Genomic DNA, 144,179 nt, shown 5'->3' with positions numbered 1-144,179 from the left:
AGATGCAGGCCCAGCCTTTCTCACCACCAGGTAAGAAGGCAGCAAGCAGCAGGTCAGCTTAGCAAAGCAGGAATCCAGCAGAGTAGAGCTCAGCAGAGTGGTAGTCCTTGTAGCAGCATAGCAGTAATTTTTCCTAGCAGATTATCCAGAAGACCCAAAAGTGTACTGTGTTTTGTGGTGTCAGAGTTCCAGTATTTATACCCGGTTGTGTCTTTGAAATGGGGGAAGCATCAAAGAAAGGTCTTTGAAGTTCGCAGAGGTCCTCCCCTCCTGCTCTAGCTCCAGACTCACTGCAGGGGGCTATGCAGCCCTTTATCTGGGGAAGGGCATGTCCCATTCAGGTGTAAGGGTCAGTCCTTCCCTCCCGTCCTGCCCAGGATGGCCCATCAAGCTGTGGATGTCCCATCAGTTACACCAAAGCTCCCTTTGTGTGTGGCTGTCTACAGGTAATGCACAAGCCCAGTTGTCACCCCACCCCACGTGTGTATTGGAGGCAGGCAGTAGGCACCAAATGGCTAAAGTAAGAAAATGCCAACTTTCTAAAAGTGGCATTTACAGAACTTTAATTTTAAATCCAACTTCACCATCAGTTGTGATTCGGATTGGACTACCTACCTCGTGTTAACTAACTTGATAGACCTCTTCCATCAAATTCATCTACCAAAACATCCTCTTTAACTCCCTTGGACGTCCAACCTAGGCACACAGTAGGGATCTTAAATCGACTTGCTTTACACATCTTGTGAGTGTATTGCTAAATGTAATAAATTTGTATCTAAACACTCATCGGTCTTTGTTATGAGTGGCAATTTTATTCTGATGAATGCTGCAGTTTGAGGTACATGGTCCAATTAGAATTATAAATTGCGGCAGGATCATTACACTCAACGATTATATCTCCGGCATAGAGGCAAATTCTCCTTATGAAATAACAGGAGAAAACATTCAAGAGGCAGCATAGTAAGACTGATTGCTGCATGCTATTCCACACAAATTTAAACCTCTATCATGCTTTCTCCTCTAAAAGTACTGCACATTTCAGTAATTCTGAGTTAGGGAAATTCGGGTCTTCTACCAGGCCACTCGTAATTAGGGCCTGATATCAACATGTACATGCTTAGCAGATAATTTATTTCTACAAGATAACTACCAGACATTTATCTGTGTTTTGAGATTGTGGAAGGATGAAAAGTGGTAAATGAAAGTGCATCGGTTAGCAGGTTGTTCCCAGTCTCCTCCTGGTCCTCAAAGCTGTTTTTATCCAAAAATCCCCCACTTTTTGATTTTGGCTTTGTGCTCACTTTTAGCACCACTTTCAATGTACCTGGACTGAAAGGGCACCACTGGGAGGGTCAGGACTCACTCAGGCAGGGTGCAGGTACTGGTTCAAGATGGAGGAAGCCTTTTGGGTCTGTGTGGCTTTTAAAAAGAGGCCAACAAACTAACTCTTTTGAATCACTCTGGAAAGCATGGGAGATTTGAAGCACCAATCCATGTCCCCAGGCAGAAGATGTCAGGGCAGCAGGAATAACAAGATAGCAATGCAGGGAAGTCTGCAGTCTTGTAGAGCAGTGTAGGAAAGTACCATCTTGCCTGGCATGTTACCCCCATTTTTCACTGTATATATGTTGTTTTGGTTGTATGTGTCACTGGGACCCTGGTAACCCAGGGCCCCAGTGCTCATAAGTGTGCCTGAATGTGTTACCTGTGTAGTGACTAACTGTCTCACTGAGGCTCTGCTAATCAGAACCTCAGTGGTTATGCTCTCTCATTTCTTTCCAAATTGTCACTAACAGGCTAGTGACCATTTTTACCAATTTACATTGGCTTACTGGAACACCCTTATAATTCCCTAGTATATGGTACTGAGGTACCCAGGGTATTGGGGTTCCAGGAGATCCCTATGGGCTGCAGCATTTCTTTTGCCACCCATAGGGAGCTCTGACAATTCTTACACAGGCCTGCCACTGCAGCCTGAGTGAAATAACGTCCACGTTATTTCACAGCCATTTTACACTGCACTTAAGTAACTTATAAGTCACCTATATGTCTAACCTTTACCTGGTGAAGGTTAGGTGCAAAGTTACTTAGTGTGAGGGCACCCTGGCACTAGCCAAGGTGCCCCCACATTGTTCAGAGCCAATTCCCTGAACTTTGTGAGTGCGGGGACACCATTACACGCGTGCACTACATATAGGTCACTACCTATATGTAGCTTCACAATGGTAACTCCGAATATGGCCATGTAACATGTCTATGATCATGGAATTGCCCCCTCTATGCCATCCTGGCATAGTTGGCACAATCCCATGATCCCAGTGGTCTGTAGCACAGACCCTGGTACTGCCAAACTGCCCTTCCTGGGGTTTCACTGCAGCTGCTGCTGCTGCCAACCCCTCAGACAGGCATCTGCCCTCCTGGGGTCCAGCCAGGCCTGGCCCAGGATGGCAGAACAAAGAACTTCCTCTGAGAGAGGGTGTGACACCCTCTCCCTTTGGAAAATGGTGTGAAGGCAGGGGAGGAGTAGCCTCCCCCAGCCTCTGGAAATGCTTTCTTGGGCACAGATGTGCCCAATTCTGCATAAGCCAGTCTACACCGGTTCAGGGACCCCTTAGCCTCTGCTCTGGCGCGAAACTGGACAAAGGAAAGGGGAGTGACCACTCCCCTGACCTGCACCTCCCCTGGGAGGTGTCCAGAGCTCCTCCAGTGTGCTCCAGACCTCTGCCATCTTGGAAACAGAGGTGCTGCTGGCACACTGGACTGCTCTGAGTGGCCAGTGCCACCAGGTGACGTCAGAGACTCCTGCTGATAGGCTCCTTCAGGTGTTAGTAGCCTATCCTCTCTCCTAGGTAGCCAAACCCTCTTTTCTGGCTATTTAGGGTCTCTGTCTCTGGGGAAACTTTAGATAACGAATGCAAGAGCTCATCCGAGTTCCTCTGCATCTCTCTCTTCACCTTCTGATAAGGAATCGACTGCTGACCGCGCTGGAAGCCTGCAAACCTGCAACATAGTAGCAAAGACGACTACTGCAACTCTGTAACGCTGATCCTGCCGCCTTCTCGACTGTTTTCCTGCTTGTGCATGCTGTGGGGGTAGCCTGCCTCCTCTCTGCACCAGAAGCTCCGAAGAAATCTCCCGTGGGTCGACGGAACCTTCCCCCTGCAACCGCAGGCACCAAAAAGCTGCATTACCGGTCCCTTGGGTCTCCTCTCAGCACGACGAGCGAGGTCCCTCGAATCCAGCGACTCTGTCCAAGTGACCCCCACAGTCCAGTGACTCTTCAGCCCAAGTTTGGTGGAGGTAAGTCCTTGCCTCACCTCGCTGGGCTGCATTGCTGGGAACCGCAACTTTGCAGCTACTCCGGCCCCTGTGCACTTCCGGCGGAAATCCTTTGTGCACAGCCAAGTCTGGGTCCACAGCACTCTAACCTGCATTGCACAACTTTCTAAGTTGGTCTCCGGCGACGTGGGACTCCTTTGTGCAACTTCGGTGAGCACCGTTTCACGCATCCTTGTAGTGCCTGTTTCTGGCACTTCTCCTGATGCTACCTGCTTCAGTGAGGGCTCTTTGTCTTGCTCGACGTCCCCTCTCTCTTCAGGTCCAATTTGCAACCTCCTGGTCCCTCCTGGGCCCCAGCAGCGTCCAAAAACGCCAAACGCACGATTTGCAACTAGCAAGGCTTGTTGGCACCCTTCCGGCGGGAAAATACTTCTGCACGACACTCCAAGGCGAGAGGGATCCGTCCACCAAAGGGGAAGTCTCTAGCCCTTTTCGTTCCTGCAGAAACCTCAGCTTCTTCTGTCCAGTAGAAGCTTCTTTGCACCCGCAGCTGGCATTTCCTGGGCATCTGCCCATCTCCGACTTGCTTGTGACTTTTGGACTTGGTCCCCTTGTTCCACAGGTACCCTAGATTGGAAATTCACAGTTGTTGCATTGCTGGTTTGTGTCTTTCCTGCATTATTCCTCTAACACGACTCCTTTGTCCTTAGGGGAACTTTAGTGCTCTTTGCACTCACTTTTCAGGGTCTTGGGGAGGGTTATTTTTCTAACTCTCACTATTTTCTAATAGTCCCAGCGACCCTCTACCAGGTCACATAGGTTTGGGGTCCATTCGTGGTTCACATTCCACTTTTGGAGTATATGGTTTGTGTTGCCCCTATCCCTATGTTTCCCCATTGCATCCTATTGTAACTATACATTGTTTGCACTGTTTTCTAAGACTATACTGCATATTTTTGCTATTGTGTCTATATATCTTGTGTATATTTCCTATCCTCTCACTGAGGGTACACTCTAAGATACTTTGGCATATTGTCATAAAAATAAAGTACCTTTATTTTTAGTATAACTGTGTATTGTGTTTTCTTATGATATTGTGCATATGACACTAAGTGGTACTGTAGTAGCTTCACACGTCTCCTAGTTCAGCCTAAGCTGCTCTGCTAAGCTACCATTATCTATCAGCCTAAGCTGCTAGACACCCTATACACTAATAAGGGATAACTGGGCCTGGTGCAAGGTGTAAGTACCCCTTGGTACTCACTACAAGCCAGTCCAGCCTCCTACATTGGTTGTGCAGTGGTGGGATAAGTGCTTGAGACTACTTACCACTCTTGTCATTGTACTTTTCATAAGAGAAAAATATACAAAACAAGGTCAGTGTATATACACATAGCCAAAAAGTTTTGCATTTCCTCTTTTCACTCTTTTCTAAGTGCTGAAAAGTACCTCTAAACTTTCAAAAAGTTCTTAAAAGTTTTTTAAAAAAAATTCTGTCTTTCCAAAAAGTTCTGAAAACTTTTTTTTTCTTTTTCTATCACTTTAACTCTCTCTAAAAATGTCTGGCACAGGCCAAAATGTTGATCTGTCCAAACTTGCATATGACAACCTTAGCTGGAAAAGAGCAAGGAGTCTCTGTATAGAGAGAGGTTTGATTGTAGAGAAGAATCCTTCCTTGGAACTGTTACTTAATATGCTTAGAGAACAGGATAAGGCCATAGGTGCCTCATCTGTTGAAAAAGTACCTAATAGTTCTCAATCTGATTCAGGGACTCCCCCAGGAAAAGATTCAGGAAAGAAACTTCCTAGCCTGCCCATTACTAGACAGTCTAGCATAGATGGTAATGATGATGAGCCACACCATATAAATAGTGTTGTCTCACATCATAGCAAAAGCATTTATTCTCACCATACTGGTAGTAATGTTTCTGTTAACCAAGCTGTTAGGGTGGCTTCTGTAAGGGACAGGTCTCCTTCTGTTCATTCCCATCATAGCTCTGTTTCTAGAAATGTCCCTCCCACCAACCCTGATGACAGAATGTTAGAGAGGGAACTCAATAAGTTGAGGGTGGAACAAACCAGACTGAAGCTTAAAAAGCAACAGCTGGATTTGGATAGACAGTGTTTTGAATTAGAGAAGGAAAGACAGAAGTTGGGTTTAGATACCCATGGTGGCAGCAGCAGTATTCCCCATAGTCATCCTGCAAAAGAGCATGATTCCAGGAATCTGCACAAGATAGTTCCCCCTTATAAGGAGGGGGATGACATTAACAAGTGGTTTGCTGCACTTGAGAGGGCCTGTGTTGTACAGGATGTCCCTCAAAGGCAGTGGGCTGCTATCCTATGGCTATCATTTAGTGGAAAAGGTAGGGATAGGCTCCTTACTGTGAAAGAAAATGATGCTAATAATTTCCAAGTTCTTAAGAATGCACTCCTGGATGGTTATGGCTTAACCACTGAACAGTACAGGATAAAGTTCAGAGAGACCAAAAAGGAGTCTTCACAAGACTGGGTTGATTTTATTGACCATTCAGTGAAGGCCTTGGAGGGGTGGTTACATGGCAGTAAAGTTACTGATTATGACAGCCTGTATAACTTAATCCTGAGAGAGCATATTCTTAATAATTGTGTGTCTGATTTGTTGCACCAGTACTTGGTGGACTCTGATCTGACCTCTCCCCAAGAATTGGGAAAGAAGGCAGACAAATGGGTCAGAACAAGACTGAACAGAAAAGTTCATACAGGGGGTGACAAAGATGGCAACAAAAAGAAGGATGGTAAGTCTTCTGACAAGGGTGGGGACAAATCTAAAAATGAGTCTTCATCAGGCCCACAAAAACACTCTGGTGGGGGTGGTGGGCCCAAATCCTCTTTTAATCAGAACAAGGAAAAGAAACCATGGTGCTATTTATGTAAAATAAAAGGCCATTGGACAACAGATCCCAGTTGTCCAAAGAAAGGCACCACTGCTCCTACCACTACAACCCCTACTGCTACACCTAGTGTCCCTACTAATAGCAGTGGTGGTGGGAGCAAACCTACTAATAGCCAATCCAAGGGAGTAGCTGGGCTCACTTTTGGTAATTTAGTTGGGGTTGGTCTGATTAGGGAGACCACAGAGGCTACTTTAGTCTCTGAAGGGGCTATTGATTTAGCCACTTTGGTTGCTTGCCCCCATAACTTGGAGAAGTACAAGCAACTAACCCTAATAAATGGTGTTGAGGTCCAGGCCTACAGGGACACAGGTGCCAGTGTCACAATGGTGATTGAGAAACTTGTGCACCCTGAACAACACATACTTGGACACCAGTACCAAGTAACCGATGCTCACAACATAACACAAAGCCACCCCATGGCTGTTGTAAATCTCAACTGGGGGGGGGTAACTGGTCCAAAGAAAGTTGTGGTAGCTTCAGATTTACCTGTAGACTGTCTATTAGGGAATGATTTGGAGACATCAGCTTGGTCAGATGTGGAGTTGGAGGCCCATGCAGCAATGCTGGGCATCCCAGGGCATATTTTTGCTTTGACAAGGGCTCAGGCCAAAAAGCAAAAAGGACAGGGAAGCTTGGATCCTGGAACAATGGACCAAGTGCTCCCTAAAGCTAGGGCTAGTAGAAGCAAACCACTTCCTACTATCCCTCCCTCTACAGTGGATTCTACTTCTGAGGAAGAAGAATTCCCTCCCTGTGCAGAACCTACACCAGAGGAGCTGGAAGCAGACACTGCTGAGCTTTTGGGTGAAGGGGGGCCTGCCAGAGAGGAGCTGAGTGTGGCACAGCAAACCTGTCCCACATTAGAGGGTCTCAGACAGCAAGCTGTCAAACAGGCTAATGGGGATGTCAGTGACTCTCACAGAGTTTACAGGGAGGACAACCTCTTGTACACTGAGCATAGGGATCCTAAACCTGGAGCTGCCAGGAGATTAGTGATTCCTCAGGAGTACAGAAAGTTCCTCCTAACACTGGCACATGACATTCCCTTAGCTGGGCATCTAGGACAAATGAAAACTTGGGACAGGCTTGTTCCCCTGTTTCATTGGCCTAGGATGTCTGAGGACACAAAGGAATTTTGTAAGTCCTGTGAAACCTGTCAAGCCAGTGGCAAGACAGGTGGCACCCCAAAGGCACCCCTTATCCCACTGCCTGTGGTTGGGGTTCCCTTTGAAAGGGTATGGGTTGACATAGTTGGCCCCCTTGACCCTCCTACTGCTTCAGGCAATAGGTTTATCTTGGTGGTAGTGGACCATGCCACAAGATATCCTGAAGCTATTCCTTTAAGGACCACTACAGCACCTGCAGTGGCAAAGGCCCTCCTGGGAATATTTTCCAGGGTGGGCTTCCCAAAGGAAGTGGTATCAGACAGAGAAAGCAATTTCATGTCTGCATACTTAAAGGCCATGTGGAAGGAGTGTGGTGTAACGTACAAGTTCACAACACCCTATCATCCACAAACAAATGGACTGGTGGAGAGATTTAATAAAACTCTCAAAGGCATGATTATGGGTCTCCCTGAAAAACTCCGCAGGAGATGGGATATCCTTCTACCATGCCTCCTTTTTGCCTACAGGGAGGTACCCCAGAAAGGAGTGGGCTTCAGCCCCTTTGAACTTCTTTTTGGACACCCTGTTAGGGGTCCACTCACACTTGTAAAGGAGGGTTGGGAACAACCTTTAAAAGCTCCTAAGCAGGATATTGTGGACTATGTACTTGGCCTCAGATCAAGGATGGCTGAGTACATGAAAAAGGCCAGTAAAAACCTTCAGGCCAGCCAAGAGCTCCAGAAGCAATGGCATGATCAGAAGGCTGTTTTGGTTCAGTACCAACCAGGGCAGAAAGTGTGGGTCTTGGAGCCTGTGGCCCCAAGAGCACTCCAAGATAAATGGAGTGGACCCCACACAATTGTTGAAAAGAAGGGTGAAGTCACCTACTTGGTCGACTTAGGCACTGCCAGGAGTCCCCTTAGGGTGCTCCATGTCAACCGCCTGAAACCCTACTATGACAGGGCTGATCTCACCCTGCTCATGGCAACTGATGAGGGACAGGAAGAAGACACCTGATCTCTTCTCTTCCACAGAACAAGATGCTCTTGTGGAAGGTGTAGTTTTGGCTGATTGTCTTACTGCTGAGCAGAAAGATAATTGCATAAATCTCCTAGATCAATTTTCAGAACTCTTCTCTACTGTGCCAGGCACCACTTCTTGGTGTGAGCACACTATAGATACTGGAGACAGTTTACCTGTCAAAAGTAAGATCTATAGGCAGCCTGACCATATCAGGGACTGCATAAAGCAAGAAGTTCAGAAAATGTTGGAACTAGGAGTGGTTGAGCACTCTGACAGTCCATGGGCTTCTCCTGTGGTACTGGTACCAAAACCCAATTCTAAAGATGGAAAGAAGGAAATGCGGTTTTGTGTAGACTATAGAGGTCTCAACTTGGTAACCAAAACTGATGCTCACCCTATACCCAGGGCAGATGAGCTCATAGATACACTGGCATCTGCCAAGTATCTAAGCACTTTTGATTTGACTGCAGGGTATTGGCAGATCAAATTGTCAGAAGATGCTAAACCTAAGACTGCATTTTCTACCATTGGAGGACATTACCAGTTTACTGTAATGCCTTTTGGTTTGAAAAATGCACCTGCCACCTTTCAGAGGTTGGTGAACACAGTCCTGCAAGGGCTGGAAGCTTTCAGTGCAGCATATTTGGACGATATAGCTGTCTTTAGCTCCAGCTGGGATGATCACCTGGTCCACCTATGCAAAGTTTTGGAGGCCCTGCAAAAGGCAGGCCTCACTATCAAGGCTTCAAAGTGCCAGATAGGGCAGGGTAAGGTGGTTTATCTGGGACACCTTGTTGGTGGGGAACAGATTGCACCACTTCAGGGGAAAATCCAAACTATTATTGATTGGGTCCCCCCTACCACTCAGACTCAGGTGAGAGCCTTCCTAGGCCTCACTGGGTATTACAGGAGGTTCATTAAGAACTATGGCTCCATTGCAGCCCCTCTTAATGACCTCACATTCAAGAAAATGCCTAAAAAGGTATTATGGACAGCAAACTGTCAGAAAGCTTTTGAGGAGCTGAAGCAGGCCATGTGCTCTGCACCTGTCCTGAAAAGCCCTTGTTACTCTAAAAAATTCTATGTCCAAACTGATGCATCTGAATTAGGAGTAGGGGCAGTCCTATCACAACTTAATTCTGAGGGCCAGGATCAACCTGTTGCTTTTATTAGTAGGAGGTTGACCCCTAGAGAAAAGCGTTGGTCTGCCATTGAGAGGGAGGCCTTTGCTGTGGTCTGGGCTCTGAAGAAGTTGAGGCCATACCTGTTTGGCACTCACTTCATTGTTCAGACAGACCACAAACCTCTACTTTGGCTAAAACAAATGAAAGGTGAAAATCCTAAATTGTTGAGGTGGTCCATATCCCTACAGGGAATGGACTATACAGTGGAACATAGACCTGGGAGTAGCCACTCCAATGCAGATGGACTCTCCAGATATTTCCACTTAGACAATGAAGACTCATCAGGTCATGGCTAGTCTTATTGTCCTTCGTTTGGGGGGGGGTTGTGTAGGAAAGTATAATCTTGCCTGGCATGTTACCCCCATTTTTCACTGTATATATGTTGTTTTGGTTGTATGTGTCACTGGGACCCTGGTAACCCAGGGCCCCAGTGCTCATAAGTGTGCCTGAATGTGTTACCTGTGTAGTGACTAACTGTCTCACTGAGGCTCTGCTAATCAGAACCTCAGTGGTTATGCTCTCTCATTTCTTTCCAAATTGTCACTAACAGGCTAGTGACCATTTTTACCAATTTACATTGGCTTACTGGAACACCCCTATAATTCCTTAGTATATGGTACTGAGGTACCCAGGGTATTGGGGTTCCAGGAGATCCCTATGGGCTGCAGCATTTCTTTTGCCACCCATAGGGAGCTCTGACAATTCTTACACAGGCCTGCCACTGCAGCCTGAGTGAAATAACGTCCACGTTATTTCACAGCCATTTTACACTGCACTTAAGTAACTTATAAGTCACCTATATGTCTAACCTTTACCTGGTGAAGGTTAGGTGCAAAGTTACTTAGTGTGAGGGCACCCTGGCACTAGCCAAGGTGCCCCCACATTGTTCAGAGCCAATTCCCTGAACTTTGTGAGTGCGGGGACACCATTACACGCGTGCACTACATATAGGTCACTACCTATATGTAGCTTCACAATGGTAACTCCGAATATGGCCATGTAACATGTCTATGATCATGGAATTGCCCCCTCTATGCCATCCTGGCATAGTTGGCACAATCCCATGATCCCAGTGGTCTGTAGCACAGACCCTGGTACTGCCAAACTGCCCTTCCTGGGGTTTCACTGCAGCTGCTGCTGCTGCCAACCCCTCAGACAGGCATCTGCCCTCCTGGGGTCCAGCCAGGCCTGGCCCAGGATGGCAGAACAAAGAACTTCCTCTGAGAGAGGGTGTGACACCCTCTCCCTTTGGAAAATGGTGTGAAGGCAGGGGAGGAGTAGCCTCCCCCAGCCTCTGGAAATGCTTTCTTGGGCACAGATGTGCCCAATTCTGCATAAGCCAGTCTACACCGGTTCAGGGACCCCTTAGCCCCTGCTCTGGCGCGAAACTGGACAAAGGAAAGGGGAGTGACCACTCCCCTGACCTGCACCTCCCCTGGGAGGTGTCCAGAGCTCCTCCAGTGTGCTCCAGACCTCTGCCATCTTGGAAACAGAGGTGCTGCTGGCACACTGGACTGCTCTGAGTGGCCAGTGCCACCAGGTGACGTCAGAGACTCCTGCTGATAGGCTCCTTCAGGTGTTAGTAGCCTATCCTCTCTCCTAGGTAGCCAAACCCTCTTTTCTGGCTATTTAGGGTCTCTGTCTCTGGGGAAACTTTAGATAACGAATGCAAGAGCTCATCCGAGTTCCTCTGCATCTCTCTCTTCACCTTCTGATAAGGAATCGACTGCTGACCGCGCTGGAAGCCTGCAAACCTGCAACATAGTAGCAAAGACGACTACTGCAACTCTGTAACGCTGATCCTGCCGCCTTCTCGACTGTTTTCCTGCTTGTGCATGCTGTGGGGGTAGCCTGCCTCCTCTCTGCACCAGAAGCTCCGAAGAAATCTCCCGTGGGTCGACGGAATCTTCCCCCTGCAACCGCAGGCACCAAAAAGCTGCATTACCGGTCCCTTGGGTCTCCTCTCAGCACGACGAGCGAGGTCCCTCAAATCCAGCGACTCTGTCCAAGTGACCCCCAGAGTCCAGTGACTCTTCAGCCCAAGTTTGGTGGAGGTAAGTCCTTGCCTCACCTCGCTGGGCTGCATTGCTGGGAACCGCGACTTTGCAGCTACTCCGGCCCCTGTGCACTTCCGGCGGAAATCCTTTGTGCACAGCCAATTCTGGGTCCACGGCACTCTAACCTGCATTGCACGACTTTCTAAGTTGGTCTCCGGCGACGTGGGACTCCTTTGTGCAACTTCGGCGAGCACCGTTTCATGCATCCTTGTAGTGCCTGTTTCTGGCACTTCTCCGGGTGCTACCTGCTTCAGTGAGGGCTCTTTGTCTTGCTCGACGTCCCCTCTCTCTTCAGGTCAAATTTGCGACCTCCTGGTCCCTCCTGGGCCCCTGCAGCGTCCAAAAATGCCAAATGCACCATTTGCAACTAGCAAGGCTTGTTGGCATTCTTCCGGCGGGAAAACACATCTGCACGACTCTCCAAGGCAAGAGGAATCCGTCCACCAAAGGGGAAGTCTCTAGCCCTTTTCGTTCCTGCAGAAACCTCAGCTTCTTCTGTCCAGTAGAAGCTTCTTTGCACCCGCAGCTGGCATTTCCTGGGCATCTGCCCATCTCCGACTTGCTTGTGACTTTTGGACTTGGTCCCCTTGTTCCACAGGTACCCTAGATTGGAAATCCACAGTTGTTGCATTGCTGGTTTGTGTCTTTCCTGCATTATTCCTCTAACAAGTCTTCTTTGTCCTTAGGGGAACTTTAGTGCTCTTTGCACTCACTTTTCAGGGTCTTGGGGAGGGTTATTTTTCTAACTCTCACTATTTTCTAATAGTCCCAGCGACCCTCTACCAGGTCACATAGGTTTGGGGTCCATTCGTGGTTCACATTCCACTTTTGGAGTATATGGTTTGTGTTGCCCCTATCCCTATGTTTCCCCATTGCATCCTATTGTAACTATACATTGTTTGCACTGTTTTCTAAGACTATACTGCATATTTTTGCTATTGTGTCTATATATCTTGTGTATATTTCCTATCCTCTCACTGAGGGTACACTCTAAGATACTTTGGCATATTGTCATAAAAATAAAGTACCTTTATTTTTAGTATAACTGTGTATTGTGTTTTCTTATGATATTGTGCATATGACACTAAGTGGTACTGTAGTAGCTTCACACGTCTCCTAGTTCAGCCTAAGCTGCTCTGCTAAGCTACCATTATCTATCAGCCTAAGCTGCTAGACACCCTATACACTAATAAGGGATAACTGGGCCTGGTGCAAGGTGTAAGTACCCCTTGGTACTCACTATAAGCCAGTCCAGCCTCCTACAAGCAGTAGTCCAACAGAGTGCCAGTCCTTCCAAAAGCACAACAGTACTTCTTCCTGGCAGAGTATCCACAGTTCCAGAAGTATACTGAACAGGTGGTGTCTGAGGTCCCACATGTATACCCTGGTGCACTGATTCTGGAAGGTGGGAGAAGGTTCTAGACAGTGACTTGGAAGTGCATGGGGTTTCCGCCCTGGCTCCATGCTGACTGCAGTGAAAATGTAGGGTTGTTAGTCCCTTCATGTAAAGGCAGACCAGAAGCTATTCAGTTGTAAGGGGGGCTGTGCTCGGCTGCGCCTCCCAAAACTGCCAGCAGATGGCCTTTAAGGCACGCATAACCACTCTATAGTGTTACTATCTAAGAGGAATTAACAAAGTCTAATTTTGTTTTAAGATAACGTGGAAAACAAAAATCATAATCAACAGAAAAGTGTCTGTAAATGATTACAGTGAAAAGTACTTAAACTATGCCAAATCAAAGTGGTAGAACAAAAATCTTTCATCTAAAGATGGTGGAAAATCGTTATCATCATCCCTAAAGTTCATCAAGTAAAGGCAGTAGCAGCTGCACTGTGGGGTCAAGAAATATTTGAGATGCATTACCTGTTTGCAGCAAGTCTGAAAATACATTTTTGCTTTGGGTATTTCAACTTCCATGGTGTAGTCCTCCAGCACCCTTGCTAGATGAAACTGGACATGACTATATCGTCACTTTGGCTTCTTTTCATCCGATAAACATTCAATAGAATCTGAGCGACTCAGACCATAGATAAAAATACATAAATAACACAAAATAGTGGTTATGCAGAAGTTTTGCAATTCCTTATATGTCCATATCAAAGTATTGTTCAAATAGTAAGCATATTCCTGCCAAGGGTGCCCATCAGTGCTGCACCCAACCACTACAGGCGCAAATTAGTTGGTGAAGACACCAGCTTGCAACAAGAAGAGAAAATGCTCCGGGGCACACCGGAAAGTCCAAGAAGTCCAAACTTTACTGTGCTTGCGAATCAGCGCATAACACAAGTATGTAGTGCATCATGAAAATGTTATTAGTTTGTTGGCAAGTGATTCACACCAAAGCGAACGAAAGTCCAATTGAGAAGACATCCAAACAGCCGACACATGTTTTGTCTAAAGAGGCTTTTTCAAGGCATCAATGAAAAGGCATGAACCGAACTTATACAGAATGAGGCAAATGTCCTATACCCTGGACAATCCATATGTCCAATGTATCACATGTATAAAGAAGGCGTACGTATGCTCACAATAAGGTGCAAAGCTACGACCTTGATAAGTCGTAAGGTCGCGTTTCCTCAACAATTCAAGAAAATACTTTCCGTCGCTTTGGATTGAATCACTTGTCAACGAACTAATGACATTTTCATGATGCACTACATACTTGTGTTACGCGCTGATTCACAAGCTCAGTAAACTTTGGATTTCTTGGACTTTCTGGTGTGCCTTGGAACATTTTCTCTTCATAGATATAAATACTCTCAGGGCCTCATTACGAGTTTGGCAGTCTTTACTGAAGACCATGGTGGTATCCAGACTGCGTTATTACGAGTCACATAGTGAAAACTGGACAAAAACAGCCACAAATCTGACACCGCCAGGCCGACTAAGGGTGGGAAAAAGGCAGTCCCACCACCAGCCCCCCCATGCCGACAACATCCAGCCCTCCATATTATGACCCATAAATTAGCACAGTGTTCATTGCACAGCAGAAACCATTGGCTGTGTGAACAACCGCGGTTAAAATATCACCTCCACCAGAACCCAACACAACACTGGACAGTATGAATACCCCATACCTAACACACATACCCACACTACACCCACCCACACAAATCACAATAAAATACACCCCCACACCCCACAATCCTTTGCAACTACAACCACAGACAGACAGCAAGGACCCACAAACCCATTACTAACCACTGATACACCATAGGTATATATGCACTTCACACTCAGCAAACACCACACAACTGCACCATCAACACCATATACACATCACAACTGCACACAAACACCACAACACACCAGCACACAAAACTAAGCACCCCACACACCCAATCAAGCCCCAAACATCTCACCCTGTGCACAACACCACCACAAACCACTTCACATCCACCATGTTCTCTCAAATGCACACACGGGTCACAGACGAAGAGTTCAGGGTCATAGTCAATGAAATCATCAGGGTAGAGCCACAACTGTTGGGAGCACAGGTCCAGCAAACATCCATAGCCAAGAAAATGGACTTATGGCAGAGGATCGTTGACAGGGTCAACTCAGTGGGCAACCATCCACACAGAAGGGAGGACATCGGGAAGAGGTGGAAAGACCTATGGGAGACTGTGCATTCCATGGTATCAAAACACCAGATTCCAACCAACAAGACTGGAGGTGGGTCCCCACCTCCTCTCCCAGAGTTCACATAGTGGGAGGAGAACATCTTGGTCAGAGGACTGGACTCTGGTAAGTCACCAACACTCCCCTTGAACCAACAACTCGTGTACGGCATGCATCCCCATCACCCTCTCTCCCTATCACCCCCAAATCATCCATTTCACATTTCTGCCACCCCAATCATCTGATACCCCCCTTGCATGCCATACCACCCAACTCCCACTATCCCCACACAGTCCCTCTCTAGTGCATGGATAGCACTCAAAATGGCAAGCACCACAACTCCCACAATGCATCACTCCCTACACATGAAAAGATGCCATTTCCACCTCACAGAGGAATACCTGCACATAAAACCATCACACATGCAAAACATACTGGATGCTTCAACTGTGTACTACTACATGGTAATGACAGCAATGCTATCCACTATCCATAATGCTCAATAGAACACGGAAACCATGTCACAATCCATCACCCACAAACAATGTCTACAGTGCAGCATCTGTCATTGCCAATACTGGGAAGCAAGTCAAGCAACTGTATGCATCAGACTATGATACAAACAAGTACACCTCCACAATGTAACTCGCTCCCTCTCCATCCAGAGGTACCCCTGCCATCCTGCAGAGGATGCCAGAGACAGCCAGCCCTCCTAAGAAGGAAGGCCCCAGTGGATGCCTGGACATTGATGACTTACCTGGCCCATCTGGGACAACTGACCAGCCCACCAGCAACAGCCCTACCCTACACACAACTGAGTCCCCTACCCCAGTGGCAACAACACCACAGCGAACCCGTCGTCCCCAAACTGGTGTTCTGAGGGCAGTTCAATCAGCAGTGTGCCCCACATTACAGGGACCAGAGTCAACCCCTCACACCCAAGACAATGAAGTCCTGGTGTAACTGGGAGTAGGCACACTGTACTTGGGGCACAGGTACCAGGGGCGGTGGGTGGCACCTGTGGGCCAAGGGATGGGGCCCCGAGTGAAACAACTGGCTAGGAGGCCATCAGCCAGGTTCTGGGAGCATACCAGCAATCCCAGGACAAGATGGGCCAGATCCTCTCAATCTTGCAGGAGAACCAGAGGCTGCAGAGGGAATACCACCAGGAGGCCATGCAGCAGAGAAAAACCCTCAATGCCTCCAAGGCCACCATTGCAGGGATGCTGAAGGAACTAACTACAATCATGTGTTCGTCTTCCATCCACTAGCAGGTCCCTTCCACTAGCCACATATCAACTGAGCCATCCACTTCTGCCACAGCAAGAGGAATGGAGGCCCTGTCAGAGGACCCACAGACCACCATCACTCTTCCCTCTGTAGCTGAAGAACTCCCACACAGGTCATCCATCCAGACATCCTGCAGGACCTGATGCCAAGACCAAAACCACTGCCAGGAAGTGACCCTTTCCTGAGAATTCCACCTTGTGTGCCACTGAGACACCCTGTTGACTGTCCACTATCATGTCTCCATTTTCCCATGGCCCCATGGATACTGGACCTGGACTACCCACAGCTGGGCCAACTACTCTGATGATTGCATCCACCATGACCCCACTCATCATCCATTGCACTTGTGTATCACATTAAACACCAATGAGCCCAGCTACTGCTTACCTGTCTTCATTGAAACAAGTACGGTTTTCAATATTACAGTATGTAAGTACAGTTAACCAATTGTCCATTAAAAGTCTGGAAGATGGACATAAGAGAGAGTAATATGCAGACCAAGACAGACAATCATCATGATAGAAGTCAATGTTGGCCACTCAACACACATGCAGTACATTGTTGATCTCCCTAGTGCAAATTAGCAAGTGGAATGCCAACACATATTACCATGCCAGATCCACATTTACCATACACACATCCCCAATGGTCCATCCCTCACAACTGACATTAGCATGTTCGTCCATTGTGTACAGTGAAGATAAGTAGCAAAACTTATAACACTACTATGTTTGGCAGTCTTATTGCAGTTGGCATATCAGTACAAGGAACATACAATATGGACAATCCTTTGTGGATGTGATGATAGACAACAGCATGGTAAAAATTCCTCTTACATAAGAAGTGTAACACCTACCCTGATGGCCAATATGTTTACCTCCAAAACTCACACAAAGGGATAGCTGCACTTAACACCTCCACTGATGGCACACACCAGGAGGAGCTATGTCACAAGGCAGACAGGAGTACAGTTCACATGCAGGACAGTTAACACATTCCTGTATTTAACTGGAAGTATTAGTGGGTCAACTCTGTTCTAGAGTCAGCTGCAACATCATCATCTGCCTCCTCATCACTTTTAATGTCACTATCATCAGCCACTGGTCCAACTGCCACCTCCTCAACATCCAGTATTGAGATGTGATGTCTCAGGGCCAAAGTGTGTAGCATGCAGCAGGCAACAATGATCTGGCAGACTTTTAGTGGACTGTAGAGCAGGGCATCTCCGGAGACGTGTAGACACCAGAAACTGGCCTTCAATAGCCCAAAGGTCCTCTCAATGACATGCCTCTTCCTGCCATGGGCCCCATTGAAATGATTTTCCCCATTTTTGGTTGGGTATCTCACTGGCGTCAGCAGCCAAAGAAGGTTAGGCTATCCAGAGGCACTTGTGTGCACAAAGGTTGGCCTCATCACAATGCCAGTTGAGACAAATGGCAAAATTTGAAGAGAGCTGAGATCACAGGTGCACACATACTATTGGATACATATCAATGAGCCAGACTCTCTCTCTCTGTAGCTGTGCCATCATGTGTGGGACAATGCTGTTTCTCAGAATGTAGGAGTCATGCACAGAACCAGGAAACATGGCCGTCACCTGAGAGATATACTGGTCAGCGAGAAACACCACCTGGACATTGATGGAGTAAAAGTTTTTGCTGTTCCTGTACGCTTGTTCATTGGTCCTGGGAGGAACCAATGCACTATGGGTGCCAATCATGGCCCCTATCACATGAGGGATATGTGCCACATCATAGAAGCCAGCTTTTACATTGGCCAACTCCGCACATTGGGGGAACCTAATGTAGCTGTTCAAATGTTTGAGTAAAGCAGACAGTACATCTTTCAACACAAAACTGATCATTGGCTGTAACATCCCTGCTGCCTAGCCCACTGTAATCTGGAACGAGCCTGAGCCTGAGGCAAAGAAGTGTAGCACAGAAAACACCAGTAGGGTGTGAGGGATGGCATAGGGATTATGTATTGCAGGCAAGAGATCCGGCTTCAACTGGGTACACAGTTCAATGATGGTCTGACGGTTCAGACGATAGGTTTGGATGAAGTGTTGCTCTTCCAGGGTAGCAAGGTCGACTATGGGCCGATACACCAGTGCATGCCTCATTCTCACTATTACGCAGTATCTAGGAATAGGAGAGAGGAAAAGCCACAAGTTGATGTCAACAGTTCAGAAGCCACCGAACACTATACTTGTAGCACACAAGAGTACTGTGGACATAATGCTGAAGTACACATAATCCATTTGGGCATGTAGACTGACCGTGTATGTCATCCTAGATGACAGTTGGAGGCCGAGAAAGACTGCTTGCCACACACAAAACATTTGACATTTCCATGTAACAACATCCTATTTCCACAGGTAATAAGGTGTATCTAACATTTGAACATGTAGATATGGTTACCCCATCTATGAGGCAGCAAGAGACTGCACATATTATGTCGTAGTGACCAGTACATTTAACTACACTATCCATGAATGTCACAAGTGTGAACCCAACCTTGATGTGTGAACATAGTTGAACTATGCACGTCACTAAAAATCATCCATGACACATATCATTGACCCCCAGTACACTAACTACATGTAAAATGCATACACAGGACAGATGGAAGTGACCTAATTCCACCTGTTTTAGTCGTCATGGCAGTAGGTGGGCTCAACCGCTGTGCAACTCCTCATTGGATAACATTGTTGCCTATAGGAGACTGGGGCCAATGATGATCACCGCCGGTAGTGATGGTCATTTACACGGCGGCCGTGACCGCCATTTTCTGTTGCATGGCTCACTTGACTTCTGACACTCATGCACGCAACACCCCCACTGTGTGAGCTGCTGTGTACTGTCTCTGCAGGACATAGGGCACCTGCCTTCACCCAGGAGGAGCTGGATAAGCTAGTCAATGGGGTCCTACCCCTGTATGGAAAGTTGGATGGGGCACCAGAGCAGCAGGTGAGTCAAATGTTCCTGTCCTGTCTGATAGTGATCTGTGTGAGGTTGAAATGCAGTGGGACGATGCACATGAAGTGGATGCACGCAGAAGGCAATGGAGTTGGTGCGTTTGTGCTGTAAAGACACGTTAGTGTGGTTATGAAATGTGTCTGATCTGTGAAGTCCACTGCTTGGCTGTGAAGCCACTCTACATGACTTTCTCCTTCCGTCTGTGTCTCCCATGCAGGTCAGCACGCATCAGAAGAAGAGGATTTGGCATGCCATTGCCATGCAAGTGCAGACCCTGGGGGTCCATGCCCGGCAGAGCACCCACTACAGAAAGCAGTGGTAGGACCTGAGATGCTGGGCCCGTAAGAAAGTTGAGGCCCAGCTGGGGATGTCCTCCCAATGAAGGAGGGGTGCCCATCGGACCCTGACCCCCCTAATGGCCCGCATTTCGCCAGTGGCCTACCCTGAGGTGGATGGGATGGTGAGGGTGAGGTAGATTGGAGCTCGAGGGCAGCACAGCAGCCACAAGAAGGTAAGTATACACTCCCAACTTGCTAATGTAATGCTTGTATAACTTTGGGTAACCTACTAGTGGGAAGAAATAGTGTGGATCATAGTAAGATGCATATCGACTATGGGTATGAGCCACCCTGGTAGGATTTGGTTTGATTATGTGTGCCAATCCCATGCAGACAGTGACTTATGAGGGGACTTACTTCCATGTTTGGGTTTATCGGACACCCTCCACACTTTTTGAGTGACCAGCTCCTTCTATCAGCATCAGTATACCAGAGGTGTCAGGGCATTGCCATCAGTAATAGTATGCCACTTTGACAGAGGTAATTTGCGAGTTCTGAATCAACAGCCTAATTTGTGAGTTCCGAATCAACAGCCTTATACTGTATGTGTAGATGGCTTCAGTGGGCCAAGATATTACTGGCCACATTGTTTATGTATTTGTTTGCATGCTACCATGCCATGCAGGAATCAGCTGTGTGAGGAGTACAGGGTATGACTATGTAAACGACCATGGGATTGTGCCAAGCACTGTGCTACTGTGAATGCCAGAGCAAGTGAATGCCAATTTTCCAATATTATTAGGTTTTTTTGCATAGCTTTTTTTTCCCTTACAATTTCCCACAGTTGTGCATGTCAATGTAAAGGCATGCCCTGCCATGGCATACCAGCAGATTATGAGGTTGTGACTCTGTGTGAATGATGGGTATGTATAGACCCATTGCACCATTTCTTTCTCTCCCACCCCCACTCCCCCACTCATCCTCTGCGTTTGTGTGCATCAGAATCATCAGGTGAAGGAGAAGGGGCACCGGCAAGTGGGTAAACTGCAGCTCACATGACCCAGGAAGTTGGCTCCAGCAGAGTCGGAGGGGACCAGTGGGACAGAGTGCAAAGGGAGAGCCAAGTGGGAGACCAGATCTACAATGTCTTCTTCGGATTCCTCCTCCGATGGACGCTCCCTGGCATGGCAGACTCATCTGGGACTAGCCCAGCACCATCCTTGTCCAACATCCCCTTACCAGCACCGCCCTCCCTGTAGCTCCCCACCCAGTTGCTCGTGCCTGCTCAACCAGGAGGGTGGGTGTCTCCTTGACCACAGGCACCTCTGTCCTTCCCCAATCAACCCTGCTGCCCTCAGTGAGGAGGCTATTGACCTCCTGAGGTCCATCCCTGTTGGAGAGTCAACCATTGTGAATGCCATCCAGGGATTGGCATCACAGATGCAGCAGACCAATGCCTACCTGGAAGGCATTCAGTGTGCCCTGCCGGGCCTGTAGAGATCCTTTCAGGCTCTGTCCTCCTCACTGATGGCAGCCAGTGTCCCTTCGTCTTTCATCCCCCTCTATCTACCTGTGCCCAATCCCACACCCCTCTCCCCACACCCATCCAAAGCACACAGTCAGACCACCATTCATTCACCACAAGAGACACAGGCCCATATTTATACTTTTTGACGCACAACTGCGCCAACGCAGTTGTGCATCAAAAATATTACCGCCGGCTAACGCCATTCCAACGCGCCATGCGGGCGCCTTATTTATGAATGACGTTAGCCGGCGCTGCGGACTGGTGTGCGTCAAAAAAAATGACTCACATCAGGCAGCGCCGGCGTATGGGAAAATGGGGGATGTGCGTCAAAAAATGGGGCAAGTCAGGTCTGAGGCAAAATTCAGGCCTCAAACCGGATTTGCGCAATTTTTTTTTACGCCCAACCTCCGTTGACATGACTCCTGTCTTAGCAAAGACAGGAGTCATGCCCCCTTGCCCACTGGCCATGCCCAGGGGACTTGTGTCCCCTGGGCATGATCATCGGGCATAGTGGCATGTAATGGGGCCCAAATCTGGCCCCCCTATGACACTTAAAAAAAACGGAAAAAAATACTTACCCCAACTTACCTCAACTTCCCTGGGATGGGTCCCTCCATCCTTGGGTGTCCTCCTGGGGTGGACAAGGGTGGCAGGGGGTGTCCCTGGGGGCAGGGGAGGGCACCTCTGGGCTCCTTCCGAGCCCACAGGTCCCTTAACGCCTGCCCTGACCCAGGTGTTAAAAAACGGCGCCCATCAGGCTGTGCGTGTTTTTTAAGGCCCACCCCCTCCTGTGCATCAAAATGACGTCAGAGTATAAATATGGGGCACAGGCCTTAAAGTCATTTTTTGGAAGGGAACGCCTACCTTGCATATAATTAACGCAAGGCTGGTTCCCCCTTCCAAAAAATGACGCACATGGTGGAATTTTGACGCCCGCGGGGTCGGACGTCAAAGTATAATTATGGGGCAGGGTTTGCGCCGATTGTGCGTCAAAATTTTTGACGCACATTTGGCGCAAACAGGGTATAAATATGCCCTACAGTTTGCAAAGACAAACACAAGTACCATAGGACCCACCACACAGACAATACACACATGCAGACATAACAACATCCACTCCCTACACAGATCCCTACCCCACCACCTCTCCCTCACAGAGACTACACCACTCAAACCTGCTATCAGCAAATCATCACTCTCAGATTCAGCCACAAGTCCCCTCATTCCCACCATCACCACAATAGCAAACCCCTGCACATCCACCCAATACATCACATGCACACTCACCACAACTACCAACACACCCAAATGCAGCACGTCCACATTTTACTTGCATTCACCACCCCACAGACACTCACACATCCACCCTGTCATCTCCCTTCATCTCCTCCCCTTTCTCCCAGTTCTCCTAAATTCCCGCACTCATCCACCCAACAGACACCCAGCACACACATGGCATCCATCCATGCACCTGCACGTGGACCCAGGGCACCTACATGTACACTCCTCTCAACCACTCCCTCTCCCTCCACTCCCAAACATTCTTTCCCATGACCACCCTTGTATCCCTAAAAAAGGTTTCCTGTATGAGCTGTCCCTGTTCCCTCCAAGCACCCAGTTACTCTCCCCATACCCAGTCCTTCCACCTCCCAGTCCTCTCATGCCCCTGGTTCAGTCCATGCCTCTCCCCCAGCAAAGTCTTCTACCCCCACAAACCCCAATGTCACCCCTCCCGAACAAAAAAAACAAGGGTCCTCTCCCAAAGGGTTACACTAAGGGAAAAACCCCAATCCCAAGCCAAAGGCCCCTCCCTCAAACTCAAGCTAAGGGACCCCCCTCCCAAACCCAATCCCCTACCTTGGCCCCCTTCCTCACCTTTGAGGTACCCACCTGCCCCATTGATGGCACTGCCATGTGGAGGCCACTTTGCAGTCAGGAGTCAAGTTGGGCCCATAGATATTGTCCAGTGGGCCTAGGGCACTATGAACAATTGGACTGGGTAGTGGGCCTATGTTGTATATATTTTTTCTATTCATATCATTTATATTTAATATACCTACACCAGAGCACCATTGGTGTTGAGGGTGACAAACTTGTCCTGGCTTTCCTTCCACATGTTTGTGTCGTATATGTGTGATTTGGTGTGTGTATTCTGTGTATGTGTTGTGTTTGTGTAGCAGCATGAGTTGTGCAGGTGAGTTGTGCTACGGACTTGTTGTAATGTGTTGTGATGGTGTTGTGTGCCATTGTGTGGTAGTAGTGTGTGTGTCCGTGTATGTTGTGATGCATCTGTGATGTGCTTTGTGTGTTGGGTGGACGTGGTGTGTGACCTGGCACATTGTTTGGCAGTGTTTTAGTTTGGATTGGTTGTGTGCTGTTGTTATGTGTTGCTGCCTGTATGTGTTGTCCTGTGGAGGTGTACGGTGTGCCTCTCTGCCAATGTGTTTGTGTGGTTGTGATAGTGTTGTTGTTGTGTGAGTGGGTGGTACTGTGCGTGGATGTGTTTGACAGTGGCAGTAGTGCGTGTGTGCAATGTGATGTGTGTATGACATGTGTATGTTGGCCACGGTGTGTGTTGTTTTTTGTCACTGTGTCTATGTAGGTGTGTTTGTGTGTTGGTATGGGTGTATGTTTGTATGTGTGTGTGTGTGTGTGTGTGGCCATCACTAGCTGTGCTGGGGTTGTGTGTTGTGTGTACTAATCACCTTCCCTCCAGTGCGTGCTAGGTGGATCTACTTTACGGTTGTTGTCTTCACTTCTGGTTCAGGGGTTGTATGGCCAGCAGGAGCAGTGGGAAGACTTGAAGTTCTGGTTCCACCAGGCTTTTTGTGACGGTGCAACCGCCCCGGAAATCCTGGCAGTGTGCAACCTCATAAAATATTTGGTGGAAATATGGTCTCCCCTGGGCTGGTGATACCTGCCGCCAGCCACGGCGGTCCATCCGCACTGACATACTGGTGGTGTATTGGCTGTGTTCAGTTGGGAACACCGCCATGCTCATAATATTGTGGTCTTCTCTGCCGGGCCACTGGCGGTGCGACTATCATTGATAATGTGGTAGTCCTAGGACAGCCAAACTTGTAATACCACCAAACCCCCAATTACATGACCACATTCCACCCACTAATAAGACATCAATTTTTTCCACATACTAGCAGGGGATTCAAACACTGCATAACTCCTTTTCTTCCAAAATTAAACAAAAAAACAATACAAATTACTATATATGAGACCATGAAGTAAAGGACGATGCAAACCAAAAGATCTCTTCAATCATATAGAGACCATAGATAGATACATTTGAAGAGGCAACTTACTGGGGTAATTAATTAATGTAGTGTCAATGGAAGATACCTTTGGCCAGCCCTTGTACCAACTAAAGGACTTTTTTATGTTGCTTGTTGAGTGTGTATTTGCCTGGCCTTCCCATTTGCAACCTTGACAACTCTTTCAGAGTTCAACCAATCAAGCTCTATTTCTCTGATCACTCCACAAGACACGTTATCCTTCACTGTTCGTTTGTGCCCTCCTTTTAGAACATGACCAGGTTTCTTACTGTTAACCACATCACCTACTTAAAAAAAATAAAGTCACATCTTCCTCTTGTTAAATAATAATGCTTGTTTTACCTCTTCCTTGGCATTCATCTACCACACATCTTGTTTAACCCATTGGGCCATCCAACCTGGGCATACTTTGCATGAAGGATTGTGTCTGCTCAATAATTCAAATGGTGAAATCTTAGTAGTCGAATGAGGTGTGGTGCAGTAAACCCACAACATGGACTTTTCTGCTTTGGAAACAACACATAGTTTGCAGTCATCCACCGGACACTCTTGACCTATGATCAATTAATTTGATCAAATAACCCACTGGTTTGAGGATGATACAGTGTGTTCTTCATGTGCTTACCTTTAACCATCTTGAAGAATCTGCTTACCTTCTCATTGACAAATTTCAGATTGTCAGATACCAGACATGCTGGATATCCTACTGTTAGGAACACACCTGTCAGAAAATCAATCACTGTTTGATAGTTTGGTTACATTATCAATCAAACTTCTAAAGGGCTCTAAAAGTGCCTAAGTTCCAGTTTTTTAGAGAAGATAGGAGAAGCACATTTAAACACAGTCAAAGGTCCCAGGACCTAAGGAACAGCATTTGAGGATCAGGACTCACTCCAGCAGAGGCCTCCAGCAGGGTCAAAGTCAGGACCTAGTACTAGTTGGAGAGTCACGTCAGAATAAAAGGCTTCTTGCAACTTCTTGTGTCCCTGTGCCAACATAGGAGACTATCCAACTGACCCTTGGAGTCCACTTCATTGTCCTGGGAACAAGTGGGGGCAGATCCCGCCCCTTACGTCTCCTTACATGACTAAACTAGTTGGAGCAATCCCTCTTCTATTCTTCCACAGGTCCACAGTGTTCTGAGGAAGGTGTCTTGGGGTGTCACATTTATACCTGGTACTTAACTTGTAGGTGGGTGTGACATATGGCCCCTCAGTAACCATAATGTAAATATTATCATGAGTAACCCTACCGATGTTTGCAGCAACTTCTGTGTGCCCTACAGCAAACAATTTCACAGTGCCCCATGTTCACTAAATCCAAAAAGAAGAAACCCTTCTCCACCTCTGTGGTAAATTCAAAGCAGTTATTGAAGCAGCCCCCACCCCCAACCACTGGGTTTGGTGCCTGTCTGACTGGAAAGAAAAAGGAAAGGGCCTGGTCAGCTGTCATACAGAGGACATCGGTGGAAATAACTTCCTTGACCCAGCCCAACTGAACTTCCTGCCAGGGGAACAAAAATACCTCTCATACCTAGGCCATTGTTTCTGCTCAGGGAGCAGTTTTTACATCTCATCAGTGCTACTGAGCAGGTGGGTGACAGTTGAAAGGTCCATGCAAGTTAGCCTTGAAGTGCTTCATGCAGGGAAAAGGTAACTTTCTAAACCTCCCTGTGCCTTAATATCTATCATAACTATGACTTCACCATTATGTTCCGCTTTTAATAAATATAATTATTTTTATTCAATCATTGTTCTGGGGGGTCTGTAGCTTATAAAGCAGTAAATACATTTATTATTGCTTTCCCATGTTTATCAATGGTCAACTCGCTGTTGAGAGTGAAAATAGCTTTTTGATGCTGCTCACTGTAAGGACATGTCAAATTTAAATGTCTTACTTGTAAATACCATGCACGCTCTATTGTGGGCTACAAGGCCTATATATGTTTGAATAATTTTTAAAAGAGAGGTTTGCACCTGTCTAAACGGGACATTTTAGCTCTTCAGGCTGCAGTTTTAAAACTGCAGCAACCAGGCTACAGTGATAGGGCTGGAGCAATGCTTGTCTTGTTCACACTGATGAATGACACTGTAGTGCCGTTATCCATATGTAACATTTACTTTCCATGCCATGGGTGTATTTTCAGGCACAATAACTATGCCTTATCAGGAAGTTAAAAATGCCAATTATAAGTGTCCAATTTTGACATGTCCTGGGGACTGGTTAGCAGTGTCTCAGTGTGCAGAGTCAAAAACCAGCAGCTTCCGTCCAAATTCGTTGCTTATGATATTTAGTAGAGCTAAACCAATAGGTTAATATTTTCATTGCTAACAAACATGGTTGGATATCGTTCATTAGCAGGAAACAAAAACTGAGAAAAGTTGATATTAGATTTCCATTATGAGGAGGATGGAACAGTATCTTTATAGCAATACCACACTGGGCAATTCTGTGTGTCTCTGTCTTCCAAGTGTGAGGTATATTGTGTCCTGGTTTCCCATGTGCTGATTTGCACTCAGTAGTCATGGGCTATGCAGACTGCAGTGAATAGAGACTCATGCTAGTCCCCATCTCACACCCACATAGGGCAACGGAAGGATCAGCCATTGCTTACTCCAACAGTCCAGGGGACTGGCCTGCCTCTAGTTCTACCTGCCGCCTCACAGCAACTGCTTAGGTACCCATTGTGCCCACCTGCTCCCACTGAACACCTGTGTACAGTTTGTGGGATACAGGAGCCTTAAACACGCTGGAATTGGAGAAAATCTTTGTAAAAAGACCAAGTAATTCCAACGCCAGCAGATTATTCACCATTCTGGAGTTTAATCCATGAACCCAGTTAATCCATTGTGAGTCATCAGCCAGAATTGTCAACAGAGTTAACAAGGAACTTGTAATGTATCCAGGGCCTTAGAGATATAAGAAACACACATACACATGAAGCTTTAAATATAACAATGCATGATATCTCACTGGAAGTGGATAAAGTCTGAGCTCTTCTTTTTCAGCTGAGTACACCTATTTTGCCAGATGACCACCAACCGTGCTATATTCTTTTCCTCTTACTGGTACATATATATTTTTCCTATATTTGCTGAACATTGGCAACAATTCAGAAAAATATACTCAATCCTATTTGAAGCAAATCCCATGTCGCCTGATAATAATTAGGCTGCATATTTAAGAGCCCCTAATGCTACCCGAGCGTCACTTTTAGTGACGGTTCATGACGCTATACCCTGCGATGTATTTATAAGGTGGCGTTAAGCCACTTTTTGTGGCTTAATACCACCTTGTAATACGGCCCCTTCACACACAGCCCTTTGCATGGAAGGGGAGTGCAATGGGTGTTGCTGTGGGCATGCCACAGCAACACACATTGCATTTTTACACTGCCTCAGGTTTACGAGATTTTGTAAACCTGAGGCAGTGCCAAAATCTAACACCACGCAAGGTGCAACAAGGAAAAATACTTTCATTCCTCCTCATTTTTTCCTTTTCTATGCATGCTTCATTCTGCAGCACGTATAGAAAGAGCAAAATGCCAGACATGGTTGTTTATGTGTCGAAAGGTGTCCCTTCCTGCACATAAACAATCATTTCCAAATTACGCTTTGGCACTTCTGTGTGTGCTGCAGTATGCAGCACACACAGAAGTGCCAAATCGCCATTAGTGATTGTTTATGTGCCGGATGAGACACCGTCCCACACATAAACAATCAAACCCCTCAACGCAGACATCTTTGCACAATGGTGCAAGAATGCCTGTGTTGGCATTAGGCAGCTCAATTTAGCACCACGGCAGAGGACAACACAGGGGTGCGGCGTATTCAATTAAATACAGTGCATCCCTTTTTGTGAAAATAACGGAGCGCGGCGCTGCCATATTTGGTACAGCATCGCGCTCTATCATTTTCATTTAAATATGGGCCTACGTGTCTTATACCCATTATCTAGAGTAACAGCTGTCATGTCTAAGCCATTTGGTAATACAGATGGTGACTGATGCGTTTTATTTTAGTCCATCACCTCCTTTCCCAAGTTGGTAATTTGGTTAGTGGAAGTAATTTTTAGGCCTGGTTTGCTGCAAGACTTACTGATCAATTGATTAAAATATACATAGAGCACACCTTGGCCCCACCAACAGAAGTATTAGTCTCTCACCTAATGCTGTTGGGTATTTGGTGCATCATTCCCCTTTCCGGGAAGTGAATCTCTCATAACACATGAATGACTATCTTATATCTGAACAGTATACTTAACATTCGTCCTGTTTGCCACACTGAGGTCTTAAACTCCTATATGCATTTTAAACAGAAAGCAATCCTTTCTGCTACTTTTGTCGCTGCATTGGCAAAGCCAATAGGGAGGCCTTCAATGTGATGAACAGTTTCTGTGCCTGCAACGCATGTAAGCAAAAAGGCTGTGTTTACATGGCTTGGCACATTAAGGCCAGAGCTATTAGCTTTGCCAATGTGCGTTAACGATGTTGTTGTTCTCAGAAATCCTTGTTTCAAATTATCAGGATGTTTTGCTAATGTAAACAAGATTACCAGAGCAATTGAGACATTACGTAGCACAGTGAACATTGCCCGCTTGAGCAATTCACAAGCTAGATTCTTTGCTGGGTTCTTGCATCTCTGTAGTTTTCAATCAAAATACTGTTACCAAAGTGCAGCTAGTAGAAGCAAATGCACAAGATATAAATAAGATGAAAACTACAACTCCACTGCTGATGAATAACATTGTACTTTGTTCCCACCTGAGAGTCTGTCCTGCATTACCTAAAATCGTGGCATCAAATGTCTAATAGAATGAAAATATGAATAGCAGAGAATAGCAATCTGCAATTCGTGCTGGTTTCTCGACATGTGACACTGCCACAGTCAGACATTAGCAGCTTGGTACCGCTCTCTCTCAACATGACTCATGTTAGCTGGCAATTGGTCTACATTTCTTTCTCTGTCCCTTGTATATTGGGAGAACACAGCTCACGTGTTGCATGTGCAAAGTTGGAGTTTTACCATATCTGTCGTCTCCACCTGGAAACGACAGGCAGGGAATCATTCGTAAATCAGAAAAACATAGAGAATATCCGATACCCTTGAGGTCATTTCAAGAATGTTAGGTTTAAGCAGGTTAGCATAGGAATTTTGTCACGTTTGTTACAGGTACCTAAGGGTCCGATTCACAAAGGGACGTAAGACTCGTAAAGTTGTGAGTGCGGATTCTCTGCTCTCATGGCAACATTTCCTCACTTGGGGCCTGATTTACAAAGGTAAACTCAGACCAGTATCCTAGTAGTAAAGTTAGACTTTTGATCCAAGTTCAGAATTTTAGAGTTTAGACTAAAGCCAAAAGTCTAACTTTACTGCTAGTAAAGTTAGACTTTACGTCTAAACTTACACTTTTTGTCTAAACTTAGATGGTTGGTCTACGTTTACCTTTGTGAATCGAGCTCTTGGTGAGGAATGGCCATAATGCATTGTTCAGTGTGGAGATTTAACCACGTTTGCAGAGACTTCCTTTAAGAATCGTATGTCCCTTTATGTGAATCAGGCCCACAGTGGGGACACAAAAAAATAAATACCATGGTAACAGTATTTTAGGTAACTGAGTTTTGTTTGCATACCTTACCAAGTCAATTTGGAAAACAATTTGCTTTCTGTTGCCTGATGTGCCTCTGGGTATCCTGGCCATGATTACATGTTTCACTTATTGTCTGTGTGCATGTGCTTTGCTGCCTCTTGTGGTGCCCTGAACTGTAGTGTCCAGATTTAAGAGGGCCCAGAGCCTCCTTACGCCACCTTATTGTCATTTGTTTTACACTAATGTGGCCCAACAAGTCCACAATCGCAGTGCCCGATTTCAAAGTGGCGCAATGCATGCATTGCACCACTTTGTAACCCCTTGTGCCACATTATGCCTGCGCCAGGCATAATGTATCCAAGTGGTAGCTGGCCTGGCTTATAGTGGGTACCAATGGTACTTACACCTTGTGCCAGGTCCAGTTATCCTTATTAGTAGATTAGTAGTGTTGTAGCAGCTTAGGCTGATAGAGGTAGCTATAGCAGAGCATCCAAGGCTAAATTAGGAGACATGCAAAGCTCATGCAATACCACTGATATCATATAGGTACTATATCATAAGAAAGACAATACTCAGGGTTACTAAAAATAAAGGTACTTTATTTTGGTGACAATGTGCCAAAAATATCTCAGAGGATATACTCCATTAGGAGGTAAGGACAATACACAAAATATACACACAAACCAAAATCAGCTAAGTAAAACAGTCAGAAAGTAGTGCAAACACTGTAGAATACAATAGGATGCAATAGGCCTAGGGGCAACACAAACCATATACTAAGAAAGTGGAATGCGAACCACAAATGGACCCCTAGGCTAGTGTAGTGTGTAGAGGGTCACTGGGAGTGTAAGAAAACACTAAGGGTGTCCAAGATACCCCACCCCAAGACCCTGGAAAGTAGGAGTAAAGTACTACTATTACCCCAGGAACACACTAGTTGTGATAATCGATTTTGCAAAGACCACAACAGACTGCAAAGGAAGAGGACCAAGTCAAAGAGTCACAATAGTGTCCGTGGGGGCAGGAGCCCACTAAACCCCGGATGAAGGTGCAAAATGGCTGCCTCTTGGTGGAAGAACCTGAAGATTCTGCAACAAAGAAAGAAGCTAGGAACTTTTCCTTTGTGCAGAAGATGTCCCATGGTGTGCTGGAGGATGCAGAGTTGTTTCCTTGGCAAAATATTGCAAACAAGCCTTGCTAGCTGTAATAGTCACAGTTAGTAAAAAAGGGTGGTGCCTGGGCCCAGAAAGGACCAGAATGTTGCCACTTGGGTGAGGAGACAGAGGGGACCCTCAGCAACGTAGCGAGCCCATGCACAGCAGGAAGCACCCCAGAAGTCCTTGAACATGGGTTCAAGAAGTCTGAACATGGCAGTTGTCTCATCACTGCAGAAGGAGGTCCCACGACACGGAGATCATCTCAGGGAGCTGAGCATTGCAGGACAGAGTGCTGGGGACCTAGGCTCAGCTGTGCATGCAGAATTTCATGGAAATGTGCACAGAAGTCCTTGTAGCTGCAGTTCACGCAGTGCACAGGATTACTGTCTGGAGAGAGGAGGCAAGTACTTACCTCCTCCAAATTTTGACAGTTGAACCACTGGACTGTCTGGGTCACTTGGGTCCACCACCTGTGTTCCAGGGGCCACGCTAGTCAGGATCAGAGGGGTCCCAGAGTTCCAGTGAAGCTGAAGTTTGGTGCCTGCTGAAGCAGGGGGAAGATTCTGTCGACCCACGGGAGATTTCTTCTTGGTTTCCAGTGCAGGATGAAGGCAGGCAGCCCCTAAAGCATGCACCACCAGTAAACAGTTGAGAAAGCCCTCAGGATTAGGCACTACAATGTCGCTGGTGGTCTTCTTGCTACTTTGTTGCAGTTTTGCAGGCGTCCTGGAGAGGTCAGTGGTCGATCCTTGGCAGAAGTCGAAGAGAGAGGTGCAGAGGAACTCTGGTGAATTCTTGCAAGTCGTTATCTGAGGAAAAGCCCACTGTAGAGAACCTAAATAGCCCTCAGAAGAGGATTGGCCACCTAGTCAGGGAAGCACCTATCAGGAGGGGTCTCTGATGTCACCTGCTGGCACTGGCCACTCAAAGGCCTCCAGAGTGCCCTCGCATCACTGGAAACAAGGTGGCAGAGATCGGGACACACTGGAGGAGCTCTGGGCACCACCCCTGGGGTGGTGAAGGACAGGGGAGTAGTCACTCCCCTTTCCTTTGTCCAGTTTCATGCCACAGCAGGGACTGGGGGTTCCGTAAACCGGTGTAGACTGGTTTATGCAAGGAGGGCACCATCTGTGCCCTTCAAAGCATTTCCAGAGGCTGGGAGAGGCTACCCCTCCTCAGCCTTTAACACCTATTTCCAAAGAGAGAGGGTGTAACACCCTGCTCTCAGAGGAGATGCTTTGTTTTGTCTTCCTGGGACTTGGCTGCCCAGACCCCAGGAGGGCAGAACCCTGTCTATGGGGTGGCAGCAGCAGTAGCTGCAGAGAAAACCCCAGAGAGCTGATTTGGCAGTAGCCGGGGTCCATAGTAGAGCCCCGGGGATGCATCGCATTGGCTCCACAATACCAGATTTGGCATGGGGGGACAATTCCATGATCTTAGACATATTACATGGCCATATTCGGTGTTACCATTGTGAAGCTACATATAGGTATTGACCTATATGTACGGTATGCGTGTAATGGTGTCCCTGCACTCACAAAGTTCGGGGAAATGGCCCTGAAAGATGTGGGGGCACCTTTGCTAGTGCAAGGTTGCCCTCATACTTAGTAACTTTGCACCTAACCTTCAGCCAGTGATGGTTAGATATATATAGGTGACTTATAAGTTACTTAAGTGGAGTGAAAATGGCTGTGAAATAACGTGTGTGTTATTTCACTCAGGCTGCAGTGGCAGTCCTGTGTAAGGGTTTGTCTGAGTTCCCTATGGGTGTCAAAAGAAATGCTGCACCCCATAGGGATCTCCCGGAACCCCAATACCCTGGGTACCTAGGTACCATATACTAGGGAATTCCAGTATGCCAATAGAAATTGGTAAAAGTGGTCACTAGCCTATAGTGACAAATTTAAAGTCAAAGAGAGAGCATAAGCACTGAGGTTCTGATTAGCAGAGCCTCAGTGACACAATTAGGCACTACACAGGTATACACATTCAGGCCACAAACTATGAGAACTGGGGTCCTGGCTAGCAGGATCCCAATGAGACAAATAAAACACACTAACAAATAGGGTTTTCACTATCAGCACTGGGGCCCTGGCTAGCAGTATCCCAGTGAGACAGTAAAAACACACTGAAATATACTCACAAACAGGCTAAAAGTGGGGGTAACAATGCTAGAAAGAGGCTACCTTTTCACAGAAATCTAAAAGATGTATTTACTGCATTTGTTGCTGCATTTTTAATGCCTACACAGGACAGGCATTAAAAGGAGGCAGACCATTATTTATAATAGGCCTCAATGTGCTTTGCAGTATTAGGGTCAACTTTTTTTACGCTAATCCTGCAAAGCAGCAAACTAGCATAAAAAATGTTCACACTAGTTCCCTAACTATCACCATGGTGCACTGTATATTAAAAATGGCACACACATGGTGATGTTAGGAGGGGTGCTAAGGTGCGCAAGAAAAGTACCTCTGCAATGGATGCATGTGAGTAGATGGTTCTGATCAACTGGTCTGCCCTGATATTGTTTGCTTTTTGACCACCTGGTTTTTGACCTTTTACTGTGAGAGAGCTTCCTAGACAGGGACTCCCCCACAGTAAAATCATGGCTAATATGGACTACGCGTGTGACCCCCGGTGCTGCCTTGCTAAAGAAAGGCTGCTGTGCTGCAGCAAGAGCAGGAGGCTCTGGCAGGCTGCAAGGGATCATGTGTGCTCACATGTGTGCACCCATGTAAGGGCTACGTGGGGAGGACTCCTGGTGTGCACAGCCCAACAACTGCGCTCAGGGAGCCTGGTGCAGAAGGAATTATGAAGAGTGGGTGGTGACCTGGAATAGGCCTCATGAGATGGGTGTACCAAGGGAAGGGATAGTCAGTGTGCTTACTGTATTTTTACCATAGAGGCACTGGAGTACATGTCAGCATCAGTGTGCTTACTGTCATTTCTCTGTAGGGACAGTACATTCAATGTCAATAAGAAAGAGTGGCCTAGGGCATAACTCAGGTCCCCTAGGGCCCACAGAGACCAGAGGTGCACCAATGTACACTGTAACCTGTATGAAAAGAATGATGCAGTAGGTTACAAAAGCATAGTTGTGCAATTTATGGGTGACCCAGGAATGTCATCTTTCTCTGATTCAGTTCAGGATTAGGGTCAATTACTGCTCTGTCCAGCTGCCTGAGCCAGGCCTTGCATCAATCAGCCAGCTGTCAGCACCTGCCAGCAAGTGGGCAGAGAAGCCCTGTAAGGAATGCTAAGAAGGAGGGGCTGAGTTTCAGAGCACATGTGGCTCAAGCTCCTGGATGACGCCATTTTTGAGATGTCCCAGAAGACTGTGCAGGAGGGAGGGGACGGGGCAAGAAAGTGATGTGGCATGTCTGGATTGGCCAGAGGTACAGGAATGCTGGACACTTCTGCTCCCACTTAAAAGGTCCTACACAGGGGAGAGCTCTCTCTCTTGGCTGTGCTTCACTGCTGGACACTGGGACTGCAGACAGGTGTCATGGTTAACTGGAAAGAAGAATCCCCTGACCGCCCCCTGGGGCAGGGAGTCTGCCCCTGAAGGACTTGAAGACCAGCGAGGCGCAGGCCAGGGCCAGGTAAGCTGGCTCCCTTAATCCCCCTGAGGACTAGTTGAGGGAAAGGCTGGGCTGGCGCAAGGAGAGCACGCTGCCCAGAAGGAAAGGAGGGCACCTAGAGGAAAGGCTGGCACAGGGAGTCAGAGGGACTGGCCCCCTATTATTTGGGACCTTTCCTGGCCAATAGGCCTAAGTAAAGTGCACCTGGTGGCAAGGGTTCATCACCAGGAGCAAAACGACACCAGAACCACCCAAATCGGCCCTTAGGGGCCTGAGATATCCACAGAAGAAGGCCTGTGACCTTTGACGTATTTCAGAGCCAGTGGCGAAGCGTGTGGGGCTCCACCCCTGCTCCGGTCAATACCCCCGGGGTAGGCCAGGGCCCAGGGGCTGCCCCCAAAACAGAAGTAAAGCCAGGGGCTGCCTTCGCAACCCCTGTGAAAACCAAGACAGGACCCAGGACCCCATCCTGGGGCCCCCAGAAGAGAAAGACAGGGAGTGCCGTAGTGCTCCCTGTAAATATGGTGGAGGTGGTCCCCGGACCCCAACCCGGACCCCACCAGGAACAAAATTCGGGGGATGCCATCATACCCCAGTGAACATTGTCTGGGGGCCCTAAACCCCATTCCGGGGCCCCCACCTGAAGACCAAGTCGGGGTGCCATTGCGCCCATCGTGAATAGTGCCAGAGAGGCCCCAGACCCCATGCCGGGGCACTGCGACAAAGGTGATGCCCGGGAGCGCCGTTGTGCTCCCCGGAATGGTGAGGGGGGCCCAGACCTTATCCTGGGGCCCCGATGAAGCAGGAGAGGTGGGCGGAGTGCCGTTGCACTCCCCCCAGATGGCCTGTACGGCCGCCTAGCAGCATGTGTCCGCCCGCAGGAGCGGGTGGACACCGAAGATGAGGCCGGCTCCCGCGGCAGCAGTTGGAGGTGCTGGCCGTGCTGGGAGCTGGCAGGAGCGGTCGGGGGTGGGCTTCCTGAGCCCCTCCTCCCAATACTAACCACCTGACGGAGGTTTCCGGGCGGCCGGGGGTGGGATCCCATGCGCTGTCCTCGGATGAAGAAGGCAGCATGACGGGGATGTCACGGGAGGACCGGACACCCTCCCACTGATGAGGTCAGCCGGGGGTGGGAAACGCAGCACCAGACTGCAAAAGGAAAATCCACAGAAAGGAAATGCAAAGCGGCTCTCCCCAGCACAGCGGGAGAACTGCTCATTAATTATGCATATGGCCCATAAGGCTTTGCGGGCCTGGCCTGTGGCCTCTAGAACACATTTTTCTGCATGTGGTGGCCCCAGGAAGATGGGGCCACCACCAACCAAGTGACCATTGTCAGGGGGAGCTGCAGGAATGGCACAGTGTCCCCCAACACTAAGTTTATGCCCCCATCCTAGGTTAGGTGGGACCAAGGAAATATAACCCCCCCAAGGGTTACAAGCATTTTTAAGTTATTTGTATGTTAAAAGTTTTATTCTTAGCTTGTGTGATTGCATCTTCTAGGTGTGTAAGTTTGTATTATTACAAAATGGTCAAATGTATTAGTTTATACCAATGTAGTCCAAATGTAATTTTTATGATTTAAAGTATTTAATTATGTCTCTAGGTGTTCTTAACAATGCTGAGTTGTGTAATAAGACTAATGTCTCCTTTTCCGTGCAATAATTGTTGATACCCACTCTCTTGTACAATAATTATAGCTGTTATACTCATTGTCAGGCTTTGGTGCGTTCACTCCATATTATGGACAAATGTTGCATTGGGATACCAGGGACTGCTTTGCCATGTAGGTGGTTGGATTATATCCCCCCTAGGGGGAGGCAGGAGAGATTACACAATGTCATCCCAGGGTACTTCATCCATTTGTGTAAATTGTTGAGTAGTATTGAGTAGTGTGTGTACGTAAGAAATGTGCTTTTACTTTATCAAAACAAAAAGGACAGAATGGACAATCGTTTATTGAGTGCCATGCTTGCGCGCCCTTGAATGAGGATTACTAGCCCACACCACCTCCCTTGAATAAGCCTTGGACTACTCAGCAACGCTACCCTATGAGAGTCAAGCGCTACAATGGGGTGTTTGGTTCCCAGTGGTGGTCCTGTGCGAATCCATTATCTGTGCAGGCCACACAACTAATGACCAACTTTTCAACAATACAAAGCCACTTTTCATAAATCGGGCCCTAAGAGTAGGAGCCATGCATTTGCTGTGGATGTGCTGTCATTTGTCTCTGGCTACATTTCTGTGACATAACAATCCTCCAGTTATACATACGTGTTCTTGCATAGGCTAATTGGACTGCGAGGGGCAGATACAATGTCTCTGTCAATAATGAGCGATTAGTGTTTTGAACTTTGCTAGATGGAAACCCTATATCTGGATTAAGCTACATTATCTTCAAAGATATATTAGTTTTCTATTATTGATTGCCATTTCAACATACAAGCATGCGAAGCTACCCTTTCGCCTATACACATACATACATACAAACAAGAAAGCTGCATTAATATTTAAGTGAAAACGAATAAATAACTTCGGATGCACACATATGCCTATAAATAAGCGTCTTTTCTTCCCTGTCACTTTCAAAGTCAGCCACTGGGCCGCATGATAAATGAGATAATTCCCAAGTGAGAAACTCTGCAGCTCATGAGCGGAACATAACCTATGTCATTAACAGGCTACATTATGTCGCTTCGTCTTGTAATGTCTTTTATTTCTCCTCATTTGATACACAGTAATGATAACATGTTTTCGCAGAAGATGGATAACAGCGTATTAACATGAATATAATTGCCATGCATCGACTTGGATAACTTTATCAAGAATGTAAAAATATTTTCGAAATTCAATTTTGCTGGATTATTTTAGGTCTCCAACTTATAATGAAAATCATTGAGTCGTTATCAATATTTTTGCTTCTAAACGAAAAAAGTACTTCGCTCATTTCTGGATACAAGAAGCATTTGCATCAATGGCACTTGTAAGGGAGGATGCTTTAAGTGGAGTTAGAAATGAGGGTCGGGGGTCTAAAATATGTGTGACCTAAGAACCATGAGCAAGGCTCCTCAACAGTAGGCAGCCCCATATAACAAAGGGAACAGCCGCACACGTCACATATTTCTCTGCTATTCCTAAATGGAGTCTTACTGAAAAAAGAGCAACTGAAATGAGCAAGCTATAGGAAAGGGTTCAATTATCATGGGCCACAAACAATAAAACATTCTAGAAGGTAAATTTAAAATTGAGCAGTGATTCTTTGGGTGTTCAATTAGAATAAAATAGTAGTTTTGGCCCTGGGAAATAGCATACAACCGAATCCAAAGCGACACTTCTCCTAACAGTGACTTCCAGTGACATCAAGTAGCATCTCTAGCATGTGATGGGTGAGAAAATATTGTTTTTCCGTTAGCCAGTGAAGGGCACAACTAGAGTGCCCGTGAGGCCCTGGAACAATGTCTATTTCATCATAATAAACCTTTATTTTGGATGATTCCACGAAATCATTAAAAAAAGCACCGCATCATAACAATTAAAACAATAAAACTTGGTTCACCATTTCATTCCCAAAAATAATAATATACAATTACTGTAGAATTCAGCACTGTCTACGGCTCAAAAACTAACCAGAGCATATAATTTTAAAATTACATTAAATTAAAAACGACATCCTACACATCATGAAAATGTTCATGGTACTTCCACCCTTTGCTTTATCTTGGAGCCCGGGAACAATGCCCATTTATTTTGGTTTCCTTGGGATAAGTACAAGGCAGGTCCTGACCCACTTTGTGCACATCGTGACTAGGAATAGTCAAATTCCTTTTTTTAAAAAAATCCGTGATAACCAGGTGCAAAGCTTTTCACTGGCTTAGCCCTCAATACTATACAACGTCTATATATAGATAGAATGCTGTGAAGCAAAAGAAATCTCTCTTTCACACAGGGATTCTTGTGCCGTTCTCCACTGCAAGAGGCCAGACAGTGTAATGTCAGAGGTCCGTGCAATACACTTACCCTAAGATTTCAAAAGCTACCGCTCTATCCGCATCCATTTATAGGCAAAGATATGGGGTTTTGCTGATGCTACTGCCCTCTTAACAGTAGAGAGCAATTGTATCAGCTTGCTTAAGTTACCAAAGGGCACGCCTCTGGTCCCATTGAGGCTGGATTTAGCACTTAACTCTATAAAGGTGGTAGTGGTGTTAAAACCCTTAGAGGCATATTTAAGAGCTCCTAGTGCCACCGGAGCATCACTTTTAGTGATGCGTCGGTGGCTCTATGCGCTGCACTGTATTTACAAAGTGGCATTAAGCCTATTTTTGTGGTTTACAGCCAACTTGTAAATACAGCCCCTTCACACGCAGCACTTTGAGTGGAAGTGGCGTGCAATGGTTGTTGAGCAACACCCATTGCATTTTGACGCTGCCCCAGATTTACGAGTTTTCGTAAACCTGAGGCAGTGCCAAAATCTAATGCCACCCCAGGGGCGGCATTAGAGCTGCACAACGAGGAGAAATGCTTTCATTTCTCCTCGTGTTTTGCTCTATGTGTGCTGCATTATGCAGCACATATAGAAAGAGCAAATCACCATTGAAGATTGTTTTTTGTGGAGGAAAGCGTCCCTTCCTGCACAAAAACAATCTCCCCCTCAATGCAGCCATCCTTGCATGGTGGTGCAAGGGTGGTTGTGTTGGAGTGCTGCAGCAAATTCTGTGCAGGCGCAGGGGGATACACAGGAGTGCACCACATTCTATTAAATACAGCACATCCCTGCGTTGTGAAAATAATGGTGCATGACACAGTCAAATTTGGCGCATCATTGCACACCACCATTTTCACTTAAATCTGGCCCTTATTGTACTGGGTGAGGTTGTGGACAACTGAGGAGTTGACACATTTTAGGGATTCTCTAAGTGATCTAATTTCCTGTGATTCACGGGTAGTCTTGCCCTGTATGAAAAATTTTAAGATACAGTGTGAGAAATTGAAAATGATAGATCTCTGGAACTCGCCAGCAGTTGCTGCTAAGTGTGCCAGACATATAGTAAAAGAGCTAATTGGAACTATGCTCTGGAACAAATCTGGTTGAACTATGATTATGAGAATTTGACCGTGCAGTTTTTAAATGTTAAATGTTCTCCATTTCATGAAAAGGTTATGGATGAAATGTATCCGCCAATTGCTAAGTGGCTGTATCTCCAATTCAGGTATGGGTTCCTACATAAGACCCCTAACAGCTAAATAGGACAAGAAAGGCTCCTCAATGTTCTGCTTTTATTGCCTTCTGAAAAAAGAAACTGAAGAGCCCTTTTTTTTCCCGTCCTCAGTGTTCAATGGATAATTGCTGTTTGCCAGCTTTTGGGTGTAAGACATTACTGAGAGGCTTTTTTGAATCCTTAAGTGTGATTTGAAGGAAGTGATAGTTTTTGAATTAGTCAAATATTTAGAGCAAGCATGGCATATCAGACAGAGGGGTATGCCCTAAAGGAAATCTTAATTAGGGCATGTTGGACCTGGGCCTTGTGGCAGGTTCATCCCCTGACTTTTTGCCTAATTCTTCCCATTTGTTCTGACCTCTTGCTGTTGGCTCTAGGACTCGGAGCACTTTATCACTGCTGAACAGTGCTAAAGTGCAGGTGCTCTCCCATCTAAAGTTGGTATGATTGGCTTATACCTAATTGGCATATTTAATTTACCTATAAGTCCCTTGTACAGTGGTATCTCTATACCCAGGGCCTGTAAATTAAATGCTACTAGTGGGCCTGCAGCGCTGCTTGCGCCACCCACTGAAGTAGCCTTTCAAACCTGTCTCAGGCCTGCTACCACAGGAAATGTGTGGGCAGTTTTCTGCCACAGGGACCTGGCATCTAAATTTCCTTGCCAGGTCCAGAACTCCCTTATTACTACATGTAAGTTACCCCTAAGGTTGGCCCTAGCGAGCCCCATGGGCAGGGTGCCATGAATGTAGAAGCCTATGTGACAAACAGCCTAACTTGGTGTCTCACTGCTTTGAGTGCTGTCTTCTCATAGGATTGCATTAGAAATGCCCTGCTTTATATGTAGGGGGTATTGTCTGATTTATGAGGGGTAGCGTAGGCATGTTTGGTATGGTTGTAATGGTGATAAGAAATACCACTAACTGGTGTAGGTGTATTTGTTATTACTATTACAGAAATGTAACTTCTAGAAAGTGAGCATTTCTCTGTGCCTATGACTGGTGTTTTGCAGCTTGACTCCAATCCACATCTGGGCAGAGTGACAGTTGGGCTTTGTGCATACTTTTCAGACAGCCTGTACACAGGTAGGGTGGAGGTGTCACATAGGTGCATCTGAATACTGAACAGTCTTCCTGGGATTAGAGAAGGGAGAGGAAGGGCACTCCTACATTTGTAAAGGCTGTGCCCTGGCCTCACACAATAGGGTCGTTTACCCCCAACTGATGTTTGGAGCCTGCGCTGGAGGTGAGAGGGGGCACTCCCAGAACCAGTTGTAACTGGTTTGAACCTCCTCTCCCCTACCATTGTAAAACACTATAAAAACTGAGTATAAGTACAGGGGAGTTTTCCCCACACTTTGGAGACTCTTGGAGACATTTTGGAATTGGACACAGAAGGCTGGAAGGACTCACCAGGAACCGCCATGGACTGCTGCTGCTGTGCTGACCTGTGACCTGCTTGGTAACTGTAAGGACTTGCCACTTGCTTGTATCCTCTTTGTGCTGTCCTGTTGCTGGGCCCCTCCACCTGTGTGCCTTTTCCCTGAACTCTGCTCCCCAGGGGCAGGGTGCTGTGGCCACTAACCCCTGCAACCGTGTGAAGCACGAGTAGTGCTTCAGTACCTGAAAGAACTAGCACTTTGGAAAGCGCTTCACCTTTTATAGAACTAGTGCTTGGGGAAAAGCGCTACACCTTTATTTCCCTCAGCACTTGAGAGCACTTACTGTACTGCCTTTACAGAAATCACTGCCGTGGCCTGGGATGTGATCGGTGCAGCGCCGGAGTCCCGCTGCTCGTTGTGCCCCTGGGGTACGAGAAAACTGAGGACAAAGGAACTTGGAGCAAGCGAGCTCCTAGCGGTGCCCCCGGGGCAAGGTTCGCTCCGAGGACCGCCCCCGGGGCACCAGAAGACCCTCACTTAGGGCTGATCACTGTCGGGTCCTGGGCGATACGCTTTTCTTTGTGAGAAGAGGAGCGAGTGGGGAAGGAAGCCTCAACGTAGGCTCCCCGACCGCCGAAGCTCCTGAGTGCAGGGGCAGGGGACAAGGAAGCCTCTCCCTGCCCCACTGGAGCCCAAGGCTATTCCTCAGGACCGCGGGCTGGGCAGAAGCCTCTCCAGAGGTCACTTGCGCCGCTGGTCCCATTTTTATGGCTCCCTGTGGGCCCGCACCAGTGTGTTGGCAACCCCCTTGTTGGAGGGCCAGTGAAGGCCTCGGGGGACCTCCAGAGATCACAGGACCCCAGGAGGGGCCTGTTATTAAAGTGGAGGGGGTGCGTGGTGCCCCCCTCCTTTCTGAATTATTGCTGACTTTGGCCCCCCACTTTGTGAGGGCTGGTTGAGGCCCAGGGGGCCCCCAGTGATCACGGGACCCAGGAGGGGCCCGTCATTAATGTAGAGGGGGTGCATGCCGACTTCCTCATCCTTGGAACTCCTGGAAGGCCCCCATTTGGCACAGAGGAGCGCCAGGGGCCCCATTTTCATTTTCACTTGTTCTGGAGGTGCCCTAATCTAAACCAGGTACTCCTCAGAGACAATATATATAACATCAGTTATTTTTAGAAACTTGTTGACTTATATGTTGCCTGCCTGTTTTATGATGTTTCATATGTGTATGCAAATGTTCCTTTTATGGGCATAACATGCTAATATGTTTTTTCTGACTTTCCATACGTTTTATAATGTTCCTAATATGGGCATTTATGATATTCTCATGACAAGTGTTTTGGTGTAATAACAAGTTTCCTGACTACTGCTTATGTTGCAGAATACTAAGTAACCTTTGTGTTATATGTGACTACTGCTAGTTTTGCAGAGTAACTAGTGTGTAACGTTCTGAAAACTGCTAAGGCAGCAGGATATTACTGATATGTGATATTTGGTCTAATAATTGTGTTGGGTACAATACAGTATATTTTCATATAACTTGGTGTTGTGTTTCCTTTGTGGTGGGGATAGTGCGTCATGTGTGTTGTGTGTGTTGTGCAAACGCTTTACCCATTGCCTCCGGGTTAGCCCTGACTGCTCGTGCCAAGCTATCAAAGGGGTGAGCAGGGATAATCTTGGATGTGTAACTCCCTTGCCCTGACTATAGTGGGTGGGTTCTGCCTGGCTTAAGTGCATACCCTAGCCAACCAGAAACCCAATTTCTAAAATTGTTCGTCAGCTGTGAGGATAGGACTTGCGCTTGCACAATATCATTGTGACTAATTATTTCATTACAAAGTTTGCATTTAGACCATCACATGTTTTGCAACCAGAAACCCCATTTCTAACAGGGCATCATTCTGACTGTATAGGTTGTGATCCCAGAGATTACAGGGGTGCAAAATAAAGCTACATATAATACTCATCTCTTAATGCACTCCTGTCTTTAAGATTGACACGGATAGGACTAGTTTTGGTCAAGTAAAATCTTGTATATTCATTTTAGAAATAGTATTTGACTATTTTAATCAGTTAATTGGGCAAAGGTTACCACCATTTTTGCTAATCATCTCTCCGCTTGATGCTCCCTGAAACGGGAGGACATTTTTATTATATTTATGCCCCGGGTATAGGACTTTTAGGAGGAGGTGGGGTGTCCCCACATGCTGCTCACTTGATGTTACATAGCTTTGGGAAGTCTATGGGCTGTTTGAGTGTGCCATAATGAAAACAATTGACCCAACCACCGTCAGGCATTTGTCCTGGGTTGGTGATTGAGGACGTAACCGTTATGTCCTGCTATGGGCCCTCAAGGGAGTGCTAGCGCTACCCCCCATCACCTGGCACCCCCGTCCGATGGGTAGGGATGGAAGGGGAATCGCTTCCCTTTCCACCACCACCCCCTCTCACCCCCTGTGACGTCTGATGACATCAGCCCCTGATCCTAAATTATCTTTAGGCCATTTCTGCCCCACTTGGGGGCAGATCGGCCTATTTTTATTAGGCCAATTTGCCCACAAGTGGGGCAGAAACCACTTGACCCCAGGGATTTATTTTAGGTCAGCTTCACAAATGTGGAGTGACCCCTTAGGCAACAGTCGCTCCCGTGGGGGGCAAATTTACTTTAGGCCATTTCTGCCCCACTAGGGGCCAGATCGGCCTATTTCTATTAGGCCAATCTTCCCCGGGGGGGGGGGGGGGCAGAAACCACTTAGGCACCAGGGATTGGTATGTGTGTGTGTGTTTTATTTGGGGGGGGCAGCCCCATGGGCAAGGGGACATATTACTGTTGGCGATACCTGGCCCCCTATTTTTGTAAGGCCCATCTGCCCCCAAGAGGGGCAGAAAGCCCACCAGAGAACAGGGAAGATTTTTTTTTCCAAAAAAAGAGGGTGGGGGAATGTTCATATCCCCACCTCCAAATAAATGGGGACAAAGTTGTCCTGCCCACCGGTGGGCAGATGGGCAGTTACCCCTGATCCACAGAAAGCCTACTAGATGCCAGGGAATTTAAAAAGAAAGTGGGATGTTGGCTACCAACCAGTGTGGGCATGGTTATGCCCCCACCCCAACTGAAGGGGGTAACATTCGTTCACCTCTCCCCCACATTAAAACATCTTATTCCAAAGCAAGCAAGAGGATTTTTGATTATTTTGGGTTTTTGTTTTACATTTGGGCCATGAGAGCTTGTCTAACTCTCAAAATTGTCCCACTTGGAATGGTGAGGACTGCACTTTTTGAACTTTGGGAAGCTGCCATGTAGAAAACTCTACAAGCCGTAGACACATATGAAAACTAAACATGTGAGTGAGTCCAGGGTGGTGTGCTTCACATGCACACAGCACCATTTTTTTTACCCACAATGCCCTGCAAACCTCCAACTTTGCTGGAAATCCCACATTTTTGTGATGGAACCTTCCGGAATCTGTAGGAATCCACATAATTCCTACCACCCAGCATTATCACATCTATACCAATAAAAATTCTGCCCCACTTGTCAGCCTAAAAACTTCCCTTTTGGACCCACTTTGGTTTGCCCTTATTTTCGACTTGTTTTTTGCTTTTCCCTGTCACAGGCAGTTGGCCCACCTACACAAGTGAGTTATAATTTTTAGCTGGACACTGAGGGGAATGTTAGGTGCAGGAAATTTGTGCTGGTGCGATGATCCCACACAGAAATGTGGAAAAAATGTGATTTTTTTTTAGCTAAATTTGAGGTTTGCTGAGGATTCTGGGTAAGAAAACACAGGGGGATCCTCACAAGTCACACATTCCTAGACTCCTTGGGGTGTTTAGTTTTCAGAAATGTTTGGGTTTGGTAGGTTTCCCTAGATGGCTGCTGAGCCCAGAACCAAAAACACAGGTGTCCCCCCCCTCCTGCAAAAACAGGTAGTTTTGTATTTGATAATTTTGATGTGTCCACGTAGAGTTTGGGGGAATTTCGTGTCGTGGGCACTAGGCCAAGCCACACAAGTGAGGTACCATTTGTATAGGGAGATGTGGGGGAATACTGGGTAGAAGAAAGTTTGTGGCTCCCCTCAGATTCCAGATCTTTGCAGCACCGAAATGTGAGAAAAAAAAGTTTTTTTGCCAAATTTTGAGGTTTGCAACGGATTCTGGGTAATGGAACCTGGTGAGAGTCCCACAAGTCACCGCATCCTAGATTCCCCTAGGTGTCAAGTTTTAAAAAATGCACAGGTTTGGTATGTTTCCCTAGGTGCTGGCTGAGCTAAAGGCCAAAATCCACAGCTAGGCACTTTGCAAAAAACACATCAGATTTCAATGTGAAAATGTGATGTGTCCATGTTGCATTTCCTGTTGCGGGCACTAGGCCTACCCACACAAGTGAGCTACCATTTTTATTGGGATGCTTGGGGAACACAGAATAGAAGAACAAGTGTTATTGCCCCTTGTCTTTCCCTACATTTTCCCTTCCAAATGAAAGTCAGTGTGTAAAAAAGACATCTATTTAAGAAATGACCTGTAATTCATATGCTAATATGGGGACCCCAGAATTTAGAGATGTGCAAATAACCACTGCTTCTCAACACCTTATCTTGTGACCATTCTGGAAATACAAAGGTTTCCTTTCTACCTATTTTTCAATCTTTATATTTCACCAAATGAATTGCTGTATACCAGTTATACAATGAAAACCCATTGCAAGGTGCAGCGCATTTATTGGCTCTCAGTACTTAGGGTTCTTGATGAACCTACAAGCCCAATATATCCCTGTAACCAAAAGAGTCCATCAGACGTAACGGTATATTGTTTTTGAAAATCAGACATTGCAGGAAAAAGTTACAGAGTAAAACGTGGAGAAAAATAGCTGTTTGTTTCACCTCAATTTCAATATTTTTTTTATTTCAGCTGTTATTGTCTGTAGAATCTACACAAATGACCCCTTTCTGAATTCAGACTTTTATCTATATTTTCAGAAATGATTAGTTTCCATGAGCCAGCATTGCTTTCACACCCATTTCTGTCACTAACTGGAAGGAGGCTAAAAGCAGAAAAAAATGTAAAATTGGGGTATGCCCCAGTAAAGTGCCAAAATTGTGTTGAAAAATGTGATTTTCTGATTCAAGTCTGCCTGTTCCTGAAAGCTGGGAAGAAGGTGATTTTAGCATCACAAAGCCTTTTTCGATGCCATTTTCAGGGAAAAAAACACAAGCCTTTTCCTGCAGCCCTTTTTCCCGTTATTTGTTTTTTTTTAAACAAAATTTTAGCTGTATTTCGGCTAATTTCTTGGTCTCCTCCAGGGTAACCCGCAAACTCTGGGTACCTCTAGAATCCCTAGAATGTTGGAAAAAAAGTACACAAATTTGGCATGGATAGCTTATGTGGACAAAAGTTCTGAGGGTCTCACCGTGAACTGCCCCAAATAGCCTAGAAAGTCCTGGCACACGAGGGGGAAATGGCCTGGCAGCAAAGGGGTTCAAATGTTTAAAAAAATGAGCACATTTGTGATGTTTCGAATTTCGCCATAATAGTTTGCCCACCCTAGTAGAGTAGAGAGTAGAGTCTATCCAGTTGAGAGATGATAGAGGGTGTAAAGTGGAGAATCCCACCGTGTGGCTTCTGAAGGCAAAATGGCAAAACTCACAATGTCGCAAATCCCACTGCAGCCCTTTCTTGAACTAGTGGTACTGTATAATCCTATCACCCATGAAAACCTGCAAGCTCTGCCCTATTTTTATGGCAAATAGGAGAGAAACAATACTCTGCTTCGTGTCTCCCACCATAATAGCTGTGTGAAGTGCTGGGAAGGATGAGGATTGCTAAGTGAGAGCTGGTGATTCATCTCCATTCTCCTTGCCGAATGCTTGAGTACGGTGGATCAAACATATTTATTTTTGTTGTCATTTGCAGAGCATTATGGCTGACAAACTAAGGAGAGGGGTTTCAGGAAGGAATTGAAAAATGAAATCAGAGCTCTTCTATTTTGAATACCCTAGGGGAAGGACCTTTATGAGACAGCCACGACCCCTGATTGATCCCATGCACCCTCTGTGAATCGGCAGATGAGAAACGGAAAGGGAAGATGAAGGATCCAGCTACCTTTTGGTCCAACCACTGGAAAAAAATAGCCCATCACAGCGCTCATACAACTGTTATGTCAAATATGCTTTCTCAGAATGGCCTGCATTTCAACTAAAATAGGGCTTACAAGAAGCAAACCGTTCTCCCCAGAGATTGAATATAAAGTAGGAGGAAAATATCAAAGTATTTGGGCTAAGAAAACCTAAGGTCATTGGTGCAGCCACTGGCTCTGCATCAGGGCTTTAGTTCTTGAAATGGAGATCAAAGCATGTAGGGCTGTTAGTATAGGCCCCTTGCACGTCAGGAGCGTCACTTTTAGTGACGCAGTGATGCCCCTGTCGCTCTAAGCGCAGCGCCGTATTTACAAGGCAGAGTTAAGCCACTTTACGTGGCTTAACGCCATCTTGTAAATACGGCCCCTTCCCACACAGCACTGTGCGTGGAAGGGGCGTGCAATGGGTGTTGCTGTGGGCGTGCCCATAAACAATCACACCCCTCAACACAGACATACTTGAACAATGGAGCAAGGATGCCTGCGTTGGCAGCTAAATTTAGCACCAGTGCAGGGTGAAACACAGGGTGCGCCGTATTCCCTTAAATAAAGTGCATCCCTGTGTTTCTAAAGTGACGCAGCACGGCGCTGCCAAATTTGGCGCAGCGCCACACTGCACCACTTTGATTTAAATCTGGCCCGTGATCCTTTAGGAACAAATGTACAAGATCCTTAATTGTTCCAGGATGAGAGGTGACCGCTCTCCATTTCCTTCTTGGTCGCCAAACAAGATTCACTATTGCACGAAGGGCATGGCAGAAGGACAAGGTTACTGTTCTCATGGAGCATAAATTCTTAATACCAAAGTAGGACACACATTTTCCCAAACGTAGGACACACACTTTCAAAAATGTTAATTGTTCAATGGATCTAGTGTACAGGTTTAGTAACTTGTAAAATCACAATTCTGTGAAAGTCCCCGCAGCTTTAGGGTGCTCTACTGAACTTACAACAATAACAAGAGATAACCAAATACCTCTGGAGCTTAATACAAAGTAGGTAACTGATTCAATCAAGAAAAGCTATTTCTGGACCTCATTGCAAGTTAAAAAATATGACAGCACGGTCCCCTTCACTATGATATAGTCATCCCAGCAGCTATCAAAGTCCATGCAATCATTTTACATTGAAGGCGCGGTGGTCTAGCATTACCAGCAATAATCAATACGAAGCTGTACAGTACTGTGAGCCGCAGCTGGTGGCCAAATAGCCAGGGCCTATTCAAGCTCAAGTAATATTGAAAGCTCAACCTAGGAGTCAATTCAATCTTTTCTGGTATGTGGCAAGGACAGGGCTATGTATCAGATGAAAAAGAAAGTAATCATCCAAAATAATTCACTAGCTTCTATCCGTTCTCCAAATCAATTTTGATGGCAGGTAAAACATTAAACATGCAAAAAGAGTTAATTGAAAGAAAGGTTCACTCAATTGATTAAAAAAGTGGACCATGTCTGTGGTAGATGAACAGATTGGGGATGACTGTGTTGCTTCAGTTGCGAGCTGAATGGGACTTCATTGCCCACACTCGAGCTGTGCCTATAAGAAGGAAGAAGGGCTCCTTCAAGCTTCTGCTTCTTAAGTGCTGGACTCTCCCTGAGGTGCAAGTTGCATGCATTGTTTCAGTTGGGGGGCAGAGTGGAACTCCATTGCCCATGATCCAGCTGAGCCACTAAGGATGGGTAGGGGTTCATATGAACTTGTGCTCCTTAAGCGCTGCACTCTCCCCGCTGCATAGGACCTACGTGGGATGTACTCTGACTCATGCCAAGGCACAGACCAGGCCCATCTTTGCGTAAATGATACTAGGCTGATCTCTACTTGTTTTTGCCTTCACTTCCATGTGTGGTCCTCTAAGGTTCTGATTAATTGTTTCGTTTTTTTCTTGCTACCCTGTAAATACCCATTCAGGGGGTTGTTTAGCTCTACTGCAATGGGAAAACGCAAGATCAATATTAATTTGCTAAACCTCAGACAGGTTCTTCAATTGATGGGTTCCTCCAGCATGCATTAGCAAGGAAAACGAAGTTGCTCAGTTCCGTTTGTCTCTTACTCCCACTCTACCAGTGCACCCTCACTGTCTGTAAGAAAATAGGTCATTAGTTGTGTGGCCTGCACAAGTAACGGGTTAACATTTGCCCTCCACTGGAAACCAAACCCCCCATTGTAGTGCTTGACTCTCACAGGGTAGCGAAGCAGAGCAGTCCAAGGCCTTCTAAGGGTTGGTGGTGTGGATCAGCAATCCCCATTCGCACGCACACAATAATAACACTAAAAAATGACTGTGTTTTTTCTACTGAAAAAGGAAAAAGTACATTTAATACACACTCACTACTCAGTACTATGCAACAATATACAAATGTACATAAGCGGATGGAAATGCTTCTTGAGGACACTGTGCAATCACTCTTGTCTTTCCCAAAATGGGAGAGCTAGTTTAACAATCACATGTCAAAAACTTTACATGTATTAAAAGGCCATGATGGAATATCACTTTGTAGTAATGCACTTAACCTTATCAATAAAATATGCATATTTTGGACATGAGTGATTGTCAGTTTCACTACTTCATTGCCACATTCACAAAGGAAAGGGTCTAAGCATGTCTGTTGATGGGTGAGTGCCACATTACTCTAAAAAACGAATACCGCAATCCAAGTATCACATTTATAATTACACTGGTGCAATTATACAATTTCATCCCAGGGGGTGTTTGCAACATACCACTGAAATAACCTTAAATATAATATAAGGCAATTCCACATTGCCTCTAAAAGGCTTTACATTTGAAATCACAATGCTGAAGTTACCAACTTTCACCCCTATAAGGTGTCCATAAACATGAATAGCTTTCTTTAAACATTCCAGGCCACAAGTATAGCAGCCATAGACCTTGCCGCAAGAGTATGCAGCACTCCCACCTGTAGTGCTAAAGTTCCATCCTGGGGAGTGCTTGAAGCTGTTCAAAACCCTTAAGGGCTTATCCTTTTTAAGTTCTAACAAATGTAGGGTGGATACATGTGAATTATTTTGGGGGAAGGTTGGAGCTCTCCCTGCATTGGTGCATTATTTTGATGGTGACCCTGCTTTCCTGAGGCCACCACAAAGCAAAAACAATTTTTTTTTTGTAAAAAACAAAAGATGCAGGCAAGCCCCTCAAGCATTATGGGGCACTCCTCTGATTTCCTATGAATATTAAAGCAGTGGCTCTCCTGCCACATCAGGGAGCTGCTTTGTTTCTATCTCATTTCCCTTTTGTTTTGGTGTGTTTCATTGAGTGGGTGTGCTCCGTAGTTGCTCCCCTTGGGGTTGCATGGTCCCACCCTGGCACCCAGTGTCTGCTCCTGTAGAGGGGCAACCCAGGGAGCCCACCTCTGGCTGCCCCCAAACCGGCTCCTGTGCGGCTCCCACTTCAGCATGCAGCCACGGACAGGTGCATTGTTGTCACTGGCCTCACCATGGTGATCTGGCCACATGAGTGTGTGTGCGTGCCAGTGATTCCCCTTCTCCTCAGAACTGAGAGAGTGCGACAGTGCTCCCTTGCGTCTTGTCTCCCCTCTGAGATCCAGGTATAGGGTCCTGGGCCACTTCTGTCCCTGTGGTGCAAGTGCAATGGCACTTACCTGCCATTTTTGCTGATGGGCACAACCCCTGGACCCTGGCGCACCCTGGGGGACTGAAATAAACCAGGCAGTGTGCCCCCCACACACTTCAAATTCTGAGGAAAAGGTCAAAGGTCATCCAATCTTTGAATGCCCATAACGTGGACCCCATGGGGCCGATCTTGATGATTTCAGTCTCCTTTTGGTCCTGATGGCAAGCCGCATCCATATGGAGCCATTTCTGGAGGACTCCGAGGGAGCAAACCTTCTAGGGAGTAGAAATCCATGGCTCCCTGTGCCAGCCTTTCACTTTGATTTCCTCTGGTTCGCTTCTTCTTCTTGTGCTGCAGATGCCCAGTCTTTTCCCCAAATGATCCTCAGTGGGTCTAAGGGACCAGATTTCCTGGTCCTTGGAAGGGCCCCACTGGTACTGGGGTCAATCAGAGTCAGAGTCCAGGGGTCAGATGGCAGTCAGGGGGTTCCTCCTTTAATTGTCCATGGCAGCTGCCTCCAGTTCTAGTGTTCCACAGAAACGCACAACCAAAAAAGAGCTCTCTCTCCCCTGCAAATGACCTTTTAGGTAGGGGCAGGAGTGTCCAGCAAGGCTGCACCTCTGGCCTATCCTGATAGGCCACATCGCCTCTCCACCCCTTGCCAACCGCCCTGCACAGTCTTCTGGTATTGCTGAAAATGGCATCACACAGGAGTCTCTTGCCAAATGTGCTCTGGGCATCTAAGCTCCACCCCTGGCTGACATCACTGCCAGGGCCTTCCCCGCAAAACTTCAAAGGAGCCCTATTCCTGGTTTAGCTCGAGAGTTCTGGACTCCTTGCTTTAATGTGTGGCCCGGGGCAGGCCCTCTTCCTGGGACAAGATGATAGCTGGATGATTGAAGCAGAGCAATTCACCCACTTCCTTCCTCCTCCAGAGTAGACTTAAGTACTGTTAATTGCTCTCTTTGATGGGTGAAACGTTTGTTCCTGAAGCTTGAGAGAAACGTAATTAACTCAGCTAGCAGGTTCACAAAAGACCTGGGCACTGATCCTCAGCTGAGTCATGGAAATATTACATTCCAGGATGACCCATAAGCTGTACAGATAAGCTTTTGAACTTTACAGAATTCTTCTTTTCACATAAGATACAGTGTACATTGCTGCGACTCTGGAGTCTGGGGAGTAAGGGGAACTGGAGCTGTGACATAAAGCAGCCCTTCCCATAGGAGTGTAATGGAGTGTCACTACAGTAAAGACAGTAAAGCACACATACTTTCCCCACATGCGCTCACCCATACTATGAGGCCTATTCCAGGTCACTATCCAACACTGTCCACAGTCCCTTCTGTGCCAGGCTACCTGTGCGCAGTTCCTAGATTGTGCATGACAGGAATCTCCCACGTGCAGCCTTCACATGTATGCACACATGTGCTCACGGGTAATCAGCCAAGTGCCTTTTACCCTGGCTGCATCACAGCAGCCTTATTTTAAAAGGGGGCACAGTAGTTAGTTAAACATGCACAGTCCATTTTACCATGAGTTTACCATGGGCGAGTCACAGGTTATGAGGCTCCCCCACAGTAAAAGGTCAATAACAAGGTGATCAAAAAGCAAAACATCTGGACAGATTAGATGGTCAGAACTACCTTATCACACCATCAAACAGTTGAGGATTCCACACCTGGGAACTTTCTATTAGTACAGAGCTGGAGTTCTTTTCTCCTTCCCTGGTGCTCTTGGAACCTCTATTAGAAGTATCAAGTTCTAAATCTAATGGCCTGCCAGCAAAAAAGAAGAGGATTCAATCATGTGCCATATCTAAAACTTACTGCTCATTTACTGCTAGCTCAAAGGGGGACTTTGCTGGCCAGGGTAAGGAATCTACCACTGAAGCGGTGATGGTTCTGTGTGGTAAAATATCTATCATCCTGGAGGCAAAACCAAAGCCAATTCATGATTGTCGGGGTCACTAAAGCAGAAATGGGTGGATACAACTTACCCACACCACCTTAGATTTCCCTCCTGGGCTGAACCTAGAGCCCCTTATTAGCATTTATGTTGTTGTTCCTTAGTTATAATCTGGCACTCCACACTTACCCGATGTAGTTCAGACCCAAACTTTGTCACCTGCCCAGAGGCACCCAACTATGCCTCCTAACTCATTTTCTCCTTTAATCTTGATATCAAACACCACAGCTGTTTATTTGCTAGATTATCACTGGTTCAATTTGAAACTAAAAGACTTAGGGGGTCATTCTAACTCTGGCGGGCGGCGGAGGCCGTCCGCCAGAGTTCCCCCCTCCAGAACACCGCTCCGCGGTCAGGAGACCGCCGCAGTGATTCTGGGTTTCCCACTGGGCTGGCGGGCGACCGCCAAAAGGCCGCCCGCCAGCCCAGTGGGAAACAACCCTCCATGAGGGTGCCGGCTCCGAATGGAGCCGGCAGAGTGGAGGATGTGCGACGGGTGCAGTGGCACCCATCGCGTATTTCAGTGTCTGCAAAGCAGACACTGAAATACAAAGTGGGGCCCTCTTACGGGGGCCCCTGCAGTGCCCATGCCATTGGCATGGGCACTGCAGGGGCCCCCAGGGGCCCCACGACACCCCATACCGCCATCCGGTTCCTAGCGGGCGACCGGCCATGGAACAGGATGGCAGTATGGGGTGTCAGAATCCCCATGGTGGCGCAGCAAGCTGCGCCGCCATGGCGGATTCCCATGGGCAGCCGAAAGTCGGCGGTACACCGCCGGCTTTCCGCTTCTGGCCGCGGCTGTACCGCCGCGGTCAGAATGCCCGGCGGAGCACCGCCAGCCTGTTGGCGGTGCTACCGCCGACCCCGGCCCCGGCGGTCCTTGACCGCCGGGGTCAGAATCACCCCCTTAGAGTGGGACTGACTCATAGATTATCAAGAGATTTGCCTTTTCCAAGAAACTTGGGGGATTGGCTATGTCTTCAGAAGTGACTTTAGGAGCTATTTTATTACAACAGGATGTCAATCGGGTAGGTTGCTTATTTGGGTAAATTACATATTGTCCTGATCTGTACTGGAGTTTCCCAATGGATCATTTGATATGCAACAAATATACTTTTAGTAAGTGAACCTCTCTCATATTTACAATCTGAGCTTCATCAATCAAAGGGAATCCCCAGCTCTTTATTGTTTGAATGAGACCCTAACTTTGTACCCAAAGTCACATCACCTTCTCACGGCAGGTGACCTGAATTTAACTTATAGGTTAGTCAAGAAACTGGGTTCCTATGGTCCAACTCTCTTATCCTAAAAACTTCCCGTTCATAGTTGAATGTGGGTTATCACGTGGGGTGTGGACCATTTTGCCCCAATTAAAATTTTGAAATTGAGGAGAAATGCATAACCCACAATGTATCCCCATATGAGATTCCAAACTTGCAGATGTATAGTAATATATATCACGTTGAATCAAGATGAGAGGTTCAAGGAGGTTTTATTATGGTTTTGGACAAAAAATAGTAGATATGTGAGCCGAAAGCGGACGTGTTTCGCTCCCGTGACAGGTGTGACATGAGTAGTGGAAGGGTGTTGCATACGTTTTTGAAGACTGCAGAATTTGAAGGTTCGTGTGAAGGGATGGCTTTTGACTAAATGTTCAACCAGTAGCAATTTAAGGTTGGCTTTTGGTATGTTGCGGTAATGTTCTTGGATTCTCAGTTTTAGTGCTCGAGTTGTGCTTGAGTTGGGCTTCCTTTCTAGGCCTTATCGGAATTGATCATTTGGTACAGGTATAAAAACTCATAGTTTGGTTCAAGAAATGTTTTATTGTTTTCTTTTCTTTATAAAATGAGGAGCATAACTTGTCTAGGAGGTTGGGTGCTCTCTTGAATTCCACCTGTACCAAATGTTCAATTTGCAAACTGGGTATTTTCAAATCAAAAGAGATAGCAATCATTGAACAACATTCCTCAATACGCAATTTCATCAACTGTGAAAGTACCAACGTAATTTATCTTATCATCTGCCCTTGTGATAAGGCCTACATAGGAAGCACAACTCAAGCACTAAAACTGAGAATCCAAGAACATTGCCGCAATATACAAAAAGACGACCTTAAATTGCCTCTGGTTGAGCATTTTGTCAAACGCCATTCCTTCACACGAACCTTCAAATTCTGCAGTCTTCAAAAACTAATACAACACCCTCGAGAAGGAGATGTTGAATTAAAACTACGACAATGTGAAAGTAGTCTTATTATTCACTTTGATACAGTTCGCCGAGGTCTCAACAAAGATGCAGAATGGCATTACTGGCTCCTTTAATGAACTGGAATAGTCACATATGTGTCACTACCATGTCTCTCGATATTAATATTATTGATTTACCTTTCTTCTTTTTCTCCCCTATCAGGTTCTTCCAACACATCAAAGTTGACTGATATTGATATGACTATTACGTAGACACACTCTCCTTCTATTACTCATGTCACACAACGTGAATCACTATCTAGATTATTACCCTAACTAGCTAATACTAATATATTTACTCCTAACATTTAGTTTAACATCTAGTTTATCCAGGGATGCAAGATCTCTATTCACCCAATATAGCAGTTATCCCAGAACGGATCATATATTAATGCCACTTTATACATGAGATCTGCTACTCTTTTTAATTTCCCATTTTTTCGTAGACCAATAGGACTTACCATACCCAGTCTTAGTTACAGGCCTATACATTAGGATTATGCTCTCTATACTTGTGTTTACAACCAAATAGATATATATTCACACATTTTAACCCTTATTTTGGATCCGCGACTGTAACCAAGATAGATGACACAACTTTATAACCTTGGCGCTGACCCATGATGAACTATGAATCTTTCTAGCAACTATTTGGTATTCCCTTTCCACTTAATCAATTGACAATAATTCCATTTAACATGCACACTGGGCCCAGTTCTGCATTACATTATATATATTTGTTCCGTAGAGATCACATGGAAAATACACTTTTGTTTTGTCTTTTTAGGTCTTTTTGTAGCAGTGACATGATAGACACATTGGCCCTCATTCCAACCCTGGCGGTCTCTGACCGCCAGGGCGGAGGGCAGCGGAAGCACCGCCAACAGGCTGGCAGTGCTTCCAGGGCTATTCTGTTACCGCCGCGGTCAGAAAAGGGGAACCGGCGGTTTCCCGGCGGTTTCCCAACGGTTTCCCACCGGTTTTCCCCTGGCCCAGGGAAGCAGCTCCGCCATGGGGATTCCGACCCCCTTCCCGCCAGCCTGTTTCTGGCGGTTTTCACCACCAGAAACAGGATGGCGGGAACGGGTGTCGTGGGGCCCCTGGGGGCCCCTGCACTGCCCATGCCAGTGGCATGGGCAGTGCAGGGGCCCCCTAACAGGGCCCCATAAAGATTTTCACTGTCTGCTTTGCAGACAGTGAAAATCGCAACGGGTGCCACTGCACCCGTCGCACCCCTGCAACTCCGCCGGCTCCATTCGGAGCCGGCTTCCTTGTTGCAGGGTCTTTCCCGCTGGGCCGGCGGACGGCCTTTTGGCATGCGCGGTCTCCTGACCGCGGAGCGGCCATTTGGCGGTGACCGCATGGTGGGCGGCGACCGCCGCGGTCAGAATGACCGCCATTGTCTCTTCATTAGGGATTATACTTTGATCTGTTTTTAATACGCTCACCATTCCAACATGGCTGCTGTCAAATTATACCTAGTATGCCTTCTCAAAGGGCCATGAAAAAGGAGGTATGATTAACATATTGAAACACATTTAACATGGCGCTGTACCGGCACAATGTAACTCGCAATACAGGATTTAACCTGAAATACTTTGTTATCAGACAATTCTCCTCATGGACCGGTAAGTGACTCGGACACCAGTTTTAATGTTCAGTTTTTCTAACAAGTGAACTCTACAGAATTTCCTGTAGTTCACATACTTACCGATTACCAAACGCGATCCTTGGGGGCACCCTGAAAATGGTCAATTACGATATGTGTCAATAAGTATCGCGATAGCTTACGTTCTTGATTCATTCCATGTGTTTTAACCTTCAATCTTAAGGAGGTATTTTGTTTCAAAAGTTCTGACGAATGGTTTGCCAATTGAAATCAGTACTGATAGGCTTCCTCGTTCAGCAAAGGGGCTAAACCGTAATGTTTAAAAACCTAACAAACAGAATAATGTTTCTATTATTCACCAGGACTACACTGTGGGCTTACAGGTTTTATCTCAATGTATTGTACATATGTTAGGTTAGCTTTACCAACCACCACCATAGATGATCGCCTTGTATATGTCAAATCGCTATGCCATGTAAATTATATTCTTCGGCATTATGTTGGAGCAATATGAACTGGTTGTCATACTATACAAACATTTTCCTTCACAGAATGAATAGTCTAAACAACCAAAAATGTATTTCTACAATGCTGGACTTTCTCAGATGATTTATTATTAGGTATGCACTGTCTTCTTCGCCGATTATAGTCTTTACATCATATTAAGCTATATTATACCCACTTGTGAATTTGAATATCAAATAAGTGATTTTATTTATTTAACTTTGCCAGCACTTGCCCTCAAATATACTATGTAGCACACCTCACCAATCATGATTTAAATTTACTGCTATCTTACTGTATATCACCCAATGTATCACCGTCTCACAATATCACCTGAGAATGCGATCAGTATATACTTACCTTGAGTCCTCTGCACACCCTTCCTCACATAGGGTACTAACTCTACTCTCCATTTTTATCACAGTGCACCAAATATCTTTGGATACATCATGGTACTTTTCCTTTCCTCATTGCACCAAAGTAACTAACAAGTTAGCTCTCCATAATTTTATCCAATATTGACCCAATCATTATGTATACTTTACAGCCTTGAAAGAGCCCAGAGCAAACCTGCCACAGGGGGCAAAACATGTGTTTGCTTTCTGCTCACATATCCATGATTATTTTTCCAAAACCATAATAAAACCTCATTGAACTTCTCATCTTGATTCAATGTGATATATATTACTATACATCTGGAAGTTTGGAATCTCATATGTGGATACATTGCGGGTTACGCATTTCTCTTCAGTCTCATGAATTTAACTTATAAACTGCATAGCATCATTCAGGACATGTGCCACAATAAAGACCTAGAATGGGGTATTCCAGCTTTAACATCTTCAGTGAGGTGCCACTTCACTAGGGATGCCCTCCAAATGGTAAATCTAACCTTAGCACATGGCTTGCTGGTCAGCTGAAGTCTCTCCTATGCTTACTTTTAAATGAGGGGCTTATTTTAGCCACATTGATTATATCTTCTTACAGAAGAGAGAGACTACAACCCTTTGGTCTTAAATTAAAAGGACCTAATTCCTTGTACAACAACATTACTATCACAGCCCCATGATCAACCCTTTGAGGTTATCAATATCTGCAGGAATGTGAAGTGGGAAGCTGTACGTACTTCACATGGGGTGCTCCTGAGCATGTACACGAACTTTGCTTCTCGAATGGCAGTGATATCTGACAAATGAAGTAGTAACTTGATCTGACTGAGCCCCTTAAGTTATTTTCTGACCTTAAAATTAAAAACACCTTCCTTATGAAGTTCTAAAAGGTCCCTGAGAAGGCCAAAATGTTTAGGTGGTTCTCCCAACAGCCTAAAGTGGCATTGATTAACCTTCTAAAAGCAATAAAAAATTAGCAAAACAGGAGATTAGGGACTACAGAGTACTATACCTGTCTGCAATAAGGCAAGCTAAGGCAAAGTGGGAATACAGTACATGGGATGACCTCCTAGAAGCCTCTGCCAAAAACGACTCTCGGAAAGTTTGGTGGTCAGTGATTCAAGGTAGTTGGAACTTAGTTAAGCCAACAGAGACATCTGTTCTGCCATGTGAGTGGATTGCCCCTAAGGGAATCACTATTCTCATTCATGAGAAATTGACTTGATTCATATTAGTACTGAGAATTACTATGTATGTTCCCTTGAGTTCCCTTTTACACCTGTAGTTTTCACTTTAGCCGAGACAGCAACAGCAGTCTCGTACCAAAGCACCCGGAGTGGATGAGATCCTAGTGGATCTCTTCAAGTCCACAGTGTTTGGGTCACCTATATCAGTGCTCTATTGGTAGAGTGATACCTGACTCATGGAAAGGGAAAGAGATTGTTCAAATTTTTTAAAAAGGAAGCACACATACCTTGCCCAACTACAGCCCAATTAGTCTCCTTAATAACCTTGAAAAGAATTTCTGCAAACAGGTCTTGGAGAGACCACTAGAATGAATGTTTGTAAACCACATCTTTTCCCACCTCCAGGGAGAATGTAGGTCTAAAACCAGAGGTCTAAAACCAGCGTCCATTGACCTGTTCTTCTGCTTCTTGATGACTAAATGGAAGGCTATGGATGCTGGTTGAGAACCCCTTTTTGTTGCGTTCATTGATCCGGTTCGTAGGAAAAGAACTTTGGAAGGGTAGTTCTTAGGCTGGGAATCACCTGTAATATGCTAAATATTCTTGTGCACTTTTATGAGGAGAACGTTGTCAGGGTTTGCTATGGTGTAGGTGGTGAACTAAGTCAGAACATAGCCATTCACAATGGTGTCTGTGGGGCATGGCCAAGATGGTGGAGTGATAGGTAGCAACCCCAGCTCTCTCCTCCGCCCCTGCCCATGAATCATCTTTTCCCCCTGTGCATGTTCTCTGCTGGGCACAGACTACTCTTGCACAGCTGTGGCCCTTGTAGGTGCCCTTTGTTAGAAAATTGGTGGTGCATAGACATTGCTGGTGATTGATGGGGAAGGGGCGACCAGAATGAAGGAGTGAGGGCAGCACGGTGAGACAAATGCGTTTCCCTGTTTAATCGAGCTACCAGGGTGCGAGGCACCATGGGAGAAGCCCCTTCTGAGACATGCAGGCTGCCTGACACCTGCAGTGAGGAGGCCACACAACCTTTTGAGCCGGGGTGGAGGCAGTGTGAGATCCCCCTGGGGGGAGAAGTTGGACTTCAGACCTGCCCTAGAAAGACAGATGCAGCAGTGGGGGCAGCTGGTGCAGAAGGCTTGTGTGACAAGCCCTCGGGTACGGCAGCTGCTGAGAGCATTGGCCACGGCACCTTGATCACGCAGGGCCAGACGCAGCAGCATCTCCCCCGGCAGAGTGCATTTGGCCTCTGTTGCATGCCTTGCGATCTCACATATACGGGCCCTGGGTCTAATACAAGAGACAGCAGACTGATTCAATAGCCAAAGCGGGACCCGTGGTACTTACTATTTACTCTAGGAGCCTGGCAGCAAGCACATTCCATTCCTCAGGGGGCACTGCAGTTCACGACCTGTACATCGGGATACCTTACCATTGCCAGAGAGCACATATGGACCCTCCAGAACATCCAGGCCTCACCCCAGGGGACACGCTTGTTCACACCGGGAATCTGCACCCCAAGCCTTCACATCCTGATGATGGCAGTGGTGCCCGCAGTGCAGCTCGACTCATGCTTGCTTACACCTCTGATCTGTGCTCTTACCTACACATCCTAACGGCCACAGTGGAGCACCAGCGCAGGCCGACTACCAGCTTGCACACTGAGATAACCCACCACACGACTGGGTTGAGATTACCCTATAGGCCCTCACTCCTGTTTCCCACACAATAGTGAAGACACAGCAGGCTGCTGGCCTGGTCTGAGCTCGGAGGTTTGGGGTGAAGCTCATTAATGGCTGGCATGAAGACTAAGAAGGATCGTACCCTTAGGGATATGCTTTTGAACCCTACAGAGACTCAAGGAGGGGATTCTTGACTTCCCCCCTCCCACACTCCATCATTGGGAGACATTTAAGTGGAGGGCCTGGTCACCAGTTCTTTCATGGAGGCTTTCTTCACGTCCCTTAAAGAAGACCATCAGACTGTCAAAAATAACCTCTCCCAAGACGTGAGCTCGGGAGCTGGACCTTGCAGAGCTGGGGACAGGGTGTCCACCATGAGGGACAAGTAAACACCTTGCAATGAAGAAATAGAACACCTCCTCCAAGACGTTCACCACCTTGCGGAGAAGCATATCGACTTGCAGGCATGCACGGAGGACCTGGAAAACAGATCCAGATGCAATAATGTTCACATAAGGGGATCCCCAGCGGGTGTGGAAGAAGGCAATGTGGCATCTTTTGTACAGACCCTCTCACCTAGATTCTGGGAGCTTCAGATGACAACCAGATTTAACTAGATAGAGCACACAGAGTAGGATACCCCAGATCTGGGACAGCAAGAACCTCCAATATTTTGGTGTGTGTACACGATTCCCCTACCAAGGAACAAATCTTCCACAAGGCAAGAGACAAACACCCACTGAAGTACAGAGGTCACTCTTTGACATTGCATCAGAACCTTTTGGCTCTTCCCCTGCAGAAACGCAGGGACTTTTGCCCAGTGACCTCCTTTCTTCGAGACTGGGGAATTCCATACTCGTGGGGGCACCCCTTTCTGATCATCATAAAATGGGGGGAGATGCTGTACCAGACGCGGTCACTGAAGGCCACATGTAACCTCCTGGGATTTTACCCGAACCAGCAGATCAACCTTCTTCCAGCTCGCAGAAATGGAAAGCCAAACCCAGATCTGAATGGCAGAAGAACACTTCTTACGAGTTGCGACCTAGCCACCATTGCCCAGGAAAGTGGTCCTGGAAACTCTTGACATTGATGGAAATCAGTGGTGAGCCCTGGCAGCAGTGAAAAACAGCACTTTTGGGGGAGGGCGGCCGGCGCGAGGGTCGAGGCTTTAGTGGATCTTGATTACGATGACATTCTCCTGGACATTGGACCACATTTATATTTTTTCCACTGGACCTCCTGCTGGGGGCGCTTGATCTTCCAGGGACATTTGCTTGGTTTGTTCTGATGTTGTTAATTTTGTATAGGGATTTTTGTATAGTTCGGAGTTCTCCTTTTTCTAGGGCATATTATTTCTGGCAAACACACATAGATCTTAATGGACTGATTATCTATGCAGATTCTCACTGAATACCATGGGCTCAGCAAGGGGTTTGGTGCTACTCCATACACCACCCCATCTCATCCACACGTGATATGTTCTGTCCCTCAATGTAAAGAGGCTGAATAACCCTGTGAATCAGCAAGCAGTTCTCTCCTTCCTAGAGGGTGCACAGGCAGATATCTGTATTTTGCAAGAAACAATCTTGATGCCCAAGGACTGGCACCGTCTTCGCATTAAATGCTTCTCCCAACAATTTCGTTCCTCAACACGTGCTAAGAAAGCTGGGACACCTGTCCTAATTGCACGCTCTTTCCAGGGTAAGGTAGGGCCCAAAGTGGCAGGGATTAAAGGCTGCACGCTGGTCTACAAATTCTATGTAAGGGCCATTCAATGCTATTTGGCTCTCTCTATGCCCCCACTGATGGTTAGGAACTCTTCTTATGACAGGCAGTAGCAGAGATAACAGCCACACAGGATAGATACATAGTGATAATGGGGATCTTAATACAGTTTTTTACAATGAAATGGACTGATCAGCGGCCTGACGAGGAGGTGAGGAGAACTGCGTTTGGAGAGTAGGGATTGGATAGAGGGGATGGAGCTTTGAAACCTTTGGTGGGAGACCCATCCAAATACAGTGATTATACATGTTATTCACATGCACACAAAACCTACGCATGTCTAGACCTCTTTCTAGGGACCAAGGAGATCTCAGATCAGATAGCCATGATTGACATTGGAGTACGGGCCCTTTCAGATCACGCTGGCATAGCAATTGATTTGAGGCTCCCACCAACAGCTCAAGCAAATCAACGTGGCGACTTTGCAAAATCCTCTTGCAGAGGCCTACAGTATACAACAAATCTCCTCCACTATCCATGACTTCCTCATTATTAATGACTCACCTAACACGCCCATTTCCCTTCTCTGGGATACTATGAAGGTGGTCATAAGAGGAGCATTTATAGCCATTACGGCAGCAGACAACAAGACATCTAGGGAGCTTCGTGAAACGTTACAGGGGAGGGTGAAAGAAGTGGGTCTCATGCACCAATGTACTGGGGCCCCACAAGTTTGGAGGCAACTAGAGGTGATTTTTTTCCCTTTGGGCTATATTTGATGGACTAGCACTACTGCTGCTTCTATTTCTTCTTATCCTCACCGGCCACAGGATGTAGGTGGGTGTAAGTGTCCATTTAAAACTTTAATAAATAGAGTTGAACCACACAATGGTGTCTGTCAGAGTTGTGTTCTGGCTCCAACTCTCTTTGTTCTGTACATCAATAACTGAATCTCCCATGCTAGCAGGTCAGAACCCCCTCCGACCAGCCTTCTTTGTGGAAGACACTCTTTTGCTTGCCTAAACCAGGGCTTGTTCGAAAACACTGATTGACACATTTAACCCATTTTGTATGTCATATGGCCTTGAAATTAATGCATCAAAAATCAAGCAGATGACCTATTGCAAAAGGAAGAGGGAGAGGGGAACCATTAGCCTGGGACAAGAAGTGCTGGAAAAGTTTAACAAATTTGAATACCAGGGGATTCATTTTGCTGACTCTGACGTATGTGCACCACAGATTTCCAAAAGTTAATTTTTGCTAACTCACAGAGCAGCAGCAAATTTTAGAATTGCTAAAAAGGTTCATTGGTAATCAATTCTTCCAGCAATGGAAATCTATAAAGCCAAGCCATGGGGCGCAGTACTGTATGGCCCACGTTATGGGGCCATTACCCTAGGGATCCTCTGGGAGCAGTGAAATCAATTTCATAAAAATTCTTACAAGTATGGGAGAGACATCCCCCTAGATCTGCTCAGATTGCACCTTCACCTTCAGCCTGACTTCATTAAGGCCACTTCTATAATGGATTTGCATTTGAGCTGTCAGGAACTATAATTTTATAAAGAGGGTCTTGCTGACATTCTCAACCCACGTAGCTCCAACAAGGTTAAGTGGTTAGCCTACATTAAAAAAAATATTCCATGACCTGGGTCTAGGTAATCTCTGGTTTGAGACTTCCTCTATCATGTATACTGTGCTTATTGATGTTAAAGCTAGATGTAGGCGGCTGGCCTGGCTTGTAGTGGGTACCTTGGGTACTTATACCTTATACGAGGTCCAGTTATCCCTTATTAGTGAAATGTAGTAGTGTTCTAACAGCTTAGGCTGATAGAGGTAGCTGTAGCAGAGCAGCGTATGCTTAACTAGGAGACATGCAAAGCTCCTACAATACCACTATACTTACACAGTACTTATACTCAATAAAAGACAATACTCAGTGTTACCAAAAATAAAGGTACTTTATTTTAGTGACACAAGGCCAAAAATATCTTAGAGGCAATACTCCTTCTGGTGATAAGTATTATACACAATATATACACTAGACACCAAAATCAGGTAAGTAAATAGTCATAGGATAGTGCAAACAATAGAAAATACTATAGAATGCAATAGGAAGAAATAGGTCTAGGGGAAACATAAACCATTTACTAAGAAAGTGGAATGCGAATCACAAATTCCCCCTTAGGCAAGTATAGTGAGTAGAGGGTCACTAGAAGTGTAAGAAAACCACAAAGGTGAGTAAAATACCCCACCATAGAGCCCAGGAAAGTAGGCGTAAAGTACTGCAAGTTTCCTCAGGACACACTACAAGTCATGATTAGAGGTATTGCAAGAACAAAGCAAGACTGCAAGCAGCAATTGGTGAATTCCTGGACCTGAAGACCTGTAAAGAGAGGAGACCAAGTCCAGAAGTCACAGAAGATTCCAAGAAGGACGGGAGCCCCTGCCAACCAAGAAGATGGTGCAAAAGAGGGTTCTCCGGCTTTAAGAAGTCTGCAGAAGAGCACCAAAGAAGATGGCTGCGGGTTCCGGTGCCATGCAAAGGATGTCCCACATGAAGATGTTGGATGCAGGTGAGTTGCAGTGCTGTTTTCGTCCAACAAGGCTTGGTTCAAGCAATATCACGGATTGCATCAACATGGCGCTGCCTGGACCCAAGAGGGACCTGGGGGCCTCAACTCAGACTGAGGAGGCAAAGGGGGCTCCCAACACTAGGGGGAACCCACAGATGACCAGGCAGCACCCACGGCGGTCCCAGGACACGGGGACAAGGAAGATGCAAATTGCGGTTGCTGCAGCACTGCAAAAAAAGGACACACGCCACCTGAAAACAACTCAGCGAGTTGAGCATCGCAGGATAGAGTGCTGGGGACTTGGGCCAGGCTGTTCACGAAGGATTCTTGCAAATAGTGCACAGAGGTCTCAGGAGGTGAAGATGACCCGGTGCACAGGGGTACTGTCGCAAATGGGGAAGGCAAGCTCTTACCTCCTCTAAATTTGGACAGCTGGACCCTAGGACAGTCTGTGTCGAAGGGGTCCACCACCTGTGTTCAAAGAAGCACGCCTGTCTCCAGGAGAGGAGTCCAACAGAACCGGTCATCATCTTAGAAGGTGCCTGCTGGAGCAGGGAAGTGACTCTGTCAATCCACTGGAGATTTCTTTGGTCCCTCTGGTGCAGGGTGAAGACAGGGAGTCCCCACAGTGTGCACACCATGGAAACTGTTGCTGTTGCTGGCTGGAGCTGAGGTTGCAGAGTCGAAGTAGCCCTTCTGGATACTTTGATGCGGTTCCTGGAGCAGTCTGCGGTTGATCAGAGGTCAGAGGATGAAGCAGGAGTTGCAGAGGATTCCTGGTGGAAACTTGCAAGCCAAATCTGAAGAGGAACCCACAGGAGAGAACTAAAATAGCCCTGAGAGGGAGATTGGCTACCTAACTAGGTATGCACCTATCAGGAGAGGTCTCTGACGCAACCTGCTGGCACTGGCCACTCAAAGATCTCCAGAGTGTCCATATACCTTGGAAAACAAGATGACTAATGCCAGGGACACACTGGAAGTGATGGACAGGGTAGTGGTCACTCCCCTTTCCTCTGTCCAGTTTCACACCAGAGTGAACCGGTGTAGACTGGCTTATGCAAGGAGGGCACCATCTGTGCCCTTCAAAGCATTTCCAGAGCCTCTGGGAGCCTACCCCTCCTAAGCCTGCAACACCTATTTCCAAAGGGAGAGGGTGTAACACCCTCCTCACAAAGGAATTACTTTGTTCTGCCTTCCTGGGACTGAGCTGCTCAAAAAGACAATGCTGCAGCCCATAAGGATCTCCTGGAACCCCAATGCCCTGTATACCAATGTACCATATACTAGGGACTTATAAGGGGAGTCCATGTGCCAATTAGAATTGGAGTATAAATTCACTAAACTATATTGACTAATTTGGAAGGAGAAAGAGCATAAACACTGAAGTTCTGGTTAGTAGTACTTCAGTGACACTGTTAAGCACTACTGGCAACACACACATTAGGCCACAAACTATGAGCACTGGGGTCCTGGCTAGCAGGATCCCAGTGAGAGAGGCAAAACACACTGACAAATAGGGTTATCACTATGAGCACTGGGGTCCTGGCTAGCAGGATCCCAGTGACACAGTAAAAACACACTGACACATTCACAAACAGGCCAAAAGTAGGAGTTACCATGCTAGAAAGAGGCTACTTTCTCACACCAGATATTGGGAGAAGGTTATAGGCCAGATCGAATTGACTGGTACCACAGGCAGTTGCACATCGTGTTTTTAATACACAAGAGCATGCCCAATGCAGAGGAATTTTCCAAATTCAGCTGCCCAGCACACATGCACTCACTCTATTTTCAGTTAAAGTACATCATTTTACTGAGAGATGTGCTAACATCAACATGGGTTTCTCAACAGGCAAAATCCCCCTTGTATCAAGACCCAGGTGGATTGTGCCTCCTTTGGGTTGTCTTTTGGGGATTTCACATCCCACTAATGCTCCTAGAATTTGCAACCGGTGGTATCTGGTCACACTAGATTGGGGTAAATCCAATAGTTCAGGCTGACCGTGATGGAGTGAGGTTCAGATACAGGGACCAGTCTTGGCCCACTGAAAAAGTACCTTGTTTTTTTTTCTGTTGACATCAAAGCTGAGATGCAGGGAGCAGAGGAGGTGATGCTTTGTCATTGATCTTTTGGATGTAGACGATGCATCAGGTGAAAGGCGCATACATTGGAGATGCGTTGGAAGCCTGAGACAATGTACATCTGGGTCAGCACCAGAGTGCCCACGAAGGCATCTCAGGGGAACTCCCAAAAGGGTGGAAAAAGTTCCCACCAGAAGAATGGGCGGAAGAAGGAGTTCTCTCAGGCCCACAAAACAATTCACAGGGGAAAGGGTCCTATTCCAAAACGGGACCGCACTAAAAGAGCTTCCCTGACAAAAGTCAGAACAAAAACCCTAACTGCTATAAGTGCTTCAAGTATGGGCACTACAAGGGGAATCAAAAGGGTACAGCCTCACACTGGAGGACAAGAATCAGGGTGGTGAGTTTAGTGCATGGGGAAGAGTTTGTCCCTGCTAATGAGGGGAACTCAGTGAGGTTATCCTAGTGTCCCTTGGTGACATGGAGATGGCCCCAAAAACCCATATGCCGTCTACTACTGTAAAGTACAGGCAATGGGTTACCATCAGTGGGCCAGTTATTAATTCTCTGAGGGAAACAGGTTCCAACATGACTATGCTAAGGAGTCAGCTGGTGATTGCAGAGCATACTTTACCCAATACATTCTACCAGATTGTAGTAGCTGACAATTGGGAGGGTCACTACCCAGTGGCCCTTGTGCCATTTGAGTGGGTGGGCTCTCAGGTCTTATGAAAGTAGCTGTGAGCCCTTCCATGTCTGTGGATTGCTTGTTAGGGAATGATCTTGAGCGCACTTCCTGGAAGGAAGTAGGGCTCCAGTCACACCTGGAAAGGGGGTTAACTGTGTAGGTGTGGGCTACCACCAGGTCCATGGCTTCCCAGAAAGGAAGTCTGGAGCCTGGAAGAATAACCCAACAGTTGCCAAAGAAGGAAGGGTAAGGGGTGTGGTAACCCAGGCCTTGAATGTCTCCTAGGGGAGGTGGATGAGGGGCCAGAGGAGGTTGCCATGGAGCCCAGTAGAGAGGACATAGCCATCCGCGGTGACCTGCCTGAATATGCTGGATGACAATTAGAAGAAGGACCCACCAGGGCTGACTTCTGCAAGGCACAGAGGGAGTGTCAAGCCTTGGAGTGCATGAGGCAACAGGCCACTATCCTGGCAACAGGTGATGCCTCTGATAGTCATCAGATATACTAGAAGCAAACCCTCCTGTACAGTGAGCCAAAGGCACCTGTGCATGAGGCAACAAGGGTCCTGGTGGTCCCTCAATGCTACAGGACCTTCCTACTAGAACTGGATCATGTGATACCTAGAAACAAGATCCAAACAAGAATAAGACCTTTGCCAGATTTGCCTGGTAGAATCTTATACAGGATGAAGATTGCCTCAGATATCTTCTGTAGAACCGGCTTGAGCTGTCAGGCCAGCGGAAAAAGAGGGCAGATGTTGGAGGCTTCCCTGAATCCCTTGCCTGTTGTTGGCACTCCCTTTAAAACGGTGGGCATCAACATCATTGGCTTTAAGACAGCATCTGGCTGCAGATTTATTCTGGTGACTCATGTCACAAGGTACCCAGAGGCCATCCCTCTGAGACCTGCAAATGCACCTGCAGTGGCTGAGGCCCTGTTAGGAATTGGGCCTCTAGTTGGCAGAGGTATGCACCCTGTCTAAGTAGGGACCACAATCCTAGTCAGGGTAAGACAGATATGCAACCTAAATTAACCTGTGCTTAACCTCTGGTAGCTTGGCACAGAACAGTCAAGTTTAACCTAAAAGGCAATGTGCATAGTACTTGTACAACATTTAATTACATTAACACAGTGAAGGACACCACAAAAAGACTCACAACTGTTTAGAAAAATAGAGAATATTGTTCTGAGTAACACAAGATCAAAAGAACAGATATCCACTCAGTAGAGGTCAAGAATTTTCAAGAAGTTAACTAAAAGTAGTGCTTTGAAATCACTAGTGGTCCAAACGTTACTTGAGGTCACAAGGGACCAATGCAAAACAAAGTTCAGGCTGGCTAAGACGGCAGGTAGGCCAGCTACAGAATCCACACATGGGTCCACTGAAACAGTACCTTGGTTGGAGCAAGTGTTGATGTCAAGGAGCAAATGTGAAGATGATGCATCAATATTTTCCATGCAGTCTGGTCACTGCATTGTCGTTGAGACTCACAGTTGGGTGCCACGTTGGTGTTGATCTCTGTTGAGGTGAATGAGATACATCATCCTCCAGCATGCAGAGGGTCATCGCTGAGCTGCACCAGCTATGGATCCACTGTCATTGAGCAGCCTCTGCGTTGACATCAGAGGAGTGATGAGCCGATTTTTCACATGCAGTCGGGTTGATGCACTGTTTCTTTTAGTAAACTGCTGCAGAAGCCACTTCTGAGGCCAAGGACCGGAGGGGGCACCTCAAACAATAGTAGGACTCTCAGATGGGAAGGTCAAACAGCACCAGGAGAGTTGCAGTCAGTCTTTGATGTCCCTGAGACTGCAGGAAAATGGGGGAAAGCCAACAAGTCCTTGGAGAATCTTGGGTTCAACGCTGTAGAGAACAGATCCAGTCCTTCACACACCAGGCAAGAAGCAGCAGGCAGCAGACCAACACAGCAAAGCAAGTAGCAAAGAGGCAGTCCCTCTTATAGCACTGCACACAGCAAGCAGTAGGCCAACACAGCAATGCAGTTACCAGAGTGGCAGTCCCTCTTGACAGTACAGCAGTGCTTCTTCCTGGCAGAGTGCCCTTGGTTCCAGTAAAGTTCTGGTTTGGTGGTGTTTGAGGTTCAGTACTTATACACAAATGGGACCTTGAAGTTGGGCAGACTTCAAAGAGGCCTTTGAAGATCACAAGGTCCCTGACATTCCTTCCCTGGCTTCAGAGATTCCACAGGGGGATATGCAGCCCTTTTTGTGAGGAGAGGTGCAGCCCTATTTTAGTGTAACTTTCAGCTCCTCCATCCCACCTAGCCCAGGAAGACTCATCAGCCTGGTGATGGGCCATCAGGGTGCAAATGTCACACCCCAGCTCCCTTTGTGTGTGACTATCTAGAGGGAATGCACAAAGCCCAGCTGTGATCCACCCCAGATGTGTATTCAGAGTCAGGCAGAGGCACAGAATGGTTAAAGCAAGAAAATGCCAACTTTCTAAAAGCAGCATTTTCAGACTTACAATTTAATATCCGACTTCACCATAAGTTGGAGACACCAAACTCCAAATTTCTATCATTTCCCAATTGGAAGTTACACTGAAAGGTTGCTTCAAGGTTACCCCAATGTTAACCTACAGGAGAGATAGGCCTTGCAGTTGTGAAAAATGAATGTAATCATTTTTCAATACCTGTACATGTTAAACTTAAAAGTACATGACCTACATTTTAAATACACCCCACCCTTCCCTTGGCGATAACCAGTGCCTGCCTTGGAGGTGACATATGTAATGAAAAGGAAGGTTTGGGCCTGACAAGTGGGTGAACTTGCCAGGTCGAGCAGGCAGTTAAAAACTACAAACACCAGTTCTGCAGTGGCAGGCCTGAGACACGTTTGAAGGACTACTAGTGGGTGGCACAATCAGTGCTGCAGGCCTACTAATAGCATTTTATTTACAGGCCCTGGACACATGCACTGCACTTTATTAGGGACTTACAAGTAAATTAAATATGCCAGTTGTAGATAAGCCAATGCTACCATATTTAGAGTACAGAGCAACAGCACTTTAGCACTGGTCAGCAGTGGTAAAGTGCACTGAATCCTAAAGCCAGCAAATATCAATTAAAAAACTGAAGGCTAGAGAGCAGAAAGTGAGGGAAACCACTCCAAGGATGCCAGGCCCTAATGGAGATTACACCTGAGTGGGTTTCCCCAAGAAAGTTGTGTCTGACAGGGACACAAACTTCATGCCTGCTTATATGCAGTCAATGTGGAGAGAGTAGGCAGCTACCTATAGGTTCTAAACACCCCACCGTCGACAAACCAATGGGCTTTTTCAGAAATTAAACAAAACCCTAAAAGGCATGATCAAGGGCCTGCCTGAGGTCCCAAGGCATGAGTGGGATGTCCTCTTGCCATGCTTACTATTTGCTTACAGAGAGGTAACGCAGAAAGTGTTGGATTTAGCCTCTTCAAGCTTCTGAAAGGTTATTCTGTAAGGGGACCTATCAGTCTAGTGAAGGAGAAGAGGGAGCAACCTCTCAAATATGCCCCCCAAAATGCTGTAAGCCACATGATAGCTTTCAGAAACCAGATGACCAGGTTGTGGAAGCCAGCTTCTGATAACTTAGATGCCAGCCAGGAAGTAATGACACAGTGATACATCCAAATAGCTACCCCTGTGGAATTCCAGCCTGGGAATAAAGTGTAGATTATGGAACCCGTGGAACCCAGTGCCCTTTAAGAATTTTGGACTATACCCTTTAAGATTGTTGAGAGGGAGGGGAGTCACCTACCTGGCGGACCTCAAACCCCCAAGCAACCACAGAGGGTGCTCCAAATCAACCGTCTCAAGCCACACAGTGAGAGTTCTGAGATCACTATGTTGTTGGTGACCGATGATGGGAAGGAAGAGGAAAGTGAACTTCTCCCTGACCTCCCAACATCCAAGGAGAAGAATGGGTCAGTGGAAGGGGGAAACATTTCCTCTACCCCACCTTCAGAACAGCTGAGCGATTGTCACCAGTTGTGGGGAAAATTCTCCTTTCTTGTTTTCCCTCACTGCTGGGAATACACACATATGTACCCATGATGTGGACACAGGAGACAGCCTCCCTGTCAAAAATAAAATGTACATGCTGTCTGACAAAGTGAGGGCCAGCATCAAGGAGGAGGTTTCTGAGATTCTGGAGCTGGAGATTATTAAACCATCCAGAAGCCCCTGGTCCAGTGCTGTAGTGCTGGTACCAAAAGCTGCACCACCGGTACTACATCAGAACTCAGGTTGGGTGTAGATTAAAAGGGACTCGATATAGTCACTAAGACAGATACTCAACACTACCCCCAGGCTGATGAACTGACTGATAGGTTAGGGGCTGCCCATTATCTAAGCACTTTTAACCTTACATCGGGATACTGGAAGATTGTCCTAACTTAAGGAGCAAAGGAGAGGTGTGCCTTCTCAACTCCAGAGGGCTACTACCAGTTCAGAGTGATGCCCTTTAGATTGAATGATGCCTCTGCCACCTTCCAGAGGCTGGTCAACCAGGTTCTGGCTGGTATGTAGGCCTTCAGTGCTACTTACCTGGATGATATATCTGTCTTCAGTAGCAGCTGAAAGGGCTACCTTTTTCACCTGCAGGTAGTGCTTCAGGCCCTGCAACAGGCAGGCCTGTCTATCAAAGCCAGTAAGTGCTTGATAGTCCAGGGATCTATGGGGTACTTGAGACACCCGGTGGGCAAAGGTAATGTGCAGCCCCTCCAGGCCAAGACTGAGACTATCATGGCCTTGTAGGGTTATGGGTAAGGGTGGGCAGAACTTGCTGAATTCTCCTCTTTGGAATTACGCATAACTCTGTGAGATTCCACAGAGTTATACGTGCAGTGGAATACCACCCAGTACTAATTATCACTCTAGTTCTTTATTGCTATATTGCTGTGTGGCTGCTAAGGTCCTAACTTCACTCCCTGGACTGATCCCACTGCTTTGCTTCTTTGAGTCTTGGTGGGTTGTGCAGGCTTCATGAATGATGTCACATGACCAAACATCATATGACGTCTTTGGAACCGCGGAGAGCGAGAGTGGCGTGACCTTGGCCTATAGTGCCTTGGGCCAGTGGAGATGCTCAGTGGCGGTTGTGAGTGATCATTCAGCTCTTCACCTACAGGACACTCCACCCACTTCACCTAGTTGACAGGACCCTCCAGTAACACCCTTTTCTAGGGAGAAAGAAACTACAGCATCATAGGTTATTAAGAATCTGCTCCTCCCTAGGTGGGATGAAATTACAGAGCATATCTTCATGGACTAGATTGCCCAAAACAGAACACAGTTTATTCCACCATTAAAAAAGTCCCTAAGCCAAATTAGGGGAAACTATTCACCCAAGTATTCCTGCAAACCCAACCTTAGGAGAAAATGGGACACTGCTGAACGAAACATTGCCCATGGGCCCCAAGTATTCTGAGTATTTGTGCTTGAGTACCTGTATGCAAGGCATGCACATGCCTCTTATGTGATGCTTTATTAGAGACAGGAAAGTGTTGCTGTATTGGTAACTCATCTTGTTTTTCCTTTGGATTAGGGGCCATTAAGTATTATTATACTTATATTGAAACCAGAATTATGCAGTAGAAAACAAAATATTTTTGAACTACTCACGAATGACAAGGGGCATAAGAATGAACTTTTGCTTTCTGGGGAATTACATGTTAGCAGCAAGCACAGCAAAGGAAGCTCCTACTTTTTCACTGGCTGCCACTGGTACTGGAAGGAGAGAGAGTCATGGAAGGAGACAGGCCATCTGATCTAGCTCCCCGTGGCCTTTGTTGCTCTGCAAAAGCTGTCATGGACCTCGGGAAGTAGTTGGGCTGCAGTGGTCCAGTAGAGGTAGTAGATGGTGCAGCACACAACCCCAAAAGATGCTGACTTTGGCAATCCACCCTACCAGCCAAAGGGAGGCAGGACCACTGCTGTGCATCAGGCAGGTCTTGGAGCCCCAGTTGAGTCAGGCCATCTCAGTTGCTGGAGCCAGAATAGCTTCTGCAGAGCTGCCACCAGCATAGTAGTCGGGCACTGACAGCAGCTCTTAGGAACACGCCACACCCCGCCCTCCAGCAAAGCTTGTTCTGGGAAAATTACAATTGCCATTAGAGGCACAGATTGCATGTGTTCACCTCCTACCAACCAATCTTGCCATTTGGTGGAAAAAAGTACCTGCGGCAGTTTAAAGTAAAGTGGTTTGGTGGCCCTCGGGCTACTATCTGCTATGCTTGTAAACAAGTCTTTCACCTAACTGAAGCAGAGCATTTTTGCCAAACTCCGTGCTGGCAGCAGAGTGCAAAGCAGGCAAAATCTGAGAACTCTGCCAGAGGAGTGGAGTTTACCGTCCACCACTTATGGCACCATTATTGCCTCTTGACAGAGCTGACTTCAATGATGTAGGGCAGCAGTCAGAACGACCGCCTCAGGAGCTGGGGATACAGGTTTGGGTGTCGGCGTAACATCCTGTGATTCTGGGCAAATCACTTAATCTTCCTGTGCCCACAAACAGTGCCTTGAGACCCTCATGTGTGACAAGCTGTGCTATATAAATCTATGTTTACATTTTTACTTCAAAGAAGCACCCTAGTAATGTGATTTGGACAGAGGCATGCCAAAAGGCATTTGGTTCTCCAAAGCATGCCATGCGCACATCCCCTGACTATTGCTGGAAATTCATTATACAGACAGATGCTTCAGAACATGATAGAGGGGCAGTTCTATCACAGTTCAATGATAAGGGCCTAAACCAAATTATAGAATTCATCCCTAGGAGGCTACTTCCCTGGATGTGGAGTGCTATTGGAAGGGAAGCCTTTGCTGTGGTCTGAGCACTGAAGAAGTTGACTAAGCAGGCAGCAGGGCTGAACAGTTCAGCCAGTGCAGCAGTTAAGAGTGGCAGAGTTCTTCACAGGTCCAGTAGTGTACTGAGTTGGTAGGGTCAGAGGTCCAGTATCCAGTTGTGCCTTTGGATTGGGGGTGACTTCAAAGAAAGTTCTTTGAAGTACACAGAGGTCCTTTCTTCCTGCCTTGGCTCCAGACTCACTACAGGCAACCCTTTTTGTGGAGACAGGACACAGCTTATTCAGGTGTAAGTGCGAGGCTGTGTCCATCGCCTCCCTGCCATCATGCCCAAGATGGCCCATCAGGATGTTGATGGCCCATCAGGATGTTGATGGCCCATCATTCATACCTAAGCCCTCTTTGTGTGTGGCTTTCTAGATGGAATGCACAAAGTCCAACTCTCTCCCAACCCAGACATGTTTTGGAGACAGGCTTCAGGCAAGCATGGCTAAGAACAGGAAAATGACAACTTTCTAAAAGTGGTATTTTCAAAATTGCAACCATAAATCTGACTTTACCATTAAAGAGGAATTATCATTACAGTTCTGTAGGTTCTAAACATGAAGGATCTACCTTCTCTCTACTAGAAATTACAGCTTATTAGATGTAATAAGGAATCCCCAATGTTACCTTGTGAGAGAAGTATGCCTCACAGTAGTGAAAAATGTAATTGAGAGTTATTTTACTACCAGAACATGTAAAACTTATAAGCACATGTCCTACCTTTTAGTTATATAGCACCCTGCCCTATGGACTACCTAGGGCCTACCTTAGGAGTGATTTATATGTAATAAGACTTGGCAAGAGGTTTTGAATGCCAAGTCGACATGGCAGTGTAATTTGCACACATCAGCTCTGAAATTGGAGGGCTGAGACATTTTTAAGGGCTACTTATGTGGGTGGCACAAGCAGTGTTTCAGTCCCACTAGTAGCAGTTAATTTACAAGCCCTGGGCGTATGTAGTGCCTTTTACTAGGGACCAATAAGTATATAAATAACAGCAATTGGAGATGTACCAATCAAACCATGTCTAAGGGAGAGAGCACATTCACTTTAGCACTGGCCATCAGTGGTAAAGTGATCAGAGTCTTAACGCCAACAAAAGGAGATCAGCAACATTGAGGCAAGCAGGCAAAACGTTTGGGGGGAGACCACCCCAAAGTCATTAGGTCTAACACCGACTACCTCCATTTAAGGGCGTGCCCATGCACTTGTTGTAGTGAAATGACTTTAATAGGTTATTTTTTATTGTACTTTGATGGGGGTCTCCAGCGCCTTTCTTGTTTTCTGAAACTTATTTGATATTAATTGACATTTTACTTGTCTGCAGTCATTTTAAGATTGTAGGGTTTTTAACTTTGTTAACTTATGTTTGCATCATTACTGTTTAAACTACTTTTGTATTGAATTACGATGTTCGATCTTTCAATGAAAGTGGAAACTTGGAAACCTGATTAACATCATAAATATTGCTTCAAATCAAGAAATTCACTCTATACTGAACAAGATTAGAATTATTGAGATACCTAAAGGTTTCAAGCATCATAACACACTACAAGCCCTCCTTTGTGAATTAATAAATACGTGTTCCATATAGATTCAATAAAAGATGGACTTTTTATTGCTCATAAGGCATGATGGTAACAGCCAAAGCAAAAACCTGGTAACAAACTGCAAACCATCATTACTTTCTTCAGAGCTACATTATTCAACTAAGCGATATTAGTGAATGTATCATAGTGTTTTTCCTTCTGGACGTTTTCCAGGCTTAGCACTTGACATAGAAAGCAGGCGCCAGTAATATAATTCTTGCTCCAGAATTTAAGATGATTTGATCCCAAAGAGGAATAGTGCATATTCCAAGGTAAAGTTTTTTCAGGGCCGCTACTACAGAAAGTGCCCCAGAGTGCAACGGACATGTGTGCCTGGTTTGTGTGTCTCGGGGGCACTTTTGTATTACAGAAGGGGCCGCAGAGGCCTGTGCCGCCCCTTCTGTAATACAGATATCTCTGGCCCGCCCCATGCAGCCTCATCTCAAGAGGGCATTCCCACATTTACATGGGGGCATGGCCACCATGCAAATAAGGGAATCCCTTTGCCTCCGTGCCCACACTGTATTATGGGCATGGGTGTAAAGGGAAAGAAGCTGTCATTAGGCTCATTGAAAGTGCACCACAAAAACTTGGCACACTATCAGTGCAACCCCTGATGGCATCCCTCTTGAGAGAATGGGTGTCCGCTTGACCCACCAGACATCTCCTTCTAGACAGGTACTATCACTCACAGCAACTGCCTGCAAATGGATTTCTAATCCCTCTTTAAATTACAGGAGGGTGCTGTCTGCATAGTAAAAACACAGAGAAGCTCTGAAGCAGCTGCTCTGTGTTTTGCTTGAATTTGTTGCCCCTAGGACACCGTGAGTTCTCTGCTGTCCTGAAGGCAGTGCATTCACTGTAATGGGGCTCACTTTCCCTGTTTTTGCATCGCGCACCCATTTAAAGGTGTACTATGGTGCAAACAGGATGTGGGGTGCCCCGTGACTAGATAATTAGTGGTGACTGAGATATGAGTGGCATAGTGCCCTTTAAATTGTAAAGTCTGTCAGGGTTTACTCAGTGATTGGTAGCAAGAAAACCTGTCCTCTCCACAGCAAATGCTGTGTATCACAAGAGATCTTGCAGTACTGTATCGTAGCAACTTATAATATTTAATTTTAATAGCAACATCGTACTTCCTATTACCAGCACATCTTGTGTGCTCATCATCTAAGCGTCGATTTAGCAGCTTATAGGATTGATAAAGTGTATGTATTAGAAGCAAGGGTTTCAGAAATATATCAAAGTAAAATTACCTTAATTACGTAGCAGTCTCTTGTGTGCTCCTCTATATATGATGTCTGGGGGACACGCAGCCACATTAGAATACATAAAATAATCCTAGGAAACTGAAAGAAGTAGGTCGATAACAAAAGATCAAGTAGACCTCTGCCAGAGCTGTACTCCTATAATTTGCTTTGATAATGCCGAAGTGCTAAATAGCAAAGGGCCACAGCTATAAAATACATTTTAGGACCATGACTGCCTTCATATGATTCTATCAGTAGTGCTGACACAGGTATGCTAATTAGAAAGTAATAATGAATGTTTATGTGTTTTGATTAACAAGAAATTGATAGAAGAATTAAATGTAGAGAAATTAATATGCACGTTTAAAAATGTGCCCACGGAGAGTGACATCCAACTATACAAACTTGTACTAAAATGATTTAAAATGTGTGAAATAATGAAAAAGAGTTGAGAGAGTGTAGCTTATATAATCAATATTAACATGAAATGTTTATGAACTAATGTATACTAAAGCCATATAGAAATTGTATTAATATTTTTTGCTGAAAACGTGCGTTGAAATGTGACAGGGAGTGGCCGCTAATGTATACGGGAACTAATGAAAATGACTAATGTTTATGAAATATTGCATTTAAATAGCTTTATACTGATTATTAATGATTATGTTATTAAAGTTTTTCTAATAAATCTTGTTGGCCCTTAAGTTAGCATGAGTCGAAGCCTAGCTGCCTGGCTCTCATATTAAATGTGTTTTTCTAAACGTGCAGTGTGCTGACTCGCAAAAGGACATGACCTCTTGTTTTCTTCAATTAGAAGCTGAATGTAACTACAGTAGATCCTATCTCATGAAATTCATATTGCTTGTAGAAATGTAATAGCTAAAAGTAACAGTGTAGATTAGTATAATGAACAAGGTCGTTCAAACCAGGAACGTTCTTGTACCAGGAACAGGGAAACCTCTTCTGCAGTTGTGGGAGATATCTTCGGTGCAGTGATTCCTTCAGTGGGAGTTATCCTGAATTCGATCAAGATACGAAAGTTGTCTACTATTTTGGATAACATGCTGACAAACTTTACTGGGGCAATACTACTGATAGATACTGAATTAGCCGCGGTTAAAGCTATGACGCTTCAAAATAGGCTTGCTTTAGACATTCTTTTAGCGAAAGACGGCGGAGTTTGTAAGATGATTAATTCTATGCATTGATGCTCATATATTCCGAATAATGAGAGGGAGATAAGAGACATAGGGCTGTATGTAGCAAGCTTTTTGTATGGTGCAAACTGCGAATTTCGCTGTTTGCGCCATGCAAAAAGCACATCGCGATGCTCATTCCCATTTTGCGAGTCGCTAACCTGGTTACCGACTTGCAAAATGGGAATGCGACTCGCAAATAGGAAGGGGTGTTCCCCTTCCTATTTGCGATTCGCATCGCGATGTAGAACCCTGAATGGCCCTGAAAACATTTTTTCAGAGCAGGCAGTGGTCCTATGGACCACTGCCTGCTCTGAAAAAGTGAAACAAAAACGTTAAATTTTTTCGTTTGTATTGCAACTCGTTTTCCTTTAAGGAAAACAGGCTGCAATAAAAAAAAACTGCTTTATTTAAAAGCAGTCACAGACATGGTGGTCTGCTGTCTCCAGCAGGCCACCATCCCTGTGAGTGCTGCGAATCGCAAGGGGTTTGCAAATTGTGAACCACCTCATTAATATTAATGAGGTGGGTCTTTGCGACCCCCTTGAAATTCGCAGATGGTGTCAGGGACACCACCCTGCATCCGGGTTTGCGACTCGCAAATTGCGAGTCGCAAACCCAAAATCTTGTACATCTGGCCCTTACTCACTAACCTGACTAACACAAGTAAGGATTTGAAGACCTTGAAAGAACCAGGTGTTTGGGAAAAAGTTGGAGAGGGATTTGCTTCAATGGGAAATTGGCTTAGTCAAATTTGGAATGGGGGATTATTAAAAATCATACAGGGAATACTAATTGTGATTGCTTGTGTATTAGGAATATGGGGTTCATGTAAATTGTGTCAAAAGAGAAAATTGAGAAGATCTCAAAATAATAAGAGGAGGGAAGAACGAAATAGGGAAAGAATCTATAGAGAAGATTTAAGAAGAAGATAAAATACTGATGAGACAGAATCATGAAAACAATGATGGTGAAGAAAGATGTGATGACATATTAAGTCATCAGAGGAGGGATTGCTGACGCAGATATGCTAATTAGAAATTATTAATGAATGTTTATGTGTTTTGATTAACAAGAAGTTGATAGAAGAATTAAATGTAGAGAAATTAATGTGCACGTTTAAAAATGTGCCCACGGAGACTGACAGCCAACTATACAAACTTGTACTAAAATGTGTGAAATAATGAAAAAGAGTAATAAAAATGTAGTAACATGTCATATTAAGATGTACAACCTATGTTTTGCATTATATTGTAGAGTTAACTTAGCCAAAGTTGTGGCCTAGTTGCCAGGCCTCATGCAGAAGCTGAATTTCTAGCGCACTGTAGAGAGGCTGGTGCGTTGAACTGACCATGAACCGCGTATGTTAATAAAATCTGCTTAGCTCGACTTTTCTGCAATGTTCCAATGAACAGGAGATGATGGATCTAGACATGTAACAATTTTGGTGTAAGACAGACTCAGGGGGTCATTCCGACCCGCCGGGGACCGCGGAAGCACCGCCAACAGGCTGGCGGTGCTTCCTGGGCCATTCTGACGCCGCGGTCAGAAAAGGGGAACCGACGGTTTCCCGCCGGTTTTCCCCTGGCCCAGGGAATCCTCCAAGCAGCGCCGCCATGGGGATTCCAACCCCCTTGCCGCCATCCCGGTTTTTACCGCCAGGAACAGGATGGCGGAAACGGGTGTCGTGGGGTCCCTGGGGGCCCCTGCACTGCCCATGCCACTGTCCACTGGCCACTGGCATGGGCAGTGCAGGGGCCCCCTAACAGGGCCCCATAATGATTTTCAGTGTCTGCTTTGCAGACACTGAAAATCGCGACGGGTGCCACTGCACCAGTCGCACCCCAGAAACTCCGCCGGCTCCATTCAGAGCCGGCTTCATCGTTGCTGGGTCTTTCCCGCTGGGCCGGCGGGCGGTCTTTTGGCGGTCGCCCGCCTGCCCAGCGGGAAAGCCAGAATGGCCGCCGCGGTCTTTTGACCGCGGTGCGGTCATTCGGCGGTTCCCGCCAGGCGGGCGGCTACCGCCGCCCGCCGCGGTTGGAATGACCGCCTCAATGTACTTTTACAGGACTCGAACAATAGAGACACTGACTGGAGAAGAAGATGTAATATTTTCGATACCTGATGAACCGGATGATGAGGGCATCGTACAGTGAACCAACCAATGAACTGAGAATGGCGTAATATTAAAATTCATAGATTTGAAAATTAATATTATTGGGTAGAGTAATAACTGGTGATTGACTGACCAATTAGAAATTAGGGGAATGGACTGGAAAACCTTAATAAAAAGTCATGACAAAGATGCAAGGGGAGAACTGATGCAGATATTAGATGTCAGAAGATGCGATTCTAGATTCTGTCATTGGGCTTATGCTATTGAGAGCCTGATGCAGTGCTGATCGATTGATGACCTGAAGACGAAGACTGACTTTGTTACTGATTCATTCTGTGGATAGGTAGCTATGACAATGTGACTGTAAACTTTTGTGATTTTCTTTCTAGGTACCAACTGCGCTGTTTAAACAGTTTCCTTCTAGCTAGATGTTTTCTAAATTCGTGTTCTAAATAGTTTTCGCATGAAGTCCCACATGCTAATGCTAATCTGGGTTAGGTTCCTTTGGGTGACGTTGACAGTGAGAAATGATTGACAAACTGATTGCTGAACTCTACTATTAATGTCAATATATTCCTCTTTGTGAGCTTATGCTGAAGCGTTAGCGCATATGTTCTCTCAAGTTTTGATTAGATTATGTTATTGGTGGTCACTAATGGATTAACTCTGAAATAATTGAATAAAGTTTGAATTAATCTGATGGTTCAGAATTGTAACTAATAGGGAAATAAAAATTGTTAAAACGTTTATTGAGTTGTGGTTATTCATGATATGTTTATATATTGTCTGATGTTTAATGATTCTCTTAGTAGTTATTAATTGATTACATTGATTATTGATGACCCTGGTCACCACATGGTTAGGATACTCCATGCGATCAAAAAGGTTAATCAGCCTATACTGGTCCCCTTGTAAGTTTACTTACAAAGGACCAGGCGTGCTAGCAGTAGTTATGGTGATTCTAAACGCACACCAGTTTTTTAAAGTGTTCAAACTGTATTACATACCTATTATGCAGTTTAATTGGCAGAGTCACTCTGTATTAAAAGGTCTTTGATGTCATGAGATTTCTGTCCTGCAGCAACTTGTACCACTTCTACAGAAATATATTTTCAAGCTATAATAGTGTATAACAGGCTCATTAAACTGGTGTCTACTTTTCAGACTTGCTGCTGATATTTATCCACAACATATAAATGCGCATTCACAACTGTCTTGTTGGGTATTCTGATATTGCTCAGAAATAAACAGGAAGCTTGCTGTCCCAGGTATGTGAATGGCAAGTGTATTTGTTTGATTTGAATTAAGAATAGATGATGTGTGTGGTGTAAACTTACACAATACTTGAATCCTCCCCAATAACCCTGGCTATCCTTTTGGAGTTCAACATTGTGAAAGTTATTTCTGTAAACATAATGGTATACTACGTGTTAAGATGTATCATAATTTGTCATATGCAAGTGTAATGCACCCATTTTGTTTGTTATAAAAAGCAGTTATAAAAGACTATGGCCCTCATTACAACCCTGGCGGTCGGTGGTAAAGCGGCGGTAAAACCGCCAACAGGCTGGCGGAAAAAAAAATGGAATCACGACCGTGGCGGAAACCGCCAACATAGACAGCCACTTTAACACTCAGACCGCCACTGCGTTACAAACAAACACCGCGGCGGTAACCGCCAACAGACAGGCGGAACACAATGTACAGCCTACAGTATTACAACAGGCCAATCCACCACCTTTTCCGGGGCGGATTCACTGCGAACAAAAACACAACGGAAACTGGACTTGTAAGGGAAAACGCTCACCTCTACACACCCCACAAGGAACCAGGACGCCATGTAGGCAGACCTCCATATTCTACCTGCCTTTGTCTTCCTGCTCCTCTAACAGGAGCACGAATGCTGGCGACGAAGACCACGGTGAGTACTGCACCTACGACACAGGGGAGGGGGGAGGGAAAAGAGAATGACACACACACACAACACGCAACACCCCCACCCCCACCCTCACACTCTACAACACACACACTAATACATGTTGATATATTACAGTTACATCCCCCAATCCCACCCCCGGAAGAAAGCAAAGACAAAAGGAAATGATTGTAATAATTAAAATCCAGTACTCAAGAATGTATATACACTATTAACAAACATATACACCAATAATACAAGTCCAGGTACTGCACCATTTATAGTCCATGGACCACTGGGCCCAAGATGCATGGGCGAAGCCCACACAAGATACCCGATCAAAACTGAGAGAACACTGCAGGGGCATCAGATAGAAATACATCATGCACCTTAGGGGGAAGGGAAGGGGGGCACCTTAGCCGGATGAGTGCACAATGCCAGATCCACGAGGGGGCTCCATGCCCACTGCTTTATCCTGGGGAGTGCAAAGCCACAGTCTCTCAAGTCTCTCCAGTGTGTGGGTTGCCCACTGCTTTATCCTGGGGAATGCAAAGCCACAGTCTCACAAGTTTCTCCAGTGGGTGGTTTGCCCACTGCCTTATCCTGGGGATTGCAAAGCCACAGTCTCTCAAGGCTCTCCAGTGGGTGGGTTGCCCACTGCTTTATCCTGGGGAGTGCAAAGCCACAGTCTCTCAAGTCTCTCCAGTGGGTTCTTTGCCCACTGCTTTATCCTGGGGAGTGCAAAGCCACAGTCTCACAAGTGGATAACAGTCTCCACTGGTTCTGGAGGGGGCTTTGTGCCCAGAGTGCTTCATCCTGCCAAGGACAGAGGTAGTGGATGAGATTCTCCACTGGTTCTGGAGGGGGCTTTGTGCCCAGAGTGCTTCATCCTGCTCGTGGCGGCCTCAGTAGTGGCGGTGCTTGCGGCGCTCATTGGCCTGCGGTGCTGGTGGGTGGCTCAGTGCGCATGCTGCTGGCGGAGGTGTCCCGGGCCAGCGGTGCTGGTGGCGGCGGTGTCCTTGGCAGTGGTGCTGGTGGCGGCGGTGTCCTGGACAGCGGTGCTGGTGGTGGCGGTGTCCTTGGCTGCTGTGCTGGTGGGCTCACAGACACATTGGGAGAGGACACTGGGGATGTGTGAATGGTAGTGGGGGTGGTGAGTGTACGTGTGCGGTGTGTGGTGATTGGTGTGCTGGGGATGGACATAGTGGATGGAGATGTAGTACATGCAGGTATGAGTGGAGACGTGACAGGGAGGGAGGAGGGAGACGAGGAGGAGGGGGACACAGTGGAGGCAGTGGCAGTTCGTATGTCTGCATGGGTATGATGCTTGTGTGAGTGCCTGTGGGATGTGTGGTGCTTATGTTTGCCTGAGCTTCCCTTGTGTGTTAAGGTGTGTGCATGCTGGTCTGATGGAGTGCTTGGGATAGGCAACAGCAACATCTCCGCCCACCTGAGACACCTGCACTGGCTACCCATCAACAAGAGGATCACCTTCAGGCTCCTCACCCACGCACACAAAGCCCTCCACAACAAAGGACCCAAATACCTCAACCGTCGCCTCAGTTTCTACACGCCCACCCGTCAACTTCGCTCCGCCAACCTCGCACTCGCCGCCGTCCCTCGCATCTGCCGCACAACGGCAGGTGGGAAATCCTTCTCCTACCTAGCAGCCAAGACTTGGAACTCCCTCCCCGCCAACCTCAGGACCACCCAGGACCACCTCGCATTCCGGAGGACGCTCAAGACCTGGCTCTTCGAGCAGCAGTAACCCCCTCCCCTAGCGCCTTGAGACCCTCACTGGTGAGTAGCGCGCTTTATAAATATTATTGATTGATAGGCTGAGGTACAGGGGTTTGGGTGTGGGTGGAGGAAGTTGGAGGGGGGAGGCTGGACACAGGGACAATGGCTGCCATCAGTGCTGAGGCCAGAGTCTGAAAAGCTTGCTGTTGGGCTGCCTAACCAGAATGAATGCCCTCCAGGTATGCATTCCTCTGTTGCAACTGCCTCTCTACACCCTGGATGGCATAAAGAATGGTAGACTGCCCAACAGTGAGGGATCTGAGGAGGTCAATGGCCTCCTCACTGAGAGCAGCAGGGCTGACAGGGGCAGGGGCTGAGGTGCCTGGAGCAAAGGAGATGCCCACCCTACTGGGTGAGCGGCCACGGGGCACACGCTGAGGGGCTGCTGGGAGGGCGGTGCTGTTAGGGGCTGAGGTGCCTGGAGCGAAGGAGATGCCCACCCTACTGGGTGAGCGGCCACGGGGCACACGCTGAGGGGCTGCTGGGAGGGCGGTGCTGGTAGGGGCGGTGGCGGCTGTACCTGTGGATGCGGGGGGCACAGAGGGGCCCACCACCACAAGGGAGCTCCCATCAGAGGAGGAGTCTGTGTCACTGGTCTCAGCTCCTGTCCCTGCCGTGGAGCTCCCCTCACCCTCCTTCAGACTCTGTTGTCTCACCCTCCAGGGCCATGTGGGATGCAGCTCCCTCCAGATCCGGTGCCACTGCTCCTCCGCCTGATGATGCTATTGCACACAAGAACAGGGAGCCCAAAAAAAGACGGGGGGAGACAGAAGAAAGACATTTTGAGTGCATGCAATACCGCTACCGTTGGCGGACACTACAGACACAGAAGACCTCTGCACTACGCCGTGCACTTAGAGTTCCCTAATTAATCCCAGGGACATGGGGTACAAGGCCTATGCTCGATTGCTGCACTCATGGAAGTCACAGGAGCCTGACTAGGTGTAGATGGCACTAACCACTGATGGGGTTGGGGTGCCACTGAGCCTGCCTTACGAAGGGACCTTGCCTACTTAACTAGCCCTAGCCTAGGGGAACCCACAGCCCACCTCCCCCACCCAGACACTTCGTAATGCACGCTGATTCAGCTGAATGAGAGTGTACTCACCCCCTTGTGGCTGCTGTGATGCTCTCAAGCGCCCATCCAACTCCGGATACGCCACTGCCAGGATCCGGAACATCAGGGGGATGATGGTGCGACGGGCACCCCTCCCACGTTGGGAGGCCATCCCCAGCTGGGCATCCACCGTCTTCTTGCTCCAGCGGCGAATGTCCTCCCATCTTTTCCAGCAGTGGGTGCTCCGTCTGTGGTGGACCCCCAGGGTCCAGACTTCCTTGGCGATGGAACGCCAAATATCCTTCTTCTGGTGGGTGCTTACCTACAGGAATACAAAAAATACAGAAAAGGAGAAGATATAACCGTCCGGACCGTCACAGTCATTGGCCTGCGTTCCTACACTTGCCATGACGCACATGCACTCACAGTCGTTTCATGCACGCCTCTTTCTCCACCCCCCTATCTTCCATCCACACCCCTCCACACAGGCATTGCCCATACAGCATGCTCACAGGGTACTTATCTGTTTGTCTGGAGGACCGTAGAGTAGCGTGTACTGGAGGAGGACCCCATCCACTAGTTTCTCCAACTCCTCTGTGGTGAAGGCAAGGGCCCTTTCCCCAGGCACATGAGCTATTGTCTCTTCCGGACTGAGGTCACAGCAGCACTTGCAATGTAGGTCCTCTTCTGTCGAAGATCAGGTATCAAGTGAGTGAACAGATAGAAAACGGCGGTAACGTCCGCTGCAGTGCGTACCGTCACTGCCGGCGTTAATCGTCATTGGCTCCTGAGACCCATATGGTCGAATGTTAACCAATGCAGGATTGCGCCGCGGTCTTCGACCGCCTACCGCAACGCTGTACAACGCCAGCGCAGTTACCTCATGTCCCCTTGTCCCACATTACAGGTCAGGCAGCCGCCATTTCAGGGTGCCACATGGCATTATTTTTAAATGCATCACACATATCTAGGCCTTGCATACACATTAAGACAGGAACATAGCGGATTGAAAAATGTGTGCAATAAAGTTGTGTTTTCGTACCTCAGTGCTGGCTGACCCTCTGATCGCTGTTCTCCTCCATAGAGTACGTCCGCTGGGGCAGGTGAGGAGATGGAGGCATCCTCCGCTGTACAGACCGCTGGTGGACCAGTTGATAATGGAAGAGCGACATGTAATTGTCACCTACAGGCTGGACCGTGCCACAATCCAGGAACTGTGTGCCCAGTTGGAGCCGGACCTGATGTCAGCTATCCGCCAACCCACAGGTATCCCCCCCTCTAATGCAGGTGCTGTCAGTACTGCCTTTCCTGGCAAGTGGGTATTTTCAAACGACAGTGGCCATAGCATCAGGGATGTCCCAGCCTATGTTCTCCAACTTGTTGTCCAGAGTGTTGTATGCCCTGCTGAAACACATGCGCAGCTACATCGTTTTCCCTCAGGTGGAGGATTTGCCTACAGTGAAAGGTGACTTCTATGCCCTGGGACATATCCCCACCATCATTGGTGCCATTGATGGGACACATGTGGCCTTGGTCCCCCGGCAGGAGTGAACAGGTGTACAGAAACCGGAAGAGTTACCATTCTATGAATGTGCAGATGGTGTGTTTGGCTGACCAGTACATCTCCCATGTGAATGTCAAGTTTCCTGGCTCAGTGCATGACGCTTACATTCTGAGGAATAGCAGCATCCCTTATGTGATGGGGCAACTCCAGAGGCACCATGTGTGGCTATTAGGTGAGGACATGGACCCTATACAGTGTGACTAGGTGTCTGGGTCTGGGGTTGTCCCTAAGGGTTAGTGTGTGTCTAACAGTTGTCCCTCGACATTTGCAGGTGACTCTGGGTAGCCCAACCTGTCATGGCTACTGACCCCAGTGAGAAATCCCAGGACAAGAGCAGAGGAACGCTACAATGAGGCCCATGGGCGAAGTAGGAGGTTATAGAGAGGACCTTCGGCCTCCTGAAGGCCAGGTTCAGGTGCCTCCACATGACAGGTGGTTCCCTATTCTACTCACCAAAGAAGGTGTGCCAGATCATTGTGGCCTGCTGTATGCTTCACAACTTGGCTTTGCGATGACAGTTGCCTTTTCTGCAGGAGGATAGTCCAGATGGAGGTCTGGTGGCAGCTGTGGAGCCTGTGGACAGTGAAGACGAGGAAGCAGAAGAAAAGGATATCGACAACAGAAACATGGTGATTCATCAATACTTCCAGTGAGACGCAGGTAAGAAGACATCACTGCCTGCTACATCTGATACACTTGTTCTACCTCTCATCTGTCTGTCACTTTCACACAGTGTATGGACCCGGAGTTGTCACTTTCCCTTTCGATTTCACAGATGTGGGTCCCATTGTGTGACATCTGCTTTGTTTCCTCATGGACTAGAGCTGTGTGACATAGGTATGTTGACAATACAATGGATATTGCATTTTTCCTCAGTTATTGCAAATACACATTTTTGAAAGCACAGACTGACTCCAGATTGTTTTGTGATGTAAGGGTGTTTATTTAAGTGCTAAATAGTGGAGGGGTTGTAAAATGGTCAGGGGTGATGGTGGAGGAATGTTAATGGCAGAGTCCAGTCTATTTGTCTCACAGGTACATTGTCCAAAGGGGCATAGTAAGTGGAGCTGGGGCAGTTGATGGATGGACAGGGTGACAAAGTGGGACAAAAGGATGACAATCAGGGTGGTCTCATTTCTTGGTGGGTGTCTTGGCATTGTTCTCTGCCTTTGTCCTGGAACTCAAAGACCGCTTGTGGGGTGGTTCTCCATCTGCAGGGGGTGGGGTGCTGGTGTCGTGGTCCTGTGACGGTGCCTCCTGTCCACTAGCACCGGCGGAGGTGGTGGGCAATTCATCTTCCAGGCTAGTGTCAGGGGCCCCTTGTTGTGCCACAGTGTCCCTCGTGGTGTTCACGAGTTCCTTCAGCACCCCTACAATGGTGCCCAGGATGGTATTGATGGTTTTGAGTTCCTCCCTGAACACCGAATTCTGTTCCTCCTGCAGCCGCTGGGTCTCCTGAAACTTGGCCAGTACCGTTGCCATTGTCTCCTGGGAATGGTGGTAGGCTCCCGTGATGTTGGAGAGGGCCTCGTGGAGAGTGGGTTCCCTGGGCCTGTCCTCCCCCTGTCGCAGAGCAGCCCTCCCAGTTCCCCTGTGTTCCTGGGCCTCTGTCCCCTGAACCATGTGCCCACTGCCACTGCCCCCTAGGTCCCTGCTGTTGTTGGGGTGGTGGGTTAGCCTGGGTTCCCTGTAGTGGTGGACACACTGCTGCTTGACGTGTCCTGGGGACAGAGGTATGGGCCCGCTGGGTGGGTGCTGTGCTGGTGTTTCTAGAGGGGGGAGGTGTGAGTGGAGACGAGACTGGGAGGGAGTAGGGAGACAATGAGGAGGGGGACACAGTGGAGGCAGTGGATGTTGGTGTGTCTGTATGTGTGTGATGCTTGCGTGAGTGCCTGTGGGATGTGTGGTGCTTATGTTTGCCTGAGTTTCCCTTGTGTGGTGAGGTGTGTGCAGGCTGGTCTGATGGTGTGCTTGGGATAGGCAGAGGTACAGGGGATTGGGTCTGGGTGGAGGAAGTTGGAAGGGGGATTCTAGACACAGGGACAATGGCTGCCATCAGTGCAGAGGCCAGAGTTTGAAAGGCTCGGTGAAGGGCCGCCTGACCAGAATGAATGCCATCCAGGAATGCATTTGTTTGTTGCAACTGCCTTTCTACACCCTGGATGGCATTCAAAATGGTAGACTGCCCAACAGTGAGTGACCTGAGGAGGTCAATGGCCTACTGAGGGCAGCAGGGGTGACTGGGGCAGGGTCTGAGGTGCCTCGGGTGAACGTGATGCCCACCCTCCTGGGTGAGCGGGCACGGGGCGAAGGCTGAGGGGCTGCTGGGAGGGCAGTGCTGGTAGGGGGGGTGGCGGCTGTACCTGTAGATGCGGGGGGCACAGATGTTGCCATCACCACAAGGGAGCTCCCATCAGAGGACGAGTCCGTGTCGCTGGTCTCAGCTCCTGTCACCCGTGGAGCTCCCCTCGCCCTCCGTCCCACTGGTGAATTCTGAGTCCGCAGTGTGGCCCTCAATGGCCATGTGGGATGCAGCTCCCTCGTGCTCCGGTGCCACTGCTCCTCCGCCTGATGATGCTAATGCACACAAGAACAGGGAGACCACAAAAAAGGGGGGGGGAACAGAAGAAAGACATGTTGAGTGCATGGATTACCACTACCGTTGGCGGACAAGACAGACACAGAAGCCCCCTGTACTACGCTGCGCTCTTGGCCTCTACCGTGCAATTCTTGGGAAATGGCCTACAAGGCTGTGGATGATATCTGCACACATAGATGACACAGGGGCATGACTAGGTGTACTTGGCACTCTACAGAGGTGGGCTGGGGGGCCACAGGGCCATGCCTTATGGAGAGGCCTAGCCTACAGAACTCGCCCTGGCCTAGGGAAACCCACAGCCCTCCTCCCCCACCCAGACACCTCCACTGAGCGCAAAGTCAGCAGAATGATAGAGTACTCACCCCCTTGTGTCTGCTGTGATGTCCTCAAGCACCCATCCAACTCCGGGTAGGCCACCGCCAGGATCCTGAACATCAGGGGGGTCATGGTTCGACGAGCACCCCTCCCACGTTGGGAGGCCATCCTCAGCTGAGCCTCCGCCGTCTTCTTGCTCCAGCGTCGAATGTCCTCCCATCTTTTCCAGCAGTGGGTGCTCCGTCTGTGGTAGACCCCCAGGGTCCGGACGTCCTTGGCGATGGCACGCCAAATATCATTCTTCTGGTGGGCGCTGACCTACATGAAATGTACAGGGGAAGAAGAGACGTCATTACCAACTGCACCGTCAAAGTGAGTGGCCCCCATCCCTACCCTTGCCATGTGGCACATGCACCCACCGTCTTTCATGCACGCAGAACTCTGCCCCCTTCCTACTTACAACCAGCCCTCTCCACACAGGCATAGCCCATACAACATACTCCCTCTGTACTTACCTGTTTGTCTGGAGGACCGTAGAGTAGCGTGTACTGGGGGAGGACCCCATCGACGAGCTTCTCCAACTTCTCCGATGTGAAGGCACGGGCCCTTTCTCCAGACGCATTAGCCATTGTCTCTTCCAGACCGAGGTCACAGCAGCACTTGCAGTGTAGGTCCTCTCCTGTCGAAGATCAGTTATCGAGTGATTAAACAGATAGAAAATGTCGGTCACGTCCGCGGCGGTGCATACCATCACCGCCGGCATACATCGTCATTCTCTCCTGGGACCCATAGGGTCCAATGTTAACCAATGCAGCATTGCGCCGCGGTCTCCGACCGCCTACCGCGACGGTGTACAACGCCAGCGCAGTTACCTCACATCCCATTGTCACACTTTAGAGGTCAGGCAGCCGCCATTTCAGGGGCCCACATGGCCTAATTTCCAACTGCGTCACACATACCTAGGCGTAGTCTCAACACGCATACAGGCCACATTTTGTGTATGATTGGTGTTCTGTGTAAACAGTTGGTACATACCTCTGAGTTGTTTGACTCTGTGGTCGCTGTTGTCCTTCATAGGCACCGTCCGCTGGGACATGTGAGGAGATGGCAGAATCCTCCGGTGTACCGACCGCTGGTGGACCTGTCGACAATGGAGGAAAGACATTTGATAATCACCTACAGGATTGACCGTGCCACAATCCAGGAACTGTGTACCCAGTTGGAGCCAGACCTGATGTCAGCAATCCGCCATCCCACAGGAATCCCCCCTCAAGTGCAGGTGCTATCAGTGCTCCATTTCCTTGCAAGTGGGTCTTTTCAAGCAACTGTGGCCATGGCATCGGGGATGTCCCAGCCTATGTTTTCCAACGTGTTGTCCAGAGTGTTGTCTGCCCTGCTGAAACACATATGGAGCTACATCGTTTTCCCTCAGGTGGAGGATTTGCCTACAGTGAAAGGTGACTTCTATGCCCTTGGACACATCCCCAACATCATAGGTGCCATTGATGGGACACATGTGGCTTTGGTCCCCCCCCACAGGAGTGAACAGGTGTACAGAAACCAGAAGAGTTATCATTCCATGAATGTACAGATGGTATGTTTGGCAGACCAGTACATCTCCCATGTGAATGCCATGTTCCCTGGCTCAGTGCATGATGCCTACATCCTGCGGAATAGCAGCATCCCTTATGTGATGGGTCGACTCCAGAGGCACCGTGTGTGGCTATTAGGTGAGCCCCTGGAAGCAAGGCAGTGGGAATGGTTGTCTGGGGTTATCCCTGCAGGTTAGTGTGTGTCTAACAGTCGTCCCTCGCCATTTGCAGGTGACTCTGGGTACCCCAACCTGTCATGGCTACTGACCCCAGTGAGGAATCCCAGGACCAGGGCAGAGGAACGCTACAATGAGACCCATGGGTGAACTAGGAGGGTGATCGAGCGGACCTTCGGCCTCCTGAAGGCCAGGTTCAGGTGCCTCCATATGACAGGTGGATCCCTATTCTACTCACCAAAGAAGGTGTGCCAGATCATCGTGGCCTGCTGTATGCTTCACAACTTGGCTTTGCGACGACAGGTGCCTTTTCTGCAGGAGGATGGTCCAGATGGCGGTGTTGTGGCAGCTGTGGAGCCTGTGGACAGTGATAAGGATGAAGCAGAGGAAGAAGACATGCAGAACAGGGACTCAGTGATCCTGCAATATTTCCAGTGAAACACAGGTGAGAATACATTCCTGCCTACCACATGTACTTTTACACTACTACCTCTATCCTGTCTGTCGTTTTCACCCAGTGTATGGTCACTGAGTTGTCACTTTCCCTTACGGTTTCACAGGTGTGGGCCCCAACATGTGTCATCTGCTTAGATTCCTCATGGACTAGAGGTGTGTGACATAGGTATGTTGACATTACTATTTAATGAACATTTTGTCACTGTAATTGCAAATACACTAATTCGAAATCACAGACAGACTCCAGATCTTTTTGTGCTTTAGGTGTGTTTATTTAAATGCAAAATATTGGAGGGGGAAGTTAAATGGTGAGGGGTGATGGCAGAGGATTGTCCATGGCAGAGTGCAGTCTATTAGTCTCACAGGTGCATTGCCCATATGGGCATAGGAAGTGGAGCTGGGGAAGTTTAAATATGGACAGGGTGACAAAGTGGGACAGTGGGATGACAATCAGGGTGGTCTCATTTCTTGGCGGGGGTCTTGGCATCATGCTCTGTCTTGTTCCTGGATCTCAGGGACAATTGCGGGGTGGTTCTGCCTCTGAAGGGGGTGGGGGGGTGCTGGTGTGGTGGTCCTGTGGCGGGGCGTTCTCTCCACTAGCGCCGGCGGAGGTGGTGGGCAGTTCATCGTCCATGCTAGTGTCAGGGGCCTCTTGTAGTGCTACAGTGTCCCTCCTGGTGTTGAGTACTTCCTTCAGCACCCCTACGATGGTGCCCAGGGTGGAGCTGATGGTTCTGAGTTCCTCCCTGAAGCCCAAATACTGTTCCTCCTGCAGCCGCTGGGTCTCCTGAAACTTGGCCAGGACCGTTGCCATCATCTCCTGGGAGTGGTGGTATGCTCCCATGATGGAGGAGAGGGCCTTGTGGAGAGTGGGTTCCATTGGCCTGTCCGCCCCCTGTCGCACAGCAGCCCTCCCAGTTCCCCTGTGTTCCTGGGCCTCCGTCCCCTGGACGCTGTGCCCACTGCCACTGCCCCCAGGTCCCTGTTGTTGTTGGGGTGGTGGGTTATCCTGGGTTCCCTGTAGTGGTGGACACACAGCTGATTGACGTGTCCTGGGGCCGGATGTATGGGCCCGCTGGGTGGGTGCTGTGCTGGTGTTTCCAGAGCGGGGAAGGTCTGTGGTGGCCTGTGCCAGTGTGAGGGGAACCGACTGTCCCGAGGCCCACGATGGTCCAGGCTGGTCATCTAGATCCAGTTAGACAGAGGTGCTGTCATCACTGTGGGCCTCTTCTGTGGGTGGAGTGGACATGTCTGGACCCTCCTGTCTGGTAACTTTGGGTAGTGGTCCTGCAGGGGTGGAAAGGCATGATTATTGCATCTGTGTGTGTCATGGTGTGCAATGGGTGGGTGACTGTGTACCCCAGTGCTGGCATTCCTGTGTGTGAGCTTGTGTGATGATGGTTTAGGGGGGTGTATGGGTATGTGCAGTGGGCATGCTTTATTGATGGGTGTCCATGCGTTGTTGTTGCATGCAGGGCTTGGTGTTGGGATGTGTTGTTTGTGATATTGGTACATTTGTGAGGAGTTGGAGTGGTAGGGGTGAGGGAGAGGATGGGGGTATGTGATAGCATGCAGGTAGGGTGGGGGTTGTAATAGTTAAGATTTGACTTACCAGAGTCCATTCCTCCACCAACTCCTGCGAGGCCCTCAGGATGCAGAATCAACAAGACCTGCTCCTCCCATGTTGTTAGTTGTGGGTGAGGAGGTGGGGGTCCGCCGCCAGTCCGCTGAACCGCCTGGTGGTGTCTTGAGACCAAGGAACGCACCTTCCCCCGTAGGTCGTTCCACCTTTTCCTGATGTCCTCCCGATTTCTTGAGTGTTGTCCCACTGCGTTGACACTGTCGACTATTCTTCGCCATAGCTTCATCTTCCTTGCAATTGAGGTGTGCTGCACCTGTGATCCAAATAGCTGTGGCTCTACCCGGACGATTTCGTCCACCATGACCCTGAGCTCCTCCTCCGAGAACCTGGGCTGTCTTTGCCGTGCCATGGGGTGGTGTAGGTGATGGGTGGGGTGGGGTGGTGTGTGTGGTGATAAGTGTGGTGATATGTAGTGGTGTGTTGTGTGAGGTGCGTGGAAGTTATGTGGGTGATGGTGTTGTGTGCCTGTGGATGCTAGTATTGTTGATGGTGGTGTCTCTCTCTGGCCTTCGGTCGTGAAATTTGGTCGTAGGGGTTTGTGGGTGATGTGGGTGTGTGTTTTATATTGTATTAGGTGTGTAGGAGTGGTGTGTGTATGTGTATCAGGTGTGTGTATTTCAAATTGTCCAATGTGGCTGTGTTTTGTAAGAGTGTGTGTATTTTGAGCGCGGCGGTGTGTACCGCCAATGGAATACCGCGGTTGAAAGACCGCTGCGTGGATTCGTGTGTCGTGATAGTGTTGGCGTACTTCTGTTGGCGTGACGGTGGAGGTTTTGTTTTCGCCAGTTTATCACTGACCTTTGGTGTGGCGGACTTGTGTGGCTGTCTGAATTTTGGCGGATTCCGAGCAGTGGGTCATAATGAACGTGGCGGAATTCCGCCGCGGCGGCGGTGTGTTGGCGGTCTCTGCACGTCGGTAAGCGGCTTTTACCGCCAATGTTGTAATGACCCCCATAATGTTTTTGGAGGAACTCATCTGTGGTCAGCAGTCTACATAGAACTATGATTGACAAAAGTCATATTGAACACACTAATAGGTTATGTGTGAAAAAGGACTATACTTTCCACAATCCTTCATAAAACAGGCATAATTTGATGAGATAAGGTGCCCGTGAAAGCATGTTGCCCTTCATTTAATGAGATGATTGGAGTTGTATTTACACTGCACAATATTGTAGTATTCCAGTTTTTGTTTTGCATATTTCCACCAATAAAAGAAGATACCAAATGGAAAAGATAGTTAAAAGAAATCTATTAAAACGTCCTATATTCTAGTGAAGATCGTTTTTGTGTCCTTAGCTTACTATAAGTTGATCACTTTCTGGAAGGGGGTATGACTTTCAGTCAAGCAACAGGGCATGCATCCAGTGAATTTGAATGGTATTTTGGGCACTACCTTTTCAAGGACAATCATTTAGGTCTTTTTGTAGCCCAAAACATAAAGCTGCATTATGATGATCAGGATGAGTAAAAGCAAAATTGTGATGCATAATGATAGTTGTTGTATTTTTGGGTGCTGAGTTCAAACACATCTTAAGCCTAGTGCTGGCCATATTCATGATGCCACATTATCCCCTACATCAATATAAGTAGCAAACCTTGACGACTAAGGACTTGAAGCATGCAAATGTGGCAGGCTTAAAGAAGAGTAAATGAGTTAACTATTTTTTTCACCATGGGGTCATTCAGTATGGACTCAATAGGAATTGTCTTTCTCACAGCTATATTGTTGAACAAACACCTCACAAAGAAGAATTGTTGGATTTTACCAGTATGTTAAAAACTAAGGCCTAGTGTTGGACCTGGCCCTTTCTACAGGGTCATTCCCAAAACATTTTTGCTTTCTCCTCCTAATTTTTCTGACCCCTTTTGGCTGACGTTATGACTCTGGTTATTTTATCACTGCTAATCAGTGCTAAAGTGCATGTGCTCTCCCTTGTAAACATGGTATGATTGGCTTATACCTGATCAGCACATTTAATTTACCTGTACTTGTAAGTCCCTTGTACAGTGGCATCCCTATACCCAGGGCCTGTAAATTAAATGCTGAAAGTGGGCCTGAAGGGCAGCTTGTGCCACCCATGGAAGTAGCCTTTCAAACCTGTCTCATGCCTGCTAGTGCAGTACCTGCATGCACAGTTGTCTGCCACAGGGACATGGCATCTAACTTTACTTGCCAGGCCCAGAACTCCCCTTTTACTTCATGTAAGTCACCCCCTAAGGTAAGCCCTAGCTAGCCCTATGGGCAGGGTGCTATGTATGTAGAAGGCAGGACATGTGCCTGGTTGTGTGGCCTGTCCTGGTATTCAGAAACAGCCTGCTTGGTTTCTTACTGCTGTGAGTGCCGCCTTCTCATAGGATTGCATTGGAAAGGCCCTGCATTATATCTAGGGAGTATTGTCTGACTTATGAGGTGTAGCGTGGACATGTTTGGTATGGTTATAATGGTAGTGGGAAATGCTGCTTACTGGTGTAGGTGGATTTGATATTACCATTATAGATTTGCCACTTCTAGAAAGTGAGCATTTCTCTGTGCTTATGACACTGGTGTTTAGCAGCTTGACTCCAATCCACATCTGGACAGAGTGACAGCTGGGCGTTGTGCATATTTTTCAGACAGCCTTCACACAGGGAGGGTGGAGGTGTCACAGAGGTGCATGTACATTTTGAATGGTCTTCCTGGGCTGAGGGAAAGGGAGGTGGGGCACACTCACAGCTATAAAGGCTGTGCCCTAGTCTCACACAAAGGGCTTGTTTACCCCAAACTGATGTCTGGAGCCTGTGTTGGAGGAGAGAGTGGACACTCCTGGAACCAATTGTAACTGGTTGGAACCTCCTCTCCCCTCTTTGTTCACCTTATGCAAAACTGAGTATCAGTACAGGGAATATTTCCCTAAAAAGACAGACATTAATGTACTACTGAACTGGACACAGAAAGCTGCTAGAGGAACTGTCTTGGACTGCTGCTATTGTGCTGACCTGTGACCTGCAGGGTCCCTTGGAGGAACTTCCACTATGTGCAACCCTTGTGCTGGCCTGTTTGTTGGGCCTTGCAAACCTGCGTTCCCCCTTTCTGTCTCCAGGGTCTGGGTGTTGTAGCCCCTGCACCTGCCGGTATTGCAGTAAAAGGGAGTGCTTGCAAGGTTGTTCTGTGAGCCCAAAGATGAGAACTCCATCCGATGAGCAAGCGCCCTGTGAGCGCTTTCCCTTTCCTGACTATAGCGCCTTGAAAACACTTTTCTGTGTGTGGCCGCAGGGTGCTTCACTATTGTGACCCAGGAGCATTCAGAAAATCCCGAGCACCCGGAGCACGCTCGTGGATTAGTACTGTAGGAGGCTGGCTTTTTTTTGTAGTGGGTACCTTGGATACGTACACCTTACACCATGTCCAGTTATCCCTTATTAGTAAATTGTAGTAGTGTTCTAGCAGCTTAGGCTGATAAAGGTAGCTATAGCAGAGCAGCTTCGGCTGAACTAGGAGATATGTAAAGCTCCCGCAAAACCTCTTAAAGTTGCACAGCACTTATACATAAGTAAAAACAATACTCAGTGCTACCAAAAATAAAGGTAGTTTATTTGGGTGACTGTCGGAGGCTGACCTGGCTTACAGTGGGTACCTTGTGGTACTTACACCTAGTGCCCTGTCCAGTTATCCCTTATTAGTAGAATAGAGGTGTTCTAGCAGCTTAGGCTGATAGAGGTAGCTATAGCAGAGCAGCTTAGGCTGAACTATGAGACATGCAAAGCTCCTACTATACCACTTATATCACTTAGCACTATATCATAAGAAAACACAATACCCAGAGTTTCTAAACATAAAGGTACTTTATTTTAGTGACAATATGCCAAAAAGTATCTCAGAGGATATACTCCTTTAGGAGGTAATTAATATACACAAAATATACACACACAACCCAAATCAGGTAAGTACACAGTTAGAAAATTACTGCTAACAGTGAAAAACACAATAGAATGCAATAGGGAGAAATAGGCCTAAGGGCAACACAAACCATATACTCCAAAAGTGGAATGCAAACCACAAATTGACCCTAAGCCTAGTGTAGTGTGTAGAGGGTCGCTGGAAGTGGAAGAAAACACTAAGGGTGTCCAAGATACCCCACCCCAAGACCCTGAAAAGTAGGAGTAAAGTTACCCTACCACACCAGAAAAACAGTAAAGTCGAGATAGGGGATTCTGCACGGACGACAACTGACTGCAAAGCACTGAAGACGGATTCCTGGACCTTAGGACCTGTAAAGGAAGGGGACCAAGTCCAAGAGTCACGCAAGTGTCCAGGGGGGGCAGGAGCCCACTAAACCCCGGATGAGGGTGCAAAAGGGCTGCCTCCGGGTGGAAGAAGCCAAAGATTCTGCAACAACGGAAGGTGCCAGGAGCTTCTCCTTCAGTCAGAAGATGTCCCACAGCGTGCTGGAGGATGCAGAGTTGTTTCCACGCAGAAAGACCACAAACAAGCCTTGAGTTGTGGTTGAAGGTTTTGGGGGCTGCTAGTGACCAGGAAGGACCAGGAGGTCGCCCCTTGGAGGAGGAGACAGAGGGGGTGCTCAGCAACACGGAGAATCCATGCAAAAGCAGGCAGAACCCGCAGAAGTACCTGAACAGGAACTTAGAAGATCTGAGGATGACGGTCGACTCAGAACCACAAAAGAGGGTCCTATGACGTCGGAGTCCAACTCAGTGAGTTGGACAATGTAGGACAGAGTGCTGGGGACCTGGGCTAGGCTGTGCACAAAGGAAGTCTCGCAAAAGTGCACAGAAGCCCGAGCAGCTGCAGTTCATGCAGTACACAGGATTACTGTCTGGCGTGGGGAGGAAAGGACTTACCTCCACCAAATTTGGACAGAAGGGCCACTGGACTGTTGAAGACACTTGGACTCAGCTCCTGTGTTCCAGGGACCACGCTCGTCAGGATGAGAGGGGACCCAGAGGACCGGTGATGCAGAAGTATGGTGCCTGTGTTGGCAGGGGGAAGATTCCATCAACCCACAGGAGAATTCTTCTTGGCTTCCAGTACAGGGTGAAGGCAGACAGTCCTCAGAGAATGCACCACCAGGAAACAGTCGAGAAAGCCGGCAGCATGAGGCGCTACAATGTTGCTGGTAGTCTTCTTGCTACTTTGTTGTGGTTTTGCAGGCGTCCTGGAGCTTTCAGCCGACGATCCTTGGCAGAAGTCAAAGAGGGAAGTGCAGAGGAACTATGGTGAGCTCTTGCATTCATTATCTGATGAGATACCCACAGGAGAGACCCTAAAAAGCCCACACAGGAGGATTGGCTACAGAGAAAGGTAAGCACATATCAGGAGGGGTCTCTGACGTCACCTGCTGGCACTGGCCACTCAGAGCTGTCCATTGTGCCCTCACACCTCTGCATCCAAGATGCCAGAGGTGTGGGACACACTGGAGGAGCTCTGGGCACCTCCCCTGGGAGGTGCTGGTCAGGGGAGTGGTCACTCCCCTTTCCTTTGTCCAGTTTTGTGCCAGAGCAGGGCTGGGGGGATCCCTGAACCGATGTAGACTGGCTTATGCAAGGGGGGCACCATCTGTGCCCTACAAAGCATTTCCAAAGGTCAGGAGAGGCTACTCCTCTCAGGCCTATTTCCAAAGGGAGAGGGTGTAACACCCTCTCTCAGAGGAAATTCTTTGTTCTGATTTCCTGGGACTGGGCTGCCCAGGCCCCAGGGGGGGAGAAACCTGTCTGAGGGTTGCCAGCAGCGGTAGCTGCAGAGAAAACCTCGGAAAGTTAGTTTGGAAGTACCCGGGCTCTATGCTGGAGACCCAGGGATGCATGGAATTGTCACCCCAATACCAGAATGGTATTGGGGTGACAATTCCATGACCCTAGACATGTTACATGGCCATGCTCGGAGTTACCATTGTGACGCTACATATGGGTATTGACCTATATGTAGTGCACGCGTGTAATGGTGTCCCCGCACTCACAAAGTTTGGGGAATTTTCCCTGAACAATGTGGGGGCACCTTATCTAGTGCCCACACACTAAGTAACTTTGCACCTAACCTTCACTAAGTGAGGGTTAGACATATAGGTGACTTATAAGTTACTTAAGTGCAGTGAAAAATGCTTGTCAAATAAAGTGGACATTATTTCACTCAGGCTGCAGTGGCAGTCCTGTGTAAGAATTGTCTGAGCTCCCTATGGGTGGCAAAAGAAATGCTGCAGCCCATAGGGATCTCCTGGAACCCGAATACCCTGGGTACCTAGGTACCATATACTAGGGAATTATAAGGGTGTTCCAGTGTGCCAATGAGAATTGGTAAAATTTGTCTCTAGCCTGCAGTGACAATTTTAAAAGCAGAGAGAACATAAACACTGAGGTTCTGATTAGCAGAGCCTCAGTGATACAGTTAGGCATCACACAGGGAACATATACAGGGCATACTTTGTGAGCACTGGGGTCCTGGCTAGCAGGATCCCAGTGACACAGGCAAAAACAAACATACATACAGTAAAAATGGGGGTAACATGCCAGGCAAGATAGTACTTTCCTACACAACCCCCCCCCCCCCAAACGAAGGACAATAAGGCTAACCTTGCCCAGATGAGTCTTCATTGTCTAAGTGGAAATATCTGGAGAGTCCATCTGCATTGGAGTGGGTACTCCCAGGTCTATGTTCCATTGTATAGTCCACTTCTTGTAGGGATATGGACCACCTCAACAATTTAGGGTTTTCACCTTTCATTTGTTTTAGCCAAAGTAGAGGTTTGTGGTCTGCCTGAACAATAAAGTGAGTACCAAACAGGTATGGTCTCACATTTTTCAGTGCTCAGACCACAGCAAAGGCCTCCCTCTCTATGGCAGAACGCTTTTCTCTAGGGGTCAATCTTCTGCTGATAAAAGCAACACTTTGATCCTGGCCCTCAGTATTAAACTGTGATAGCACTGCCCCAACCCCCAATTCAGAAGCATCAGTCCGGACTATGAACTTTTTGGAGTAGCAAGGGCTTTTTAGGACAGATGCAGAGCACATGGCCTGTTTGAACTCATCAAAAGCTTTTTGACAGCTAGCTGTCCACAGTACCTTTTTAGGCATCTTCTTACTAGTGAGGCCATTAAGAGGAGCTGTAATGGAGCCATAATTCTTAATAAACCTCCTATAGTACCCCGTGAGGCCTAAAAAGGCTCTCACCTGGGTTTGAGTTGTAGGGGGAGCCCATTCCATAATAGTCTGGATCTTCCCCTGTAGTGGTGCAATCTGTGCCCCACCTACCAGGTGGCCCAGATAAACCACTTTCCCATGCCCTATCTGGCACTTTGAGGCCTTGATAGTGAGGCCTTCCTTTTGCAGGGCCTCCAAAACTTTCCACAGGTGGACCAGGTGATTATCCCAGGTGGAGCTAAAGACAGCAATATCATCTAGATGTGCTGCACTAAAAGCTTCCAACTCTTGCAGGACTGTGTTCACCAACTTTTTAAAAGTGGCAGGTGCATTCTTCAGACCAAGGGCATTACTGTAAATTGATAGTGCCCTCCAATGGTTGAAAATGCAGTCTTTGGTTTAGCATCTTCTGATAGCCTAATCTGCCAATACCCTGCAGTTAGATCAAAAGTGCTTAGAGACTTGGCAAAAGCCAGAGTCTCCATGAGCTCACCTGCCCTGGCTATAGGGTGAGCATCTGTCTTGGTTACTTGGTTGAGCCCTCTATATTCAACACAAAACCTCACCTCTCTTTTTCCATCTTTAGTGTGAGGTTTTGGGACAAGCACAACTGGGCTAGCTCAGGGGCTTTCTGAAGGCTCAATGACTCCTAAGTCTAACATTTTCTGAACCTCTTGTTTAATGCAGTCCCTGGCATGGTCAGACTGCCTATATATCTTATTTTTGACATGTAGACTGTCTCCAGTATTGATAGTGTGCTCACACCAAGTGGTGGTACCTGGGGCCATATTTATACTTTTTGACGCAAAACTGCGCCAACGCAGTTTTGCGTCAAAAAAATTAGCGCCGTCTAACGCCATTTTGAAGCGCCGTGCGGGCGTCAAATTTATACTTTGACGTACGGCGGCGCAACCAACAGGTGGGAGTCATTATTTTGTGACGCACACAGCGTCGGTCTGTCGTAAAGGAAACCAACGTAAAGGCGACGCACATCACTGTGGGTCGATTTATGACAGCGCAATTCGGAAAGCGCTGGTTTTCTTCACGCTATTGCGTTAAATTTTTGCGCGAAAACTGCCCTGTCAGCAGAGGAGACCCAAAATGGATCCCAGATGCCACAACAGACCCCAGGAGGATGAGAGCAGACCAGGAACCAGCCAGGAGGATCCATACAGGAACCAGGACATTTAAAAAAAAAAAAGAAAGTGTCGCTTCAGTGAAGAGGAGCAGGAAATCCTGGTGAAAGAGGTGACGGAACACCAGCACCAACTTTTCATCTCCTCTAAATTGCCACTCAGTAGGAGAGAGGCCATATGGAAACAAATAGTGGACAAGATCAACAGTGTGGCTGAAGAACGCCGCACAGTCACTGAGTGTAAGAAACGCTGGCATGACTGCAAACGTAGGACAAAAGAGAAAATGGCCAGGAACAGGAAGGCAGCAATGCAGACTGGAGGGGGGAGTCCAGCACAACAGGAGGCCATGGACCACATGGAGGAGATGGTAGGAGCCGTCATCCCGGAGGAGATCGTCACAGGGATTCAAGGACTGGACAGCGCAGACTACCACAACACAACGCACATGCAGGGTAAGTCGCATGGGGAATTCAAATGCAATAATGGGGACTGTAAGCAGGGGGGGGGATACCTACTACACAATGCATGTAAGTCAGCACATATATGATGTGGCATGGGTAAAGGGGCACGACAGGGGGGCATGCCCAGCACAGACCGAAGCTGGGGCACGACAAAATACAGTAACAACAACAGTCCCATGGGGACATCCTGTAATGACAACAATAGAGCCAAGGGAAAGCAGCGACAGGTGGGAAGGCCACTACCTCAAATCCACATCCAGGCACTTGTATTGCAAAATCTAGCCTACATCAACTAGGTCCCTATCAGTAATGCAGTAGGCAAAACAACAACTGCAATGTAACTGCCACAACAGTTGACAATAACACCTCTCATCTCTGTGCAGCTATAGTACCAAATGGCAGGAACCTCCCCATGGAACATACATACCTAAATTAGGGGGTGAGGATGACATCCGCAACTATTCATAGAAATAAGACAAAGGCACCAGTACACTCAAATGCCGAATGTCCATACCTAACACATACATAAGCCTAAGTAAACAGCAATAGGAGCCACACAGCACTAACGACACACACATGCTGCATACGTCACGGTCCCTCACGTGCCTGGCTAACAAGGCTACATCACTAATGTCATACTGCTCAGACAACAATATTGAGGAGGGGACACAGGCAACTGGTTACTGAAACACACCTGCAAAGTCTGACAAACAAATAGGACATTCATACGATAAACAGGCCAATCCAGTAAGACACACATGACCCAACATCATCTTCAAACATCAACAATGTTTACATCCATACCACATCCTAACATTGACATGCATAGGTAATGCCACGTAACATGTACAGTTCATGCAATGTGAATAAAAAGTGTATGGGGCAGGGCCTGAGAGGCAAGTGTGCTGGCAGGGCAGTCACAACACCCACAGTCAGTCAAAGTGTATTGTGGCAAGTGTAACGTATACTTTGCGCATTAGCCTCAGGCTGGAGGCCTTTGTGCATCTTACCCTGAATGTACTTATACTCATTTGCTCACATCTAAGAGCCTCAGAGCACTTTGCACTAAATGATTCTCATTGCCCTTCCTATCAGTTAATTTAGCAAATAGCCAGTCCTAAGGTGTTGTCAATTAGTCAAATCACACTGTTTTGCCTACTTCTGCACTGGAGTTTGCCAGAACATATTCACTCTGTGCCCCAGTCAAGGATACAGTCTGGTATGTTGCTGATTGATGTGGTAGGGGTTAAGGTTTGGCATTCCTGCGTAGGGAAACTTTGTCATCACGATGACATATGACTTATAAAATCACTTCCTTGTCCCAAGATATGCAAGAGGGAGTTTCCAAACAGAGAAACACAACTAGATGCTGCCTGCCTTGCTGCTGATGCACAACCAGATCACAGCCCATTCCTCTGATATGAGGGATGATGTCTCCCCTGTGATTCAGACAGGCAAGCTCCAAACTTAACATGCTGTGCTATACATAGAACAAGCAGAGGGAGAGTAGAAACTGTTAGGCACCATGATAGCTGTGTATGAATGTATTACTCTCCTGCGGACTATTTCAATTCTAACAGTGTGTATTGTTTGGGTTATTGTGGCTCACACCTAAATTTCTACAAGTCAGTTGTACAATGAAACCTCATATTAAACAAATACTGTCTTTGTCATTTGTGTATGGTAACATACCGGAAAAGACATAATAGTGTAGGATCTGAGTGACCACGACTTGCCTGAGAAGTTCCAAAGATGTCATGCGCTCGGATGTCTAAACATTCCTTTGATGTGGGAGACCAGAGGCACTGCTAGTTAGTCTGAGCAAAATGAAATATCAGGGTGACAGAGTTATTTACAAGTGGGTCAGACTTAGTCCCCCACACCATTAGCTATCCTGCTGCCTAGAAAGCCAGTAATCACATGTAGGATAATGAGAGCCCACCCAACAAAATGTCCCTCCATAACAATAGTTAAACACCGAGGGAGGAGTAGGACCAAAAGACGCCTATTCCTAAATAATTACAAAGCAACACCTAGAGGCGATCTGGCAGACATGTCTGATAGCTCCATATCATACATGTGACACACAGGTGGGCCATAGGCCTACAACAATGCCCTATGACGGACAGCAGATACCAAGACAAACACAGAGCACAAAGTTAAGGCATACCAAGGCTTGTATCTTAGTGCAAAATTGTCACAACACAGACACACTAATTGTTCCCTGTTTCATTTCAGAGGAACACGGATCTCCTGCCGATATGCCTGTCCATGAGTTCCCTGATGACATGGATGACGAGCCCATAAACCTCCCACAAGAGACCATTCAAATGGTCCTTGAAAGCCTCCAAACCCCACCTTCAGTCACAAGGAGGAGCACAGAAGAAGCAGCCACCACAGGAGAACCACCCGCCACCCCAATTGTAAGACCTGCCAGCTCCAACACAGCTGAGGACTCTGACGACACTGGCACCAGCTTTGAAAGAACTGTCGTTGGGGTCCAGCGGGAGCTGGCCAAGGAGGTGCGGGTGGGGATGCAAACTATGGCAGCCAGCCTTGAGGTGGTGCGTTCGTGCATGTTGTCAACTGCTGATCAGGCAGCTGCAAAGCAAGCCCGAAAATCGCTCTTGGAGGAACTTGTAAAAACACAGAAGGAAATCTTCACAGCTGTCATCCAGTTGACACAACAACTCCAACTGCAAGCCAGTCAACGTGTGCACGAATACAACATTGAACCCCTCAGGGCCGACCTGGCTGCCTACCATCGTGATGTGGCTGCCATTCTGAAAAACCAGCAGGCCCTCCTTGCTGCAGTACTGCCCTCCATAACTCGACAGGGAGCAGCCCCCGGGATGTCTGCCTCCATGTCTTCTAACACTGAGGTGTGTGTTGCCCCTTCACAACCAACAACAACAAGGACACACCAGGCAACACACACATCAGAAGAAGAAGACATGGAACAGATAACATTCACACGCAAGAGTACCCGTAAGCCCTAGTCCCTGCACCATGGCCTACTCTGACCAAGGTCCTACGTTTTGACAAATGCCAGTCTCACTACAACTACACTCAATGACTGTTTGGCAATCCACTGTATGACTTGTCCCCATTGCCAGTGAATGTCTCTCTCCTACTATTTGGCAATTCCTGTTCCTCTGCACTGTCTGTGACATCACCCCAGCATGTCAGGAGCATCATCCACACCCCGTCTGTAGGATCACCATGTAAGAATGCACCAGAACGGACTCAGCTAACATTGTGAATGGACATGTTGCACTACACCACCTATAAATAAATATCACTTGCACACCTATTGTGTCTCTGTGTTATTTCACACTCCAACTGTGCAGTACATAACTCCAAAGTGGCTGTGTGGCAACCATGTCGATTCTCTATACTACTGTCCTGATTTCATGTATACTGAAACATCTGTGCAGTGGCCAGGAATGCATCATAGCCTTACTATACTGAGGAAAATAACTGATGAAGGGACTAAGCACACACAATCATGCTGTGTTGGACAGAATGATGCACCATCTATAGCTATTCTAGACAACTAATGGTGGCTGAGAAATGTAGGCACCATGCAATACTTAAATAAGAAATAATGCTGTAAAATGTAAGGAATCATTAACAAATTACACTGCATCAATCACCCTTACGCAGTATACTTCCATGAAGGAAAGTCATTCTGAATCAGTACACACATGATGTAGGTCAGCAATGACAGCAACAAGACAAGAGTGTGAACAATTCCTCATCTACAAAGATCTCCTTGAACTTCACACTGCTGTCCGACCTATCTATTTACCCACAATAACAAGTCTGGAAGCACTCTTTGTGAAGTAGGATACATGCCAACCCAAAACCTTGATGATCAATGCACACTACCAATGGTGGGTCTCCCACATGGTGGATACTTACCAAGTTAGCACACGGGTAGCTGGCATGTTAAACCTCAATATCCTGGGGATAGCGAGCATAGTACACAAATGTCATACTAAAACATTCTGCTACACTGATGTCAAGGCCATGATAATGTAGCACCTAACGCATCATGTAAAGGGTTAACTAAATTTTTATTTCAATGAAGTAATAAAAGAGGCAACTAAGGGAAAGGTAAACCTATACTAATCTAACCTGACTACTACTAACCCACAACTGTCCCTAACTAACCTAAGCTAAACTTACTCTACACATGTAACGAAACGATCTAAACATCAACCCCCCACCCACCATTATGAGACAAGACACATGCAGGACAACACTTACTAACCTACACACATACTATACTATCCTAAACAAACATATATTTTGTTGGTAATATTTTTGTAATACATTTTTTTTTTTTTTTTTTTTTTAAACAGGAATCTCAACATTGTCCCCACCCACCCCCCCACACAAAAATATAAGATAGAAAGAATAAGGACCCCCCCACCCTCTTCCCTAACACTAACTAAGGTAATTACCTATACTTATCCTATAACTAACCCCCAAAACCCAACTAACAGTATAAAATAGGAAAGAGGTGAGAGGGGAGGGGTAAAAGTTCAGGAGGGCAAAAGTACTACAGATTTGCCCTCCGTAGTGTGCGCCTGATGGAGTGGACCTTCTTTTTCACATAACTCATGTCCTCCCTCAGGTTGTCCACCTTTTTAACCAACTTGTCCAATTTTCGGGACAATGCCAGGAAGGCAGCTGGGTCGACAGGAGGGTCTGTGCTGGTTTGCGTGCCGACGGAGGTGGATGTTGTGGCAGGAGTTGTGTGGCCACGGGACAGTCCTGCTACCACCAAACGGCTGGGTCCAGGTCTGGAGGAAGATGCTTGGTCCGTTGCTGGGTCCACTTGGGCAGACCTGGTGGATGTGGTGTCGGTGGTTGTTGGTGGCACTGTAGGGGGAGCCTGTGGTGTGGCCCACCACGCCCCGGAGGCCCGATCTGAATGGTACTTGCGGGCCATCCTCCGATACCCACACTGCACCTGCAGGATGTGCCTGTATCTCATCGCACGGCGCTCAAAATGGTTGCGATCTGCGGCACTCAGGTTTGCAGCTGTGAAGAGAAAAGGCAAATATTTAGCTTTGGATTTGCATTGGGTGGAATACCACAATGGGTCATTTGTCCATTACTAGAAATGTATTGGTTGCAGCAATTGTCACAACATAGTTCACGGAAAGGCTCAGAGGAAGTGCATGTGAAACATGCATACATAAGGGCATATCACACCTAGCATATCCATGTCTCTACATGATGGATGGCATCACCCTAAACTACTCATCCAAATCAGACCTAAGGCATTTGACATCATGGCAGCACCTCTTCTGCATACTGACTTCACTACATATGTCATTCTATGTGATAACAATCACACTCCTCACTCAATGGCATTTGGAATTAGTTGTGTGCTAAGATTGAACCCATGCGCCAGAATCAAATGTCAACACTAGGGGCCAGATGTAGGAATTTGGAAAATGCAACTAGCAATTTGCAATGCAGAACGGTGTCTCTGACACCGTCTGCGAGTCGCTATGGGGTCGCTAAGACCCACCTCATGAACATCAATGATGTGGGTTCCAAGTTGCGCCCCCTTAGCGACTATGGGCACTCACGGGGATGGAGGCCTGCTGGGAACAGCAGACCTCCATGGACGTGACTGCTTTTAAATAAAGCAGGTTATTTATCCCCAAGTGTAGGCCGTTTACCTGAAAGGAAAATGAGCTGCAATGAGTAAAAAATCACAACAACTTCAATCTTGGAATATTTCACGGTAATTAGTGGTCCCTTAGACCACTGGCTGTTTTGTACAGGATTATTTCGGTCCACTCACAAAGGTGAGGGGTTACAATGGGGACCCCTTCCAGTTAGCAAGTGGGTTACCATCCACTTCAAGTGGATGATAACTGCGACTCACTTTGCAACCACGTACTCGGTTGCAAATGGGATTGCCTACCACTGTGAGTTGCAAGTAGGTCTGGAAAACCCCTTTATATTTTGAATTTTGAAAAGCATTTAGCTAATATGTTCATGACCACCAAATACATTTCGGAATAGGAAACAGACGTTTGCAACTCACAAACAGAAATTTATGCCATTTGCAACGTGTACACAGTTTGCTACATCTGGCCCTAGGTACTAACTCAAGTCACAAAAGGTGTCAAGTACGTGTAACATACTGGTTGCTACAGTCCTAGGTACCCTGTTTCACAGTAACATCCCAGTCTTTGTGGGTGGTGTGGGAAGAACAACCAACAATCCCATGTTCAATGCACACCCAGGAGTGTATAGAAAGTTCAACAAGTATGTGCCTTCACACACAACACCTATTAAGGGCTAGCAACACGTTGTAGTCAGCCAAACATTGTCACATCCCAGGTCCACACATGTCAAAATGATATGACTTAGGCCAACATGACATACTATCAGTGAGGCATGTTTTACAACACACACAGAGGAGGTAGAACACCCATTCTCATGATTCGACAGAACACCTAGGCCATTGCACTCAAGTCACACACACTTCTAGTTCACCTTGTGGAAGTACATGCCCCCGGAAGATCCGACCTACAGTGTACACAGTCCATCCTCAACTAGGAAGAAGCACTTGTCATCAGAGCCATGTGCCTAAGCTATCTGGGAGACTGTCAGTCTGATATGCAGACTCAGTTCAAGGCAAGTCCCTGACCAAGTCTAACATTGACCAGTGTATTCCAAATGAGTCATCCCATTCCCCATTGCCGCACAACTGGAATGACCTACAGCCCCTCAATCTGAGAGATGGCTAGGTATTGCTTTACAGAAACATAAGTCCTATTTGATATCACACTAAAACAACAATGCCAATGAACGGCGAGCGCATCAAATCATGAATTCTCTTGAACACACAGTAATCCATCATGCTTCATTACCAAACAATGAAAATAGCACTCAGGCGACACTCACTGTAGGTATCGGGGTCGTAAAAATGTGCCACCTCTCCCACGGTGTACGGGGCTGGTCCACCTGTAAAGCATGAAAGGAAGAATATACTCATACTGGGTGAACTGACAAATAATTTCAGTTACAATGACACTGTGTGAATATGACATGGTAATGATAGACTTTCCCACATGCTCATACTGCATGGATGACTTTGTATTCAACATTATCATTGGATGAGTCTCCTGCTACAGTGACACACCCTATTACACACATGCAGTGGCCAGGACAGTCATGTGTCGTCCAAGTTAACCCTCCATTAGTATGCCCCAACAATAATGTTATCCATACATCTCAGCATGTGCATCCCAGAGAGACATTCCAAAACTGGTTCCATGAGGACTGCATGACCACTCACAATCAAACAGGCTAGGTGGACATGTTCAACACACAGCAACCACACACACATGTGACATATGTGTGGACAACATAACTAACTTCATGTGACGTGAAGGCAACACACATGTATAGCATCATCATGTGTTTCTAATTTTCTGTCTAGCTATGGCGTCTACATATGTAGGTATGTTGTTTCTACATGACTTACTCACTGGCCATTATGACCACTAGAGTACAAATAGAGCCGTTCATGTGTTGCTTGTCTGACACAAATGCAACACTACATTACATACAGCTATAGCCATCTGGTATGTGTTGCAAAAATGAGCCATCGGACTGGTAGCATTGGTCTTCATACACATTCTGCAACAAATACACATTAGGGCACATATGGATACCTTTGTAGCGCATCATTTGCATCATTTTGTGACGCAGAGAGGGGGCTAATTAGCAAAATACAGATAGATGTTGCAATTTGCTGCTGTTATTGCGTGAAAATGTGTTGCAAAAATGGGGATATATGTGTATAAACATGGGCCTAGGTTTCCGTAGCATTACACACAGTCAGCTACTTATTTAGCAGATTGGCTAATAATCATCACATGTTCCCACACAGATTTCTATTATTCCCATGTAATTGATTTGTACTCACCAACATGGCCACCAATCCTGAGTCCCAGGTGGTCCAGCAGGTCCTGTTCCCTGGTGATCAGATCTGCCCAGCGGTGCTTCAATTGATGGACATTTTGCATGCTCCCGTAGACCCGGACCAGGTGATGGCGCACCTTCTCCCACCGGATTTTCCTAGCCTCCGTGTAATACCCCTGTATCACACGGCCCCCAGCCTCCAGCATCAGTGGGAGGAAATGGCTAACTAGCCATATGAACCCCCCCAATTCATCTTCACCCATCCTGGACAGGCGAGGCCTACTTGACATACTGACAGCTAGAAAAATGGACAAATGAAATAAGAAAGTAAAAGTGGGAAATGGTGAAAGGTAGAGGTGTGAAAGAAAATGAAAAAGGAGAAAAATAGGCCAACTAACCCCCCAAACTATGCTACCCACAACAGACTCCCAGAGACAATACAAACAATCACAGGAATAGACAAAACAAGACTAAACAGACTGAGACAATGTTATACAACAAGAATAGATTGACAAAAAGACAAAATACAAGGGACACAGGACACTAAAGCAGTAAAACACAGGACAACACCTTTCACACAACCACACAGTCTAGATAAATCTGAGACTGCAAAGTGAAAGTGAAAGTTAACTCCCAGTACAGATTTTGTAAACATGATATCCTATTACATCACTTCCTGCATAAAATGGCCGCCGTTTTTATTTTTCCGTTATGCGTCATATTTTCACGCATACACAATTGTGCGTCATTTTTTTTTGACGCATTACATTGCACATGATGCCGAGTCAAAAAATATGATAAGAATATTAATAATTTTTAATGTACATGAGATGACCAACATATTGTCCATGTTGCGTCAAGTTTACCACGCATACATCATGGGCATCATTTTTTTCCACGTACAGTAGTGCACATGATGCTGAGTCAAAAAATATGATATGAATATTAATAATTTTTAATGTACATGAGATGACCAACAAATTGTCCATGTAGCTTCAATTTTACCACGCATACATGATGGGCGTCATTTTTTTCCACATACAGTAGTGCACATGATGCTGAGTCAAAAAATATGATATGAATATTAATACATTTTAATGTACATGAGATGACCAACATATTGTCCATGTAGCGTCAATTTTACCACGCATACATCATGGGCGCCATTTTTTTCCACGTACAGTAGTGCACATGATGCTGAGTCCAATAATATGATATGAATATTAATAATTTTTTATGTACATGAGATGACCAACATATTGTCCATGTAGCGTCAATTTTACTACGCATACATCATGGGCGTCATTTTTTTCGACGTACAGTAGTGCACATGATGCTGAGTCGAAAAATATGATATGAATATTAATACATTTTAATGTACATGAGATGACCAACATATTGTCCATGTAGCGTCAATTTTACCACGCATACATCATGGGCGTCATTTTTTTCCACGTACAGTAGTGCACATGATGCTGAGTCAAAAAAAATTATGATGTAAATTATACTTTGATGGCTAAATATGTGACACTTTTGGATACATTTCTATTTGACTCTGCATTCTGTGCACTCATGTACGTGAACAAATTATGACGCCCATGCTGTATGCGTAGAATTTGGAGCAAATTTTTCCTTATGTCTTCATGTTTTTAACTTTGGAAAGGTGATTTGTCATGGTCAAACGGTGCTATGTGATACACATTTGTGTTTGGATATGACACATGTCCGTTGTTGTATGTATAGAAGGCATTCACACTGTCATGTTTTGGATACGTTAACTAATGTATTGACCATATTTGTCAACATATTTGGGGTAATTGCTGATGGCTATTTTGAAATGATGGATGGGATACCATGATGTATTCCTTCTCCAAAATGTGTCCACAATTATGATGGTGATGCTTTTATCTGTAGTCCTAACAGGGAGTGCAATAGTCACTTACAGTTTTTATGGGGCTAACCATGTCCCATTATGATTTTGTGTTTCAGATTTGTGTTGGACTTTTGACATGTAGCCCACGCATGTGCCTTATGCATGTGTTTAGTTCACAAGTACAAGATTCTTGTATGTTTTGGGGGCGGTAGAGGTGGACTTCCGCCCCCAGCACCCTAGGATTTGACCATCCAGAATAGCTACTGTATCCATGGAGTATATTTATTATATAATGGCAAACCTGCAATAGCAGGCTAATGTAAGGCCATATGGTATGAATGACTATTGACCATTCATTCATCTCATTAGCCCATTTGACGTTTGCTGTAATGATGAATTGGAGCAAACTTGCATACCATTTTCCAATGACTATGTTTGCAAGACTCTCAGCGTTCCCGATGTGATAATGAGAATCATTTTGTTGTTGTCTGTGTCCCTTTCTGCATAAACTGGTTTAGTGGCATGTTACATTCTTCCTGCTAGGTTCAAACTGGGACACAACTGTGATGGTCTACTTTCAAATATTAGGTTGATTGTATGACATATGTGTACATGTGTGTTGGAATGTGGATCCACTATCACCTGTCTGGGTGTATGTTGTCACTGTGACTTCAAGGTCTCCTCCTGAGTTAGTGGCAGCTGATGTTGTTCCAATTGTGTATTGCTCATATCACACACTTGAGAGAAGCCATTGATGACATGGTCACGTACACATGGATGGTCCCACCCTGTCTCTGAACACGTGTGATGTGACTTTCAAATGATCTCATATTTTGGGCTGGATGAGAGACTGTTTCAGGTGTTTGGATCCGGCATGTGTAATTGCCACATTTGTACTCCTGTTGGGCTCTGTGTATGGTAATGTATCATGTCACATCCTACCCTCTGTGCATACATTTGTGATGTTAATTTTTGGTGTGATGACTGTTATAGCATTCTTGCTCAATGAGATGACATTCTTCTTCAGCAATTTCAAACTAAAGGTGGTCAGAAATGCACAGGCCAAAGCATGATGTGGTGTTGGTTATCTGTGTTTATTTACAAGTGTGGAATACAAGTTATTATATTAAATTAAGAAAAAAAATTATTGACAAGCTGTTGGCGTCTACGCACTCCTGCTGCCGTGTTAGGTTGTTCCCCCTCCTGTTGCAGGCCAGCATCCTCCTCTTCATCATCCTCAGGCATGTCTGGGTCCAGGTCAAGAAGGGGAATATTCCTTTTAACACAAATATTGTGTAATATGGCACAAGTGAGTATGATCTTACAGACCATCTCTGGGGAATAGAGTAGGCTACCGCCAGTTATGTCAAGGCAGCGGAACCTTGACTTTAGGATCCCAAAGGTCCGCTCCACAATGCTGCGTGTCCTCTTGTGGGCGTCATTGTATGCCCGCTCAGCAGCAGTATTTGGGTTCCCATATGGTGTCATTATCCAAGGCTGGATGCCATACCCCTGATCAGCTGAAAGAGAAACACAGAATGGTATCAATTAGATGTAGGAGGCACTGTTGTACGTATCTTTGATGGCAGTAGTTGTGTTGTGTTGTCTGTGACTATTTTGTGTACTAATGTGACAACCTATGGTTGTTGGTGAAAACTTTTGCATTGATTTTTTTTCCTTCGCTGAGCAAGTGTTTGTTGGCTAACTGTTTGTCAGCAGGATGTATTGGTTTCTCCAGTACAGTGTGCCCTCATTTGCATTGTGACTTGTGATACAGGTGTCCGTGTGTCCTCACTGGGGGTGTGATGATAGTTCCATGTAGAGTTGAAACATGAAAGTGTATTAGAAACGTTCATATGAACATACCCAGGCCATCCCATACCTTAAAACTTATGCATTGTATTAGTGTACAGGTTATTGTGAGACTTCCAATTTGCAAGGTGACATTTAGGCAACCACAGTCATTAATGTCTTCACACTAAGCTGTAGAGTAAATTCCAATGTGTGAGAGGTTCAATGGTGACTTGTGAAACATGGCTAGTGATGTGAGTACCTCAGTGTGTTCCTGGCTAGGTGTTGCTATTGTGGTGTATGTGTTGTTTATCCTAGAGGGTTTCTGAGCAGTTTGTATATGACTTTGTTTTTTGTCCTTACCAACAAGTAGTCCATTGCCATACCGTCCATCCTGGAAGTGTCGGTTGATGGTGCAGTGACGGAAGATGAATGCGTCATGTACACTCCCAGGATATTTAGCCACAATGTTGCTGATCAGTCCTTGGTGATCGACTATGGCCTGCACGTTGATTGAATGTGTGTGCTTCCTGTTGCGGTAGAGGTGTTCACTCGCAGCAGGTGGCACAAGGCGTACGTGTGTGCAGTCAATTGCACCAAGGACGTGCGGGAAGCCACTGATGGCGTAGAACCCCTTTTTAGTTTCCTGCTGCATCTGCAGTGTGTTAGGGAAGCAGATGTGGAGGGGTGTCAGGCGAATGATGGCATCCAGTACTTTAGGCAGGAATGCAGAGAAAGATGGTTGTGATATTCCACCAACCAGGGCACCAGTTGTCTGAAACGAGCCACTTGCCAGCAGGTGAAGTACGGCAAGCAGCTTTGTTTCTGTTGGGATAGTGCGGGGAGTCACTAAAGTGGGGGCCAACTGCTGTTCAATATTTGTCAGCAGCTGCTGAATGGCCTGCCAGTTCAACCGGTACCTCTGGATGATGTCTCGTTCCCTGAGGCCATGCAGGGTTGTTCTTGGGCGGAATATCCTCTCCTGCCTTCTGCGCTGTTGTTGTTGTAGCTGCTGTTGTTGCTGCAGGGCTCTGCGTCTACGTGCACGCTGAAGAAAAAGCACCTCCATGTCTCCCTGTTGCTGCTCTGCTGCTCTGCTGCTCTGTTGTTTGTTCTGTGTGTTCTGATTAAGTACAGGTGTGTTTGCCCCATTTTAACGCCTGCCCTGACCCAGGCGTTAAAATTTCACGATATTCGTGCTTTGCGTAATTTTTTTGCGCCGCCTGCCGCGCAGGAGTCATTTTTGCCCGGAAGCATAAATACGACGCACCGCTGTGTGCGTCGGTTTTTGGACGGGAACGCCTACCCTGCATGTCATTAACGCAGGGCGGGGTGCCGCTTCCAGAGACTGACGCACATAGCGCCATTTTCCTTGTGCGCCGGCTCGGGCGTCAGGGTTTAAATATGGGGCAACGTTTGCGCTGAATGTGCGTCAAAATTTTTGACGCACATTCGGCGCAAACGGAGTATAAATATGCCCCCTGGTATCAGTGAGAAGAGTTCAGAAAATTGACTTAAAAGATTTACACAGTTATCTTTCTGCTCAGCAGTAAAACAATCTACCAACACTACTCCCTCCACTAAGCCATCAGCTTCAGTGGTGGAGAAGAGATCAGGGAGAGGGTCACTTTCTTCTTCCTGTCCCTCATCAGTTGCCATGAGCAGGGTGAGATCAGCCCTGTCATAGTAGGGTTTCAGGGGGTTGACGTGAAGCACCCTAAGGGGACTCCTGGCAGTGCCCAGGTCTACCAAATAGGTAACCTCACCCTTTTTCTCAACAATTAGAAGGGGACCACTCCATTTGTCCTGGAGTGCTCTTGGGGACACAGGCTCCAATACCCACACCTTCTGTCCTCAGTGGTACTGAGTCAGGACAGCCTTCTGGTCATGCCATTGCTTTTGCAGCTCCTGGCTGGCCTGAAGGTTTTTACTGGCCTTTTTCATATACTCTGCCATTCGTGATCTTAGGCCAAGTACATAATCCACAATGTTCTGTTTAGGAGCTTTTAAAGGTTGTTCCCAACCCTCCTTAACAAGAGCAAGGGGACCTCTCACAGGGTGCCCAAAGAGGAGTTCAAAGGGGCTAAAGCCAACTCCTTTTTGAGGTACCTCCCTGTAAGCAAAAATGGAGGCAAGGCAACAGGACATCCCATCTCCTTCTGAGTTTTTCAGGGACTCCCATTATCATACCTTTGGGAGTTTTATTAAACCTCTCAACCAGACCATTTTTTTATGGATGATAAGGAGTGGTGAACTTGTATGTTACTAAACACTCCTACCACATTGCCTTGAGGTATGCAGACATGAAATTACTACCTCTGTCTGACACCACTTCCTTAGGGAAGCCCACTCTGAAAAAGATTCCCAGGAGGGCCTTTGCCATTGCAGGAGCTGTAGTGGTCCTTAAGGGGATGGGTTCAGGGTACCTAGTGGCATGGTCCACTACCACTAGGATAAATCTATTGCCTGAAGCTGTTGGAGGGTCAAGGGGGCCAACTATTTCAAACCCCTACCCTTTCAAAGGGCACCCCAACCACAGGAAGTGGGATCAAGGGGGCCTTTGGAGTGCCACCAGTCTTGCCACTGGCTTGGCAGGTCACACAAGAGCGACAAAACTCTTTTGTGTCCTCTGACATATGAGGCCAGTGAAACCGGGGAACAAGCATGTCCCAAGTTTGACTTTGGCCCAAATGCCCAGCCAATGGAATGTCATGTGCCAAGGTAAGAAGAAACTCTCTGTATTGCAAGGGAATGACCAATCTCCTGGCTGCTCCAGGTTTAGGGTCCCTTGACTCAGTATACAAGAGGTTGTCTTCCCAATACACCTTATGGCTATCACTGACATCCCCATTCTGCTGCTTGACAGCTTGTTGTCTTAAACCCTGTAGTGTGGGACAGGTCTGCTGTGCCACACTCAGCTCTTCCCTAGCAGACCCCCCGCACCCAACAGCTCAGCAGTGTCTGCTGCCAGCGCATCTGGTGTAGGTTCTGTACAGGGAGAGGATTCCTCTTCCTCAAAAGGGGAATCTTCTGGAGAGGGAGGGATATTGGGCAAGGATTTACACTTCCTACCCCTAGCTTTTGGGAACACTTGGTCCATTGTTCCAGGATCCAAGTTTCCCTGTCCTTCTTGCTTTTTTGGCCTGAGCCCTGGTTAAAGGAAAAATATGCCCAGGAATGCCCAGCAGTGCTGCATGAGCCTCCAACTCCACTTCAGCCAAAGCTGATGTCTCCAAATCATTGCCTAGTAAGCAATCTACAGGTAATGCAGTGGCTACCACAACTTTCTTTAGACCAGTACCCTCCCCCAAGTTGATATTCACAACAGCCATGGGGTGGCAAAATGTGTTATTATGAACATCAGTCACTTGGTACTGCTGACCAAGTAGGTGTTGATCAGGGTGAACCAGTTTCTCTATTACCATACTTACACTGGCTCCTGTGTCTCTGTAGGCCTCAACCTCAACACCGTTAATTAGGGGTAGTTGCTTGTACTTACCCATATTAAGGGGACAAGCAGCCAAGGTGGCAAAGTCAATGCCACCATCGGAGACTAAAACAGCCTCTGTGGTCTCCCTAACAAGACCAACCCCAACTACACTGCCAATAGTGAGCCCAGCTACACCCTTGGATTGGGTATCTGTAGTAGACTTCCCGCCACCGCTGCTATTTCTAGGGGCACTAGAGGTTGCAGTTGGGGTTGTGGTGGTGGGAGGTTTAGTGTTTTTCTTTGGACAAGTGGAATCACTTGCCCAATGGCCTTTTACTTTCCATAAATAACACCAAGGCTTTTTCTGATTGTTAGAAGAGTATTTGGACCCACCACCCCCAGAGGATTTTTGTGGGCCTGATGAAGATTCAGAATGTTTTTTCTCTTTGTCCCCACCCTTGTCAGAAGACTTACCATCCTTCTTCTTGCCATCCTTGTCTCCCCCTGTATGAACTTTTCAGTTCACTCTTGTTCTGACCCATTTTTCTGCCTTCTTTCCCAATTCTTGGGGAGAGGTCATATCTGAGTCTACCAAGTGCTGGTGCAACAAATCAGACACACAATTGTTCAAAATATGCTCTCTCGGGATTAGATTATACAGGCTTTCATAGTCAGTCACCTTACTGCCATGTAACCAACCCTCCAAGGCCTTCACTGAACAGTCTACAAAGTCTGTCCAGTCTTGAGAGGACTCTTTTCTAGTGTCTCTGAACTTAATTCTGTATTGTTCAGTGGTTAAGCCAAATCCATCCAAGTTTGTAGTTATTAGCATCACTTTCTCTGACAGTAAGGAGCCTATCCCTACCCTTACCAATGAAAGATAGCCACAAGATAACAGCCCACTGCCTTTGAGGGACCAACTGTACCATACAGGCCCTCTCAAGTGCAGCAAGTTGGAATTTGCCCTAAACAATGTGGGGGCACTTTGGCTAGTGCCAGGGTGCCCACACACTAAGTAACTCTGCACCTAACCTTCACTAAGTGAGGGTTAGACATATAGGTGACTTATAAGTTACTTAAGTGCAGTGAAAAATGGCTGTGAAATAACGTGGACGTTATTTCACTCAGACTGCAGTGGCAGTCCTGTGTAAGAATTGTCTGAGCTCCCTATGGGTGGCAAAAGAAATGCTGCAGCCCATAGGGATCTCCTGGAACCCCAATACCCTGGGTACCTAGGTACCATATACTAGGGAATTATAATGGTGTTCCAGTGTGCCAATGAGAATTGGTAAAATTAGTCACTAGCCTGCAGTGACAATTTTAAAAGCAGACAGAACATAAACACTGAGGTTCTGATTAGCAGAGCCTCAGTGATACAGTTGGGCACCACACAGGGAACACATACAGGGCATACGTTTTGAGCATTGGGGCCCTGGCTAACTGGATCTCAGTGACACAGGCAAAAACAAACATACATACAGTTAAAATGGGGGGTAACATGCCAGGCAAGAAAGTACTTTCCTACAGTGACACAAGGCCAAAAATATCTTAGAGGCAATACTCCTTCTGTATTATACACAATATATACACTAGACACCAAAATAAGGTAAGTAATTAGACATAGGATAGTGCAAACAATAGGAAATGCTACAGAATGCAATGGGAGAAAATAGATCTAGGGGCAACACAAACCATATACTAAGAAAGTGGAATGTGAATCACAAATTCCCCCCTAGACAAGTGTAGTGTGTGGAGAATCACTGGGAGAGTAAGAATACAGAAAATGTAAGTAAATTACCCCACCCCAGAGCCCAGAAAAGCAGGAGTAAAGTACTGCAAGTTTCCTTAAGACACATTGCAAGTCGTGATTAGAGTTACTGCAAGAACCAAGCAAGACTGCAAACAACAAATGGTGGATTCCTGGACCTGAAGACCTGCAAAGGAAGGAGACTAAGTACAGAAGTCAAAAGAAGTTCCAGGAAGAACAGGAGCCCCTGCCAACCCAGAAGAGGGTGCAAAAGAATAGTCCCCAGTTGGACGAAGACTGCAGAAATACACCCAAGGAAGATGTCAGCGGGTTCCTGCATAATGCACTTGATGTCCCACAAAGAGAACTTGTCTGCAGGCAAGCTTTGGTGCTGGATTCCTCCAACAAGCCCTGGTTCCATCAAAGTTGCATTTTGCATAAAGTTGGCTCTATCTAGACCCAGGAGGGACCTCGGGGCCTCAACTCTGTGTGAGGAGGAAGACGGGGCTCTCAGCACTTTAGAGAGCCCTCAGAACACCAGATAGCACCCACGGGGGTCCCAGGACATGGGGACAAAGGAGGTGCAAAATGCGGTTCATGCAGCACCACAAAGGAAGGTCCCACACCACCGAAAATCAACTCAGCAAGGTGAGCGTTGCACGATAGAGTGCCGGGGACCTGGGCCAGGCTGTTCATGAAGGAATTTTGCAAATAGTGCACAGAGGCCTCAGGAGGTAAAGAAGACGCTGTGTACAGGGGTACTGTCGTTCCTGGGGAAGGCAAGGTCTTACCTCCTCCAAATTGGGACAGCAGGACCTCTGGACAGTCTGTGTCGATGGAATCCACCCTCTGCGTTTCTAGGCGCACGCTCCAAGAAAACTGGTTGTTGACTTAGAAAGTGCCTGCTTGAGCAGGGGAGTGACTCCGTCAGTCCACTGGAGATTTCTTCTGTCCTTCTGGTGCAGGGTGAAGACAGGGAGTCCTCACAGTGTGCACACCATGGAAACTGTTACAGTTGCTGGCTGGAGCTGAAGTTCCGGAGGAAAAGTAGCCCTTCTGGATACTTTGCTACTGTTACTGAAGTTCTTGGAGTAGTCTGCGGTTGATCCGAGGTCAGAGGATGAAGTAGTAGTTGCAGAGGATTCCTGCTGGAAACTTGCAAGTAGAATCATAAGAGAACCCACAGGAGAGACCCTAAATAGCCCCCAGAGCAGGACTGGCTACCTTATCAGGTTTGGACCTATCAGGAGGGGTCTCTGACATCACCTGCTGGCACTGGCCATTCAGAGGCCTCCAGAGTGTCCCCAGACCTTGCAAAGCAAGATGGCTTAGGTCAGGGACACACTGGAGGAGCTCTGGGCACCAGTCCTTAGGTGGTGATGGAGAGGGGAGTGGACACTTCCCTTTCCTTTGTCCAATTTCGCACCAGAGCAGGGACAAGGGGTCCATGAACTGGTGTAGACTGGTTTATGAAAGGAGGGCACCATCTGTGCTCTTCAAAGCATTTCCATAGGCTGGGGGAGGCTGCCCCTCCCCAGCCTGCAACACCTATTTCCAAAGGGAGAAGGTGTAACACCCTGCTCCCAAAGGAAATGCTTTGTTCTGCCTTCCTGGGACTGAGCTGCTCAGACCCCAGGAAGGCAGAACCCTGTCTGTGAGGGGGCAGCAGCTATAGCTGCATTGCAAGCCTCAAAGAGCTGGTTTGTACTGTGGGTCCATGGTGGAGCCCCCAGGATGCATGGAGATGGCCCCCCAATACCAGATTTGGAATGGAGGGACAATTCCATGCTCTTATATACCTTACATGGCCACATTCTGGGTTACCATTGTGAAGCTACATAGAGGTATTGACCTACATGTAGTGCATGTGTGTAATGGCGTCCCCGCACTCACAAAGTTCTGGGAATTCGGCCTCAACTATGCGGGAGCAGTTTTGCTAGTGCAAGGGTGCTCTCACACTTAGTAACTTTGCACCTAGCCATCATTAAATGAAGGATAAACATATAGGTGACTTATAGGTAACGTAAGTGCAGTGAAAATGACTGTGAAATAATGTGTGCACTATTTCATGCAGGCTGCAGTGGCAGACCTGTGAAAGGGTTTGTCTGAGCTCCTTATGGGTGGCAAAAGAATTTCTGCAGCCCATAAGGATCTCCTGGAACCCCAATGGCCTGGGTACCTAGGTACCATATACTAGGGACTTATAAGGGGGTCCAGTGTGCCAACTGAAATTGGTAAATGAAATCACTAGCCTATAGTGGCAAATGTAAAAGCAGAGAGAGAATAAGCACTGAGGTTCTGATTAGCAGAGCCTCAGTGACACAGTTAAGCACTATGCACACACACACATTAGGCCATAAACTATGAGCACTGGGGTCCTGACCAGCAGGATCTCAGTGAGACAGGCAAAAACATGCTGACATCCAGGTAAAAATGAGGGTAACATGCCAAGAAAGATGGTACTTTCTTACAAGTACCCCCAGGGCACAGAAGCGCTGGAGGAGTGCCCCTGAGGTACCATCAGGAACTGCCCCCCCATTGGGATCACCGCGGCAGCACAGCTCGACAGGGTAGATGCATTTGCGCACCCCATCAGGTGCAGGTGTCTCGGCCGGAACAGAAGGGTGGGCCAGGAGCGCCAGGCCAAATTGCCCAGGATGGCCCTGGACGTATCTCTCCCAGCACGAGCGATTCAGAGAATCCCATCGGCTGAAGCAGGTAGGCTGTCCTGCCAGCCAAACGGGAGCGTGAGGCACTGCGCCCCTAGAGCCAGGAGGTTTTGCTGTCGGGAGACTGGCCCCTGGGGTCCACAGAGGCACAGTGCGAAGGCTCTGCCCAGTCCCTGAAGCAGTCTGGTGGTGGTCCATGCCCAGATGGGGTGCCCCCTCCAGATCACTGTGGCCCGTTCCTACTGCTACCCTGCGCAATCGTGGACAGCGAGGCAGTAGGAAGTAGTTCTGGTATTAGGAGCATAGGAGCTCCCGTGGAACCCGATTGTGCCACAGTCACTGCATTCTCCCTAGAGGACATGCACGAATATGAGACTCTTAGGCCCATATTTATACTTTTAGATGCAAATCAGCACCAGGGCAGATTTGCGTCAAAAAGTTTACCGCCGACTAACGCCATCCCAACACTCCAGCCGGGTGCCTTATTTATGGAATGACGTTAGCCGGCGCCAAAATAAATTACTCTAACCGGGCAGCAGAGGCGAAGGGAAGACTGGGGGTTATGCGTCAAAGAATGGTGCAAGTCAGGTTAGAGTGAAAAATATTGGCTCTAACCTGACTTGCACCATTTTTTGACGCACAACGCCCATGGAAATGACTCCTGTCTTAGCAAAGACAGGAGTCATGCCCCCTGCCCAATGGCCATGCCCAGGGGACTTCTGTCTCCTAGGCATGGCCATTGGGCACAATGGCATGTAGGGGGCCCATGTTAGGCCCACCAATGCCACTTTAAAAAAAAATATATATATACTTACCTGCACTTACCTGCACTCACCATGTATGGGTCCCCCCATCCATGGGTGTCCTCCAGGGGTGGGCTAGGGTGGCAGGGGGTGTCCCTGGGTGCAGGGAAGGGCACCTGTGGACTGCTTCCATGGTCTCCCACCATGGAAATGAACCCATAGGTCCATTAACGCCTGCCCTGACCCAGGCGTTAAAAAACAAAGCAAATCTGGCGGGCGCCATGTTTTAAGGCCCGCCTCCTACTGTGCGTCATTTTGACGCCGGAGGATAAATAAAGCGCACAGGTGTTTAAGTCATTGTTTGGACTGGAAAGCTTACCTTGCATGTCATTAACGCAAGGCGGTTTCACGCATCCAGAAAATGACGCACACTGAAATATTTGTATGTTAGCGGGGTCTAGCGACAAAGTATGAATATGGTATTAGTTGTGCGCCTAATTTGCGTTAAAAAAATGACGCAAATCCGGCTCAAACAGAGTATAAATATGGGCCTAAGATCACTGGGGTTGTGGGTGGTTATTACTGTAATTGCTTCTTTTATTTCCCTTTCGGATGGTGCTTTTTCTTATGGTCAATGCCACACAGGAATATCTCATTTGCTGTGCATACATGATGATGGCTAGGCATTCCAAACAGTATTTTTCATTTGCTTAGTGCACTGTTGACAACAATGACAACCTGACTACTAACTATGTTGCAGGGCAACCAGTCACCTATGTGTTTTTATCATGACCACTGTTAGAATTTACAGAGTAATGGTACCTGAGTAATCTGATGGCAACTGCTTGTGTAGCAGGATTTTTATGACCCATGTTGTGTTTGGTCTAATGATGTTTTATACAATACAGTTTATTTTTATATAACATAGTGTTGAGTTTCCTTTAAGGTGTGCGTAGTGTGTGACGTGTGTTGTGTGTGTTGTGCAATTACTTCACACATTGCCTTTGAGTTAGGCCTGACTGCTCGTGCCAAGCTAACAAGCGGTGAGCAGGGGTTATCTTGGATGTGTGACTCCCCTGCTCTGGGTTCTTAAAGTAACTCAAAGTTGCACTGTATTGGTTTGCATTACATTGCATCATGGTGGTGTTGCAATGGTTTTTAAGCTAATTTTGATCCACAAACGTTCATAAGCAGGGATTTGTACCAAAATATTAAATGCCTCCTGTCTGCTTTGGTGCAAGGCAGCCTAAAGTGCACCACTGCAGGAAGAGGGAAAAACAGTAGATATGGGGGGTCATTCTGACCCCGGCGGTGCCCCGCAGGGCATTCTGACCGCGGCGGTTCGGCCGCGGTCAGATGCGGGAAACCGGCGGTCTCCCGCCGGTTTCCCGCTGCCCTGCAGAATCCTCCATGGCGGCAGAGCGCGCTCCGCCGCCATGGGGATTCTGACACCCCCTACCGCCATCCTGTTCCTGGCGGGTCTCCCGCCAGGAACAGGATGGCGGTAGGGGGTGCCGCGGGGCCCCTGGGGGCCCCTGCAGTGCCCATGCCAATGGCATGGTCACTGCAGGGGCCCCCGTAAGAGGGCCCCACAAAGTATTTCAGTGTCTGCTATGCAGACACTGAAATACGCGACGGGTGCCACTGCACCCGTCGCACCTTCCCACTACGCCGGCTCAATTCTGAGCCGGCGTCCTCGTGGGAAGGTTGATTTGCCCTGGGCTGGCGGGCGGCCTTTTGGCGGCCGCCCGCCAGCCCAGGGCAAATCCCAAAATACCCTCAGCGGTCTTTCGACCGCGGAGCGGTATTTTGGTGGGGGAACTTTGGCGGGCGGCCTCCGCCGCCCGCCGAAGTTAGAATCACCCCCATGGTGTTGTTCTGGTATCTCACTTTCCCAGAATTCATTGCAGCATCATGAGCTGCTGCAATGAGTTGTGTGAATTTTTCATACATCTTTGTGATCGTTTCTGAATAAACACGTTTGAGGGAGCACTTTCCAGCGCATTAGAAAGTGTATCCGAGTTCAGTGAACCAATGTGTAGGTCATACCATTGCAATATTTTCACTGTATTGCTTTTAAATAAACAGACTGCTGCTTCATTACATTTAGGCTGCCAAATTTAAAGTTTAGAGCTTATCATATAATTATCACTATATAAGGTCTTTAAACATTTATAAAAGCATGCTATGCAGAGTACGAAGCGGTATGCAAATGTCCAGAAACATTGCTGACGAAGCGCAAGTACACGTGGAACACTGTTTACGCACAGTTATACGAAGCACAGAATGCAACTATAGAAACCAGAGAAACCATGGAAATAAATCATTCTGTAAACAATTTTATGAGAAAAAAAGGCAAATAAAAAAAATATAAATGACTACTTAACCAAATGGAAATTGGAGATGACACATTATTTTGCAGATGAATCAGTCTTGGATATCACTGTCTGAGGAAGGGATGAGCAATATTTTCGATAGCATGGTTTCATGTCAAAGTCCTGTATATACACCTCAGAGGAATTCTATCACAAACCTTTACTGCTATTATGCTCTTATGCTCCTGACAATGAGTTTGGCATAGATCTTTATCCTTGCCAAGCCCAAAAAACACAAACCGGATGTACGCCCTAAGGTCCTTTGATCGTATTAAATTGTGACACACAAGTATTGGCAAGGGTAATTGTTAGGGCATTGATAGGGCATTAGATTTTAAGCAGAATTCAACCAGCCTATGTTGGTTTTCAATTGAGTCAAGCACCCACAAGACCTCACAGAGACCACGCTTTGCCACACAAAAAGGCAGAAGCGATTTACAGGAAATAGCTATCGCAGAAAGGGATAATGAAGAAACTTTTGACACAGTCAGCTGATATTTTAACTTACCTTACTTAAAACCATAGGCTTTGAAACAGCGTTGAGTCAATGGTCTCAACCTATGCACATCTCCTCATGCCTGGGTTTAGGAAAATATAAAGCATACCACGTGCTCTATCTAAATCCCTCAAATTGTTCAGGGAAGAGGGCAGGGATATCCGTTATTAATGCTATTGTTTTTACTTCATACCACGAATATATGCTGATATCGGTAATATTGGCCACAAACTTATCTTGAAAACACTTTTGTGTATAGACAGTGTTGTGGTCACTCCAAATGAATTAAAGACTTCAGAATTACACATTTAGATAACTCTTAAGAAGTAATAGTCCATTAGTTCCAAACGAGACTTATTAGTTTTGGTATTTTAAAAGTCCTAGTCAAGCAACGTTTCGATGACCAAAACATTTTGAAGCTGAAGTGAAAACAGGTGTATGAAAAATGTTATCACTCTTCATTACGGAGAACAATAAATCATGTGAAAAGGTCCGTATTGGTGAAACAATGTATGCCATCTGGAAGGGGCAATGAGTGAGCCTTTGTAGGCATGGTGGAGATCTGAAATAAAGTGGACATTGATAAAATGTGGAAATTAGAAGGTGAAATTGGAGAGCCAATGCATGACAAAATGATACTGCACAACACTCTTGCAATTTGTGTTGCCATTTCCTGATGATTCACAAGAGTTACATTTCTATGATTAAGGTGCTTGATGTTCTATACCCACATAAATTGTTCAGATATCTCTTGCTGACACATTACTAATCTGATTATACTTACTGAGTTAACAGAAAAAACAGTGATAGTAGAACAAATGTTATACAAATATATATCACTCATATCAATTGTTGAGTAGCATGAGACCTGTGGCTATACCAAACTTGCCTCTGAATCAGAATAGATTAACACTGGCGTATTTGCTAGTAAAGAGATTAAGATAATCTCACAGCTGTGTGATACAGCAAGGTGCATGACATTGGATGAGCGTTCTGAGCAAGGGTACTTGGTTTTATACCCCACATGAAAATATTCTTGAAAGACCTGATTGATACAAAATTTGAACTGAAAACATTAGGGTTTGTAAAGAACCAATTGACAATGGTGCAGATGCATAGTAAAATATGACTAGTTTACAAAAAGATTAACTAGCAATCAGTGGGGAGCTGTGACGTGAGCTGGACCAAGAAAAGCACTATTCTTCAGATTACCAGTAAATAATAATAATTCTGTTTTATGTTATTGTATTGGAGCCACGAAATAGGATTTTGAATGAGACAGTACATTAGAAAGTGATATGAAGGCTTGTCCATAAAATAGAAATGGTTTATTCAGGTAGAGCCTTGATAAAGAGTATAACATACTGTATTTTGATTCTCTTTGTGCAGCAATTTCTCTGAAAGAAGGAAGCCCCCCTGTTCTATAAGGGTTGACTACCCATTATTTGGGTACGAATACTCAGACTTTTATTTATTGGTGGTGGAAAGTAGCTCAGCTGAGCTCTGATTAGCACTCGACATCTTGCCCATGACTCCATGACCATAATGGTCCCAGGCACCAAACAAAAACAGAAAGTGGGATCTCTACACTCTCAACACTCTTGTCCAACAGCTAAAGACAGCACGGCTGGCAATTTATCACTGGATGCGAGTCTTGCAGAATGGGAAATACTGGTGCTGACGTTGTGGAATATTGATGACTGCTGGGCACGTTGAGGAATGAATGCTGGTATTGCCCAGAAAAGAAGAAGATGATCTAATTTGAGGTATCACGTTGAAAAGATGGCAGAGACATAAGAGAAACATGAAATTTAACCGGACACTTCAACCATGAAGAGAACAGCAGCCTCAACACTAGGTACATCGGAGAGTCTGGGTGGGCTAGGTGAGCAGGAAATGTGGGCACAGAAACATTAGACAAATTAAGAAAATTTCTAACAGTCACCAACTTCATGCAAACAGAATGAATCACTGTTCTACTCCATGGTAGACGATAACAAATAAAAAAAAACAAGATGCTGGTCTCATCCATAAACAAAAGAGGAACCTCTGAGACCCATGTCTCCGTATAGTCTACTTCTAGTACTTGCTTAACTTGCGTTTCAGTGTGGATTCAAATGCAGGAATAAAACTGCACCATAAATAGAAGAGACTTATTGTGATCATAGAAGGGATCCTACACATCACAGTGGTCCATACTTTCTGATCTACTCACCTATCCTTCATAGACGTAACACAAAAAACCCCAACAACAACCTTATTATGCAGATGTTGAGATCCCAACACAAAGAAGGTCCACTGACAGGTTGAAGAATGGTGAATTCTGTCTATATTCATCTTAAAGAATGTTGTGGACAGCACAACAATGACAAAGAGCTTGAGTGATAAATGGATTGGCTTATTTTGTCAAAATAAAAGCTTTGTGCCACACATTGCAGGAGGCAGTTGAATGAGCAGAACTCAGCACGTATCCATCCGAGCCCACAATGTCTTCGGTTGCCCTGGAGGTGCAAGTAGAATAAACCGCAACTATCAAATCATTAATGCAGCCTGGCTTGAAAAAACAATGAATTAAGACTTGTAGTTCATGGGAACTTGGATGGCTGGAAAACATAAATGCAAGGTTAAAACTTTGGAATATCAGAGTCACCACAGGACTGACTTGGCATGTGAACCTTAGCATGTTAGTGACCAGAATACAGATTTAGGAGGTGAAAAAATGATTTAGCTCATAACACTTGCACGGTGACAGTGCCTAATTCAAAATAGCAAACATGCTAATAAAATGAAAATGTTCCTTAAGACGTGGGGGGTAGTCATCAATTACCCCTCAGCTGCCAGTGAGAAGGGCTTGATAGAGAGGAAAAACACCAGCAAAGTAAACAACTGCAACAAGAGAAAAACTTAATTGTGGCTGTAAAAGAAGAGGATTAGAGGGGAGAGGGATAGAGAGGTAGCAGTCCCAAAGATATCTATCCTGCAGAACAAACGTGTTTCTAATAACACTTCACCCAATTTTTGCTACTGAATCTTTAACGTCTGAACCAGTAAAATATTTGCTGTAAAAGTGAAATCTGTTGAGGATATGGGGTAACCACTACCTAAAATAATAAGAGGCGTCCAACTCATTGGCATTCAAATTGTCAGACGTAGAGCTAATTCAGAAGATATAAAGGACAGAGTGAGAAGCTAAAACAGAGTATGAAAGGGGATTCATCACACTGGGATGTAGCCTCCAGACATTGACAGAGAGAGGAAGACAGCTGCAAGAAATATGGCACTGTTGTACTGATTTAAAAATGTGGCACTGCTAGGTCCCTCAGACTTGAGACTGGAAGACAGCATTTGTCAACCTAAATGCTCAAGAGAAACACTTGGTGGTTAACTCAATGCACACTCCCTTTGAGGGGGTCACATATTTCTTTACAGGGTTATCCAGAACCATAGTGACATAGAGAGGAATGTGCAACAGTAGAAAGACACAGAAACATAATAAGTGGACAAAGTACTGAGAAGGTGCCAATGGCAGGAGGATGCTGAAAGCATATTGGATGATATCCAAGGTGACTGATGATCACTTAAGACATTGAATGCCTGCTTATCTCTTGTATACTTGGCACCAGCACCCTATGTCTCATATATTATTGATAGGAGGAAAGCATGGAAAAAATGAAGTGACTGCATTTCAGATTACTGCCTCATTCTTGAATATTAAAACAGGGAGGCATTTAACACTCATGAGAAGATGGAGAATTAACACAAGCTTATCACGGTGACGTTGGGAAAAGTGAGACAAATAATCAGTGAGTACTGGAGATCAGTTCAGGCAACACAAAGGCCAGAGAAAGAAATGCAAAGATGGAGGAGTAAAGGAAATAAGTAGTGACAAGGCAGACATATAATGGCTCAACAATGTATATTAACCTGAAGAAGGACCATTTGTATGTTGCCTTTATAGATCTGCGGTCAGCATTTGATTTAGTCCCAAGGGATAGTTTGTGGAAGGTTCTTGAAGCTTATAGGGTCCCATGAGGATTATTATGGAGTTTAAGAGCCCTCCATTTAAACACCTTTGCAAAAGTAAGGTGGAATTTGGGCGGGGACCTAACGGGCAAGATTCCGATCAAGCGGGGGATAAAACAAGGATGTTTATTGGCCCCAACAATATTTAGCTTCTACATCAATGGTGCAGTTAAGTGGCTCTCCCAGTGTGTGCATGATACCCCTAAGTTAGCTGGAACCCAATCCCAATTTTAATGTTTGCAGATAATACCTTGCCCATTTCTAGAACCCCTATGGGTCTTCAGGCAGAGCTGAATTCTTTTGTGGTCTTCTGCAAGGCGCGGGGTTTTGCAATCAACCCTCTGAATGCAAAAAATATGGGCATTATTACCCATAAATTGTTTAAGGGGAGAATGATAATTAAAGGCTCCATAAATGAACAGGTCAAACACTTTGACTATCTAGGGGTTCGGCTGTCTGACACATTGATTTGGACCCACCAAATATAGAAGAGTAAAAATCTTCTTAATCTGAGTTTTTATCCGATTAGTAGGAAATAGAAGTTAGCGGGTAGGGGGGCGGTCTCCCCGGTCCTTCAGGTTTATAAAGCTGCGGCTTTACCAGCAGCAACTTATGGGGCTGAATCTGTAGATTTGCGGATCCAACAGCCCTCTTAGTGACTGAGAATAACTGGCACCTTATGGGGACTCCCTCACTGATCTTATTTACTGTGATACAAGCGTAGTTACTCCATGGTCCAGAAATGTTAAGATGCAGTGCGAGAAGCTAATAATGATAGACCTCTGTAACTCGCCACAGTTGCGCTAAGGGAGGCAGGCAGAAAGTGAAATGTGCCTACTGGAATCGCTGCCTCAAACAGATTTGGCTGAACTATGATACTGAGAATCTGACCAGGCAATTTTTAAATGTCAAATGTTCTCTAGTTTATGAGGAGTTCATGGATGAAATGTACCCACCCATTGCCAAACGCCTTCATCTCCAATTTAGATATGGGTTTTTTACCTTTAATCCCTTACTGCTGGGCCTTTTCCTCCCCCAGCGCTGAGCCATTTTTTGGCTATTTGGGGTTGTTCGCCCTTAGGCCTTCATAACTTTTTGTCCACATAAGCTATCCATGCCAAATTTGTGTCCTTTTTTCCAACATCCTAGTGATTCTAAAGGTACACAGAGCTTGTGGGTTCCCCTGGAGGAAATCAAGAAATTAGCCAAAATAGAGCGAAAATTTCGTTTTTTTTTTTAAAAATTGAAAAAAGGGCTGTCAAAGAAGGCTTGTGTTTTTTTTCCCTGAAAATGGCATCAACAAAGGGTTTGAGGCAATAAAATCAACATCTTCCCAGCTGTCAGGAACATGCAGACTTGAATCAGAAAACCACATTTTTGGCATCTTACTGGGGCATTCCGCATTTTTTTATTTTTTTTTGCTTTCAGCCTCCTTCCAGTTAGTGACAGGAATGGGTGTGAAACCAATGGTGGATCCCGGAAAGCATTTGTGTAGATCCTACAAAGTTTTCCTTCAGAAAATAACAGCTGAAATAAAACAATATTGAAATTGAGCTGAAAAAACTGCAATTTTTCTCCATGTTTTACTATGTAACTTTTTCCTGCAATGTTAGATTTTTAAAAGCAGTATACTGTTACGTCTGCTGGATTCTTCTGGTTGCGCGGATATATAGGGCTTGTAGGTTCATCAAGAATACTAGGTACCCAGAGCCAATAAATGAGCTGCACCTTGCAATGGGTTTTCATCCTACACCGGGTATACAGCAATTAATTTGCAATTCATTTGCTGAATTGCAATTCAAAATGAATTTGCTGAAGAACAAAGAATGAAAAATAGGTATCAAGAAAACCTTTGTATTTCCAAAACGGGCACAAGATAAGGTGTTGAGAAGCAGAGGTTATTTGCACATCTCTGGATTCCGGGGTGCCCATACTAGCATGTGAATTACAAGGCATTTTTCAAACAGACATCTTTTTTACACACTGGCTTACATTTGGAAAGAAAACAATGTAGAGAAATACAAGGGGCAATAACACTTGTTCTGTTTGCTCAATATTTGGCAAAAAAACACTTTTTCCTCACATTTCAGTGACAGAAAGCTCTGGAGTCTGAGAGGAGCCACAAATTTCCTTCCACCCGCGACAGGAAACTCAACATGAACACATCACATTTTTAAATTGAAAATTGACATGTTTTTTGGAAAGTGCCTAGATGTGGATTTTGGCCTCTAGCTCAGCCGGCACCTAAGGAAACCTACCAAACCTGTGCATTTTTTAAACCTATACACACTATATACCTAGGGGAATCCAAGATGGGGTGACTTGTGGGGCTCTCACTAGGTTCTGTTACCCAGAATTCTTTGCAAACCTCAAACATTGGCCAAAAAACACTTTTTCCTCAAATTTCAGTGACAGAAAGTTCTGGAATCTGAGAGGAGCCACAAATTTCCTTTCACCCAGCGTTCCCTCAAGTCTCACTTGTGTGGGTAGGCCTTGAGCCCGCAACAGGAATAGATCCCACAACCGTCAATGTTGGTCCTTACATGAGGGCAACTGTTGACCCTGGGGTGATCCATTCCTGACGCAGGCACTAGGTACAGGCACTCAAGTGGAGTGGTGTTTTTATCAGGATGTAGGAGGCTGGCCTGGCTTATAGTGGGTACCTGATGGTACTTACACCTTGTGACAGGTCCAGTTATCCCTTATTAGTAGATTAGTAGTGCACGCCTGTAATGGTGTCCCCGCACTCACAAAGTCCGGAGAAATTGCCCTGAACTATGTGGGGATTCCTTGGCTAGTGCCAGGGTGCCCTCACACCTAACCTAAGTGAGGGTTAGACATATAGGTGACTTATAAGTTACTTAAGTGCAGGGTAAAATGGCTGTGACATAACGTGGACATTATTTCACTTAGGCTGCAGTGGCAGAACAGTGTAATAATTGCCTGAGCTCCCTATGGGTGGCAAAAGAAATGCTGCAGCCCATGGGGATCTCCTGAAACCCCAATACCCTGCAGATGTTACAACACCTTTGCCCACCGGAGCCTCCTTGCCTCTGTGTGATAGCCTTGGATCACACGACCACCTGCCTCCATCATCAGGGGTAGGAAGTGGCACACCAGCCAAATAAACCCACCCAGCTCCTGCTCTCCAATCCTGCCAAGACGAGGCCACCCCAACATTATTGTACCAAAAATAAAGAGGGGATAAAGGGTAACAAAGGAGAATAGAGGGGAAGTAAGACAGGAAAATGCAAAAAAACTACAAACACAGCCCAACTATACCCAAACCACCACTACCCACAACAGACTCCCAACACAACAAAGACAAATGTTGACAACACAACTGACCACAAAAACACTCAGACAGGATACCACAGACAGTTATTATACACAAAAAGACAATTTAAAGACCACACTGGAGAAAAAATCAGAAAATGCACAAAGAGACAGGTCTATACACAGCCACACAGTCAGGAAATATCACAGACTGCAAAGTGAAAGTGAAAGTACACTCACTGTACCAATTCTGTAAACAGGCTATCCTATTACATCACTTCCTGCCTTAAATGTGGTGTGTTTTTATTGTTATGCGTCAAAATAGATTGCCGCTTACAGTCTGTGTGTCATTTCTTCTGATGCACATGATAAGAAATAACCCCATATCCATATTGTTAAACATGTGTTATACTTAACCAATTTCCGGGGGGACAGTGTGGGAACTACCGCTCAGGGCCAATGGATGTTTCAGGGCACTGTGCGTCATATTTCGACACATTTGCATCAACATTTCTGTCATTAACAGGGTTTGGGTAATTTCTCATTTTTAATGGGACATGACAGTTGCAAAAATACGGAGTTAGGCTGATTGCACCCACATTGGGCATTACGGTGTATGGGCATATGTGACAGATCATACTATTGCGGACCATAATCCTCTACTTGGTGTACCGGATTTTCACGCATCACTGACACAATACATTGCCAAACGTGTGGGATACAATTATGTATTACCCAGTTTGGGCATGTTTTGCGTCAAGAGAGGATAGTAAGGCGACGCAACTCACTACAATAACTCAAAGCCTATGGGTCAATGTTTGTGATTTGGCTACTACTATTGTTGTTGACGCACTGTGTGAACATCAAAAGATGCATTTTTGCTAATCTGCTGGTATGCATGTGGAGTCAATGTGTCCAATCCTCAGATGCACTTCAGTGTGGAAATGAGAAAGGACATGTGTTTGTCATACACATAGCAAGCACTGCTGTGTGCACTTCCTAGCTTTTTTGGAACATAAACACCACCAATGACAAAGCATGCACTGGATAGATAGCAGACGGTTGTTCATGTCAATGTTCCAAAACTTTGCCATCACATGTCCTGGAATGTTGGATACTACTTCCTAGGCACTTCTTTGTTAACCCACCATGAGTCAGGCATGGGATCATACTATGTGGGTACCGTGTTTGTGACACGTAGTCACTAATATAATACACAATTGTAATGTTACGCCACAGTTGGAGTCATATAAATGAGCCATGTCTCCAGTGGCAGTGGAGGACCAGCAGACCAAGCAGCACGTGTTCACATATTTCCAGTGGTAAAAGGCACAGAGGTGTCTGGTTCAGGTGTGTGTGTGGGCCAATGTTTAGCCTGTATAATTATTGGGGTCTATGTTATCACAGTTACGTGCAGGTCTAGTCATGAATCTGTGGAGCTATTTCCTATATCTACAAAGTATCCTTCGCAAATCAATAGAAGGAAAGCCAATGGAGATTTGATAACACACATGGGGATGGTCCAACCCTGTCACTGCAGACATGTTATGAGACTGTCAACAGGGCAACCTTGGTGTGCTGACAAAGTCAATGTCTCAGGAATCTTATACCGGCAGGTTTCCTGACAACATTTGTACACAGGTTGGCCTTTAAAATTCCCACAGCATCTGGGAACATCAGTGCCTCTGTGCTGATTACTCTCACAGCTATTCACCACACAAGCCCCATCAATGTGTTGGGAACAATGTGAATCAGCGTGTGGACTGTCAGGGTCCTAACATGTGTAGACATTTCATGCACAATATCTGACGTTGTTTGTTGTGCTGGAGGCACAATACCCAATCCATGCATACAGCCATGGTAAACTGTCACAATTTGTCACTCATGCATACATGAGACCCAGACAAGGGATTGGCCATTATTCGGCTATTTGGAGACAAGTCTCCCCCCATGGTGCAATAAATAAACTGATTATGCCATACAATGTATTTGAGAATGCATTGTAGACCCACCTGACACAATACCCCAGGAGGAATATGAGGGTTGGGAAAGCAACTATGATACAAATTTAGGCCCAAGGAACCTTTAGGGTAACACTAAGACAGGAGCCAGTCAGGCTCACAGGATGCAGGGTCAATCAGGTTCCAAACATTTCACAAGGTAAATACACAGTGGTCAGACTGAGAGTGGTCAAAGGAGGAACAAGACAGTTGAGATGGAAAAGTGTGTTTGTCCTGTGTGTTGGAAAGTAACACATTAACCCAAGGGCTGTGTTACACAGCTGATTTATACTGGAAGGCATAACAGTGTTATGGATGAAATGGCAACTTCTATGCTGTTCCAAGCAGTTGCAAGGGCAGTGCATGTTCAAATGGCTGGTGTCCATGGAGGTGCCCACAGGTGTGTGCAGCATCAGTCTCTCACAAGTCCTGTAGGTGAGATTCAAGTTCAAATGGCCAACAGTACCTTTCACATGGGAAGCAATGTACAGGTGATAACAGGGCTTAGAGACTACAAGCCAGTGCATTTTTTTACCTGACGTCCATGCAGACAGAAGTACAATGACTATGGCATACCATACTAAAGAGGGTAGCACAGTGGATTTACATTGTGAGTCTGGGAGTGTGTAGAGGAGATATTATCTGGGGACGCATATTACCATTCCAGGAACCTCTGACAAAGAGTGGCGGGAGACCGGGAACATGTGTGTGTCAGGACTTAGGACATGGGCTGCCATGTGCAGGGGGTGTCATGTGACCAATGCTAGTCATACCTGGGGCACTTGTGCTATGACTTGCTGCTTATATGGAAATCTAGTCACACATAGGGCCTGATTACAACTTTGGAGGAAGGTGTTAATCCATCCCAAATGTGACGGATATACCACCAGCTGTATTACGAGTCCATTATATCCTATGGAACTCGTAATAAGGCTGGTGGTATATCCGTCACATTTGGGACGGATTAACACCTCCTCCAAAGTTGTAATCAAGCCCATAGTCCTTGGAAAGATAGGTGATGTAACACTTACTGCTGTCAAGGGTCTGGTCATACATTCCTGTTACTAATGCAATAGCACATCCACTGCCTCATGTATGTGGCATTTTTTTCCATGATTGACTGATGATGTCTTAGTTGTGTGCCATATGCTGCAATGAACCATGTTGCCAACATGTATGTGTGAAATAGGTGTGGTCCTCTGCTATTGCCCTTCAAATGTGACATGTACAGGATATATGTAATTTACAGTGTGAGTGAATGTGGCTGTACATTCATACGCATCTAACTAGTTTAGGAATGTTCTGTGTCCTAATCGGTATTTCAGCAATGCTCCATGAGGCTACACTCTGATTCTGATAGTTAGAGATAATGTTATGCAAAAATGATTATCCAGACCATGATATGGTGATTAGGATATGTGTTTATTTACATATGGTAAGACAGTGGTGATGGGTGAGTAGTGTTATAAGACATTTTGGGCAATATGTTGTCTCCGACGCAATCCTGCAGCTGTGTTTGGATGGTCCCCCTAATGTTGATGGCCAGCATCCTCCTCTTCCTGCTCTTCAGGCATTTGTGGGTCAGGTTCATATAGGGGAATGTTCCTTCTTACACATATGTTGTGCAGGATGGCACAGGTCAAAATTATTTTGCACACCATTTCAGGTGAGTATAGGAGGCTGCCACCGGTGATGTCAAGGCACCTGACTCTTGACTTCAGGATGCCAAAGGTCCTCTCGACTATGGTGCGTGTCCTCCTATGTGCCTCATTATAGGCACCCTCTGCTGCAGTGCTTGGGTTGGCAAATGGGGTCATAATCCATGGTTGGATCCCATACCCCTGATCAGCTGAAAGAGAAAATGAGTGAGAACATATTGATGTAGCTTGCCCCATAAATATCACTTTGCATGGCAGTAGTTCTCTTGTGTTGTCTGTGACTCACTGGGGTTTGTGATATTGTGTGGATTCCTAGGCTTCTACGATGTACCATCAGCATTGGGTTGTTTCCTTATCTGAACAGGTGTTTGGCTGTTGACCGGATGTCAGCAGTATTTTTGGAGAGTTGCTGTACAGTGTGTACTCCCTTGCATTGTGACTTGTGAAATAGGTGTCCCTGTGTCTTAAATGGGGGTGAGATGATACTTCCATACACAGAATCAATTAGACAGTGGTGGTATCACGGTTGCATCTATGTACCCTGGACATCCCATACAATTTGACATATGCGATAGATTAATTTAAGCATCAGTGAGACCCTTAGATTTTGCAAGGTGACAATGAGCAAAACATCTCCGTACGTCGTGAGCACTGACGTGTTAACAATTGACTATGGACTAATTTCACATGTTTGACAAGTTCACTGCAGACCTATTTCTCTGCCCTTGCCAAGTCGACTCTGGTTGTAAAGTGTTCCTATACTACTGTGTTAATTTGTCGCAATGCATATGTGTAGGAATGTGCACTTTCAATATTGTCCCATCAAGATGTGTTCTTCGCACAGTCCACTTGCTTCTTGGTAGTGGGCAATGTGAGAGCAGGAATGATGTGAGATATTGGTACGTCCTCAATGATTGCACGTGACCTTCATTGTAGTCATCATCATGCTATGTGTGTCATGGTGTTTGACCTGCAAAAAACATTCAACACCCCTTACACAGTGCGTATTGGTTTGAAGGTTGTTGGATAGAGTGTTACTGATGTGATATTGAAAGAGTAGTCTTCCAAATTGTACTACCAGTTGGGGCCATGTCTTTGTCATTGTGTTGTTTTAAATTGTCCCCTCATGTCTGTGGAGTGGCATCTGTTGTTATTTGGAACGGTCATTTGTCCCTAGGTGTGTCTCCCATTGGGTGAAGATATCAAACATGCCTTGTGGTGTCACAACCTCAGTGTGTTCCTGTCCACGTATCCATGTCGTGGGGAATGTGTTGTGTGTCCTAGAGGGTTGCTGTGCAGTGTGTATATAAGTAGGTTTCTATACTTACCAACAAGTAGTCCATTTCCATATCGTCCATCCTGGAAGTGTTGATTGATGGTGCAGTGACGGAAGATGAATGATCATGTACACTCCCAGGATACTTTGCCACGATGTTGGTGATCAAACCCCGGTGATCGACAATTGCCTGCACATTGATGGAGTGTGTGTGCTTCCTGTTGCTGTATAGATGTTCGGTTGCAGCAGGTGGCACAATGCGTACATGTGTGCAGTCAATGGCACCAAGGACGTGTGGGAAGCCATTAATTTTGGTAAAACCCCTGTTTTGTCTCCTGCTGCTTCTGCTGTGTGTTGGGGAAGCTGATGTGGCGGGGTGTGAGTGAGATGATGGCATCCAGTACCTTGGGTAGGAAGGCAGAGAATGATGGCCTTGAGATCCCAGCAACCAGGGCACAAGTGGTTTGAAAGGAGACACTTGCCAACATGTGTAGTACAGCTAGCAGCTTGGTTTCTGGTGGAATGGTGCGGGGTGTCTGCAAGCTGGGTGCCAACTGTGAGTCAATGTTGCGCAGCAGCGGCTGAATGGCTTGCCAGTTAAGCCTGTACCTCTGAATTATGTTGTCTTGGCAGAGTCCCATAAGGGTTGTCCTGGTGCGGAATATCCTCTCCTGCCTTCTGAGTTGCCTTTGGGGTCCCTCCTGGTGTTGTGGAAGCTGCTGTTGTTGGTCCGTGTGCTCTGCATCTGCGTGCATGCTGGATGAAAAGCACCTCCATGTCTTTCTTTTGGAGCTCTGCTGTTGCGTCTGTGTGTTTTCATTAAATACAGGTGTGTTTGTCCCATTTTAACACCTCCCCTGACCCAGGTGTTATTTTTTTACGCAAATCAGGTTGTACGTCATTTTCCACCTCCGCCTCCTGGCCGTGCATAATTTTTGCATGGTAGTAAAATAAGGCGCATGGGTGTTTTTGGACGGGAACGCCTACCTTGCATGTCATTAACGCAAGGTGGTTTCCCACATCCAGAAAATGACACACACAGCGGGATTTTGGCGTTTGTGGGCTCGAGCGTCAAAGTTTAAATATGGTGCACGGTTTGTGCCGATTGTGCGTCAACATTTTTGACGCACAATCGGCGCAAACAGAGTATAAATATGCCCTTTAATTGCTCTTACTATCATTGTTCTGCCATTAGTCACATAACAAATGCTGCAAGTCCTCCACATGTGACAGGCCAACTAATGACTATCTTCTGGATGACAATCAAGGGCCACAAGATCTGTGATTTGTAAATGGAATTGCCAGGATGGTATGCAATTGCTAATCAAGAGTGCGTATCCTAGGTTGGAACAAATGAATTACAGATTTACATGTCTGTATAATACACTTGGATCCTCACACCTAGCTACACATATTTCATAACCCTAAGCCTGTACCTCAGTGGGGATAGACAAGCAACACATACTTTCAAACATCAAGTACAGCTAGGAAGCTTTGGACAGCTGTACATGGGTTTAGTCAGTCCACCACAGGTGAGGAGGGTGTCCAACTAGGATAGACACAAACATTGGACAATCCCATCCACATTTATGTTTGTAATTGCAGACGATTGTCAACATCATTTGATACCACCAATACCTGTCCTACAACAAGCAGATAGATGCAAGCACCCATCTGGGCATGAGCTGCATGCACACCTATGACATTGTACTCAAGTGCCACATACACGTAGCACAACATGTGGAGCTAGATGCTGCTAGGAAGTCAAACATACAGTCTAACATGTTCATTAGTGAACAGGGAGGCTCAAGTCTGTGGGTAATACTTTGGCATCCCTATTCTGTGTGATTCAAGGTATGACTTGCTGACTAAATCATGAAAATGGCCCTCTCCAAATTTTCTTTACAAGAAATGTAACAACAAATGTCACCCTATTCTCATGGCCATGCCTACAGGGCTGCACTACAATCCCAAAATATGACTCTACGCCACTGATTGTCCAACTCAAATTTAGAAAAAAAAAGTCAAACTCCAGTCAAGTTACATATCAGATCATGTGCCAGCACATTATACCATGCCATGTGTCCAACACACAGGAGTCAATCACACAACAGCTGCAAACACAACACAGAACTGAAAAATCAACACTTACTGGAAATGTCTGGGTTGCAAATCGAGCCTCTTCTCCAATTGTGGAAGGGGCAGGTCTACCTGTAAAGCATGGAAGGGTGAAATATGCTCAATGTCTGTGCACTGTATAACACTTTCAAGTAAAATTACTGTGTGTGACATTATATCTGAAAGTCCAGCCCCTCAGGCACGATGATAATCCAACATACATACCACTGCAAACATGTATAGACCTTGTCAATCCAGTGAGTGATACACACACATATGCACACATGCAGTGGCCCTAACTATCATGTGGTGACAAACAGTATTCCTCAATTGGTTGCAGACTCATTTATAGAGTGTACTCCATGTCATCATTTGTTGTAATGAGAGAAATGCAAAGCCACAGTCCTGGTGCACTGTAATACCAGTCACTCAGGTATTGTGGCTTGTGCATCAAGGGACAATGTGTGATGCTCATGTGGTTTGAGTTAAGATCATTATTTATTATGCTTTCTATGGTCCCTTAAATGTGGGCCTGTGTTGTGTGTAGGTTACATATGCTACATTTACAGTGTCCTCAGAGCCACATATGCCACCTATGACACCATAATGGCAGGGATCCTGTGTGTTACTTGATGACAATCTGACGCTAAACATGGATTGGCCAGTTATCAAAATTAATACAACAAAGAAATATATGCTGACTGTATATTTTGGTCATCCATGACAGAATGCATGGGCACAGGTGTAGTCATTGCACCTGAGATGTGTCACTCATTACCCTGTGTAGCCATATTGGGTATTGGAATTCACAGTTAGCCACATTCATCATCTTACATTTGCCAAGTTGGGAGATCAGCGGGTATACAGCAAACTGACACTGTCCAATTATTGAAACATGGTTTAGCAAATGTCCTACTGTGGCAATCATGATGTAGGTTTGAATTTGTATGTACCTTCAGAATGGCAGCAGTCACAGGAATGCTGGTCTTCTGATCTTAGCATACACCTATGTCTGTGATAGCCTTCATACTGGGAAGTTAGCTATTGTACATATGCTACACTAGATCAGCAGGGGTGTACCAAACTTAAAGTAGCAAAGTATTTGGGAACTTTATATGTGTGATGGAATTGCTCAGGGCTCCCTTGCACAACATCATACAAGTAATACATTGTGACCATGCATTCCTCAAATTCAGGTATACCGTGATGACCCAATAACTTATGAGAAGTGCATGGCTATAAAGTAACACAGATGGCAAATGCATCAGCTCAGTTCCAGCTATTGTGCCCAAGATCAATTTAAAACACACAGGTACAATGAACAGAGGGACAGGGATATTTTTTATCCCTCAATTTGTATCTTTTGCTTCATGTTTCATGCTACAGCTTTGAAAAGTAGCACCAAACATTTAGATATGAACCCGTGTGCATTACTTTGGCATCCATTCCTAATTTATTTGCGGCACAACCAAGTCAAACTATCAGCCTAAGTTATGAGCTGGGATTTGGAAGAAATATGTACGTATGGGCCAGAATACAGTTCAGACATGTATTAAAAATAATTCGGGAACACATTAATTCCTTGCTTTAGCTTGTGAAAACATCTCTTCCCTGGTACACTCACAGACCATGGATAAAAGATATGTTTGAGCCACATTACCATCATCTATTGACATGAAAGCAGCACTAATTTAAAAGATCAAGTTGTGTATTTGTAAGTTTGTGCAGCTGTTGCGTCAACAAATGACGGTAATGTGTAGCAATTATTGAATAACTCAGGGCCACTGTATGTTTAACTTGCATTCCACATGTCCAAAAACATTGCCTGCAGCATATCAACAAATCTGCTACTGTCACTACAGAGCATTTAAATGTGCACATTACTCAGAATTGTACTCACCAACAGGGCCACCAATCACAATACACAGGTGGTCCAGCAGGTCTTTGTCTCTGGCAACAAGGTCAGCCCAGCGGTGCTTCAGTTGGTGGTCGTTGCACGGTGTGTTGAAAATGCAACGCAGATAGTACAGCACCTTGGACCACCTGAGCCTCCTCACCGCTGTGTGATACCCCTGTATCACCCTGCCACCTGCTTCAGTCATCAGAGGGAGAAAGTGGCACACCAGCCAAATAAATGCCCCCAGCTCCTCCTCACCCATTCTCCCCAGAAGTGGCCTACCCAACATGACAGAAATGATAGTACAAATAAAGGGTACAGAGGAAAATAAAGGGAAAGGAGGGAGGAAAATGAAAGTAAAGTGACCCACAAACAGCCCAACTATCCCCAAACTAACAATACCCACCACAGACTCCCAACAGTACAAAGACAAAATTAGACACCAAATAAGACAAATATACACTTACAATGAACAACTAAGACAATTACAAATAAAACAGGTGACAAAATAGGATGGCACACAGGAGACAGAAGCACAAATTGGACAGACAAAACTCTCAGCACAGCCACACAGTTTAGAAAAATCACTGCAAAGTGAAAGTGAAAGTACACCTGCTGTACCATTTCTGTAAACAAGATATTCGATTACATCACTTTCTGCCTCAAATGCGGTGTGTTTTTATTCTGATGCATCAAACTTTTATGACGCTTCAATGATGCGTCAATTATTTTTTAACACAAATGCCAAAAAATTACCCTGCATCCATTGTTCAAAATATTTTGCATTGGTGACCAATTTCATGGGGTACAGTGTAGGAATTACCTCTCGGGGCCAATGGATATATAATGGCTGTGAGCGTCATTTTCAATGCATATGCGGCGATTTGTGACGTCAAAATAAATGTCTTTTACTGTGTTTGTGTCATTTCTCACATGTTTAAAGTACATGACAGCTGTAACTGTACAGAGATAGGCTGTTTACACCTGCATTGTGTATTCCATTGTTTTGGGCACATGTGGCAGATCACAGTACTGCAGACCATGATACTCATGTTGTTGTACCGACTCAACAGATACCCAAACTTTTTGAATACAAATTAGTATTACCCAGTTTGAGCAGGTTGTGCGTCAATATAGGATAGCAAGGCTACGCAGCTTAATACATTAACTCATTGCCTGTGTGTCAGTGTCTGTGAATTGGCTATTTCAATTTTTGTTGGGCCTCTGTGTGAACGTCACAAGGCGTGCTTTCATTAATGTGCTTGTATGCATGTGCTGTAAATCTGGATAACCTTCACAAACTATTCAGTGTAGATATGAGTCAGGATATGTGTTTGTCATACACGTAGCATCTAATGCTGTGTGAACTGCACTGACTTTTGGGGCAATACATCTTCCATGACAAATTATGCACAGGATAGAGGACGGTTTCTAATGGCAATGAGTAAGCCATCACATGTACAGGAATGTTGGATACCACATCCTGGTAATTTGTTTGTATACTAGCCATGAGTCAGTCTTTTGAAAATGCTATGTAGGTACAGTATTTGTGGCACAGAGTCGGAAAACAATCCAAAAATGTAATGTCACTCCACAGTTTGAGTCCTATATATGACCTATGTTTCTCGTGTGGCAGTGGAGGACCAGCAGACCAAGCTGTAGGTGTTCAAATATTTTCAGTGGATTATTGCACAAAGGTGTCCTATTCAAGTGGGTAGCCATGTGTACCCGGTGTCATTATTGTCCTCCATGTAGTCACAGTTACGTGCAAGTCTCCTCATGAGTCTGTGGATCCATTCCCTGCATGAACAGGGTATCCTTCAAAGCAGAATTGACCGAAAGCCAAAGGGGAATCGACAACACACATGGGGATATTTGAGCTATGGCACTGCAGAAGTTTTATGAGGCTGACAACAGGGTAACCTTGGTGTGCTCACAAACGTAATGGATCTGTAAATAGAACCCAGCAGCTTTCATCACAACATTTGTACACAGGGTGGTATTGAAAATTCCCACTGCAACAGGAAACATCAGTGCCTCTGTGCTGATTAATCTCACAGCTAGTCACCACGCAACCACCATCATTGGG

Source organism: Pleurodeles waltl, chromosome 2_1, assembly GCF_031143425.1.
Source record: "Pleurodeles waltl isolate 20211129_DDA chromosome 2_1, aPleWal1.hap1.20221129, whole genome shotgun sequence".
NCBI classification, from domain to species: Eukaryota; Metazoa; Chordata; class Amphibia; order Caudata; family Salamandridae; genus Pleurodeles; species Pleurodeles waltl.
This window is presented reverse-complemented; position numbering follows the sequence as displayed.